Raw genomic sequence first — 144,179 nt, 5'->3', positions numbered from 1 at the left:
TACTCGAATCATGTTGCTATGTTATACACCAATAAGGTGTTGACTTTATGCACTGACAATCCAGTTTGCCATAGTGTAACAACATGTACTCAGCCCGAGCTTGAAAATGGCTTTTTGAGACATGTTGACAGACTTTGACAGACTGAATAACATGCACAAGCTGCATAATCTTATATATGACTCAGAACACGTGCTTTATTGATCTGCACTAAGAATGTAAGTTCACTTATACTTTCATCACATGGGTGGCTGTATGCAGAGACAGAAATAAAAGCAGGCTATGTGAGCCACAGTGTGGTGAAATACTTCTTTTGAGCCATTTATAATTTTTCTTTGGGCTGATTCTAAATCTTTAAATCACAACGTTGCCTTTTTTGTTGTAGTCCTAAATGCAAAATTTCCAAGCTACACTACAAAAACATTATTTTTCGAGGTGTTTTTGCAGTGTGCACTTCGAATTTGATCGTATGTATGTTGTTCAGTCACATCAGTATAACCTTCTGTGAAAAGCATGAATAACCACATTTTGCAGCACAGGCCACAGCAAGACATTCAGGGAATGAGTTGATAAGGTACTGGAAGGTACCAAAAGAGATGTGGAGCCATGCCAACTCCTGTGCTGTTTCCACCTGCACTAGGTTTCTCAACTGAGGAATCACAAGATTCTCTATTGGGTTTAAATCTGGGGAGTTTGCTAGCCAAGGGAATGTAGTAAACTCGTCTTGTTGCTCTTTGAACCACACAGGTACACTGCTAGCTGTGTGGCACATTGCATTGTCCTGGTGGTAGATGTCATCTTGCCGAGAAAAACGAACTGCATGTAGGTGTGGACATGGGCCCCAAGGATAGGTGCATACTTGTTTTGATACATTGTGCCTTCCAGAATGACGAGATAATCCAGGCAATGCCACAAAGACACTCCCCAGACCAGAATGCCCCCTCCTCCAACCTGGACCCTTGCAAGGGTCTGCTTTCAGACTTTTCACAGTGGACATGCCAATGGCCATATATCCAATGGAGCATAAAATAGGATTCATCTCAAAAGGCCAACTGCTATCACTCAGTGGAAGTTCATTGGCTTGCAAATTCGAGTCTTCTTCACTGATGAACAGCAGTCAGCATTGGTGCACGAATCAGACACCTGCTGCGCAACCCCCTGCCCCCTCCCTCACAGCAACAGCAATATTAGCTGAATGGTCATTGAGGAGACACTGTTAGTAGCTCCTTGGTTCATCTGTGTGGTCAGTATCTCAACAGTTGCATGTCTCTTTGGCCATACATGTCTCCATAGCCGTCGTTCCCCCTGTTATTTATGGCCCGTGGTGCACCACAATTGTTTCGGCGCTGGTTTTGGATGGCGCCATTTTGCTATACAGTATACTTTAAACATGACGGCACGTGAAATGTTTGCAGACTCAGCCGTTTCGAAAATGCCTTCCATCCTTGGCCCAAAAGTCAATGATTTATGCCCTTCTGGCCGTCAAATAAATCACTCCGTTTCCGAATTACAGCAACAGCTTCATGTTTCTGCATCCCCTGATACGCTTTATGTACCCTCCAGTGCTAGTTATGCTACATGTCGTCTGTGGGTGGCTACTGCACATTGACATTGAACATAGCCAGTTGTCACATTCATGTGACTGGACCATGTATAATTTAAATCAGTCGGGTAGAATGTCTGGACTTCTGTGATATACTGTTCTGAGTTCTCTGAGTTCTCTGTTCTTGCGTCCGTGTCCGTGCAGATATTAAAACGTTCAGAGTACAGATTTCATTCTTGCAATAACCCCCAATTTGTGGAATTTTAATACTCCAGTGGCAACACCGTGTGCCCCGCACCTTTCAAAAGCATAGTGGTACATCTACATCTACATTTGTACTACATCTACATTTGTACCCAACGGTGTGTGGCGGAGGGCACTTTACGTGCCACTGTCATTACCTCCCTTTCCTGTTCCAGTCGCGTATGGTTCGCGGGAAGAACGACTGTCTGAAAGCCTCCGTGCGTCTCTAATTTTACATTCGTGATCTCCTCGGGAGGTATAAGTAGGGGGAAGCAATATATTCGATACCTCATCCAGAAATGCACCCTCTCGAAACCTGGCGAGCAAGCTACACCACGATGCAGAGTGCCTCTCTTGCAGAGTCTGCAACTTGAGTTTGCTCAACATCTCCGTAATGCTATCACGGTTACCAAATAACCCTGTGACGAAACGCACTGCTCTTCTTTGGATCTTCTCTATCTCTTCCGTCACCCCGATCTGGTACGGATCCCACACTGATGAGCAATACTCAAGTATAGGTCGAACGAGTGTTTTGTAAGCCACCTCCTTTGTTGATGGACTACATTTTCTAAGGACTCTCCCAATGAATCTCAACCTGGTACCCGCCTTACCAACAATTAATTTTATATGATCATTCCACTTCAAATCGTTCCACACGCATACTCCCAGATATTTTACAGAAGTAACTGCTACCAGTGTTTGTTCCGCTATCATGTAATCATACAATAAAGGATCCTTCTTTCTATGTATTCGCAATACATTACATTTGTCTATGTTATTGTCAGTTGCCACTCCCTGCACCAAGTGCCTATCCACTACAGATCTTCCTGCATTTCGCTACAATTTTCTAATGCTGCAACTTCTCTGTATACTACAGCATCATCCACGAAAAGCCGCATGGAACTTCCGACACTATCTACTAGGACATTTATATATATTGTGAAAAGTAATGGTCCCATAACACTCCCCTGTGGCACGCCAGAGGTTACTTTGACGTCTGTAGACGTCTCTCCATTGAAAACAACATGCTGTGTTCTGTTTGCTAAAAATTCTTCAATCCAGCCACACAGCTGGTCTGATATTCCGTAGGCTCTTACTTTCTTTATCAGGCGACAGTGCGGAACTGTATCGAACGCCTTCCGGAAGTCAAGGAAAATAACATCTACCTGGGAGCCTGTATCTAATATTTTCTGGGTCTCATGAACAAATAAAACGAGTTGGGTCTCACACGATCACTGTTTCCGGAATCCATGTTGATTCCTACAGAGTAGATTCTGGGTTTCCAAAAACGACATGATACTCGAGCAAAAAACATGTTCTAAAATTCTACAACAGATCGATGTGAGAGATATAGGTCTATAGTTTTGCGCATCTGCTCGACGACCCTTCTTGAAGAGTGGGACTACCTGTGCTCTTTTCCAATCATTTGGAACCTTCCGCTCCTCTAGAGACTTGCGGTACACGGCTGTTAGAAGGGGGGCAAGTTCTTTCGCGTACTCTGTGTAGAATCGAATTGGTATCCCATCAGGTCCAGTGGACTTTCATCTGTTGAGTGATTCCAGTTGCTTTTCTATTCCTTGGACACTTATTTCTATGTCAGCCATTGTTTCGTTTGTGCGAGGATTTAGAGAAGGAACTGCACTGCGGTCTTCCTCTGTGAAACAGCTTTGGAAAAAGGTGTTTAGTATTTCAGCTTTACGTCTGTCATCCTCTGTTTCAATGCCATCATCATCCCGGAGTGTCTGGATATGCTGTTTCAAGCCACTTAGGTGATTTAACGTAAGACCAGAACTTCCTAGGATTTTCTGTCAAGTCGGTACATAGAATTTTACTTTCGAATTCACTGAACGCTTCACGCATAGCCCTCCTTACGCTAACTTTGACATCGTTTAGCTTCTGTTTGTCTGAGAGGTTTTGGCTGCGTTTGAACTTGGAGTGAAGCTCTCTTTGCTTTCGCAGTAGTTTCCTAACTTTGTTGTTGAACCACGGTGGGTTTTTCCCGACCCTCACAGTTTTACTCGGCACGTACCTGTCTAAAACGCATTTTACGATTGCCTTAAACTTTTTCCATAAACACTCAACATTGTCAGTGTCGGAACAGAAATTTTCGTTTTGATCTGTTAGGTAGTGTGAAATCTGCCTTCTATTACTCTTTCCAAACAGATAAACCTTCCTCCCTTTTTTTATATTCCTATTAACTTCCATATTCAGGGATGCTGCAACGGCCTTATGATCACTGATTCCCTGTTCTGCACTTACAGAGTCGAAAAGTTCGGGTCTGTTTGTTATCAGTAGGTCCAAGATGTTATCTCCACGAGTCGGTTCTGTGTTTAATTGCTCGAGGTAATTTTCGGATAGTGCACTCAGTATAATGTCACTCGATGCTCTGTCTCTACCACCTGTCCTAAACATCTGAGTGTCCCGGTCTGTATCTGGTAAATTGAAATCTCCACATGCTGAGGAAATTTATTTGAAATGTAATCCAGATTTTTCTCTCAGTTGTTCTGCCACTAATGCTGCTGAGTCGGGAGGTCAGTAAAAGGGGCCAATTATTAACCTAGCTCGGTTGTTGAGTGTAACCTCCACCCACAATAATTCACAGGAACTATCCACTTCTACTTTACTAGAGGATAAACTACTACTAACAGCGACAAACACGCCGCCACCGGCTGCATGCAATATATCCTTTCTAAACACCGTCTGTGCCTTTGTAAAAATTGCGGCAGAATTTATCTCTGGCTTCAGCCAGCTTTCTGTACCTATAACGATTTCAGCTTCGGTGCTTTCTATCAGCGCTTGAAGTTCCGGTACTTTACCAATGCAGCTTTGACAGTTTACAATTACAATACGGATTGCTGCTTGGTCCCCGCATGTCCTGACTTTGCCCCGCACCCTTTGAGGCTGTTGCCCTTTCTGTACTTGCCCGAGGCCATCTAACCTAAAAAACCGCCCAGTCCACGCACACAACCCCTGCTACCCGAGCAGCCACTTGCTGCGTGTAGTGGACTCCTGACCTATCCAGTGGAACCCGAAACCCCACCACCCTATGGAGCAAACTATTAAAGTTAAGGACTTAATTTTTTTAACCATAGGTAAGAAATTAAGTAATTACTCACTAATAAAAGCTGAAATCTGCGATTATGTTTTAGACGTTAAAATCTTAAGTGAAATATTGACTTAGCGATTTCTGCACTCGATTTATGCAGTTAGCTGGTTTTGCAAACATTTCAATCCAATTACACTATTTGATCATATGTTAGGAATGACACAAGGATGGAATTTAATTATTTTGACTATAAAAGGAAAACATTTAATTTCAAAGAGAAGTCTGAAAATTCTAGAAAACTGTCACATAAAGGAAAGACTGACTTATTTAACATCAAAAAGAGAACAAAAATGAATGTTTAACATTAGGTTTTGATAAAAAAGAAGAGACACCATTGTGCTTTTGACATCACAAAATACTGTAGAAAATAAAGTAAGCTCCAAATTGCATCTTCGTAAATATCGACAAAATATTAGATAATGAAAAAATTGGCAGAAAGTCGCATCTTAGTTAAAACAGCGACAAAAAATTATAGAAAATGAAATTGGATGAAAATTGCTTTTGAGTGACATCGGCGTCTACACTATCACCTCAAAATCATTTCTGCCTTCTTCCGAGTTCTGAGGGTTGGCAGCAGCAGGAGGGACCCTGGGTGTGCCTACCTACTTGTCGAACACCTAGCTGTAGCATTTGAGTTTGTCGTTGGTCGACCAATCTTCAGTAAAGTGGAGCTCCAGAAGCTTTTCGACGTCTCTGAGTTTCGCTTCTGAAGGTTCTAAACCTGCTGTGATTGGTGTTAAGCCATTTGCTTTGCGTAAATTTTTTCCTTTGTTCATGATGCTCTTCCCCTCTCCAGCTTCAAAATTGTAGAAGGGCTCTCCAGGCTGGAAATGCCAGTTACCAGTAACTTTATCTGAGCTTTCCGCATCTTATTTCCAATCTTGAACAGGATATTCATTTTGTCCTAGACGTACTACGTTGTCAATTTCTCAATATGCTGCATGTATACAAATGGGTTTTCAATGACGCTCAACTTGCGGAATTGTCTTTCGATTTTACAAAAAACCGCATTAGGTAGAATGAAAGAGAGACCTAATATTGGGAACTACAGTTCTGTTTCTTCTAGACTGATGGGAGCTTCGAGAGGAAATAGGCGACATATAGAATGCTGATCATCGTCCTGTTTTTAATCTGGCCCCACATCCGCCGGAAAACAATCGAAGTTTTTCCCTCCTTCCGAGTTTTGGTGAGTTAGTCTGTGGTCAACCATTGACACTATTTCATTTTCATATTGCATCCAAATATACGAAAACATTGTGTCGGTGTTCTGGTGGAACTCCAAAGATCCTTGACAGGTCTGTAAAGAAGTAAGGGCACATTCAATGGCAGTAACAGGCCGTTTGGTCAGGCACTTATTTGACACTCGTACTGAGAGTCACTTCAACTTCGCTGTTTTCTTTCAGCTTTGTGTAGAAGATGTCAGCTCTCGTTTTGTCGACTTTGAGCTGGGTTTGCACGCACTCCTTTTCGGCACTTCTTTTTCCCGCTTCAACACGATTTTCCATCGAAAGCATGTCATGAAGGTACCTACACATGAGTCACCAAAGCCAGTACTGAAACCTTGGCAAAAAATGCTCATGTAGACATCGTATTTGACAAAATTTTCAGGGTTCTCTTCACAATACATGATCAACATCTTGATTACGCTCAATTCGTTAGGGGAAGGCAGGGGAATTACACGCATGTGGGTAATCCCACGCAGGCTGATTTACGCAGTTTGAATAGCGCAAGCTGTTCCCAGTTGGTGCTACACCCTGCCGGCAGGAGTAATAACTACTACGCGGCTTATGCCAGCCATTTTCCAGTAACATTGTTGGAGCAGTGAAGTATTGTTTATTTTCGGTGTGTCTCATGTAATTTTGGTCAACTGTATTTTGCAAGGTAAGTGCTACTATAAGTTGCTTTAATGTAATTCTTGCTTATCAACTACTAACCCTAGATGAAACCTTTAATTTAATTGTAGATTTGTCCCACTATTTGAATTAGGTGCCGAGTTATGCTTAGGTTAGTCATTGAACTTACAGTGGGGTAATGCCACGCAGATGTTGAAGTGCGTGGTATTCCCCCTTGCAAGTTATATTTTCGATACTAACGAGTTTTTTTTTTAAATTTCAGATGGGTCGATATTATAAAAGAAAAACTCAGAAAGCAAAATGGATGCAAGAGGAACTTTGTAAGGCTCTTGATGCCGTCAAATCTGGAAGAAAAATACGAGAAGTATCAAGAACTTTCGGGAATTCGTGAAGCTACTCTGAGAACGAGAATGAACGTTAAAAATACCGAGGGTCCAAAACTTGGAAGAAACCCAACATTTTCGACAGAACAGGAAAATGAGATTAGGGATCATGTTATTACAATGGCCAAGCTGCTCTATGGCATTACATGCACCCAGCTGCGAAAGATTGCATTTGAGTATGCAGAGGCTAACAACATTGCAGACAATTTTGATAAGTCATCTAGGTTAGCTGGAAAGGATTGGCTAGCTCTATTTTTAAAAAGAAACCCAAGTATTAGCATGAGAAAACCTGAAGCAACTAGCATTAACAGAATACAGGCATTTAATGAAGAACAGGTTAATGCATATTTTAAAAACTTAGAACATGTCTTTGAAAAATATACATTTAAAGAGGGGAGAGTGTTCAACGTCGATGAAACGGGCATAAATACTGTACAAAAGCCCGAGAGAATTTTGGCTCCTAAAGGTGTTAAACAAATAGGTGGGGTCACGTCTTGGGAAAGGGGGAAAAACGTGACTGTGATATGTTGTTTCAGTACTGCTGGTACCTACATCCCCCCTATGTTTATCTTCCCCAGGAAGAGGATGTCATATCTCTTAAGTAAAGGTGGACCAGTTGGAACAATATATGGTTGTTCCGTCAATGGCTGTTCCAATGAGTCATTATTTTTCAAATGGATCCAACATTTTCAGAACAATGTAAAATCAACTATTGATTACCCTGTGCTGCTGATTTTAGATAATCACAGCAGCCACATTTCACTTGAAATTTTTAAATTTTGTAAAAAACATTCTATTGTCATGGTAACCATACCTCCACACACTTCTCACAAGCCTCAACCACTAGATGTTACATTCTTTTCTTCTTTGAAATCAGCCTTCAGTCGTGAATGTGAGATGTATATGAAGTCACAGGTGTATAAAAAAATTACACCATGTGAGTTAGCAGAACTTTTTAATAAGGCATATATTAAGGTCACTACCAGGGACAAAGGGCAGTCAGGGTTTAAGGCAGGTGGGATTTGCTCTTTCAATCCAAACAAATTTCAGCATGACGACTTACAACAATGTGAGATCTTAAGAGATGTTGTCCTTGAAGATGAAAAGGTTCCGATGCAACAAATGGAAATGAAGTGGTTGCATCTACAAACGAGCCACATATCCCCAAAATGAGTCAAGAACAGATTCCTGGATCTCAGCAGAAGGTTCCACTTCTAGTAGGCCTAGAAGAGGTCACAACAACATCAACTAAAAGTGCATGTGTCAAGCATGTTCGTGTATTTGACATATCTCCTGTTCCAAAACAAAACCAACTTCTTCCTAAGACGAAACAAGCCAAGGGAAAGCCTAAGGGAAAGTCAGTGATCCTTACAGCAACTCCAGAGAAGAATAAACTGCTAACAGAGTTATCAATAAAGAAACAAAAAGAAGCCATGAAAATGAAAGCTGAAGGAAAAGAAATCATAAGGAGAAAGCAGATAAGTGGAGAAATCTGCAACTTAAAAAAGTCTCGAAGAAGAAACAGACATTATATAAAAAGAAACACCGCCAAGAAAGTGAAAGTAGCAGCGAGGATGACCTAAATCTGGACTTGCAGAACATTTGTGATGACGATAAAATGGATGATATTGATCCATTGGCGATTTCAGAAGATGTCTGTTTAGTTTGTCGAGAGTTTGGGAAAGAAGGAGATCTATTTGCGTGCTATTACCCAGTACTTTGCGTGTCATTACCCTCAGGGGTGGGGAATACCACGCATTTGCACTTTTTTTATTTTAATGTTCAAAATTAAGGTACTGTTTATAACTATTTACAGACGATTGGAATATGTGGAGAAATGTCCATTGTATGTATGTACTTATTTTCGTAGGTTTTAATGACGTAATGAATGGTTCACATCGATTTTTCCTTAGGTGTGTGTATTTCCCCCACTCTCCCCTACTTAAATGACTCTTTGGGTGTTGGTTCCTCGGGAGTAGAGATGTTTAAGGTGTTGAATTTCTTAGTGTGATGTTTTACACACTCTTTTCTCACTCCATACACCTTGGTTCTTCTGTTGCCTGCTCTCGCCTCAGTGGGAACTGCATCTTGACTAAAATTTTGTGGCACAATCTGGTGACCATATCTATCTTAATTTGTAAAATTGACACAAAAGCCACTTCGCAAACAGCAACATTTTCGATCTCCTGGACCCTCTTTTCGGTAAAGAAAAATGGGAGTTGATGGTTCTTTTCCTCTTTTCGTCCTCGCCGGATCTTCTTTTAGGGGATATGGTAGAGACACACTGAGCTACATAGTTTCTCCGCCACTCTCGTCTTTTTTTCTGGTAAAACTGTTGGGTGATTTTTTCTTGCCTTGCACGGTTAAGTTCATTATGTGTTAGTTTTCCAAAGAGATGTTTAAAATCAGGCGTCTTTGAGAAGGCCTTGGATTCATATTTGAAACAAAGTCTCATGCTTCAGTAAATACTAGCAGTAAATGATGACTAGGGGGAAGAAGCAGTGATCAACCAAGCAAACTGTGCACTCACAGTAATCACACATGTAGAAGATTAGTATAACAGCAGAGATAATCTTGGTTCCACTCTCACAGAACATTGCAACATCCACAGATGTATAAACACAGTAGAACCACAGCATCACTTAGCATGATACATCAGAATATGTAGACCTAAGAAAGAAATTCATTATATTGCAGGTATTAGTAAATGAGCATTTGCTACAAGTATTAACTGAACATGGTCTGAAATTTAATGAAATTAACTATTATAAAGTAGATGATTAAGTAATGGTACACAGTTATTACAGGGTCCGTAGCTTGTGGTCGTGCGGTAGCATTCTCGCTTCCCGCGCCCGGGTTCCCGGGTTCGATTCCCGGCGGGGTCAGGGATTTTCTCTGCCTCGTGATGACTGGGTGTTGTGTGCTGTCCTTAGGTTAGTTAGGTTTAAGTAGTTCTAAGTTCTAGGGGACTGATGACCATAGACGTAAAGTCCCATAGAGCTCAGAGCCATTTGAACCATTTGAGTTATTACAGGAAACAGCATGAGGCTAGAGGTGTGGCGATCTTTGTGAGAGAACATATTCAGTCTAAGAAACTTACATTTATTTAGCAATATAGTGAAGAGGGGATATGAGAAGCAAGTGGTATGGCAATTCATTTAAAAGAGCATGGAGTCAATGTAGTAAAACATAAAGTGATAGGAATAGACAGACCATCTTGTGAAGATGTAATCCATTTTCTCAACAGCTTCAATACCATAATTAGGCAAACTGGTCCCAAAGACCTTACTATGCTTGGAGACCTTAGCATTGATGCAAACTCCAGCAACATAGCTAACATGAAACTTTTAGATGTATCACCTTCATACTATCTTAGTAATACAGTTACCATGGATACCAAGGCCTCAGATTCTACTTCTACCAGGATAGATTATCCAATAATTAACAAAACTGCTGAAGACACTGCTAAGTACAGAAACACAGACTTTCATTACTCAGACCATTGTGTGTAAAAGAAACGAGTTATGAGCAATAATAACACCAACTCTCTGAAAATTAAACTAGATGAGGAGAAGTGGGGTAGAATCTACCAGGTGGAAGGATCAGATAAAAAATGGGATGTGTTTTATAACATTCTATTGAGACACATTGATTCCTGTTGTCCCATTAAAGAAATGCGCAGAAGGCCAGTACACAGACAGAGTGGAAGTAATAACAAATTCAGACTTCCAGCCAGCCTTGTTAAACCTAGGCAAAATATGAATGACGTAGATGTCCTGTACAAATCAACAAGACTACACACTTTTAAACGAAAATATAACACTACTAAGAAAACCTTTAAAGCAGAACTTTCAAACCTTAGAAAACAAGTCCACAGTAATGAAATCTCATATTCTACAAATGTAAGCAAGGTGTCCTGGAAACTGATCAATAAGTATCGAAAAACCTCCACAACTAGGTACAGCAAACCCTTATACATTATACAGGATGGTAATATTATAAAAGAACCAAAAGCATTATATAACCTTTAGATACCAAATCACACCCTACAAGCAGTGAGTTTTAAATATGAGGAGATTAAATAAAATGATATAAACATGATAATCCCCACATTAAAGAACGAATACTCAGTTGGATGGGATGGGATGTCGAGTGTTGTAGTTGAAAAACGCATAAAAGAAATATTTAAACCACTAACGTGCCTCATAAACTGTCGTATTAGAGAAAGCACTGATCCAAGTAGTCTAAAAATAGGCACCGTCGAGTGTAGTTACTTTGGGCCAGTTTTTCATGTTTTCACTTGCATATTAATTAATAAAAATGTAATAAATGGGTTTTCAATCTCAAAATTTAGTTTTAACCAATTAACAAAGTTTGAAGAAGTAAACTATATCAACTTGTTTTAAAGAAATTATCTTTTTTTATTTTTTCACTATTTTTTAAATGTTGAAACAAAATAACCCCTGCTTGGAGCTACTTTGCACCACTCACCTATTTTAATACAAAATTGAATACAAATCACATGTTAGACTGTTGTAACCCTTTACACAACGTTCAGGTAATGAAATGACAATACAAAGCAGCAAAAAAATGCTTATTTAAATACCTATAAAAACAAAATTTTAGAGTTGATTTGAAAAACATGAGAAACCTTTATTTTTGTTCTAAAGACTTTTTTAATGCAAATTTCTTATACCAACTGAAAATCAGCCATCTCAGGAACATTAAAGCGTCCTCATTTCATGAGTTTGGGAGGGATGATTTTTTTCGTCATGTCAGTCTACTCATAAATATGAATTTCCTTTTTGTTGGGCCACTTCCAGGACTTTGTGGTCTTGCTCATACCGTCTACTGTAGGGCATAGCTATCCCCTATTAAGTAGTATTGTTATCAAACCTGGCTAGTGCTTTCCTTCATACATGACAATAACAAAGTCGCCTTTTTTCATGTTATGTTTTAATGATTGTAGGTCTGCCGGCCGGAGTGGTCGTACGGTTCTAGGCGCTACAGTCTGGAACCGGGTGACCGCTATGGTTGCAGGTTTGAATCCTGCCTCAGGCATGGGTGTGTGTGATATCATTTGATTAGTTAGGTTTAATTAGTTCTAAGTTCTAGGCGACCTATGACCTCAGAAGTTAAGTCGCATAGTGCTCAGAGCCATTTGATTCTAGGTCTGGTGCCGGTGGTGTTTCCTTGATAGGCTTGATAGTACCTACCACTTCACCAAAATCTTCAATTCACTTTCAGTTAAAGAAAGGTGTGAGCTGTCATCAGCAGCCCTGTCATCATGAACACTGTAAGCACTAGTGTTACCTGATTCGCTTGCTGGTTCTTGCTTTCTACACCAGGCCACTTTTTTCAGCTTAGGTATAAAAGATCATGCACCGTCAAAGTCCATTTCATTTTTGCTCGACTCATCAAACAACTCTGAACAAAAGCTTTTTCCTGCTGGAACATCCAACTTGTTACGTTTCTGAGTTGGTCTAGTACTTTTTGTCACATCCTTCCTTTTTTCTGCAAGGTGTTGCATGACACGTCCTCCACTTAGACTTTCCATAGGGTTGTTGAAGCTACCATGTTGAGGCAAGCGCTCCAGTACTTTGGTTCTGTCAAAAGGTATGTTACATATTTTTTTAAAATCCAGATATCATATTTTCCTTTTTCTCTACATACAAACATTCAGCCAGCTGTTTTAGCAGGGAATTGATGCTTGGGCAAGCCTGCCACTGACTTGATTTTTTCCTTCCAAAAAGTCAATATCTTACGTCATTCCCTTTTCATAGGGCCATAGTAGGTGATGTCCAATGGTTGGATGATATGTGCTGAGTTCAGTGGCAGACACACAAACATTACACCATTATCCTCACAAGCTTTTACAATTTCTAATTTGATATGGAGACTTATGTTGTCCCCAATCACAACCTTGCCACCAGACAGATTTTTCAACTGTGGACGTAAGGTGGTCATAAACCAATCTTCGAATGTCTCAGAATCAAACCATCCACTTTTTGCTTTGTTGTACCTGCATCCTGCAGGACCACCTTTAGTCCATGTAGACCATAAATGCTCAGACTTATACATCATGTACGAAGGTAACATCTCTCCACAGCCACTTCTACAAAGCATTAAAGAAGTACAAGGCTTTATTGACTCCATTATACTTTGAACGTACTTCAGCCCCCCTTTACGAATGATCTTGCCTGCTCTAGGGTCATCTCGCGGGTTCGTCTCGTCATAATTCCGTATGTTCTCCTCTGAAACATTACTGAGCACAGTTTGCATGTTGTCAAAATAATCACTGACAACAGTTTCATCAATAGCAGCCCTCACTCGTTTGATGTTGCTTGCTGTAGGCACTGTTAACTTGAGGTGACTTCTAAATGATGCTGCCCAATTGGGACCTGGAAAGTTGTTTTTAAAACTGTTTGTCAAGATAGTATTTTATGGAGTATCTTAAATCAAGATCAGTGATAGGAAATTCAAATGTAGCTAACTTGTCAATATGAGCCTCTTCTTGATTGAAGACTGTAGGATGGCCACATTTCTTTGGAAACAGTGCACTAAACTTTCGTATAAAATAGATAATAAGGATTTCCAGTCACAGATACAGTAATCCAGGGGGTACCACAGGGATCGATTCTTGGTCCCTTTCTCTTCTTGCTTTATGCCAATGACATTACACAACCCTTCATCTCACATCTAGTAACCTATGCTGATCACACTGCCCTCTAATTTTATAAAAAAGACTTTGAGACATTACACTCAGCTGCATCTAAGGATGTGATGAAAGTAACCATATAATTTCTACACCAGGGTCTAAACACCAACATCAGTAAATCCCAGCTACTGACATTTAAAACAACTGGTTCTAATAAGGCTAAAATAAACAATACTTGCGATATTACATCAGCAGAAACAAATAACATTAAACTTCTTGGCGTCCACCTGGACAAAACTGTCCATTGAGTAAACCGCCTTACTTCTGCAAGTGAGAAAATCAGCAGCAGCTTGTCTCTGATAAATCAGCTGGCGAAAATAATCCCAAATCAAACACTAAAAATTGTTTACTATGGAAAAGTTTATCCATTTCTCAATTATGGTATTGAACAGTGGGGTTGTGGAGCAGACCTGCACATGAATAGAATATTAGTGTTACAGAAAAGAGCCATTAGGTTTATGCGTGGACTAAAGTCCAGAGAGTCCTGTCTTGAAACATTTGTCCAACATAAATATTTAACAATATATTCCCTGTATTTGTATAAACTTATTATATATTTTCTGAATAATGAAAACAACGTAAATAAGTGCAGTGACACACATAATTATAATACTAGAAGTTAGGATAACTGCTTCAGGCCGAGGACAAAAGTAAAAATATTCCTTATGTTAATGGGCAGATATGCTTCAACAAGCTGTCACATGCTTTGAAAATTTGTGAACCAAAGCTCTTCCACGGGGAGTTAAAAGCCTTCTTAGTAAATATATCCACTCGGAAATGGAAATGAAGTCCCATGCTTCTTTTCAGAGCGTAGGGGAATGATGTGGGAGACCCGCACCGCTTTACTAGGCAAGGTCCTAGTGGAGGTGGTTTGCCATTGCCTTCCTCCGACCATGATGGGAATGAATGATGATGAAGACGACACAACACCACCCAGTCATCTTGAGGCAGGAAAAATCCCTGACCCCGCCGGGAATCGAACACGGGACCCTGTGCTCGGGAAGCGAGAACGCTACCGCGAGACCACGAGCAGCGGACAAAGTGAATTCTAATCTACTTGCAGTCTGTCGTAACATATAATATAATTAGAATGTTAAGCTGAATGTATACTATATGAAAGTGTTATGTATATTAATCCACTCAAGCTATGTATGACGTTTGCAAAAGTCATCAGTTTGATGGCCTACATGCAAAACATTTAAATAAATAAATAAAGCACATCATGGGTCTTGAAAAGTAGGTAGAAGTCTGTACATGCAGATAAAATAAAAGGTATAGTAAGCACGACGAGCTAAGTCAAAAAACCGAGTAATGTATATGAAAAAGCATTATTAAACCACATGATTGGTAGAAAATTTCATTTTTACTGCCAACATCCTATCCCCCAATAGCTGCTTAAAATCCTCTGCAACAGATTATTCCTGCGAAATTGAAACTGGGAGCAATCTGGCAACAGGGTAAGTGTAGTGAATAGTAAAAGTACAGGTGATCGCAAGAACTTCTTGCTGCTCTCTGCGAGATCTATTGCATTTAACACAAATTTTCTTAACTTTTGTTATGGGCTACACTCTTACTTTTTGCCTGATAGTTACCAGTTTCAGTTTTGCATAATTAGCCATTAAATTGGTCGGACTATGCCACTGTGTAGAGGAGAGCACAGATCGTACCACGAATTTGTTGATGTTACGTCATAATTAGTGTCAATACAATTTTCACTGCATAACATTGGTTTATGAATACTTTTCACATACTTACCTTTCTGTTTTGGAAAAATTTCTCTTCCACTGATCGAAACACCTCTTCTTTTTCTGGGAGGGACTGTCGCCCACGGTGTCATTCTGGTCATTTGTAACTGCTATGACAGGTTCAACTTCTTGCAGAATTCCAACTATTTCTACTACTCCCATTTCATTTGAACCATCTTAGTGAAGAAAAATCGCCACAAAAGACAAATTTATGAAAAAAAGAAATATTTGGGTAAAGAAATGGGTACAGAGTTGTTATTTAAGTTATCAAGAGACTATTGAATGAAATGAAATCAGGCGACTTCGCTCAAATCAAAAACTTTCTGAGAAGTCGTATCTGGTTTCGTCCATCTCTGTCTTTAGGTAGAAACAAATTACGAAAACGGGATGCAAAAATGTAGCAATCTATATTACCAAGAATGGCCTTTCAATTACTGTTCGACTTTTGCAGGTAGCATTTATTACTTTTATGACAAATGTAGACTAGCGCATTTATGTTTCTGATAAAGTAAAAAAAAAAAACAGCTAAATATTTAAAGATGTTCATCTTTCCATTTTGGAGAAACCAAGAACCGGTGAATTCATTTCACATTTCTATCTTCGTCTCATTCTCATTTTCGACATTGACAGTCTCGAACCTGTACCGAAAGCAAAAAAAAAATTCTGCTGGTTTGGGGAAAAAAATCAAGAAAGTAGAAAGTTCGGCAATTACTTGCAGCAAGGTGCTATATACTGTTCCCATCAACTTGCAGAAGCTACTGCAAAGTGATTAAACTTTCGGAAGTCGACTTTCTGGGAGTGTTTCCACGTGAAAGAACTTGCAGAAGTACATTCTGCAAGCGACTAGCGGAAGTTTACTTGCTCGCGGACACACGCCTTAAGGCAAACGCCACGACGGTTCCTTTGATAAGATCGCGGCCGGTTATTTCCTCCATCCTGCTGCAACTTATCGAGTGTTCAGTCTGTGATCATGCTAGTGCCTAAACTCACACCTTTTTTGTAAATGAAATGTTCACTGTACAGAGAAGTGTACTTCTTGAATTGTCAAAACTTAAAGCCAGACTGGTTTAGGACCCAGCCCTTTGCCTTGAACTAACAGTTCTCTTGTCATCCAATATCATCTTATAGCTTCAATCTACTTGTGCACTTCTCCCATATTTTTACGTTTTTAATACGAACGAGTCTATGTTATTGTTTATTTCCATATCCATGTTTGAGGTCGTGACTCCAATTGTGACTCACCAGTGCTATTGTAGCCCTAAGGTACTATGTTTTAGCGTTTTATGAAGTGTACAAATTAACATTTCTGACCATTTAAATCACTTGCGCCACTTTGAGATGTTTTGAGATCTGGTTGGGTACTTGTGAAGTTTTTTTGAGGTAGTGCTTCATTATAGATAGTTGCATCATCTGCAAAATAGCACGGGTAAGGGCAGAGAATGTGAATTGAAGATTCCTATTCGAATAAAGATAGAAAAAGAGGAAAGAGATGAGGATTTTGATAATAAAGAAAATACCAATGGGCTAGGTCTCTATATTTTTCTACAGTAACTAGTGTACTGATGGAAATACATGTAATTTCCGTGTAATATAAGCTATTACCGAAGTTATCGTTTTCCAGCAAAGCTATATTAAAAACATCGTTTTATTTAATCTAACCAATAACGAAGAATCAACAACTTACGGAATTAAGTGTTTTGTGAGGGCATCAACATGCTCTTATCTCCCCAAGGAATTTAATTCCTGAATATAAGGTAATAACAGAATGAACTCCACATGAAAGAGTTGTTGTTAGCAATAATAAGTAGATGATGAAAATTTATTTTCAGTTTCTACAGACAATATCCTTCTGTTTTGAGACAAATTAATTGAAACAAAACATTCAGAGAATCACACTAATAAAACATCTCAGAGGACAGCGTTTTCATTAATTTTCTTCTTGATAGCAGATAGTGCCTTTCTTTACTTGTGAAGCCAATTATTTCCGTTTCCTTTATTGTTTTCTTGCAATATCGTCGAATTATTTTTTCGGAGTAATTGAGTCGCGATTTCAGAAGGAATGCCCATTTCGCCGGTACCGCTGTATTAACGTGGAGCCCACGCGCAGGAAATCAACTCCCAGGGCACCCTATTGGCTGACTCTGTGACCGGCTCGCTGCCATTGGCGGCTGCCTCTCGATATATTGGTGAACGATGGATCGTCCGACTCGTTGGCCACAATGGTTTCTGTAGCTGCAGTTACCCTTCTGTTCCTCGCAGGCTCTTCGGGGTTCGTCATGCCTCTAGCTGATACAGAGGAGGTAAGCAAACGATGGTTTTCGACTGGCAGCAGGGATTGTGACGTCTCCGCGTGACTACACATTCAGGTTGGATGAAAATGAATTTTGCTAACAGAATTTCGCTGAGTATTCACAGTTGTTGGATGGGCGCTTGTTAATTGAAACCTGTAGTTTCTGGTGCTTTTTTATGCTGCTGTTCTCATTATGTTATACCTCACATAAATTTATTTACGCCACTGTAGAAATTCTTTCGTTTTCCGAAACAAAAACATACTTGACACATTAAAAATGTGTGCCATACTGAGACTCAAAACCTAACAGCTATTTTTCAAGGATGTTGTTCTTTGCTTTTTTTTCTCTCTATTAGACAGATTTGTGTTTGCTTATATTTACTCACTGAAGTGGGCAGTACGTTGTACCATATAACATGATCATAGTATAGTAATAAAATTGATCCACAGTTGTGGTTCTGTGAACTGGACTGCCTCGGTCGCTAGATGTGATACCGATGGATGTATTATTCTGGAATCATGTATAGAATTTAGTTTACAAGACTCCTATCGATATTCTCATACATGTGGTAGTAAATTGTGTCGAAACCATGGAAGATACGCGATAATATTCGCAGATTACGATGTGTAGGCCATACTGCATAACTGGACGCTTTACCTTTTGTCACTATCATTGCAGCCGACATTTTCATCAGATAGAAAATTGAACATTCCAGGAAGAGTCAGTCAACATGCTGACTCGTCCTTCGCAGAATAAACATATAGGTAACGTTAGAGGTAGTCAGACTCACACTTGGCCGGGGCCACACGAGCGGATTGTTTCCGCAAAGGTCGACGGCCTGCGGCTAGACGCAGAGTCCTGTAGCCATGCGGCTCGCTGCGGAATGTTCGTACGGAGAGCCAAATATCTAGTCATCTATTTTGTCTCGAAAAAACTTGTTTCATGTAAACGAAGGAAAGCTGCATCCGTCCATGTAGTTAGTTTCTCATTCCAACTTATACTTTTCGTGTTAAAAATTAAAAACCACTGTTTTGGTATTCGTCTGTGTTCTGCGCTACGCAATCTCTCTCATTCGATTGTGAGGAAACTATTCGACGAAAAAAATTTATTTTTACCCATGTTATAGCCTGATATCACAGTTTGATAACGAACTGGTTGTCTTTTCGCTGCTGCCCATGGTTATCGTGATACTTCATGATTAAGTAGAATACAGCGCATATTTTGAAAAGTTTGCAGTAAAAAATGTCGTCGCTGGCTATTTTGCGTTTGGTGCATTTGACGTCGTATAATGCTGCCGACGAATTGTAGCTAAGATATCGAAATTGTTTTAACACTGGAAGGAGAGCCATATCTCTTTTCCGGTCTCGAGTAATCTAGTGATATACACTCCTGGAAATGGAAAAAAGAACACATTGACACCGGTGGGTCAGACCCACCATACTTGCTCCGGACACTGCGAGAGGGCTGTACAAGCAATGATCACACGCACGGCACAGCGGACACACCAGGAACCGCGGTGTTGGCCGTCGAATGGCGCTAGCTGCGCAGCATTTGTGCACCGCCGCCGTCAGTGTCAGCCAGTTTGCCGTGGCATACGGAGCTCCATCGCAGTCTTTAACACTGGTAGCATGCCGCGACAGCGTGGACGTGAACCGTATGTGCAGTTGACGGACTTTGAGCGAGGGCGTATAGTGGGCATGCGGGAGGCCGGGTGGACGTACCGCCGAATTGCTCAACACGTGGGGCGTGAGGTCTCCACAGTACATCGATGTCGTCGCCAGTGGTCGGCGGAAGGTGCACGTGCCCCTCGACCTGGGACCGGACCGCAGCGACGCACGGATGCACGCCAAGACCGTAGGATCCTACGCAGTGCCGTAGGGGACCGCACCGCCACTTCCCAGCAAATTAGGGACACTGTTGCTCCTGGGGTATCGGCGAGGACCATTCGCAACCGTCTCGATGAAGCTGGGCTACGGTCCCGCACACCGTTAGGCCGTCTTCCGTTCACGCCCCAACATCGTGCAGCCCGCCTCCAGTGGGGTCGCGACAGGCGTGAATGGAGGGACGAATGGAGACGTGTCGTCTTCAGCGATGAGAGTCGCTTCTGCCTTGGTGCCAATGATGTTCGTATGCGTGTTTGGCGCCGTGCAGGTGAGCGCCACAATCAGGACTGCATACGACCGAGGCACACAGGGCCAACACCCGGCATCATGGTGTGGGGAGCGATCTCCTACACTGGCCGTACACCACTGGTGATCGTCGAGGGGACACTGAATAGTGCACGGTACATCCAAACCGTCATCGAACCCATCGTTCTACCATTCCTAGACCGGCAAGGGAACTTGCTGTTCCAACAGAACAATGCACGTCCGCATGTATCCCGCGCCAGCAAGATCTCCGGATCTGTCCCCGATTGAGCATGTTTGGGACTGGATGAAGCGTCGTCTCACGCGGTCTGCACGTCCAGCACGAACGCTGGTCCATCTGAGGCGCCAGGTGGAAATGGCATGGCAAGCCGTTCCACAGGACTACATCCAGCATCTCTACAATCGTCTCCATGGGAGAATAGCAGCCTGCATTGTTGCGAAAGGTGGATATACACTGTACTAGTGCCGACATTGTGCATGCTCTGTTGCCTGTGTCTATGTGCCTGTGGTTCTGTCAGTGTGATCATGTGATGTATCTGACCCCAGGAATGTGTCAATAAAGTTTCCCCTTCCTGGGACAATGAATTCACGGTGTTCTTATTTCAATTTCCAGGAGTGTATATTGGCGCTTGGCCGCAGCTGTCTATTCTCGCTCACAATGCAGAGTTGTGCCGTGTTTATTTTCCGCATGTCGTCTATGAAGGCATTTACAGTCACACTTTATGCTAACGTTGCGTCTTTAAGTGGTTCATCATTTTAAAAGTAGAAAAAGACATTTGCAGATTCAGGTGCAGAGTTAGCTATTTGCTGTATGTGTCATTTTTTCTTGTCTACACTGTTTCATTCACGAAACATTAAATAACTATTATCAACACAATTTTTAAGAAAGTAAGTAAAGTCGACCTGGTAACTGTTTACCTTGCGATTAAATGACAATAGAGACGAGAAAAAAATACACTTTTCATTCTAGTACAGTGCGAAATGTTCTTAGAATAAAGATAGTTCGCTTCGTAGCCGCGAGGAGGCCAAGCAAATAAACTGAATTGTTCTCTCCTTTTTTTTAAGCTGGTAGTCGCGAATGATGCTCGACACTGTGCAGTAGTGACATACGTAGGGTTAAAAATACTGAAGAAGAGAACATCCAGTAGTGAGTAGTCGGTTGTTGCAAGGAGCGTTTTACGTTATATTTAACGAGCTATGAGAGGATGAAATGAAATTTTTCAACTATTTCCGAATGTCTTTCTCAAGCTTCGATGAATTACATCACACGCTTAGAAACGCTTTACAGAAGCAAGACACGAACATGAGACTCGCTGTACCTTCAATGGAAATGCTGGCTATAACTTTAAGGTAAGTGAATTCTAATGTGTGAGTATCCTGTCTCAGCCAAAAATTATCTCAGCTAAAATTAAAGAAACCCAGTAATGTCTATCACTAGTTTTAACAACACTTTCATTTCAATTAAAAAAAAAGATAATGATTAGGTCAATAAACGAACAAGTTTAATTCTCTTTTCTTTATTGAGATTGAATGAAATGTTACATGTAAATCTGTCTTTTGAGGATAAAAAACATCAATTAACTGTAAATGAAATTAACAGAATGGACATGCGAAAAGGGAAAGTAACTTCTTTTAATACACTTTTCTGCAAAAACTCTCTACTTAAGAGTCAGAATCAATAAACTCTGGCGAAATAGAAGGCGATTGTTCTGTAGACGTCAGAATTCTTTCAGCTCGATTCTGTTGAGACTGCATCTGCACTAATTGAGGAGCTGCACGCTGGTTGTACATATTTCCTTGTGTATGTAATGTTTGGAAATGTCCTGGGCGTACTGCATGCGTTGGTGCATGTTGCATAGGTTGCTGACACGCTGCATAACAGCCATGAAATGGTTGCGATTTTGCGTTTCGGATGCGCTGAAGTAGGCGTAAAACTTCCATAGGAATTCTAGTTTTTGATCTAAATCAAACTTACGCAGTGTGGGCAACAAGGAATCAAAAAACGATTTGTCTTCGTCTTCAGCGGACGGAGAACGAATTGGAGGACTATCCAAAAATTTGCATAATTTAGCTTCAAGATCTGTTTTCACGTTTCTCACTTTCGTTTTCTTTTGTGGAACTGATGAGCCTACTGGAATCTGCTCAGGTGTTGAGGCGTCGCCGGCCGGAGTGGCCGTGCGGTTCTAGACGCTGCAGTCTGGAACCGTGAGACCGCTACGGTCGCAGGTTCGAATCCTGCCTCGGGCATGGATGTGTGTGATGTCCGACCTCAGAAGTTGAGTCCCATAGTGCTCAGAGCCATTTTTGTTGAGGCGTCAACTGATGTTACTGGATTGCCGGTGTCGTCTCCTGCCAGGGAAACAAAGGATGTTCCAAGTGCTGAATTTTGTCTTCCTGTAGACTTGAAACTTAATCTCTTGTTTCTAAAACAGGTGCCAAGAACCCCAGCTGGTCAGTGTACGCGTATTTTAATATTCTTACTGCTTCTGAACCAGATTTCTCCACTTTCCTTACATATTTCCAATAATAGTCCCTAATGTTACGCCACTTTTGCTGTGCCTTCTGGCCTACAAAGGAGAAAAAAAGAAACGGAAATTTAACGTAACTTTAAAATCTTGAACATCATTAAATAATGACTAAATACTGAACGTGATTTTTATACATTTATATCTTTGGTTTTAGGTATTTGGCTACTGGTTGTCTGCGCTATACATACAGAACAGGCAAGTCAACAGCCAGTGACATAGTGAGAAAGTGTGCTGTGCGATTTGGGGCTGCCTTCGTGACAAGTGTCTGCCTCAGCCGACAGAGGAGGAGTGGAAGAATATTGCCAATGGATTCCAAATCCGTGCAAATTTCCCAAATTGCATCGATGGCAAACGCATTCTGTTGGTCAAACCTAAGACGAGTGGTTCACTATTTTATAATTATAAAGACTTCTTTTCCATTGTTCTTTTAGCAGTGGCAGACTCAGATTATAGATTCGTTTTTGTTGACATTGGCTCGTTTGGAAAACATTCAGACAGCACAAATTTTAAAAAATCTACCCTGTGGAAAAGTCTGAACGGAAATACATTATGTATACCAGAGCCCTCTGGCTTACCAAATGCCACTGGGATAGTTACACCGTATGTGTTTGTTGGTGACGAAGCATTTGGACTCTCAGAACACGTACTACGGCAATATGGCGGTAAAATGTTGACACGCGAGAAGAGAATTTTCAACAACCGTTTGTCACGGGCTCGTAGGTACATTGAATGTTCCTTCGGCGTATTGTCGAACAAATGGCACGTGTTCCAGCGAGCCATGAATGTGAAAGTGGATTTTGCTGTTGACATAACAAAAGCATGTTGTGTTCTGCATAATTATGTGCGCGAGAGAGATGGGCACCAAATTGAAGACACATTTATTGTGAATGGATTTGAGACTGCAACAAACTTGGATGAAAGAAGAAGAAGTGTGTCAGCAATAAGAAACAGAGATATCATGGCAAATTATTTTGTAAGTGAGGCTGGTAAAGTGCTTTGGCAGGACAGCAAAATCTGAGATGTTACATAGAGCAGAAAATGAACTTTTTTATGCATTTTCCTTAATATTTACGGTTTTATTAATTTTATTGTTCTAGCTTGTTATTATCGGTAATAACACCTGTAAATTCACCTGAGACTTAATAAAACTAACTAATCAGCTATTGACTCTTTCATACACTATCCAGAAACTCGTTTGAGAGCAGTGCTTACTGAACCTGGTTTGTTTAATGTTCTATTTTTAGTGATTTATCACTCTATCCAATATTGTAATTGTCCAAGGCGATCATGTGGCTTAATTCATGCGATGCAAAAGAATCGATACCATTATTGCGAATTCTTACATATTATTGTCCAAATATGCTGTTCTTTTCTATTGATATATTTGTGCATTGTTGTTACATTATCAATGTGTAACATGTCAACAATAGAGATGGGCAAACTGAAACACGTAACTGTTTCGAAACAAATGAAACTGTACTATGTAATGTTTCGATACGCTGTTTCGAAACAGTTTGTGTTTTGTAATCTAATAAATCTACACCTTTATCATCTTGAATGTCTACTGCATAAGTATGTCCACATAAACATAAGCCCGCATCTCGTGGTCGTGCGGTAGCGTTCTCGCTTCCCACGCCCGGGTTCGATTCCCGGCGGGGTCAGGGATTTTCTCTGCCTCGTGATGGCTGGGTGTTGTGTGCTGTCCTTAGGTTAGTTAGGTTTAAGTAGTTCTAAGTTCTAGGGGACTGATGACCATAGATGTTAAGTCCCATTGTGCTCAGAGCCATTTGAACCATAAACATAAATGAGCTGCGAGAGCGCTAATCATATCGTAGAAAGTATGAAACTACCACTTAGGCGTCTTGGAAGTTTCGTATTTCCTTCAGCAAATGCGCTGCTTTCGTGTCGTGTGACTTTAATACTTTTCAATTGGCTGAGGACAGCCATAGCTGAACACAGAAGAACCACCACGAACGGAACTGGAGGTGGGAGCAAACTGCAGAAACAACGGATATGCTACTATGATTCCCACATTCCGTTAGTATGGGTAAATACCCATCTTGCTAATTTCCATGCACACAAAGGGAATCATTGTGGATAATAGGCAGTGACTAAAGACTCACAAATAATGCCAAATAATTCGAATAAATAACAAAATATAACAAAAAAATTGTCTTTCAAGGTGTTTCGAACCGTTACTATAAATTCACCATGCTTCCCAGCCCTTCCCGTTCATCATTACACTATCAGTGATATGTCAAACAGATTGCATGCAATTATACCTACACCAAATTTATGTATATGTCTAATAACTGTCACTCTACGCCCTTTTTTATTCAAAATGTTGTAGGCTTACTTGCGTTTCTTAATATGATTACTGTGGATGACCAGAGAAACGTATGTTATGAAAAAAGTGTAATTTAACTGAATGATTTTCACATATTTATTATTTTGAATGTGAATAGTATACGTTGTTTTATTGTTTGGTTAGTGTTTATAAAGCAGATGTTAGGCCATTTCGGAATAGGACAGTCAAATAGAAACGAAGCTTTATTTTCGGAAATATTAAGCTTCATGCTATTGCATGTCGAAAAGATTTCGACACTCTTGAAAGTGTCTCACGAAGTGGTATGTTGTGTTTCAGTACCTGTGCCAAGCCCGAATCTCGTCCGACACGGAGCGGAATGAAACATCACTGTTTCGATACAATTTGTCCGTTCGAAGCACAGGTGGACTGAAATAGCCTCATTTTGAAACAATGATACAGTTTCTGTGCCTGGCTCGAGATCGAATCTGGTCCGGTTGTCCGAGAGAGGGGCGGAATGAAACACCACTGTTTCGAAACAGTGAACCACAGCCGTTCCGAAACACTGAAGCAGTTCCACGTATCGATACACTGTATCGAAACATAGAAACAGTGGCCAAGTCTAGTCAACAATAATAGAAATGCAGGACTTTCTCAACACTTACCATTGTTCAGCAATCTCTAAACAAAAATACTTAACGAGTTCCAGAAAACTAATTCGCTAACTATGTTGCAATTCAGAGTAATCTTTTAACCAATTGTATTATTCTAATAGTGGACGAAAAACTTACCAACGGATTTTTTCTCTGTGCTTGAATGATCTGCAAAATCATCGAAAAATGCACAGCAGATTTCATGCCATGCTGCATCCTTCTTATTTCTGTCCTTGTATTCCTCGGTCCTTACATCCCAAATACAAGGCCTTTTTTTCCACTTCCATTATCAGAATCTCAATATCTATTTTCTCAATGTCTAATGGGGACATCGTGGAAGTCACTTTGTAGTCACACGGAACGGAGCACGCAACTGCCTGCTGCAAATGGCCACTCTACTCCGCTCCCAGCACTGACTGCTGTCAGCTGACCCTTCTCCGCACACCTGCCGCACCGCCCGTGTGAAATGCCCAATTGATTCTCATGACCCATAGTGCTGCGTGTGCCGCAGCGGGTTTTCCGCCTCGCTATGGGCGATGCGGCTGGCAAGCGGCAAAATTTCGCAGCCGCAGACGTTCCGCCCCGTGTGGACTGCTGCATTTACCCCATGCGCCATAGCGGTGCGGTCATTTACCGCGCGTCTGACGTTCCACAGCTATTCCGCTCGTGTGGCCCCGGCCTAAGGCGCTGCAGTCATGGGCTGTGCGGCTACTCCCGGCAGAGGTTCGAGTCCTCCCTCGGGCATGGGTGTGTGTGTGTGTGTTTGTCCTTAGGATAATTTAGGTTAAGTAGTGTGTAAGCTTAGGGACTGATGACCTTACCAGTTAAGTCCCATAAGATTTCACACATTTGCAATTACTTCTTCATCTTCGATACTGTGAAATAAATCTTTTCTACAGCAAGCTCTTTGATTCCCATATTTTGAGACGTGGTAGTATGGACCAAAAGAAGAAAAAATTCTGATAAACGTTGGCTCTAAAGTGCGTACTTTGAAAGCTACAAGTAATTCTTCACCTCCCTACTGTGAAACGCATCTCTTCTACTGACAAAGTGTTCATATGTCTTAAGTATCCATTTTAGAGCCCATGTTTACAAGACACGTTTTTTAGTTTTTGGCCGTACTACCTCCTCCTACAGTAGGGACAGAAAAGAGCTTGCAGCAGAAGAGATTTGTTTCACAGTATCAAAGATGACAAAGTGACCATAGCTCTGCGTTTATAGCCCATTGTTATATTGCTGAATATTTACCATTTCGCTTCAGACACCCCATATATTGTGGAAAGTACTGGTCCAATAACACACCCTTGGGGTACACCTGAAGTTACTTTTGCGTCTGAACACTTCTCTCCATTGAGAATGACATGCTGTTTTCTGTCTGCTAAAAACTCTTTAGTCCAGTTACGCAGTTGGTCTTATATTTCGTTCTCTCGTATTTTGTTCATTAGTCGGCAGGGTGGAACTGTATTGAATGCCTTCCAGAAGTCAAGAAGCACGGAATCAATCTGAGCTCCAGTATCTACTGCTTTCTGGTCTCTTGGACAAACAGAGTGAGATGGTTTTCACACAATCGATGTTTCCAGGACCCATTTGGATTTCTACAGATGACATTTTGGGTTTCCAGAAATGTCATAATGCGTTGCTATGGTCTTCAGTCGAAAGCCTGGGTTGATGCAGCTCTCCATGCTACTCTAACCTGTGCAAGCGTCTTCATCTCCGTGTAACTGCTGCAACCTACAGTCTTCTGAATCTGCTTACTGTATTCATATCTTGGTCTCACTCTACGATTTTTTTACCCCCCATGCTTCCCTCCAATACCAAACTAGTGGTCCCCTGATGCCTCAGATTGTGTCCCACCAAACAATCCCTTCTTCTAGTCAGGTTGTACCATGAATTTCTCTTCTCCCCAATTGTATTCAGCACCTCCTCTTTAGTTATGGGATCTACCCATCCAATCTTCAGCATTCTTCTGCAGCACCACATTTCAAAAGCTTCTGTTCTCTTCTTGTCTAAACAGTTTATTGTCCATGTTTTACTTCCATACGTGGCTACACTCCATACAAATACTTTCAGAAGGCACTTCCAGACATTTAAATCTATACTTAATGTTAACAAATTTCTCTTCTTCAGAAACGCTTTCTTTGCCATTGCCAGTCTACATTTTATATCCTCCCTACTTCGACCATCACCAGTTATTTTGCTTCCCAAATAACAAAACTCATCTACTATTTTAAGTGTCTCATTTCCTAATCTAATTCCCTCAGCATCACCTGATTTAATGCGACTGCATTCTATTATCCACGTTTTGATTTTGTTGATGTCCATCTTATATCCTCCTTTCAAGAATGACAGTATCATCGGCAAACCTCAAGGTTTTTATTTCTTCTTCCTGGACTTTATTACCTGCTCCAAATTTTTCTATTGCTTCCTTTACTGATTGAATAACGGGAATCAGCTACAACCATGTCTCACTCCCTTCTCAACCACTGCTTCCTTTCATGCCCCTCGGCTCTTATAACTGCCATCTGGTTCCTGTACAAATTTTAAATAGCCTTTGTTCCCTGTATTTTACCCCTTCCACATTAGAATCTGAAAGAGAGTATTCTAGTCAACATTATAAAAAGCATTCTGTAAGTCTACAAATGCTATAAATGGAGGTTTGCCTTTCCTTAACCTATCTTGGCGTGATGGTATGGGGTGCCATTGGTTACATGTCTCGGTCACCTCTTGTTTTCATTGACGACACTTTGAACAGTGGACGTTACATTTCAGATGTGTTACGACCCGTGGCTCTACCCTTCATTTGATCCCTGCAAAGCCCTAAATTTCAGCAGGATATTGCATGACCGCATGTTGCAGGTCCTGTTCAGGCCTTTCTGGATACAGAAAATGTTCGACTGCTGCCCTGGCCAGCACATTCTCCAGATCTCTTACCAATTGAAAACGTCTGGTCAATGGTGGCCGAGCAACTGGCTTGTCACAATATACCTGTCACTACTCTTGATGAACTGTGGTATTGTGTTGAAGCTGCATGGGCAGCTGTACCTGTACAGCCATCCAAGCTCTGTTTGACTCAATGCCTAGGCATATCAAGGCCGTTATTACGGCCAGAGGTGGTTGTTCTGGGTACTGATTTCTCAGGATCTATGCACCCAAATTGCGTGAAAATGTAATCACATGTCAGTTCTAGTATAATATATTTGTCCAATGAATACTTGTTTATCATCTGCATTTCTTCTTGGTGTAGCAATTTTAATGGAAGGCTAAAATGTGTTGTCAGTTGCAGATTTTATTTTATGTGCACCTTTCTGACAGTCAAGCATTAATTGCCTTGCAGAACAATGAAGTTATTTTTGTCGATTTTCTAAAGAAATTTTCTTTTATTAATCTTTTCTACTGAGGCAGACAATGCATTTGAAATGAAGTGTTTAATTCCACACGCTGTTCGCTGCATTTCAGGTGCACGTTCTAAACCTCTAGCAAGTATGGCATTATGCCATAATAAAGAACCAAACATGAGATAACATAATACTGGTACTCCAAGAAAAGTGACATCCCGAAATCTACATTGAGAATCTTAATATCAGGTCGTGGCCTACGTCACTGGTAATCTGGACACACAAATGTTCACTTTAAGTATGCACTTTAAATGTGGACATTTTAGCATGGGTCACGAAATTCCGATGATCTTGGAATATCCTCTGATGTCTTGTTTCTTTTATGACATAATGTAAGATCTTTTAATGTTTTACATGTACGAACATATGGGCTCCCTAGACGACATTGTAGGTGCGCAAGTGCGGTGACGCCTGTCATCTGGTGCTCTCTGGCAACTGCAGAAACGACCCTATTTGTAATAGGTCGCGGGAAAATACTCCGAATGGTGGTTTGAAAAGCGTTGCTAACAAACTAAATTTCCTTTTACGGAAGTTGAACTATGTGTGAGAATGTACAATGAATTTCTTAAATCACAGAGTGTTTTACTCTCATTTAAAAATTAGCTCTTTGATGATGAGCCATTTAGATGAATTTTGAGCCCAGAAGCTCAGACTTTTATGTCGTTATTAAAAATTTTACTGGCACATTTGTGCAATATATCTTACATTGTAATACAGGCATAAAAAATCCAACATTAAATGTGAAAGCTTAGCTTCTCTTGCAGCGTATTAATCTTCTAGACCAATATTATATGTGAAAGCTTTGCTTTTCGGTAGCAACACTATGTATATTAATTTAAACCATTAGCTTCTTTCTGTTTGTGTGTTCGTGCTTCATAATAGTGATGTTACTATTGGCTGTCTATATCATGTGTCCTCAGCTCTGAATACCTGTTGTCATTGGCTTGTGAGATCACGTGACATGAGCTTTGCCTGGCTTGCAAAAGCACATCGCAATCTCGATTTCAATGCTTCGGAAAGTAAAATGTGTTGTTTGGTGGAACTCGAATTTATACTTTATAAAATATGCAGCGTAGATGTTGCTGCTCATCAAAGATGTTTCCAAAACGTGTTTTTTTCCCTGTGTTTCGTTTTCTAAAGCCCCATGAAATTATACACTTGTGTATAAAACCATAACCATTCAAAGGACTAATAAGTTATACAGTAATGTACACTAATATACACTAATAAGTTATACAGTTCCAAGAGAAAATATACTGTCAGTTAACAGGGAAAAAGTGGTTTCACCCGGGAGAAAGTGTATTTTTAACCGAGAAATCCGGGAGAAATCTGGGAATTTTTATACCTTGTCCGCGTATACACCCTGTGTCTGCATAAGAGAGATGTGAGCATCTGGAAAGGGTTGAGCAAGAATGATGGCACATTCTAAAGCTGTTTTGAGATCCTGGAAAGCTTTCATCATTCATCATACCACAGTATCCGGTGATTACCAGAAGTTTGCTTGACAGCTAATGCATCAGTAAGAGGGAACTGAATAAAAAAAATAAAAAAATAAAAAAAATATAAAAACTAAAAAAAATTGAAGAATCCCAAAAACTGGCAAAATTCATGAAAAGGAGGCACTGGGAGTGGCAGATCACAAATGCACTTCACCAGATCTTGTGCAGGACATATACCCTCACAAGAGACGGTGTTCCCAAGCAACATAACAGAGGTGTGGCAAAGTTGTGATTTATTGTGATTAGTCTTGACTCTGTTACATGCCACCAAGTCCTGTACCATGGCCATGTGTACCTTATGTTCTTTGTCAGAGGAGAAGAAAGTATTGTAACAATGTTGTCTAGGTATGTATAGCAGCAAGAGCAGCTACAGAGAAGTGAGTTTATGAAATATTGCTAAGTTTTAGTCATGTTTTTGAGGCCACAAGACGTGTAACAGAATTAATGAAGTCCAAAGGTAAGATCAAGGCTGTTTTTTCCATGTCACTCTGTTCCATTGGTATTTGTAAATATGTCTTGCAGCAGTCCAAAACGCTGAAAATGTGTGCTCCACTAAGTAGTTGGGTGAACTCTTGAATACATGGGACTGGATAACTGTCTATTATGGTATGCACACTGAGATGACAATAGTCACTGCAAAGGGGCACTGTGCCATCCTTCTTGGAGACTAAGTGTGCATGGGGAGACTAGTTACTGTCTGACTACTGAACAATGCTTGCCTACAGAATTTTATCCACTGCAGTCTTAGCAAGGGGCAGTTTGTGTGGAGGGAGGCAGTGTGCTTTATGATGCACTGTGGGTGGGGGGAGGGGGAGGGGCATCTGTTGTGATAATTTTATGAGTCATCCCATTCGTTATAGCATTCATTTGAAGTGACAAACACAACAAGGGGACATCTCAAGTGGGAGTCAGTAGCACACAAAAGTCACTAACCTGAGATGCCCTCAATGTGGGTGAGGGCAAGTGTGCCACAGTCGTAAGAGGCACACTGCTGTGGTCAAGATACAACAGCACAGACAGCTGGAATTTGAGGCATTGCACACCAGTGAGCCATTGAGAGGCGTGGTTCAATTCTGCGTTGTGAGTGTGTAGGTTGTCAACTGCAGAACACTTGGATTGGAGCTGAGCAACAGAAATGGTGACACAGTTCACCAGAGAAGAGCACTTGATTAGAGCTACGTCAGTACCGTTGGAGGGCTGAGGGGGAAGTGGAGCTGAGTGAGCGACTGAACATGCAGTATGTGTACCTGAAGGTTGTTGCAATAAAGCAGATGGCAGCAGGTCAGGTGACAGACAGAAGTGGATCAGGAAATCAATTTCAAGTACTGGGTCATCAATATCAGGCATGTGAAAGGACCACTTGAATAGTTCACCAGGGAGCGCCGTGGTCCCGTGGTTAGCGTGAGCAGCTGTGGAGCGAGAGGTCCTTGGTTCAAGTCTACCCTCGAGCGAAAGATTTAGTTACTTCATTTTTGGCTGGCTGCTTTTCGAGGAGCTCTTTGCGGTGTGGGGGAGTAGCCATGTATGTGAAAAACGGCATCGCATTTGAATCAATTGATGTTTCAAAGTACTGCACTGAAAAGGTGTTTGAATGTTGTGCAGGTGTGGTTAAATTTAACGGAGTTAAACTTGTAACTGTTGTTATTTATAGATCCCCAGACTCCGATTTCACAGCATTTTTGCTAAAGCTAGAGGAGGTTCTTGGTTCACTTTATAGGAAATACAAAAAGTTAGTTATATGTGGTGACTTCAATATTAATTGTATAAGTGATTGTGCAAGGAAGAGGATGCTGGTAGACCTCTTTAATTCATATAATCTTATGCAAACCGTATTCTTTCCAACGAGAGTGCAAGGGAACAGTAGAACAACCATAGACAACATTTTTGTTCATTCCTCATTACTAGAAGGGCATTCTGTTAGAAAAAAGGTGAATGGCCTTTCAGATCATGATGCGCAAATTTTAACTTTAAAAGATTTTTATGCTGCAACTCGTGTTAAATATAGTCATCAGCTGTTCAGGAAAGCTGATCCGGTTGCTGTAGAGACCTTTGTAAACCTTATAAAGGAACAAGAGTGGCAAGATGTTTATAGCGCTGAGACAGTAAACGATAAATATAATGCTTTTCTAAAGACCTTTCTCATGCTCTTTGAAAGTTGCTTTCCGTTACAACGTTTAAAACAGGGTACTAGCACAAACAGGCAGCCTGGGTGGCTGACTAGAGGGATAAGAATATCTTGTAGAACAAAGTGGCAATTATATCAAAACGTTAGAAACAGTCAAAATCTAAATGCAGCAGCCCATTACAAACAGTATTGTAAGGTGCTTAAAAATGTTATTAGGAAGGCAAAAAGTATGTGGTATGCAGATAGAATAGCTAAGTCTCAGGATAAAATTAAAACCATATGGTCAGTCGTAAAGGAAGTTGCTGGTCTGCAGAGACAGGTCGAGGATATAGAATCAGTGCGTAGTGGGAATGTCCGTGTTACTGATAAGTCGCATATATGTACAGTATTTAATAATCACTTTCTGAATATAGCAGGTGAACTAAATAGAAACCTACTTCCAACAGGGAATCATATAGCGCTCTTAGAAAAAAGTGTTCCGAGACTGTTACCTGAAATGCTCCTCCATGATACTGACAAGAGGGAGATTGAGTTAATAATTAAATCACTAAAGACCAAGAACTCTCATGGATATGACGGGGTATCTAGCAGAATACTGAAGTATTGTTCTATGTATGTTAGCCCAGTACTTAGCCATATCTGTAACTTTTCCTTTAAGAGTGGTCGGTTTCCTGATCGATTAAAATACTCGGTAGTGAAGCCACTTTATAAAAAGGGAGACATTGATAATGTTGACAATTTTAGACCTATTTCTATGCCATCGGTGTTTGCTAAAGTTATCGAGAAGGTTGTATATACAAGGTTACTGGAGCATTTAAATTCACATAATTTGCTGTCAAATGTTCAGTTTGGTTTTAGAAATGGTTTAACAACTGAAAATGCTATATTCTCTTTTCTCTGTGAGGTTTTCGACGGATTAAATAAAAGGTTGCGAACGCTAGGTGTTTTCTTTGATTTAACGAAGGCTTTTGACTGTGTTGACCACAAAATATTACTGCAGAAGTTGGACCATTATGGAGTAAGGGGAGTAGCTTACAATTGGTTCGCCTCTTACTTTAAGAACAGAAAGCAGAGGGTAATTCTCCGCAATATTGAGAGTGGTAGTGATGTTCAGTCCCAATGGGGCACTGTTAAGTGGGGCGTTCCCCAAGGGTCGGTGCTGGGGCCACTGCTGTTTCTCATTTATATAAATGATATGCCTTCTAGTATTACAGGTGATTCAAAAATATTTCTGTTTGCTGATGACACCAGCTTGATAGTGAAGGATCTTGTGTGTAATATTGAAACAGTAACAAATAATTTAGTTCATGAAATAAGTTCGTGGCTTGTGGAAAATAATTTGATGCTAAATCACAGTAAGACTCAGTTTTTACAGTTTCTAACTCACAATTCAACAATAACTGACATTTTAATCAGACAGAATGGGCATGTTATAAGCGAGACGGAACAGTTCAAGTTCCTAGGCGTACGGATAGATAGTAAGCTGTTGTGGAAAGCCCATGTTCAGGATCTTGTTCAGAAACTAAATGCTGCTTTATTTACCATTAGAACAGTATCTGAAATAAGTGACACTTCAACACGAAAAGTAGTCTACTTCGCATATTTTCATACGCTTATGTCGTATGGTATTATTTTTTGGGGTAATTCTTCTGATTCAAAAAGGGTATTTTTGGCTCAAAAACGGGCTGTTCGAGCTATATGTGGTGTAAGTTCGAGAACCTCTTGTCGACCCCTATTCAAAAATCTGGGAATTCTGACATTGCCCTCACAGTATATATTTTCTTTAATGTCGTTTGTTGTTAGCAATATTAGCCTATTCCCAAGAGTTAGCAGCTTTCACTCAGTTAATACTAGGCAGAAATCAAATCTGCATGTAGAATGCAGTTCCTTGACTCTTGTGCAGAAAGGAGTGCAGTATTCTGCTGCATCCATTTTCAATAAGCTACCACAAGAACTCAAAAATCTTAGCAGTAGCCCAAACTCTTTTAAGTCTAAACTGAAGAGTTTCCTCATGGCTCACTCCTTCTATTCTGTCGAGGAGCTCCTGGAAGAGCTAAAAAATTAAGCAAAGTCCAGTGTTACATTGTTGATTGTCTTCATTTAAACTTAAGACTTGTCACCTGAATATGTTTTTTTTTCTATATTTCATTTTATCTGTTTCTAATATCGTGTTATAATTTCATGTATTGACTCGTTCCATGACCATGGAGATTTCTCCTTAATTTGGTCCCATGGAACAATAAATAAATAAATAAAATAAATAAATAAATAAATAAATTAGTTTAATAGGTAACACTACAATACCGTTGATGCGAAGTGTCAATTTATTTGCCACTCAAATGAAAAGTTTGGTTGGTATCACATCTGCTACAGTGAATGAGAGTGGAACAACACTAATATCAGCTCCAGTGTTGGTAGGAAAATGATGATACAAGCATAAAATAATCCAAAGCATACAGACGGCCATGGTGCCTGCTGCAATCTGTGTGGAGTGTTTGGGAATGCACAGGGTTATCAACAGTTGCAAGTGGTGTCCCTGAAAGTTGTGTGGAACCAGCATAGTGGATGTACTGGGTGAAGGACTATGTGTGGGTCAGCTGCAGCTGCTATGCCTTCCACAACAGTGGGAGAGGGGAGTGGAGGGAGGGCTGCATTGACTTGGCTGCAGTCAGTGAAGCTCGGCACTGGTGGTTCCTGTTGCTGGTCGCTAGGTGCCTGGGTTCGTTGACCTGTTCAAGGTGAATCAGCACCAACCTCTACCAGCCGATGGAGGAAGTATAGCTGCTGGCATACCAACCTCAGTAGCAGATGCTGCACTGCATGAGGGAAGTACGCAGCAGTGTTGAATAATGGCGTATGTCTTGTCAGCCAACAGTAGTTTATCCTCACATGATGATGAGGTATGAGGAAGCAGTTGTAGTTGTAATTCCTGTGGCAGTTTTACTAACCACAATGTCCAGAGTGCTAAGTCTGGTATGACCTCTGTCATGACTTGAGCAGGAGGCGTTGTCGCAGCTGGGAGGGGATTCTGTCACATAACTCTTACCATAAATGATGCCGCCGATTGCATCTGCCGGTGTACATGAAAGACTCTCAATGAGGATTGCATGAACAGAAAAATATTTATTATGCTTAGCAGTAAATCACTAATAAGATCGGGGTGGTCATGCAAATGGTCCACCAAACAAACAAAATGAGTGCCGTTGTCTACAATAACATGTGTGTCCAACAAATTGTCCACTAGGGGCTGTCCATTTGTATCAGTGGCAGCTTTGGAAAATGGCTTAGAGGCAGCGCCTATAGCAGAGTCGATAGGGTGCAGACCATATGAGGGTTTGGACATGTACGAGGGTAATCCCAAAATTAAGGTCACCTATTTTTTTATTTGTACATAGACCTGTTTATTTCTATAATGGTTTACATCAGTTTACAGCTTGAACATTTATCTATTTTTTGACATAATCACCATTTCTGTCAATGCATTTTTGTTGACACTGTGGCAGTTTTTGTATGCCCACGTCATACCAGCTCGCCGCCATGCTGTTCAAAAAGTTATGCACCTCTTCTTTCACCTCATCATCGGAGCTGAATCACTTTCAGGCCAAATGTTCTTTTAACCTAGGGAACAGGTGGTAGTCACTGGGTGCTAAGTCAGGACTATAGGGTGTGTGTGTGCTTATGTTCCACTGAAAGTGTTGCAGGAGAGCAACAGTTTGCCGAGTGATGTGTGGGCGAGCATTGTCATGGAAAATGTGTACGCCCTTGCTCAATATTCCTCTTCTCTGGTTCTGAATTGCCCATTTGAGTTTTTTCAGAGTCTCACTGTACCTGTCAGCATCAATTGTGGTCCCAGCGATTCAGCTCCGATGACAAGGTGAAAGAAGAGGTTCATAACTTTCTGAACAGCATGGCGGCAAGCTGGTATAACATGGGCATGCAAAAATTGCCACAGCATCTACAAAAATGCATTGACAGAAATGGTGAATATTTCGAAAAGTAGCTAAATGTTCAAGCTGTAAACTGATGTAAACCATTGTAGAAATAAACAGGTCTATGTACTTACAAAAAAATAGGAGACCTTACTTTTGGGATTACCCTCGTAGTATCCAGTGGCACCCGACTGTGCAACAGTGACAAGTGCGATGTTCTGACGAAAGTCTGGCACTCGTGTTGGCACAATACTATGCCCAGCACTTACTACTCATGTGGAGAAGGGGCCTGTATGGTCTCACAACTAACACAGCATGGCCAACAATGAAGAATCATAAAGCAAGTCAGATGAAATGGAAGCAGCGGTGCTGAGATGTGCCACTGGTGATCCGACATCCATGGTCTGTGTAGAAGGGGGCAGCACAAGACCATGAGTGAAAACATCAATTACCAAGCAGATGGATCCCTGAAAGAAGTCACGAAATTGCGGTTGAGTGCCAAGTGGCAGTACAGAACCGTGGCTGTCTCGTTGCCTGAGGTCTGCATGGTACGGTAAGTAGAGTAGATGCAAGGGTATCCCGGTGCAGTTAACTCGTGTATCCCATTGCCCAGTGCAAAAGTGGGCACATTAAATGGCATAGCATGATCGGTGAGAAAGTTAGTGTTGAAGGTGTATGACACGTGTAATGGTGAGCCACACAGGGAAGAGAGGAGATGTGCATGTGAGCACCGAAACTGTACAGCTGAGTAGTCTGTAGTGGAATGAGGTAGAAACTCCAGAGAGAGGAAGCCAGAGTCTCATGCAGAAGAAACTTCCTGGTGAACACAAAATACAGAAGCAGGCGTCACTGCATGTGTGTGCTGCACCTGGTGCAGCATGACATAGGAGGTTAGAGTCATGTGTTCAGTGGAGTAACATGAGAAATGAGCAATTTCATTGTTTTGGTAGCATCTGTGGAGAAACCTTGCACTTCACAATCGAAAGTCAGTTCCACGGTAGAGACATTCTGCACTATTGGGAAGGTTAGAGGTTGATTCATTGTTTCAGCTGGCGCAATATTAGTAAAAAGTGATACATAAATTGAAATGTATTCGAGGTGACTAAGGGTCACCAATGTGGGTTTCCTATCAATAATGATGAGTCTCCAGATAGAAATAACCAACAATTACAATCAAACACTCTTTATTCGCACACAGTCACACATAAAAATATAACACAGCATGTGAAAACCACCAAAGTCCAAACGTTTTCCAAAGCTCACTGTATCCAAAGATACAGCACTCCTCATTCGAGAGTCATCAGCAATCAATGGCTGCCACAAATTGATATCGATCAAGAAAAGCACAATGAAACAAAGTACGTAGCTCAGCACATGGCTGTGTATCAGTATAGTATCAATGACAGATGACGTCAGCTGTCAAAACTTTCTTCCCAAGAAACCTTGACTGTGCTGTGACGTGATGGCCAGTGTGGATGCCACCACTTGTAATATATTGCCAAAAGTTTTGAAGGGACATGACGTGATATGATATGATGGCCAACATGAACTGGCTTTAAACCACATCTTCTAAATTTATGGGGGAGTGTGTACATTGTAGAGATGCTCTGCATAATCACAGCCACCCTCTTTTCCTAATAAATGTTTTTGAATTCTAACTTTGACTGCTCTTCCTGTCAATCCTATATAGAAACAGGGAAATCAGTACACCTTATTTAGTAGATGCCAGAATGAGAAAATGGGTCTACACACACTTTAAGGCATGAATTAAGTTTTTCCCAGAACTGTTGTTGATTGAAAATGAAACTTGACAGCCATATACCTTAGTAAGAAGGTGGCTTACCTTATATGAAATATTTTCTAAAAATAGATGGGAAAGAAATTCCCTTCCTCTTTACTTCCTATTTTCAGATTGTAATCTGTTATAGTGGAACATGTGTTAGTAGTTTTATTATCCAATATTGAGTCTACTAATGGTGGTTCATAGTCATTATTACTGGCTATAGTTTTAATCAAATTTCTTTCTTCCCAAAAATTCTCTAGGGATAATTGAGTAACCAAAGCATGATGAACATTAGAATGGAGAAAGGCCAATTTGTGTGCTTAGGGATGAGCTGAAACAACCAGGATACCATTTCTGAGGAATATTTCATTTATGCTGCCTTCTACTAAGAAATATAGCTGAAAAGTTTTGTGTTCAACTAACAACAGTCTTTGGAAAAATTTAATTCACATCTTAAAGTGCAATGATGAGCCATTTTCTCATTCTAGCAGCTATAAGATAAGGTGTAATTATTGTCCCTGTCTCTATACAGGGCCGACAGGAAGACCAGTCAAAGTTAGATTCAAAGGACATTTATTTGGTAAAAGGGAGCGGTAATGTGCGTGTGTGTCTATTTATGCTGAGCATTTCATACAATGTGCACTCTCCTACACTAATTTGAAAGAAACAGTTGTTTTTCACAGAGAATGGTTTGAGATTGGACTTGCTGGAGAAATTTCTAATTTTTAAGCAAAATTTCAATTATATTGACTTTATTTTAAATGACCAATTACAGCTTAAAAACAGAAACTTTTTTGATGGCTCTTGACCTGTTTGGCATGGTAGCTGTCTCAGGCTTTCCATGCTGTTTTGAGACGTTATTTTTCTCAAACATGCAATAAGTCATTATCCTACTTTAATGTGCATCGTAGTTTTGTTCACTGTTTGCATAGATTTAAATGCTACTTTATAATTTTTGTTATATTACTGTTTTTGGAATATTATTTTAATGTGATTTTATTAACATGTCATATGTCTTATGTGGGTGGCACTGCTTCTTATATGAGCATCATCTGGACATAAGTTTCCTGTTGGCTTGTCCCTTCTGTCCTGTTAGTTGTCAGTGTGTATGAAGCATGTAGCCTTAGATTTTACGCGGATCATTTTTGCTGTTGACTAAGCTTTATGGCTGTGGCATAGCATTTATATGGATGGATCATTGTACTTCAGTTCTCTTGGTACTTCATTTCTCTTTTCACACAATATGTAACACGTAAGCTTATTTTATATTTCCACTGTATGTAATTTTTTATGTTTCTTTTTGATGCACACATGACTTCCATGTAGTGGTTATAATATATCCTAGTTTTAGGTGTTTTTACTTCTTGTGAGGAAGATAGGTTTACATCTGTCAAAATGTAGGTCAAGCTTTGAATAAACTTTTGATGTGCAATTGGTTTGCTGTTGACTCCCATTGTATCCATAACTCTACAGCTGCTGACATCTTGCTCAAGATTTTGAATATTATTTTCTCGATGAACTTGTTGTCCAGTCTTTGTTTCACAAGCAATCAATGGGCAAATTTGGCACTTTTCATGATCATTTTTCTTCAGTTCTTGTGTCACTTGAATTTTATAGACCCAAAGGCAAAGATCTTCTTTTGGAAACTGTTGTATGCTGGTTATGGAAATTGCTTTGAATGTCGGCTAATAGATTTCACTGGATTTACAGCAACATTATCAATCCAATGGTAATGTTTTATGCGGAATGACTAATATGAGGATGTCCTGAGGTTTAATGTCCACAAGTGAACTGGTTTTCTCAAATTTAGAAATCAATCTCATCGCAATCAACTTATTTGGTGCATTACATTGACCAAACACTTGATGGAGTATGCAAACAGTCTCTACAAAACATTCACCACACCTTTAATAAGTTTTTTCAGTGATAACCCACTGTTCTGCACGAAGCACTGCATTGGTAACTATAAAGAAAACAAATGAAAATCACTGAACTTTCAGTCCTGCCAAATTACTGGAACAGAAATGGCAAGTGTTCCAAAAGTTGTATTCTTTATGGGGCACCCCTTATGTAGGAGACCCAAAAAATAGTGTAAGATCGAAAAATGTGCCTACCACAGAAGAGATTACTATAACCCCTGTGATCAACTTCGAAAACAATCACAACAAAATGCCAGATTCGGAAGTGATCCTATGGAGCTCAGACTGCTGGCTGACACCTGAAATTGACAGCAGTGAGATCTTGGGCAAATTAAATTACATTTCAAAAGGATGTGCTAATGACAAATGGAAGTGCCGTATTTACTACAGTATGAAAGAAATTCTAATTCACCAAGACAGAAACTGAAACTGCACCTGGATAAAAATTTAAGATGCATCCAAGATTGTGTGGGCGAGAATCAGTATCAAGAGTAGGCATAAATTCATAATAGGGCCCTTCTGTCAACCACCAGACTCATTCTCAAATGAAACCAAAAACTGTGGAGGAAATCCGAATTCACTAGTTTTTACACTCCTCAGTCAAACTATCATACTTATTAAAATAGATTAGAGGCCCACTCTTGAGGAAATATTTTAGATCTAGTGGCAAGAAATTATGCTGACCTCTTTGAGAATGTCCACATTGAAGTTAGTATTAGTGAGCATGAGGTAGTTTAGCAACAATGATAACCAAAGTACAAAGAGCAATCAAATAAATATGTCTCATAGAGACTGGGCAGGATCATGTAGATAAACTATGATTTAAACTTAGGAGAACAGATGACCAACCACTCGATAGATATGCACCTAGTAGAATGGTTCATGATGTGAAGAACCATCAATGACTTAAGGTCTCTTCTATAAAATGATTTCTAAAGAAACAGTGATTACTGCACAATAGATTTAAAACAAAGTATAGGGCAATGAATAGGCAGATACTAAATGAAACATATCTGGATGTCAAAAGCACAATGACCACCATAGCTGAATCTTAAAAAACTAAAAGAAAATCTGATCACATGTAAAGGTGGTCACTGGCACTAAAGTGGCTGACACAATTAATTATTTATATGGTAACAAAGCAAAAGAAAAAATGATGATCTCCATTTCAAAGATTCATTTACAAGGAAAGCTCCAAGAATAGTACCCCAGTTTAATTCATTCACCACTGAAACAAAGAATGAACACATACTAGAGTCAAGAATGTTGAGAAACAGCTGAAATTGCTAAAATGAACACTGCCTCAGAGCCCATGAAATCATTACATATTCTATACAGTTTTTACAGCTGAGTTAGTTGCTGTTTGAACCATAATATCCCTCAAGCAAACTTTTATACCTACAGTGAATTATAAAAAGTGGCAGTAACACATCTCATAAAAAATGAAATTAAAAAAAAAAATCCACAAAAAAAAAAAAAAGAACAGGACGAGTTATTGGAAGACAGCACAGACCACACTAATCTACAAAAAAGTATAAGAGAAATGATCCACAAAACAACTGTCCATTATCATCAGTTTTGATTGGTTATACTTTCTATGAACATATTCTGAGCTTATACATAGTGAGGTATCTCAAATGGAATGAATTCCTCCAGCTCAAACAGCATGGATTCTGAAAACATCAGTCATTGGAAACCCAACTTGCATTTTCTCACATGACATTCTAAAAGCCATGGGTCAAATTAATCAGGTAGACGCAGTACTTCTTGACTTCTGTAAAGCATTTGACTCATTACCACACCAACACTATTTAATGGAAATATGGAAGATATCTAATGAGAATGAGGATTTATCAGTAGGGGGGACACAACATGTTATCTTGGACAGAGTGTCACCAACAGATATCAAAGTAATTTCAAGAATGCTCCAGGGAAGTGTGACTGAACCCTTGCTGTTCATTTGTATGAATGATCTTACATAACAATATCAATAGTAACCTCAGACATTATCCAGATGATTATATCATCTATAACGAAGTATGCAGCTATCTGAAAATAGCTGCACACATATTAAGTCAGATGTTGATAACATTTCAAAGTCACAAAGATTTCTAACTTGTTTTAGAGTTCAGAAATGTAAAATTGCACACTGCATAAGACACAAACACATAGTATCCTATGACTACATTATCAGTGAGTCTTACGTGGAATCAGTCAACTAATACAAATACCTCAGAGTAACAGTTTGGGGCATATGAAATGGAATGATCACATAGTCTCAGATGTAGGTAAAGTAGGGGCAGACTTCTGTTCATTGGCTGGATACTTGGAAAATGCAATCAGTCTACAAAGAAGATCACTTACAAAACATTCGTGTTACCCACTCTAAAATATTTCTGATGTGTGTGGAACCCATACCAAATAGGACTAATAATTGATACTGAAGGTTTGTGAAGAAGGGCTACATAAACTGTCATTGGTTTGTTTGATCCACATGAGAGTGTCATGTAGTTGCTGCAAAACCTGAATTGGCAGCTGCATGAAGGTAGATAACAGGTATTCTATGAAAGCCTACTTTTAAAGTTTCAAGAACAAATACTTAATGAGGAGTATACATATTATAGCCTCCTAAGAACTGCTCTGTGACAATGGCCTTGCCGCAGAGGTAATACCGGTTCCTGTCAGATCACCAAAGTTAAGCGCTGTCGAGCGCTGTTGGCAAGCGGGCTGCACTCAGCCCTTGTGAGGCAAACTGAGGAGCTACTAGATTGAGAAGTAGCAGCTCCGGTCTCATAAACTGACATATGGCTGGGAGAATGGTGTGCTGACCACATGCCTCTCCATATCCGCATCCAGTGACGCCTGTGAGCTGAGGATGACATGGCGGCCAGTCAGTACCATTGGGCCTTCGTGGCCTGTTTGGGAGGAGTTTGGTTTAGTTGAGTTTTAAGAACTGTGCAGTAAGGGACTGCAAAAGCATGTTTAGATTAATTATATAACAGACAAAGGCATTTAAACAGTAATGCTTCCAATGTTTCATATGCAAATGGAGCACAAAGAAATCACAGATGTCGTAAATGGGAAAACACTCTGCCATGCAGTTCACAGTGGTCTGCAAAGTATGGAAGTAGACATAGAATTATCAGTTATTGTTATTAGTATGCTTACATATTGTTATTAGAATATTTAACAGAAATAGGACTGCAGGGGCATGATGCTGTTATGTTTTCATTATACTCATACCGTACACTGGTGTGTACCAACAGGTCTGCAACTCATCAGTTCTTTTGAAATCATTGGTAGATTGGCATGTAGCTGTAGAGGAAGAATGATTAACTCCAAGCATCAGGGGTCTTATAATATACTGTCTTGTTAATTTTATAGAACAATAGGACACCATATTACATGATTTGTTTGAGAAACATTAATCTCTTGTGCATATTTTGAGTTCCAAAGTAGTTGTGGATAAGAACTTTCATAAGCTTAAGTATACTTTGAAAGTATTTCCTAAAGTGTTGGCTCAAATATTTGCACATTTTTGACCTTCACACTAATACTTTTTTTCTTTTTCTTCCACAACCAGATATTTTCCCACCAAAGTTATGTATGTCAGTAAAAGGCATATTTTCTTATCCACTATTGGCCAGTAACAGTTTTATAAATGGAAGTTCTGTTAACATATAGCATACTGGAGTGAAATTTTTTGCATTTGGATTTGGGCCTTTTTATTATTATTATTATTTTTTTTTTTTATTTTTACATCAAATGGTATTCAGTGTGCCTCATTTTCTGATTTGGCGATCCATTCATTATTTCTTCTATTCTTTCATATCTTTGTGGCAACTCTTTATTGTACTGTATGATACAATTTTGCATTTCTAGTTATCTAAGATGCTTTTTTAATTTGTTTTATAGAAATGCAGAACCCCTTTCTTTGAAACTGAGCTTTTTATTTCAGTTGGAAGCCTAATTTAATTTGCAGCTGATTTTAATATATGTTCTTTAATTAATAGTCTAGATCAAAATAATGACATTTTATGAATAGTAAGGAACATTTCATTTATATATGTCTCTAATATTAAACACTACCTGAATAGGCCGGCCGAAGTGGCCGTGCGGTTAAAGGCGCTGCAGTCTGGAACCGCAAGACCGCTACGGTCGCAGGTTCGAATCCTGCCTCGGGCATGGATGTTTGTGATGTCCTTAGGTTAGTTAGGTTTAACTAGTTCTAAGTTCTAGGGGACTAATGACCTCAGCAGTTGAGTCCCATAGTGCTCAGAGCCATTTGAACCATTTTTGAACTACCTGAATATTAATAAAAAGTACAAACTTTTCAAATATGTAGTGCATTCAAGTTATAACACCTACAGTTTTTTTCCTCACAAACCAATCCACAAAAACTGTGAAACTTGTCACTTCTCAATGTAATCACCCTGCAGCTATACACATTTTTCACAATGTCAACGTCATGACTCCATGGCTGCTGTGAACACTTCTTTAGGAGTCTGCTCTGATCACTGGAAAATTGCTGATGCAATAATGGCATGGCTAGTGACTGTGCAATCAAACTGAGTGTCTTTCACTACTAGGAGGCAGGTCATGTGAGTAGGGAGCACGAGAAATCACTTCAAAGTTGTTGTCATGAAGAAACTGCAGTGTCATATTTGCCTGATGTGCTGATGCATTTTCTTAGTGAAAGAGCACATGTGCAGCCTTTATCAGGCAATGCTGGAAGGATCTCATTCTTCAAAACATCTTGGAATGATGCACCTGATATCATAGTGCCCTTTGGAACACAATGAGTGAGGATTACACCAGTGCTGTCCCAGAACATAGCCACCATAATTTTTTCAGCAGTGATGCTTATCTGAAAATTTTTTAGCAGTCAGTATTGAGCTGACTGGTGCTTCATTTCAGAATTGAAAAACAGCATCCATTTATCATCCATTGCCACAATCGATTAAAAGGATGTCCCATTCATGCTGTCATCAAAAGTCAACATTACTTGGCAACATGCCATGCAGGCAGCCTTCTGGCTGTCCATCAACATTTGTAGCATCCACCTGGAGGACATTTTCATATTTTCAGGTCTTCATGCAGGATTGTGTGCACAGATCCCATGGAAATGGCAACTTTGGAGGTGATATATTCCACACTCATTCAGCAGTCCTCCAAAGCAACTTTTTCTACCCACTCCATTTGCCATCCGAATAATATCCAAAAATGGAGACATCAACGTATCAAAGTCTGCGTACTTTGGCTACTTTCATTCAGTGATGTGCTATGGAATAATCTTTTGGGGCAACTCACCACTTTCAAAAAAAATTTGTAAGCCAGAAAAAAGTAGTCCGAATTATTTGTAGTGTCCCTCCAAGAACCTCATGTCGAAATCTCTTTACACAGTTAGGTATATTAACCACTACCTCACAATATCTCCTCTCACTCATGGCTTTCACTCTTCTCAATTCCTCTGAATATGAAACAAATGAGATATACCATCATTATAACACAAGGCGGAAAGGTGATATGCACTGTGAACGGAAAAATCTCTCTCTGGTGCAAAAAGGGGTAAAGTACACAAGTACTAAAATCTTTAACGCACTCCCGAGTAATATAAACTGTCTTAAAGAAAATAAAATGCTATTCAAAAAAAAGCTAAAGGAATTTCTATTGGAAAAATGTTTCTACTCTTTAGATGAATTCTTCAATAGAGATCAGTAATTTGAGTGGTAATTCAGATTATTTCCTTTGTCATTGTTATCTGTATTGTTTTTTATCACTATTGTATTTTTGTATTGTATTGTTTATTATCTTGATTGTATTATTGTATTGTACCAATTCTGAATCATTCATCTACCATGTGTAATATATCAGTATGTTTTGTATTGTATGATATCTATATTGTATCTGCTTTGACTCGTTCCACATCCAAGCGTAATCATGCCGTACTGGATCTATGGAATATGTATCTTAAATAAAATAAATAAAATAAAATAAATGTCATCAGATAGTGATGTGAGACTGAGATTGTCCTGGTTTGTTGTGATATGACATTCTTCTGTCTTCTTTGAACTGTCATACCCAGGAACACACATTAGGCACATCCATGATATCATTACCACATCTCACGTAACTGGTCATGAATTTCAGTCAGTATCACACCATCAAATGGAGAAAATGGATGCTAAGACACTGTTCTTATAATGAAAATATTGTCATATTAAGAATCAAGAATTGTCCACCCTATCTCCACTGCTGCTGGAGTTGTGTGTTTCATATAGTGTTCCCATCTCTGTCACACATATTTTGAAATCTGTCTGTTTCCAATTCTGACAAAGAAAATCGGAGTTTGTATAACTTGAATGCACCCCATAGATGAAACAAGTAGGTCTACAAATTATGCAGAAACGTATTACTGTCTGTCTTTTTAACCTATGTTACCTATCTTGTGTTACTGTACTGGTCTTAAACACAAGGAAGTATTGTACATATTGCAATCCATATTGTTTGTCATTTACAGTTATAGTTTTCTATCACACTCACAGTAAAAGCTCCACCATATATCACATAATCAACTAAAGTTTTGTTCACAGGGTTATGCTGGACTACGTCCCTGTGCATCCAGCATATGCTTACTCCTCCGCCCTTATATTATTCATACAGATGTTCCAGAAACACAAGATAACAGATTTATTTACAAAAGACAGAGGCAACTTCGGTATTACAGGTGTTATTTCAATCCAATATCGTGTTTCTAAAATAGAGAACTGTATTTAACTAATATTGGAGTGACATCAAACAAAAAACACTATGAAAATATTGTAATCTGACTTTGAGAACTGCAATCTTTGTCACTTTATACAAAAAAACTAGTAAATGGTATGTTCAAAATATCATTAGCTTTGTAATGGAATTAGTTTATAATAGTACATAAAAATGTTAATTCAAATAATCTGTATCAATTATTTATTTTTTAATCTGCTGAAGAACTTGCAAAGAACTTAATAGATTGCTATAGAAAAAATCCATTAGACAGTGTTCCCGAAATAAAATTTAATTTGTAGCTGAATATATCAATTTTGTGATTGTTTTTCATTAATACATCCAAGCCTGTTTTAATAAATGGTGCTTCAAATAAAAAAACCTTATTTTCTTTTACATATCTCCTGTGATCAAACAAATAATAGATAATATAGATATACACTGAAGAGCCAAAGAAACTGATACACCTGCCTAATATCGCTTAGGCCGCCCACAAGCACACAGAAGTGCCACAACACAACGTGGCATGGACTCGACTAATGTCTGGTGTAGTGCTGGAGAGAATTGACACCACAAATCTTGCAGGGCTGTCCATAAAATCTGTAAGAGTACGAGGGGGTGGAGATCTCTCCTGAACAGTACATTGTAAAGCATCCCAGATATGCTCAATAATGCTCATGTCTGGGGAGTTTGATGGCCAGTGGAAAAGTTTAAACTCAAAACAGTGTTCCTGGAGCCACTCCGTACCAATTCTGGACATGGGGGGTGTTGCATTGGCCTGCTGGAATTACCCAAGTCTGTCAGAATGCACAACTGATGTGAATGGATGCAGGTGATCAGAAAAGATGCTTAAGTATGTGTCACTTGTCAGAGTCCTATCTAGATGTACCAGGGGTCCCATAACATTCCAACTGCACATGGCCCACACCATTACAGAGCCTCCACCAGTTTGAACAGTCTCCTGCTGACATGCAGGGTCCATGGATTCAAGAGGTTGTCTCCATACCCATACATGTCCATCTCCTTGATGCAATTTGAAATGAGGCTCATCTGACCAGGCAACATCTTTCCAGTCATCAACGATCTAATGTCAATGTTGACGGGCCCAGGCAAGGTGTAAAGCTTTGTGTCATGCAGTCATTAAGGGTACACGAGAGGGCCTTCGGCTCTGAAAGACCATATTGATGATGTTTCATTGAATGGTTCAATACGCTGACACTTGTTGACAGCCCAGCATTGAAATCTGCAGCAATTTGCAGAAGGGTTGCAGTTCTGTCATGTTGAATGATTCTCTTCATTGTCATTGATCCTGTTCTTGCAGGATCTTTTTCAGGCCACAGCAATGTCGTAGATTTGATGCTTTACCAGTTTCCTAATATTCATGGTACACTTGTGAAATGGTCAACCGGCCAGTATGGCCGAGCGGTTCTAGGCGCTTCAGTCTGGAACCGCGCGACCACTATGGTTGCATGTTCGAATCCTGCCTCGGGCATGGATGTGTGTGATGTCCTTAGGTTAGTTAGGTTTAAGTAAAGTTCTAGGGGACTGATGAGATCAGGTGTTAAGTCCCATAGCTCAGAGCCATTTGAACCATTTGAAATGGTCATCCAGGAAAATCCCCACTTCATCGCTATCTCGGAGATGCTGTGTCCCATCGCTTGTGTGCCAACTATAATACCACACAAAAACTCACTCAAATCTTGATAATCTGCCATTGTAGTAGCAGTAACCAATCTAACAACTGCGGCAGACACTTGTTGTCTTATATAGGCATTGCCGACTGCAGTGCCATATTCTGCTTGTTTACATATCTCTATATTTGAGTACACATGCCTGCATGCCTATATACCTATACCAGTTTCTTCAGTGCTTCAGTGTAAAAAGTCAGTTTCTGATCCTGTCAGATACATATATAAGGAACTCAATACACTGACACCAGCTCAGAACTGGTTTCCATTACAACATTACATGGGAAACATAGTAATTACTTTTTCTGTTTCATTACAGTGTACAGTTGCAGTGATTTCTGTCAGCAGAGGAGAACAGAAAAGACTGAGCATTCTAAACTATAATTTACCATTTATGTATGGACATAACTAAATTGCAGTTTCATGAAGAGTTTGCAAAATATATTTAATGAGTTGTACAGACTGGAGCAAATTATATTTTCTGTGGACAATGGGCAATATTTTGATATTGAGTGGGTTCTAGCTCACAAAATTGAAAATATTGATACATGTTTCCTTTTTTATATATTACTAATTATTCTTCTATTTACACTTCTTCAAAATAATTTGCAACTACTGTAGACAACAAATCACTTTTATTACAGACTGAGTTACATAGATCTTACTGAGTGGATCTCAAATTCACACCGATTCAAATTATACAAAGTTTTTCGACAGTAGTGTTATCCATTATTAATTTGCATCTCCGCTGCAGACTCTTGTCCAAGACCTTCCCCTGTCCTCCTCTGACCAGTCTGTGTGGTGTTGGTAGCTGCATATTGCTCTTACTGTGTCATAAGAGTATATGCTGATGAACTCCAGTCACTGTACAACACCCAAGGGCTATCTCAAACAAATAATACAGTACACAAAACAAATATTTGCACTAATTATAGTAATTAATTTTTCTGCTTCATTACAGCATACAGTTTCAGTGATTCCCATTGGCAAAAGAGAACAGTGAAAGGCAAAGTATTCGAAACTATAATTTAATGATATGAATATAATAGAGGGAAACATTCCACGTGGGAAAAATATATCTAAAAACAAAGATGATGTGACTTACCAAATGAAAGTGCTGGCAGGTCAATAGACACACAAACAAACACAAACATACACACAAAATTCAAGCTTTCACAACCAACGGTTGCTTCGTCAGCAAAGAGGGAAGGAGAGGGAAAGATGAAAGGATGTGCCTGCCTACACTGTGAAGCTTTCTATGTAGGAATGACCAGCATCAAACTGTCCATTCGCATGAATGGACACAGGCAGACAGTGTTTGTTGGTAATGAGGATCACCCTGTGCCTTGGTGCACGGCCAGCACATCTTGGCACAGTGTTACACCGTCCGAGTTATCTGGATACTTCCCACTAACACCAACCTGTCAGAACTCCGGAGATGGGAACTTGCCCTTCAGAGTATCCTCTCCTCTCGTTATCCGCCAGGCCTCAACCTCTGCTAATTTCAAGTTGCCGCCGCTCATACCTCACCTGTCTTTCAACATCTTTGCCTCTGTACTTCCGCCTCGACTGACATCTCTGCCCGAACTCTTTGCCTTTACAAATATATGTGTGTGTATATATATATATATATATATATATATATATATATATATATATATATATATATATATATATATATATATATATATACCTGTCCTCTTTTCCCCCAAGGTAATTCTTTCTGCTCCTGGGATTGGAATGACTCCTTACCCTCTCCCTTAAAACCCACATCCTTTCATCTTTCCCTCTCCTTCCCTCTTTCCTGACGAAGCAAACGTTGGTTGTGAAAGCTTGAATTTTGTGTGTATGTTTGTGTTTGTGTGTCTATCGACCTGCCAGCACTTTCGTTTGGTAAGTCACATCATCTTTGTTTTTAGATATAAACTATAATTTAATGTTTATATACAGAAATAATTAAATTATAGTTTTGTGAAGAGTTCACAAAGTGTATTTAACCACCAGCATATTCATTAATCCTTATAACCATTAGAATAATATTAATTACAGACAAACCACCAGCATATTCTTTAATCCTCATAACCTTTAAAATAATATTAATTACAGACATTCATGCTCATTTCTGGATGAGGGTGCCGAAAATTTCGCCCCTCTAATCCAGTCCCCATAAAACTACTGAGTACTACAAAAAGGTGAGCTAGTGTGAACTTCAAAAAAAGTACAAAAATAACAATCGGAGGGAGTTCCTTTCAAACAGTCAGTAATGGAATAAGACAGGAAGAGTGGACCTGGGTATACAGAAGCAAAATCATATCAACAATGCAGTGTTCACAAGTAACAACTGGTAATACCACAAGTGGAATAGAGTCATGAGGAATATTCAGCACTAGTCACTGGCTTTGACCAGTGTGTAATGCTAATGGCTGCTGTCAAGTCACCTTTTGATGTATATTTTCATGTTTTGGTTGCTACTTGGTGAAGCCAACGAATGTGAAAGGGAAAAACCTGGTTGTAGTGACAAACTCATCTGGAGCTCAGCTCAAGTGCTAGGTTACCTCGGAAGGTGACAGTTTGGTTGAGAGCTGATGAAGTCAACTTATGTGAAAGCAAAAAATAGTGGCTGTGGTGGCAGACTCATCTGTGGCTTAGCCCAGGCTCTAATTTAGGTTACAAGGGAGCAGTTTACTAATGAGCTGGCAAAGCCAATGACTGTGAAAGTAAAAAACGTGGTTGTGGTTACAGACTTATCTGTACCTTAGACCATTTGTAAAAAAAATTGACACTGATAGTATGCATAGTCACCATATTGTTTATGATGTTCAGCGCATATTCCCACATCACCGGTCAATGCTGATGACTAGAACTGAATATTCCTCTTTATTCAAGGAGCAACACTACATCACAATGCATGCATGGCAGTTATGAGCTAAACAGTGAAACATTCCAGACTGATTGTTAAGCATGGGATTAGTAGTACCAGTCATCTAAAGCACATCCTATATAAAAACTTTGGGAGTCAAAAATTTTGTGACATATGGTCATTATAAATGGCTTACACCAAGAAAAAGTGATTGAAGAAATAAACTCTGGAAATGCAAGACAATTCACATGTTTCATGCCAGGTGGTGTGGACTTGTGTTATGTTACAGAAGTGTGTTTATGTGAACTGTCTGGCGTAACACGCTGTGCTTTTCATGTGAAATACAACGAGCAATGGATTCTGTCACAGAAAACAGTTCATATTCCACATTGTTGTTGTTGTTGTTGTTGTTGTTGTGGTCTTCAGTCCTGAGACTGGTTTGATGCAGCTCTCCATGAGGAATCTAAATTTTGTAAAGTTTTTGGATAATAATACAGAACTGAAGCTAACTTTTTTTAAAAGAACATTTTCTGACAGGGTGTCTAATGTGAATATGTATTCATGGCAATTGCTGCTTTCTGGAAGCAGGTTAACTTAAAAAGTTATGTAGAATATTCATAAACTTGTACAACTGTTGCATGTTCTCAATTCTGATGAGGTGGACCCAAGATGAAGTAGTCGGGTGGAATGTGTCAACATTAAAAAAGAATAATGTGATTTTTTAAAACTTTTTCTTGTCTGGAATAATGCCACCACACTCAGTGTTTACGTGGGAGATCTTTGCCTTTGAACTAGCACTGGTGAATGCCAGTATGAAGATATGATGGAGGTCTCCCACTAGAATTCACCACAAATATGAATAGAGTTGTCCAAGTCAGCTTGATGCCTTAAAAGTTACTCTATGTAGATGATTTTTAGTATGTTAAGGACGATTTTTTCTTCTTCAAAAGTTCTGTTTTTCTCACTTCACAACTGTCTATACAGTTTACAGCAGTAATTAAATCCATAATCCCTCTCTGGTGGCACTGCCTTATAGAAGCACACACCCCAGGAGTATATACTGGATATACTCCACTGTAATAAAACCAATGATATTTTATAATAAAGTAGAACAGAAGGTGGCTCCTAAGGAGCTTGACAAGATGTGAAGAATGCCTACTTGGCCACAACAGGTGGAATTAGCAGCACACCCACTGCTGGAATGGAGACCATGCTGGACACACCCTCATTACACCTTTGGGTTACAATGGAGGCAGTGGTAGGAGAATACAGGATAAAACTTGGAAATTCCTTTAGAATATCCAGAATCTTACACCAATATAGTGAGTGTGATAAGTATAGGAATAGTCAGGGAAATGTGGGTGACCATATAACAACTTCCAGCTGCTTCCATAAATCTTTCAGTGTAATTAGAAGAAGGGGCAGTGGAAGAATGAACCACGATGATATTCAGGAGACATAGTCTGTTTTACTGATGGGTGTAAAACAGATGAAGGCACTGGGCCCAAATTATAAGAGGTACAGCCCAGACCAGAGAGAGCAGTCTCTCTCGGGAAGCTGGTCACAGCATTCCAGGCAGAAACATCTGCTATCAGAGTGTGTGTGTGTGGAGGAGAATTTGCATAGATGCTACAATGATCATAGCATCTACATTCACTTGGATAGCCCTGCAGCTCTGTAATCTCTATCAGTACCTACAATGAGATCAAAGATCATTGCAGAATGCCATGAAGCCCTTGGGAAACTAAAGAAAAGCAACAGGTTAAACCTGCTTTGTGCCCTGGTCATTCAGGATTTAGTGACACTGTATAAGCTGGTAGACTGGACAGGACAGGTGTAAAAACTCCAGTTATTGGACCAGAACCTGTCCTAACCATCACTAAGGCAATGGTAAAACCAAAATTACATAGCTGGATTAGAAGGCAGCATGTAGAACATTGGACTACAGTCCAGAAACAAAAACATGGCAAGCTAAAGATGCCAAAGCCTTATTTAAAGAGAAGGTCTGTAATCTCAAACTTGAACAGGAAACAAATGAAACTCATGGTAGGACAATTGACTAGCCATGGGAACTTTAACAGACAGATACACGTGATTGTATAGAGGAAGAAGTCCTGAGTGTAGAACATGTGGTGAGGAAGATGAAACCTTACCACATTTAATCTTCCAGTGTGAAGCTCTGGAGGACAAAAAATACAGGTAAGGTAGAGACTGAAGAAATTATGTCTAAAAAGGAATTAGTAAAGGATCTCCCACTATTTCTTAAGAGTATGGGTTGGCTTTAATAGAATAACAGGAAATAAAACTGCACAATAAATTCAGTTTCAGTGTGGGCAACAACAGGCTAAGACAACTGTTGTTTTTGTCTCCCTGCATAGATAAAATCAACTCTTTAACCAATCGAATTATTCTGTAACTGGGAGCCCTGTAATATATCACACTTCCCCTGGCTGCAGTGTAATTCTTTCTGTTCAGTCCCATCATGTTAGACATCGTTTTTGCCTTTATTTTGTTACTTGTAAAGAATTTCTTTATCATGAGTAAGTGCTCACTTAAGCAGTTTTCATCTCTGCTGCTGCCTCAGTTTCATTTATATCACAAATTGATGGATGTGTGAAAGAATGAATGAATGAAATAATGTAAAATGTTTGATATAACAAAAGTGCTTTGAGGAAAGCCTGAAAGTCACTTAACATTGTCTCTAATAGCCCTTTATGTTTCCTGACTGGTAATGGTAGTTACATACATAATAACATCACTGCAGACATACATTTCATTTTTAAGTTACACAAAGATTGTGGTTTCATACGATAATATAGTTATGCAAACAGGTAATATTAAAAACAAAAGACATTAATCAAAAGTATTTATTGTCTCTTGCAGGAGTAAATGAAGAATATAACAGAATGAAACATAGTTACATACAAAGTTATATATTTGCTCATGTTATCATATTGCATTAGAGAATGTAACAGATATAATACTAATTATGTTTAACATGAATACAAACAATAATATATCAGTATTATACTGATTCAGTCTGCAGAATTAAATTTATCATCTAGTGATGATAGCATGACACAATGAACCTTTTTTTTATAAATGAAATAGCAGGAGTAATAGGATTAAGACAGACATTCAGTTAACATCACGGGAAATTAATAAGAAATTAATAAGCTGAAGTTTTGAAAATAAATCTTAATGGACAATATATGAAAACATGCTAAGCTACTTTTATGAAATTCAAAATTACAAATTTAATTCTGATACATAACATTTTTTGTATGATATTAACTCACACAAAAGTAACAAATAAAATCATGTTTCTTCTCCCTGTCCTTTTTGTATTTTACTTCTGCTCAAGTTAGTTTTTGCAGCAGTCAGAAGTAGCTCCTTGTACAGATTTAGATCAATGCTTTCTATAATAGTCACATTATGCTTTTTCCCTTGTGAATTGATATGATCGAGAACCATTGCTCCTCTTGTATGCCGTCCGTGTAACTCTACCATCACATAATGCATTACTTTTGATGAGGCAATGGAAGGCCTCATGAGGATAGCAGCAGCAGCCTTAAGTAAACCAAATGAGAAATTATGAAACACTCCCTTTATAATAAGAAGCAAAATTTACTATCATATTCAGTCAAATTTCTAATAATGCATCTTTTAGATTACTTAAAGTATCAAGTTAATTCCACAAAGGAAAACTGTGGAAACACTTGTTTTCCAAATGGGCTGCATAGTGGGAGGCAACACAACACATAACAGACATAACGTATATGAAAATTTTTGGGTGATTTTGTTAACTTCAATAGATATATATGAAAACCATAGAATTTGATAAAGATGTCCTTGCATTTTTAAAGGGCAATGTGTTTCCATTGACACAACCTGTATTTCTAATAAATCTACATTTACCATTTCATGACTTACATTTCACTGAAACATTGACAGTTAAAAATAGTGAGAACTAAATAATAAATCAATCAACTATGGAATAGAAAGTAACAAATGCAATTTAACTGGTCCATAAATCATACAAAGTCTGACAGTTAAATCAACCTTCGTTTGAAATACTAACCGGATCACACTGCACCCAACCATCCTTGTAGTATCTGGCTATTACTTTTGCTTCTGCCTGATTCAAAAGCTGCATCTGAGGGCTCTGAATTTTTCCCAAAACATCATTGCGCCATGTCTATTAAAACAAAACAAAAAAAAAAGGAATACATTTTCTTCAGTCATTCACTGCAATTTTGAGTACAAGTAAACACCTTCCAGATCAAAATCTAGATTTTCAGCTTACTATAACAATGTTTAAAAAAGAAATCTTTACATTAGTAACTTCTTTCAAGCTGAAATGTGATGGAGTATCAAATTCCCATTAACAATATCACATGTGTGCGAGCCCAATTTATGATACAGAGCTGTTTAGAGACTATATGGCCATTTTTAGGGCAACAGAATAAAGAAATTTATCTTATTACATATGCAGTGCTACAGAGAACAAAAAGGCAGTAAAACTGCATCACAAATATTACCTGCTAAATTTCTGTGTCAACATTTCTATACAGAAGTAGCAAAACACATACACTGATACAGACAAACCCTTATCCTTGCTACAGCTCGATTTCACCCTTTTTTGTTTTAGGGGAAACAAGTCTCAAATTGCTGTAGGAACATGTTTAAGAAAGAGTTAAACTTGCTTTAACTCTGTCAGCTTTATAAATTTCTCTCCACAATTCTTCCTGTAATACCTCTCCAAAAAACTGTGATGCACTCTTTGTTTATATTTCTGTGATCAAGTACTTTTTATCCATATCTGTACTTAACTGGTCAGTAACTTTATTGTTAACATTTGACTATTGAGATCAGACAAGCTGCTGGGTAAAAATTTTACAGCAAATCATTGCTTGTTGTTGGGTCTAAAAATAAATTGCCAATGGCTGTTGCACTGTGTCCAATTCTCAAACGGAATTTTAATGAAGCAAATAATTCAAACCTAGACATCATACATCTCTATGTATTCTTGATCATTACTAGTGATGGACTTAAAAGCATGAGCTTTTAATGCAAAATGATTAACGACATTTTAGATTTAATATTACACCTATATAGTGGTGATAAGTATACATAATACTTACATATGAAATATTAGTCCTTGTGAGTGCTGTTTCCCATGGAAAAATTGTTATGGGGCACTTCATACTCTTAAGAACAACATGTGCTGCCTCAGGATCACAGTGGAAGTTGAATTCAGCTGCAGCTGTGATATTCCCAACTCCTATGAACATTAAAAATATCCATGCATAGTATATCAAGTTTTTTTAGTGGAGTCTGAGTCTTATGTCTTGGATGAATGCTCGAGAACAATTTAATATCTTATACGAATCACTCACTTTTAACAATGAGGGATTATGACAGTAAGAAGAAACAGTAAACAAAAAAGATTTCTGATACATCAGTGGATAGGAGAACTGGAACAGATTTCCTATACAACAACAACAACAACAACAACAACAACAGCAACACACATGCACACAAACACACACAAAATGAAAAATTTAAATAGAGGAATTCATTATGTATGAAAAAAATGAAAACATTTCAAACAAATAGGAAAAACTTTAGAGAATCATGAGTAAGAAAAATGAGGTACAAACTGGTGAGAACTTGAATGAGAAGAAAGATACTCATATGCAGATGAAAAAAGGAAATAACATAATCTGAGATATGACACACAAAAAAAATCTTTTGGTAGCTAATAATGAAAACATGGTCCAGCTGGTTACTTTCAATCATGTCTTTTTGGTGGGAGGACAAACACGAAATTATATTTCAACTGAAACTAAGGAAAACAAATTTATGTATATGAGAGAGGAGCCCAACTGGGATCAGGTGAAACTTATGCTGATCATGGCATATGATTATGACGGTGTTACTCTTATGCGAGCTGTGTGTAAGGGGCAAACCATCAACAGTGACTCCTGTTTCTGATTTATAGAGCAGCAACAGCATCTGGTTATATGGTGTGGCAGCTGCGGGAGATGCGGCTCACAACAATGTGGAGTGCTTATGTCGCTGTCAGATTGTTTTGTTACATCTCCCGCAATGGTGTCACCAGTGGCTGGACAGGTGTCAACCTGCAACAAACACATGTGTTGCTTGGAGGTGGACTGTATGTGGGTACAATATCCCTCCCCCATAAGAAGAGATGGTGAAGTCAAACAATGAAGGTGCCACTGGGAGCAGAAGTCCTGAGACCAGTGAGCCAGAGTCAACAGCCATTGGAGGCTATGCTTGACCAACGATGGCTGCTCAAGATGGACAATGCCAATGGGCTGGTGAGGCATGCAATGTGGCATTGACGTGGCCAACAGGAAAGCCCACACACAATCAGGGACCTGAAAACAAGAGATGGGAAGGTCACTGTTGTGAATGGCAAGCCAGCCACCAGGAGGCAGCAAAGATGATGGGACCAGGTGTGGCCCAAAATTTGAACCTTCTAGAGTGTCTCACCATATGCCTAGTGAAAAGAACAGCATAAGTAACTGAAAACAGGAGTGATGAATCAACCAAGGGCAATACGGCAGCAGGCTAAAAAGCAGGACTGGAAGGTGGAGGTGATGTAGGAAATGAAACCATAAGAATAGAGGATGTAACAATGGCTTAAAGTGGGGCCCAGCTAGTGGCAGGGGAGGCCATGTCAGCACTGGAGGCAGTGTGCTGGTGGCAGAAGAAGCCATGCTGGTGGTGGAGGATGGAGTGCTGATGGTGGAAGAAGGAGAAGAGTGGTAGAAGAGGAGCCTGTGCCAGTGGTGTGAGAGGAGGCCATACTGGTGGTGAAAGAGGCGGTCATTCCGGCAGCGGAGGTGGTGGCACTGGGGCTCTTGGGAGTGTGGCAGCAGCAGCGAGACACTTGTTGGAACCCACTAGTGGTTTTTAGGGGCCACAGATGAAAAGGCATCTCTGCTGGTGCCAGGGGTGACACAAATGCAGCAACAGGACAGTCTGTGAAGGGGCTGGCATTGGCAGACAAAAGGAAGGTGATGGTCTGGTGTTACTTCAGCAGGGAGCCAACAGACTCGGCTGGGAGGAAAACAGGCTGTGGACATTGGCAGGGTGTCAATGGGCTTGGCCAACATCAGCAGGGTGCTGATTGGCTTGGCTGGATTGTGATGTGTCAGTAGGATGACACATGGTTATCATGGGCTTGGCTGGAAGGAGTGGTGATGGCATTACTCATGGTGGTGAGCAGAATGCAGTTTAGCCCTGTATAAGATCGTTGTTCCATTGTAGCACTGTAGCAGCAGCTATTGTGCCAATATAGCTGGAGGCTGCTATGAGAGTTGACTGAAAAGTAACGCCTTCACCTTTGTAACTCATCAAAAGTTGGCAGCATTGGTATGAGACAGGTACTGGCTTGTTCCGTAGCCTCTTCTCTACAGCTCCAGCTGGCTGGAAGCCTTAGAATTGAACAGTTGTGTTGTTACAGTGTAAAGTAAGGTCAATGCGATTTGAACAATGCACAGTCATTGAATTCTTGACAGCAGAAGGTGTCACCTGAAAGGAGATTCACCAGAGAATGAAAGCAGTTTATGGTGATTGTGTATGAGTACTGTGCATCGTTGGGCTAGTAAGTTTACAGATGTTGAGGCAGGAACACCTGAACTGCTTGAGTTGGACATCCTGTGACAGTAACCACCGAGTTTCACAAGCAAAATGTAGACAGATTGATTCAGAACGATCACTGTATCACTCAGAGAGAAACTGCAAGCACAGTCGGCATTTCACAAGAACCTGTGGGTCACATTATTGCTTTGGTTGGCTATTGGAAGATCTGTGCATGATGGGTACCCCAGATAGTGACTCCTGAAATGAAAGTGCACAGACTTGAAATTTGCCAGAAACTCCTCTCGGGTTACGAGAATGAAGATGCACAGTACTCACATCAGCACAATCACCTTGAGCCATGGCCGGTTCGTGTTGATGGCATTTGTTCTTTGGCATTTTGTCACAATCGAGTGACGTCTTATTTCTCCCTGAGTTACTACCATAACAATTTGCTGACTTGCCTCTGTCAGTGGCAGCAGCAGTGCTTATTGATACTAGTACTGCTGTACCATCTTTGGTGTGATCATTATTTTTCCATGTGGTGGTGTGTGTGACATGTCGGTCAGTTGGGACAAAGCAGCGAGGTCAGGCCGAGACCGCTGGCAGCGTGCACACGCGGTCGGATTGTGAGGCACTAGCTGCGAGCCCTACGAAGTTCTCTGCCCACCAAACCTGGACACTGAAGTTGAGTGATCAGTTAACATGTTATGAAACCTCAACTGCTGTGACATCTTTTCATTAATTGCTGGTTGTTGCTTCCTGGGCCGTTCCGGCTAGCAGCAACATATGGTGTGTTGGAGTCGGCGAAATTTTGCAACCGTTTTCCTGTATGGTCTTTAACTATTCAATTGGTTGTTACTTATCAATGAAGTGCACCAGCGGTATTTTGCGGCTTGTGGCCGTTAACGCACCAGTTACCTGCCCTAGTCGTTAGCGTAGTTTTCCGGCAGCGTGTTTTTCCTCCTGTGCTCACGCTGTCTGGCATGGCGTGTAGTTCGGCAGCCTTTTAGTTGTTTGTTCATATTTTTTTTAGAGTGGTTATTGTGCCTTGGCAGTTTTTAGATGCCAATTTTGAGGAAGTTGTGCTGCAGGTATCTTCGTCCTCAGCTGATACTTTTCGTTGTCATGTCGTTGGTCGGGCAGAAGGGAATTGATTAGGTTGTTGGTTGTTCCTTCAGCCATCCCTGGGTGAGGTTGCCATCTGATTATTTAACCTTACTCTTGGCTGCCTGTCTCACCTCACCTTATGTTAGAGCTACCTCCTCAGGCTGACCCTTGGAACACTTCTGAGCACCACTGTTCTGTTGGTTTTAGATTGTGATTTTCATTTTAGTCTGAAGTACTATTAATTTAGTTGTTTTAATTTTAAACTAAGTCCTTAAGCCAACTTAAATTAAAATTTGAAGATGTTGTTGTTGTGGTCTTCAGTGCTGATACTGGTTTGATGCACCTCTCCATGCTACTCTATCCTGTGCAAACTTCTTCATCTCCCAGTACCTACTGCAGCCTACATCCTTCTGAATCTGCTTAGTGTATTCACCTCTTGGTCTCCCTCTACGATTTTTACCCTCCACGCTGCCCTCCAATACTAAATTAGTGATCCCTCGATGTCTCAGAACATGTCCTACCAACCGATCCCTTCTTCTAATCAAGTTGTGCCACAAGCTCCTCTTCTCCCCAATTCTATTCAATACCTCCTCATTAGTTATGTGATCTACCCATCTAATCTTCAACATTCTTCTGTAGCACCACATTTCGAAAGATTCTATTCCCTTCTTGTCTAAACTATTTATCGTCCACATTTCACTTCATTACATGGCTACACTCCATACAAATACTTTCAGAAACAACTTCCTGACACTTAAATCTACACTCGATGTTAACAAATTTTTCTTCTTCAGAAACGCTTTCCTTGCCATTGCCAGTCTACATTTTATATCCTCTCTACTTCGACCATCATAATTTATTTCGCTCCCCAAATAGCAAAACTCATTTACTACTTTAAGTGTCTCATTTCCTAATCTAATTCCCTCAGTATCACCCGACTTAATTTGACTACATCCATTATCCTAGTTTTGCTTTTGTTGATGTTCTTCTTATACCCTCCTTTCAAGACACTGTCCATTCCGTTCAACTGCTCTTCCAAGTCCTTTGCTGTCTCTGACAGAATTACAATGTCATCGGCAAACCTCAAAGTTTTTATTTCTTCTCCATGCATTTTAATTCCTGCTCCGAACTTTTCTTTTGTTTCCTTTATTGCTTGCTCAATATACAGATTTAATAACATCGGGGATCGGCTACAACCCTGTCTCACTCCCTTCTCAACTACTGCTTCCCTTTCATACCCCTCGACTCTTATAACTGCCATCTGCTTTCTGTACAAATTGTAAATAGCCTTTTGCTCCCTGTATTTTACCCCTGCCACCTTCAGAATTTGAAAGAGAGTATTCCAGTCAACATTGTCAAAAGCTTTCTCTAAGTCTACAAATGGTAGAAACGTAGGTTTGCCTTTCCTTAATCTTCCTTCTAAGATAAGTCATAAGGTCAGTATTGCCTCACGTGTTCCAACATTTCTACAGAATCCAAACTGATCTTCCCCGAGGTTGGCTTCTACCAGTTTTTCCATTTGTCTGTAAATAATTCGCGTTAGTATTTTGCAGCTGTGACTTATTAAACTGATAGTTTGGTAATTTTCACATCTGTCAACACCTGCTTTCTTTGGGATTGGAATTATTATATTCTTCTTGAAGTCTGAGGGTATTTCGCCTGTCTCATACATCTTGCTCACCAGATGGTAGAGTTTTGTCAGGACTGTCTCTCCCAAGGCTGTCAGTAGTTCTAATGGAATGTTGTCTACTCCGGGGGTCTTGTTTCGACTCAGGTCTTTCAGTGCTCTGTCAAACTCTTCACGCACTATCATATCTCCCATTTCATCTTCATCTACATCCTCTTCCGTTTTCATAATATTGTCCTCAAGTACATCGCCCTTGTATAGACCCTCTATATACTCCTTCCACCTTTCTGCTTTCCCTTCTTTGCTTAGAACTGGGTTTCCATCTGAGCTCTTGATATTCATACAAGTCATTCTCTTTTCTCCAAAGGTCTCTTTAATTTTCCTATATGCAGTATCTATATTACCCCTAGTGAGATAAGCCTCTACATCCTTACATTTGTCCTCTAGCCATCCCTGCTTAGCCATTTTGCACTTCCTGTCAGTCTCATTTTTGAGACGTTTGTATTCCTTTTTGCCTGCTTCATTTAATGCATTTTTATATTTTCTCCTTTCATCAATTAAATTCAATATTTCTTCTGTTACCCAAGGGTTTCTACTAGCCATCATTTTTTTACCTATTTGATCCTCTGCTGCCTTCACTATTTTATCCCTCAAAGATACCCATTCTTCTTCTACTGTATTCCTTTCCCCCATTCCTGTCAGTTGTTCCCTTATGCTCTCCCTGAAACTCTGTACAACCTCTGGTTCTTTCAGTTTGTCCAGGTCCCATCTCCTTAAATTCCCACCTTTTTGCAGTTTCTTCAGTTTTAATCTACAGTTCATAACCAATAGATTGTGGTCAGAGTCCACATCTGCCCCTGGAAATGTCTTACAATTTAAAACCTAGTTCCTAAATCTCTGTCTTACCATTATATAATCTATCTGATACCTTTTAGTATCTCCAGGCTTCTTCCATGTATACAACCTTCTTTCACGATTCTTAAACCAAGTGTTAGCTATGATTAAGTTATGCTCTGCGCAAAATTCTACCAGACGGCTTTCTCTTTCATTTCTTAGCCCCAATCCATATTCACCTACTATGTTTCCTTCTCTCCCTTTTCCTGCGCTTGAATTCCAGTCACCCATGACTATTAAATTTTCGTCTCCCTTCACTATCTGAATAATTTATTTTATCTCCTCATACATTTCATCAATTTCTTCATCATCTGCAGAGCTAGTTGGCATATAAACTTGTACTACTGTAGTAGGCATGGGCTTTGTGTCTATCTTGGCCACAATAATGCAGTCACTATGCTGTTTGTAGTAGCTTACCCATACTCCTATTTTTTTTATTCATTATTAAACCTACTCCTGCATTACCCCTATTTGATTTTGTATTTACAACCCTGTATTCACCTGACCAAAAGTCTTGTTCCTCCTGCCACCAAACTTCACTAATTCCCACTATATCTAACTTTAACCTATCCAGTTCCCTTTTTAAATTTTCTAACCTACCTGCCCGATTAAGGGATCTGACATTCCATGCTCTGATCCATAGAACGCCAGTTTTCTTTCTCCTGATAACAACGTCCTCCTGAGCAGTCCCCGCCCGGAGATCCGAATGGGGGACTATTTTACCTCCAGAATATTTTACCCAAGAGGACGCCATCATCATTTAATCATACAGTAAAGCTGCATGCCCTCGGGAAAAATTACGGCTGTTGTTTCCCCTTGCTTTCAGCCGTTCGCAGTACCAGAACAGCAAGGCAGATTTGGTTAGTGTTACAAGGCCAGATCAGTCAATCATCCAGACTGTTGCCCCTGCAACTACTGAAAAGGCTGCTGCCCCTCTTCAGGAACCACACGTTTGTCTGGCCTCTCAACAGATACCCCTCCATTGTGGTTGCACCTACGGTACGGCTATCTGTATCGATGAGGCACACAAGCCTCCCCACCAACGCCAAGGTCCATGGTTCATTTGAAGATTGATTTGTTTAAAAACTAAATTTTGAAAGTTTGTGCTATCTGTAATTCTTGTTATCCAGGCCTTAAGCCCTGAATTGTTCAATGTCCAGTGTGTGGCCTTCAGCCAAGCTTTTACATGAAGTATTTTTAAGATAAAGCCTTCAGCCATTTTAAATTAAAATTTGAAGATTCATTTGTTTAAAACGATTTTTTTTTTTAAATTTGCTCTATCTGAATTTCTTGTTATCCAGTCCCTAAGCCCTGAATTGTTCAATGTTTTGTGTGTGGCCTTCAGAGGAGTGAAATATTTTTTTAAGTAAGGCTTCAGCGGGGAGTATTCTTTAAAGCAATTTTTTATAATTTGTGTTCACGCCTTCAGCTGTTCTTGTTTTTGGTGTGGCTTTGGGCCTTCAGCCTAGGAGGAATCTCAAGTTTCCTTAACTAGGCCTTCTGCCATATTGTTTTATTTTGATCCTTTTAAGGCAACGTGGTTCTTAGGAAAATAAAAGTTTGTGTCTTTTGTGCAACTGACTGGGTTGTTTGGGGGAAGAGACCAAACAGCGAGGTCATCGGTCTCATCGGATTAGGGAAGGATGGGGAAGGAAGTCGGCCATGCCCTTTCAAAGGAACTGTCTCGGCATTTGCCTGGAGCAATTTAGGGAAATCAAGGAAAACCTAAATCAGGATGGCCAGACGCAGGATGGAACCGTCGTCCTCCCGAATGCGAGTCCAGTGTGCTAACCACTGCACCACCTCACTCGGTCAATACTAAGGCTTCCTGCCAACTGCAGCTGTAGAGAAGAGGCTACAGAACAAGCCAGTACCTGCCGCATACCAATGCTGCCAACTGTTGATGAGTTATGAAGGTGGAGGCATTACTTTTCAGTCAACCCTCACATGAGTCACTTATATGCAGTAAGAGAAAAAAAATCCATAAACATCATAAGCAGTGCGCAGAGGTGGTCACCTGTACTGGGGAAGCATGCAAAGTATGAAAAAGTCACTGGTGGGATGAAATCCACTTCTTGTTGCCAGGTTTTGTTACATTGTCATGAAAGAGCCACAGTAATTAATGTGCCCGAGTTAGCAAGAGTAAATGAACCTTATTCATGCTCATGAACTAAATACAACACCACAGCTGTTTAGACATGAAACCACATTTCTTGGTCCTAATGCATTGACAGTGACTGATGTCACATTGACAGAGTTCTCTTAAAGGGAGTATAAAAGGGGCCATATAGTTGGAGAGTGGTAGAGCTCTAGGGGTTTCCAGAAGAGAGAGAAAGGTCCCAGCGAGTTGGAAGCTTGTAGTTGGTCAAAGATAGTGTGGTTGTGGCATAAGACACAGAGAGACAAGTTCCATCAGATGAACCATGGACACAGCCGGCATATTCCAGGAGTGATTACGAGTTCTGCACTGATGGGCCACAAATGCACCGATATCAGGCCCCCTGTGGAGGACTTGGATGAGGTGTGGAGAGAACACTCAGACATGGTGTGGAGCTGACGACTCTTCTGTGGCAAAGGGAGCTCCAAATGATGCACCAACAGGATGCAATTCACACCTGTCCTGGAGTGATTTCCAATGTGAACCAGTTCTGACTGGTTGGGCAGTGCCCTTTATTGCCGCCCAGTGGAACATACAGGCATGATGTCAAGCAGACACATAACCTGCAATGGAAGACATTGAGTCCCCAATGATAGCTCTATTTGCAGCAACGCCTGTGCTGTTAACAGTGAAGCTGGGGCCATGTGTTACCCTGGCAGCTCTGAGAGATGTGGTTGATGACAACATGGTGTGCTTATGTTGTCACTGGACTGTTTTCTTGTGTCTCACATGATGGTCTCACCAGCAGCCAGGTACAAGGCAGTCTGCAGTATACACCCATGTTGCTTGGAGGTGGATCGGTGAATACAATATCCCTCCCCTCTTAATAAAGCAATGCAGCTGCTGCTGGGAAGAGGTGACATGGAACTTGTGAGCCAGTGGTGGCATCAGCAAACACCAGCAGCCACTGTAAGATGACACCTGATGAATGGCAGCTGCTTGAGACGCAATGAAGCCGACGAGCCAGTAAGGTGTTCAATGTGGCACTGATGCAGCCAGGCAGCCAACAAGAAAAGCTGCTATGATTGGAGACATGATAAACAACAGATGGTCAGGGCTGTTACTGAGAAAGGAAAGCCAGTCACAGGAAGGTGGTGTAGGTGATGAGGCCAAGTGTGGTCCAGGGTTTTGCTTCAGAGCTTCCACAAAAACTTAATTCTCACAGAAAAGAACAGCAGAAGGAACTTGAAACGGGACAAGGGCTCAATTGAGGGTGATACAGCAGGAGACAAAAAAAAGCAAGAATGGAAGGATGAAGTGGCACAGAAAATGAAACCATTTGAATTGACGTCATGATGGTGGCAGCAAGCTGGACCTAGATGCAAGGGGGCATTACTGCAGTGGAGGAAGCCATGCCAGTTGTGGAAGAAACAATGTTAGCAGTAAATGAAGGTGTGCCAGAAGTGGAGAAGGCCATCTTCTTCAGGTGCTGCGAGTTTTGCTACTGTGTGTACTCGCTGCTTGGACTCCAATTTATAGCCGAGTTCAATTCCTAATGTCCACTGCATGCTTTGACGCTCTTTTGTTTTACAGAGCATGCTCTGATACTCCATGAAACATAAATTTCCTCAGCATTTTCCAACTCTGATAGATGTGATGGGCAGTGAGATTTTAATAAATTGAGCATCAGACTCCAAGTGTTATTTAAATTGTAACCACCATCCCTGTTTATCACATTTTCTGACATCTTTATTTTGACAGACTCCTGAATTATGCTGTCCCAGAAACTTGGCATTTACACCACAGTACTGGTATCATTGTACTTCATTTCATTTCATGATTATACTCAAGGCAGTGCTCAGCGATATCTGATTTTCTTGGTTGTTTTAGTTGGGTGTGTCACTGATGCTCTTTGCATCTCTCCTCGACTGTTCTGATATTCTGTGCAAAGTAAGACATGTCACATTCACACGGAATATAATACACACCCAGTTTTTGGAGATGTAGATCATCTTTAATATTATAAAAAATACTTTTTATCTTAGTTGACAGGAGCGAACACACTGGATGCCATGTTTCTGTAGTAGTCTACTGATCTTTCTGGATATTGGACCATTATAAGGCAGATAAGTGATTTTTGGCTTCTCTTCCTCATTCTCAACCTAAAACTATTTCTTAGACGTTCTTGATTTTGACTGCATTGCCATTCAGTTTGATGCTGTGAGTAACCATCTTTCGGGACATCAGTTCACAGGTGTTGTAATTCTCTGGCAAGGCTCCCCTTGTCTGAATGTGATCGAGCTCTATGGGCCAGAGTCTTTAGCACCAAATTTCTTTGTGATAGATGGTGATGGCTTGTGGTGTGAAGATAGAGGTCATGTGTGTAGGTTTTCTACATACATTGTGATGTAGGGATCTGTTCAGTCTTCTTTTAACTAACACTTAAGTGGCCCTCTTTTTCAAGTTCCATCATGACTTTCATATTAGTTTAAATGTTCCAGGAACTCTTGAAGCTTTTCCAGTGCATGTGGCCATTATCAGAAGTGTCATCCATGTCCTGAAAGAAACGTGGGTTTAAGTTTGTGGATTCAAGTGCCTTTGCTTCAAAGTGTTCCCTCTACAGGTTCACCATGAAAGGTGATAATGGACAACCCACTGAATTGCAATTTGTCTGTTCATAATATTCTCCATCATATAGGAAATAAGTTGATGTCAAAATATGCCTAAAAAGTTCTGTGGAAGGACTGTCTAACTTTTCTGATATTAATTCCAAGGAATCAGAAAAAGAACTCTCATAACGACGGAGACTACATCAAAACTGACCGTAATATCTATGTTCTGGAATAGCAGTTGACTGATGAAAGTCAATGGACTATTGAATATGGTATTTGCACTTCTCATGTATTTACTGAGTATGCATTCCAGATATTTTGCCAGCTGGTTTTTAGGTACTGTAATGTAGCAAATCATTATGAGTTGTTATCTTTCACTGAAAGTGTAACTGGCCATGGAGCTGGGAGGAGACCAGATTTTGGTTCTCATGCTGGCACAGCTGACACTGGCTATCGGGCCAAGCAAGCAGTGTACTTGCTTAATGCTGCATGCAATACATTACACATACTCTCTATGAATCTGAAGAAGTACTACTATCTAATAATCAATCTTTTTCATACTTAGTATACCAAATTCTATGAATAATACAACGGTACTGCTAAAATTTCAAATCAATAAGTTCAGTTCTTTTGGGGATGTAAATTTCTACCTGAAACATATAACCATGCTGGCATTATGAAACAGAGTTAGGGACTGTAATGGATTCATCTACAGTATCAATTGAAACTACAACCAAGAAGATAGGTTCATATAATTTAATTTTCTGGAATTTTGCTTAGTTTTATTACCACATGTTTCTGATGTAATTGAAAGTACTTTAGAAAATTATTATTTCATCATGTTTTGGTAAAATGAGTGTTTTTGAGACACAGAGAGAGAGTGAATGGAGGACATACATAAACAGAGAATGTGATATTTTATTAAAACTATGAAAATGTACATGTTAGAAAGTTGCTGCGCAATAGGGGAATTTATGACACACATTGGAATGAGCTTGATTTTGTAAAAGGCAGCCAGAAGGGGCATCAAGTATAAAATTTATTAGTTATTTATTTTGTGGCAAGAAACCACATTTTGTTTTCATTAAATTTTGTTTAGTTCCAGAATTACAAAATTTCTGGTCTAAATTACTTGTGGTAATCTGATTGGCTGACAGAAATACAGCAAGAAGGCATGTGAGTAGATAATCATTCGGGAACCATCTTCTGGTAAACACCTATGTTAAACCGTGCTAATCAAATTTGTGCCAAAATGAAGAAATTTGCACATTTCATTGGTTCTCTTGTCATTGGTGAAAAGCAACTACAGCACCAAGTATTTTAGGAAAGTTCGAGCTTTGTGAGTGGCCAATTTTAGGAGATTTTTCATGAAAATTTCATGTCATACATAAATTCCGTGTGGTGTGTTTTGTACAGATTACGAGACATTATGGTGAGCACTTCTTTACTAGAAGCACACTGAATGACTGAATGTGTTAACTCACCAGTGGTCATGAGCCAGTGACAGTTAAGGATGTTCAAAATATTGGGTCGGACTAAATACCTTCTGGCTGTTTTCAAGTGTGATCTTGGAACATTGCATAATCGATGTCGGGATATTAAATATGGGGTTGATAGCTATTTTCTGTATTTTTAAAGACAATAAACCATCTTAAAGGAAATTTTAGACGTTTTTTTCAAATGAGTCCAAGAACCCCAAACACTCAATAGTTTAACTAACTTTCAGTTACAGCCCACGGACTGGAGTTACGTGGCCTTTGTGTGATAGGTATTTAATCGAATTTTCATCATCATCAATGCTGTTTTTATTGGCTAAACCAGTATCTACTACCATAGAGTGAAGGGGCAGACAACCTGAAACCTATCCAGGTGGGTGGACAGATTGCTTAAAGGAAAGTGAGAGGATGACCCATTCTGCTACAGTGTGCCAATTTTACTAAACTATGGATCTTAGTGGAATTCTTTCCTTGTATACCTTATGAAGGCCATATAGTCATGGTGGCACTGCTGCACATGTTATGACACTTCCTCTCGATTTTATTTGTAGGACTGACATCTATCTGTCAGTATGAAGTGTCATTCATGAGATTGAATATCTCCTTATTGTGACATTAGGACCATAGTGTTAACCTTTTTAGCTGGCAGAACTATAGTTTCAGTGTCCTCCCACAGATTTTTCAATGTTACACATTCTTCATTAGCGGTTGGATCTTAGCTCTGATGCCCCGGTAAGTGCTCTACAGGTTTTACAGCAAACCTTTTCTGTTGCTTCCGGTGTGAGAGCAGCTACAACATGTTCCACAGCACTGATAACCTCTCTGTTGGGTGCCCATAAGCTCCTTTTCCTGCTCCATGGTGCTGATATAATCTGCTATTGGCAGCATTTGTAAAGGGTGCAAAATTTAGACCCTTAGCAAGGCTCTTCGCTGTATCCTTGTCCAGACGTTTCTCAGTGTTTACATTATGGCCCCAGCTTCTTGTCTTGGCTCATGTGCAAGTGAACAAATTTTGCTTTTTGGCATGCAGATGTTTTCAACTGCGGAGAGTCTGCTTGCAATGTTGTTGTAAACCCATTCTTGAGACTCTGCAGAGAGTTTAGCCGACACGTAAAGATAGAGATGAAGCAGCTCTTTTGAAGTGACGTCTACCAACCATCAAGTGTCACAAATTCTTCTCGTACTGGAGCCAGGCTTGGAAAGTGCCTAATCCTATTGCCCCTGGTATGTTAATGTGATATTTGATTTTAACAAATTACCTAAAGCTTGTTCAACTCGACATCTTGTTAGGAAGGTCAATGTACTGAGAAGTCGTCCTTTGTTCTGGTGGAGTTTATCTAATTTGTGTACACAGAGTTAAGTGATATGATCGCTCACATTTTCTCAGCATGATTGATCAATACTGAGCTTCCAGGTGTTCAGCTGAGTAGCTGTTTCCATTTTCTGCACAATGGTTTCATTTCTGTCCCATCCATCTTCTTCAGGTGTTTTTCTTTTATGTGTACTTACTGCCTGGACTCAAAGGGCACAGTGGGAGTCAAACTTGGCTGTAAATAGTAGTATGAGACCAACAATGGCTCACAGTCTGGTTGGAGTCCACACAGCAAGTACACATAATGGCAAAACTTGCAGCACCTGAACAAGATGGCTGGGTCTGTCACCGAAATATTGTGCAAAAATGAAAACAAGAACTCAGCTGAACACACACAAGCTCACTACTGACCAATCATGCCAAGGAAACTTGATAGATCAGAGATATGAGCCCCATCAGATGGGCAATGGAGCAGCTGGTGTAATCTGGGAGTGACAGTGAGTTGCACACTGGTAGACCGTGGATGCAGTTGACGTTGGGCATAGTGTGGAGGTCTTGGATGAGGTGTGGTATGAACTCTTAGATACAGCTTGGAGTGGACGTCTGCACTGGGCGTCCTTTTCACCATTTTATAAAGCCATAGAGACTATTCACCAGACTGAAAGTAAATTATAAATATCATAAGCATATTAAAAAGCATTTAAAGTGAAATAGAAGCCTCAACCTGTACATGGGATTCGAGATGGCAACCCCCTCCAGAGACAACAGAGGATGTTTGTTTGAAATTCCCTTGCTTCCTACTTAAGTTGGACACTAGTGTCAATGTATAAAGAGCAGTCAAATGAAAACTGAACACTTGCCACAATGAGAACACGGAATGGTTCCATTCAAAAGTGATCACAACATGTATTAAGACATTTATCCTACTGGGAGACAGGAGGATCCATTCCTGTTTCATAGAACTCTGTCAGCCACAGGCAGATCCACAACCACACCATCTCTTGCATTTCATTGTCAGGCTAAAACTGGTGTCTACATGTGTCTTTCTTGAGGTCACCAAATAAGTGAAAATCACACAGTGAAAGACCCGAGCTCCACTGAGGATGTTGCAGTGATTCCCAACCAAATCACTGAAGTGTAGTCTTCATCTGAATAGGCAGTGTGGGGGCAGGCATTATCATGCCACAGGATGCTTCCTCTTCTCATCGAGTTCCGCAAGCATAGAACCAAAATCAATGCACATTGCTATGAAAACACTCTGCAGAAATTGCAATGCACCATCAAGTCAAAATTCCCAGGAATGCTGTCAGATGGAATCATCCTGTTTCATGATAATGCTTGTCCCCACACTGCCAACTGGACAAAGGTCACACTGCAGTGATATTGTTGGGAAACAGTACAACGCAACATCTTCCATACAGCCTGGTTCTTTCACCATGTAATATTCACATCTTTGGCAACCTGAAGAACGACATGCATGGATGTTGGTTTCGGCTGGATGAGAAAGTGCAAGAGTGGGTGTAGTTAGGGATCCAACAGCATCCAAAAATTGTCTATGAAACAGGAAACAGGATAAATGTGTTAATGAGTGTGGTGATTGCTTTCAAATGGAACCATTCAAAAAGCTATTTGTGGCAGGTGTTTGGTTTTCATTTGACTACCCATCATACTAAACCACTGCCCTAAGAAGAGAAGTGCTGTTGGCATTTGCTTGATATACAGGATGTTTATAAACAAAAGATGTGGTTTTAAAAATTAATAATAAATTGATTTATTAATTTATATGGGCAAGCCTAACAGCATAAGCAGTGGCAACTGTCCAAGTTTTAGATGCGCTATCCACTATTTACTTGTCATGCCTACTACACAGGCATAGCATCTGTTTCCGAGATGGCTGGCAAACAGGAAAAGGCTTTCTGTGTGCTCTTTTTTCTGTGTAGCATGAGTTTCATGCACGGTTTAGGAAATACCCACCAAATAAGAATAATGTAGGTATGTGGTACCAACAGTTCATAGAAACTGGATGCATTATAAGGGGAAGAGTCCTGGTCAAAGTCAGGTGTCTGATGCACACGTTGAAAGAGTGAACAAGGCATTTTACCAAAGTCCTTGTTCACGCCATTGATTATAGTGTGGAAGGTCTTCTGTAAATGGCTACATTTTAAACTGTACAAAGTGGGATTAGTACACGCTCTTACACCAACAGACAGCGTGAAAAGGGGTGATTCTGTAAAGAGCTGCAGTAAAAACTGGAGGATGCTGGTTTTGTAGGAAGATTCATCTTCTGCAATGAAGCCACTTTTCATGTGAGTGGTAAAGTGAATACACACAATGTCCATATCTGCAGAAGCAAGAAAACCACACATGCTAGTAGAGCATCAGCACGGCTCTCTAAAATTGAATGTTCTCTGTGCCAAACACCTATTATAGTGATTACATTTTGCAACTGGATGGTGCTCTGCCCCATCTTCACAGGAGTGTACAAGAGCTTCTTAATAGTGTTCTTCACGAATACTGTGTTGGACATGCTGCAACAGCAGACAACAATCTTCGCCCTTGGCTGCCCCTCACTTCTTTGAACTGCTTTTGTTGTATGTCTTCCCTCGGCATGCAACTCGTGTTTTGCTATGTTTGGTCTTTCTGTCCCAGTGTTTAATAAATGTATATACAACACTTAGTGTGTGTTATTACTGACCAACCATACACTATAACCACAGTGGTGACCCCAACATTGTCATTGCGTGATCGTGAGCTATTTTGTGCTTGTTTTCATCATTAACAAACTTCGTGTGGCAGCCCACATTGTTCTCGCCACAATGGATCTACTAGTGTCTTTCTGTGCTAGTGCCACACACCCTATTAACTGTGCTTGTGACCATGAGTAGTCAAGTGTTCCTAATGCACGTTTGGTTAAAAGTGAACAATTATTTACACCCAGCCACGCCGGTGGCCAGCTAACCTTAGCTGGCTCAACATGGCCACCATCTAGTGTGGCAGCACAACAATGGCCACAACATGGACAGTGCACGCTGCCTAACGACATCGTGGATGATCATCCAGTTAAAGACATTGTGGTTTACCCCTCATCTACGCAGTTATCTTGGGGTTGGTTTGATGTGCAGACAAAATTCCAGGACTGTGATTCAAATATTTCTGTTCATGGGTAGCAAATTCTCATATGCCTAGTATCACTGCACTGCCCCCCCTCCTCCCCCCCTCTCCGCACATTGTCTCGTCAATGCTGGTCGCCTCGACCGAACCAGTTTTGGTGACCATTGCATTGTGGTTGCACCATGACTGCCTTCCGCCAGTTTTTGCAACGACGCCGACCATTGCACCTGCGCTGGTTTTTGGGTCAGCCCCCTCGTGGCTGTGCCATGACCGCCTTCCGCCCGCTGTTGCAACGACACCGGCCATTACACCCGCGCCGTGCTCTTCGTCAGGCATGCAGTTTGGACACACCATGCCAACTTTTGCACCCACACCCTCCACACCATGTGCTGCATGCAGCTGCCCCCTCACGCAGACCTCGGGCATCGCTCCCGTCACCGCTACTGCACTCCCAGTGTCGGAGGCATCTTGCCCTGCTCACACAGATCTCCTCCTGCCGGTGCTGCCTCAACACGTGTTACCCGGCAGGTTGCCCAAGCTACCTGCTTTGCAAAAAGATAACCCTAAGACTTGGTTTGCATTAGTGGATCACCTACTGGACATCCACAGCATTTCGAACAACAACACACATTCTGTCTGCCTGGTGAGTCACCTCCACACTCATCCGGAGCTCATCAGTGATTTGCTTCTCTCACTGCACGCCTCGCACACATATTCGATGGCGAAGGCACTGTTCATCGAGCGCCTTTCTCATCCTCCAGTGGAGGCTATCTACCACATTATTCAAGATGAGTATCTCAACAACTGCACTCCTTCGCAGCTTTGGCAGCACCTACGTGCATTAATTGATGATCAAGCATTACCTGATGCCGCAATTTGGACATTTTGGATGGACAGAATGCCTTCAGATCTACAACTTCATCTACTGTCTCACAATGCTGACCCACTTGAGGTTCGTTTACGCATGGCAGATCAAGCTTATGCTATCATTCGTCACCGACACTGTCTGTCATGGACGACATCTCTATCACCCTCAGTTGGCATACCTGCATCTTCGGTTCCACACCCTGCTGGCAGAGGCCAGCATGTTCACATCGGCACCTCAGCTGCCAGTCAGGAGCTGCCACCTAGCAGCCTATAGGAGGTACTGCCTGCAGCCTCCCGACAGCCGCCAACCGTGCATGAGCAGCAGCCCAATTGTTGACCGGCCCTGATGAAGACAGCTGCTGCCTGCTCCCACTCCACACTGCCTAGCCTACCAGCATACCCACTGTGCTGGTACCATGCTACTTAGCCGCCCGCAACTGCTGCGCACCTTGTGCCTACCCAAATGATTCTGGCTGGCAAGTTTAGGTGCCACGGTCCGCCACATCCCTTCACGGCACTTACTGTATGACTGCTCCACACCCTTCAGCGACGCAACACCTATATGCCACAGACATGTCATCTGGCACTCCCTTTCTCGTCGAGACTGGCGCCAATGTTAGTGTTATCCCAGCTGAGCATGCCGGTGACGCACTTTCACCCGCTAACCTCACTTTGATTGCCACCAATCATTCTCCCATTGCGGTCCATGGTTCCATCAAGATGTCGCTTCGCCTATCACCGTTCCACACGTTTCCTTGGGCATTCCACATTGCCAACATGGATGAACCTGTGATCGAGTTGGATTTTCTACACCATTACGAACTTTTACCACACCTGTAGGCCACTGCACTGCGACACGCATCTGGTTCTACCATTCCGTGCTCAAACGAGTTCAGCACGACTTCACTCTTTGCCTTCTTGGTTACACTTTCCACATTTGCATCCCTGCTCTAGCACATTACTACACAGCTCTCTGACCCGGCAGACGTGTGCTCACAAATTGACAAACTCCTCACCCAGAACAATACGTTATGCACCCGCATTGCCTGTGCTTCTGCTGAATTTTCACACGCATGACATACGATACATCGCCTATCTGCAGAACCATAATGAGGCGATCCAACACACACTTCTACTGTGCCTTCTTCCCAATCTGCTCCTGTGTTGAGCTTTCCTCCGCCTGCTGTCACTTCTTCACCGCCGCGGATGACTCTACAAGACACATCTCTGTGCTGCACTCCTGCACCGCATCTTCCAACACCGACATCAGCCGACGCACCGCCTACACCGCCCTGGTTCAGCAAGGTCAGTGAACCAATGTTGCCCTTGGACCCCTTCCTGACCCCTCTTGCAGACCTTCCTTCGCAAGTATCAGCCATCAGTAAAGGCACTTGTCATAGGATTCACACCACAGACACCCTACTTGTACGTTATAAGGCCAGGTGCCTTAACGCTTCCAAACTTCTGTGCACCACGGAAATCGTTCAGGATCTGTTGGCTTTGGGTGCGGTCCGCCCCTCTGATAGCAACTGGTCTTCACTTATTCACCTTGTTCCTAAAAAAGACGGCACCTTTTGTAAGTGCAGGGACTAAAGGTCCCTTAATCCTCGCACCATTAATGATTACTACCCGATTCCTCATATTCAGGATTTCATGCAATTACTACATGGTTCTAAGTGTTTCTCTGTTTTAGATTTTTCCAAGGCATACCATCAAAGCCCTATGCATCCACTGGATTTTCTGAAGATGGCCATCATCACACCCTTCAGCCTATTTGAATACTGTTACACGCTTTATGGATTGAAAAACACTGCGCAGATGTGGCAGCGGTTCATTGATTCCATTTTGCTACCTCTGCCATTTTCTTAGGCTTACTTAGATAATATACTGATCTTTTCCTCCTCTGCTGAGGAGCATCAAGTTCACCTCAACGCAGTCCGTTTGGCCCTCTCTGCCAAAGGCGTGGTGATCAACCATGTTAAATCCCAACTCTGTTCTACATCAGTTACCTACCTAGGCCATACTGTCTCTGCCGATGGCCTCTGACCAATGAGTTCTCATCTCAAAACCATACTTGATCTTCCTCTTCCTGAGGATTATGCTCAGCTCCATCGTTTTCTGGGTATGGCAAACTGTTACCACTGCCATATTCCTCAAGCTGCCTCCGTCCAAATGGCCGTCACTGACACCCTCTCCAGCAAAAACACAATGGAGAAATGGAGGTTAGACTGGACCAAACCCATGCTCAGTGCCTTTACTAACGTTAAAACTGCCCTTGCCAAAGCCACTACATTCATCCACCCTGACCCTGAGGCCCATGTTTCGATCACTACTGATGCCAGAGACTCAGTTTTGGGCACTGTTTTACAACAGTACACTGCCGACTCAACCCAAGCACTCCATTTCTTTTCCAAGAAACTGACTAAGAGCCAGTGTAAGTGGTCAGCTTTCGGCCATGAGCTCTTTGCTGTGAACGAGGCGATTAAATATTTCCGTAGTGACCTCGAGGGGTGACCTTTCACGATCCACACAGATCACATGCCACTCATGGATGCTATTTGTAACCTGCCTAAGGACCTTCTGCCGAGGCATTTCTGCCATATGGACTACATCTGTCAGCGCTCTTCCAATGCGTGCTATATCTGCAGCACAGAGAATGTTGTGGCAGACTATCTGTCCCGCATCTGCGTGCTAACCGCACCACTGAATCTGGAAGAGCTCGCCTGACTTCAGGCTAAAGACAATGATATACAGCAATTAATATCAGACAAGTCATCGCTCTCTGTCCAACCCCGTACCCTACACAGGTCAATGATCCCTGTCCTTTGTGGCACCTTTATGGCCACTCCCCACACCCTGGCTCCTACTGCCCTTCGTCACAGGGTCTTTACTGCTTTGCATGGCTTGGCTCACCTTGCAAAGCGAGCAACAACGTAGCTGGTGACTGAGGGCTTTGTCTGGCTCGGCGTGAAGCATGACTGCCACACTTGGACCTGCGTGTGCGTCCCATGCCAGCGCAACAAGGTCAGCAGGCATGCTCAACCTCCATTAGGCAAGTTTGACATTCCAAAGGGATGCCTTCGGCATGTCCACATTGACGTCATTGGCCCCCTCCACAGATACACCTTATCGGATATTGACCACATGACCTGCTGGACCAATGTGGTCCCTCTTATTAACATCATGACTGAGACCATCACTCGTTCTTTTGTCTCAGTGTGGGTTGCTCATTTCGGCTGTCCCCTGTCTCTCATGGCCGATCAGGGATGACAGTTCAAGTCTGTCCTCTTTGCATGACTGTGCAAACTCTGCGGTGTTGCCAAATTCCACACCATGGCTTACCACCTGCAGGTGAACGGCCTGGTCAAATGGTGGCACTGCACTCTCAAGGCCGCGTTTATGTGCCAAGGTGGTTTACGGTCCGAGGCCCTCCTTTGGGTCCTGCTGGGCATTCGCTCGGCCCATACAGAAGACTTGTACGCATCGCTCACCAAGATTCTGTATGGCGAACCCCTCCTCCTTCCCACAGAATTCGTGGAGGATTCACCATCAGCTGATACCATGGATCTTGCTGCTCTGGTTCAACAGGTTCATGCACATGTTGCACACCTCCGCATCCCCCTTCCATGCCCTCACTCCACCCTGCCTGTGTTTGTCCAAAAGGACCTTGCTTCATGTGAATTTGTGATGTTGCATGATGACACCATGCGAGCGGCCTTGCAGCCACCTTATTCGGGCCCTCACAGGGGTACAAACATGTTGTAATCCATCTACACGGACAACCACAGACTGTGTCTGTTAATCGCCTGACACTGTTGACCTGCCTCCAATGCTGCTGACCTCCCTTCGACTGATGTGTCACCGCTTGTGTAGCCGTTGGACACACGGGACTCTTGCAGCACAGTTTCCAACGCACATACTTCTCATGCTGGCTGCCGCCTACAACCACTAACCTGCCTCCGATGCTGCCAACCTGCCTTCAACTGATGTCTCACTGCCTGTGTACCTGTTGGACACACGGGACTCTTACAGCGCAGTTTCCGATGCACATACTTCTCGCGCCAGATGCCACCTACAATCGCCATGCTGGCACAGAGATTATGAATTTGAGTGATGAAGCCTCCAACCACCGTGCTCGGCATTACCGGGGAGGGGGGAGCCTCTATGGCGTCTCTGGCGCAGAGCATCCCATCTTTGACTGTTATTTATTTGAACTGCTTTTGTTCTATGTCTTCCCTCAGTGTGTTCTGCCATGTGTTTTCTTTCTGACCCGGTGTTTAATAAATGTATATACGATAATTAGTGTGTGTTATTACCGACCAACCATACATGATAACCACACACATGACCCTCGAGGAAATATTTGATTGGATTATGCGTGCACAGCAGACCATCATGGAAGATATGCTGCACTGAGTATGGAAAGAATTAGATTACTGTGTATATGTGTGTTGCATGTCCAAGAGTGCACATATTGGAAGATTGTGATTAATGGATAAAAAATTGGACAGTATGCTGTAAGATTTACCTGCATAAAGTAATAAATCAATTTATTATTAATTTTAAAACTGTACCATTCATTTATAAACACCCTGCACTACGTACACAAATAGAAAAGTATGATAGAAAGCTGATTTCTTCAGTCTCTCAACAGGATACTAGGCATTTTTTAAATTTTTTGGTGAATTTTAATATAAATACCTTTGGAAATTGTCTGCTGTGATATTTCATAATTTACTTATATCAACATTAACACGTTACAAACATAAACCAACAAATTGAACTGTAAACAGATCTTTGCATTCTTTAAACCATTAATTCTTCATTGCATCTTAACTATCATTGCAATAATTTCCAAGAATATTTTCCATTAATTTGGTATACCTATCTCATTTTATTTTGATCATTAGCTTTTACAGTGCTCAAATCTAATCAAACAAAATGTAAACAAATAAAATAATTAAGAACCATATCTACATCCTACGAATATAAATATACATTTTCATTAAATGTTATTATAATTTATGTTTAGTTTTTTACCAGCAATGTTGCCACCCATGATTACCATTTCCTTAACATTGGTACAAAAGTGTGGATCCATATGGATTGCAAGAGCTATGTTTGTAAGAGGTCCAAGACAAAGAAGACTGATTTCATCTGAAAATTATAAGTAGCTAAAATCAGTAAAACAATCTATACTAGTAAAGTTTCTCATAATTATAAATTAAAACTAAAACTTACTTGGTCTTTCTGAGGTAATTTTGGTCAGGAAACTAACAGCATGATCTTTCTGTATGTGATGATCAGGATCTGGGGCATCAGGATATTGAAAATCTCCAAAGCCATCACAGCCATGATAGAATTCTGCTCTACTTTCTGGACTCTCCACCAAAGATTCACTTGCCCCCCGAAAAACTGGAATCTATGCAATCATATTTGTCAGCGTTGCATGCTGAATCTTTTTCCAAGACAAGTCGGACAAAAGTAGAGCAACAGTGAATTACACATACTATGAAGAAGCTGAAATATACATATTTGTGAGCTAGAATCAAACCCATGAAACTGTAGCTTATATGAAACAATAGTATGAGGGCATGGTTTAACAATGATATATACTGACAAGATTTTCTCAAGCTTCCAGTCAAGTGCCCCCAGCCATTGTCAGGTAATGACTCACATGAGTGCTGCTGCCAACTGTGACCTCACTGGTGTCTACTCCAATGCCATATATGATAATGTTTTCGTTGCAGCCCCTCTGCACCAACTTCAACCTTATGATGCTTCTTTAGAACTTACTGAACAAACTTCTTCGTGTCCTCCTTGGGGGCCATCTCTTCACAGGCCTTCAGTGAAATAGCTGCTGAAATGTGTTTGTTATTCTGGCTCTTTTTCTTGAATACTTTCTTTTGTATTCCTGCCAGTGGACATTGAGATGGATGCAGATGAGGTGGCATGGTTATCACAGGAGAATGGTACAGAATGCTGTCATGAATGACATACGCAAAGCATGGCTTGCACAGAGCCACTGACCCAGGTGTTGCCAGTGACAATAGGCTTGGCCAACCATTTCTAATGCTCATGGATCATGTCTTTGTCTCATACAGTGCTCTGTTTTCATGTGCTCAGTTATCAGTTGTTCATGCTGGTCATGTGTTGTATTTTCCTCTGTGCTTGGTCTCTATGTGGTGTTTCGGCACTCTGCTCCCCTATAGATTGACTTGCATGTTGAGTTTCATTCCCTTTTCCAGGGCTCAGCTCCAGGCCTCTTGTCAAGTCACCTTCAGCTCACATGGTTTAAATTGGGTTATCACACCTTGTATCAACAGAAAAGTGCTGACACTGGACATTAAATTGGGTTATCACACCTTGTATCAACAGAAAAGTGCTGACACTGGACATTCTTACACATGTAATGGTCTTTTTTTTTCATAGTGTTAAACTGTGGCCATCATGAACCCAGCATTTTTGGAACATCGAAAGGAGCAATTGCGCCTCCAAGAGCAGCAACAAAAGCTACAGCAGGAACAACAAACAAAATGTGAAATGGCTCCATACTCACACTGCGCTGATTGCAGGCCAGGTGCTAATTGAAAAGACTTCTCCCAGCCCTGCCACCCTCACACCATTTGTCAGCTTTGATGAGCCAACAGAAACATGCGTAAATTGCCTGTTACAGTTTAACCAGCACCACAAGTGTCCCGGGTACTCATATGCAGCATGGATTGCCAACCGCCCAGGTCTCTCACATAAGTGTTGGTTTGAGTGTCCCCAACGTGCTACACTGTATGCAGACTCACTCACTAGGGATGTGATCGTCCGGTTAACATCTGACCAAGAGATCCAAACTAGGCCCCCTTTTTAGCCAAAGTTGCTCAGATTGCTGAGTGACATGAACTTAAGGCAGTGGCAAGGGATGTACTTTCCAACAATTGGCATGTGTCAAAGATAGACACGCATGGTAAATAGCCCTCTGGGACCCCAGGCAGCCTTGCCTTCCATAGAGTCACTGTGTTTGTTGATGCTGTGAATGATTTCTGTGCAATGACATCACAGCAATACCCTGTATCAGGATTAGTGGGTACATATAAATCAAAGAATTGTAGTCCCCCCTCACAATATTTTCCAGATTCTCAGCATCACTGCCCTTCCGCACCTGTTTCTGTGGGCAAGCAGGCAGTCCTGTCCCAATTTTAATTTGGTGTATATTCAGTGGGACTGTCTGCACATAGATGCTATGTGGGGTGTATGTTGCAAACAGGCCATTTGCCAATAGTTTGTGATAGTATGTGAGCCACAGGTCCTCATTAACTTTGATACATACTGGCTCATGGGCTGCCCTGCACTACAACACGCACAATGTCACATTGTGTCTTATAGTAAACAGTGTATTTGTTTAAGGGGACAGTTCTCCATTTCTGCACATTATAAGAATGTGGAATGGCAGCTAATGTTGTTAATGGCTAATTCACCATTGGTGCAGAATATTTTTTGGTCAGACGTCTATTCTGTTTTCAGCTTCCAGTGTGTTGATAACGTATATTTAGTGTCTCAGTAATCCCCTTCCAAGATTTGGACTCCTTATTATGATCATATGACCAGTTATTTGAGAATAAATTGGGGTTGGGAGCAAATTTCGAGCACACATCTCCCTTATGCTGTCTGAAATATCTAACTTTTGTCACCCCCACCCCATTTCCTTTGTCATACATGGCAATGTCACAGCTGAGGTGATGCATTGGTAGGACCTCAGCATTGTCTCTCCTATTTTGTCAAGTCAGTGGGCCATCGCTTTGGTGCTTATTCAGAAGCATGAGAGCACCCTTGTGCCTTTGTGTTGATTTTAAATAGATGATCAACTCACAATTTCTTGCAGGCTCATTTCAATTGCAACATCAGAGAGGTTGTGATGAAGTTATCAGGGAGCCATTATTTTTCATGAATCAACTAGTGCATCACTTACTGCTGGGTGCAATTTCTTGGCCAGCCGGTGTGGCCGAGCGGTTCTAGGCGCTTCAGACTGGAACCGCGCGACTGCTACAGTCGCAAGTTCGAATCCTGCCTCGGGCATGGATGTTTGTGATGTCCTTAGGTTAGTTAGGTTTAGGTAGTCCTAAGTTCTAGGGGACTGATGACCTCAGATGTTAAGTCCCATAGTGCTCAGAGCCATTTGAACCTTTTTTTTTTTTTTTTTTTTTTTTTTTTTTTTTTTTTTTTTTTTTTTTGAAGTTTCTTGGTGCCTGACACCCCTATGTGTTTTGTCACTTTAATTACTTGTCTGTGCCTGGAATTCATCAACAATATTTGGAACAGTTGGTTCAGGACATTCCTTGTTGTGTAAACTACCTCAGTGACATCTGGGTCATGGACCCCTTGTGAGAGGAGTATTTACAGAATCTGCAGATGGTTTTCCAATGTCTTCTTGATAATGGCCTTCAATGCGAATTGGAAAAATGTAGGATTTTTCCCCAAAGGTCCATTTTCTAGGTCGTGTGCTCAGCAAAGGTGGCCTCATCCCTACAGAGAGCACATCAAAGGCATTGTCAACTTGCCAGTGCCCAAGAATCTGAGAAAGCTCTACTCCTTTTTGAGCAAGATTTTGTATTATGCTAAGTTCATTCCCCAAGCCATGAACATCTGCCTTCCTCTTAACTAGCTTCACCAAAGGGGTGTCAAATTTGTCTGTCCTGCCAACTGTCAATGGGCTTTTCCACGCATCAGTGTTTGTGCTCTGCTCTCTGTTTGGCTTCTTTTACATTGGGTAATCCTTTAACCCTGGCCTGTGATGAATTCCAGTATGATATTGTTGTGGTCATGTCGTATCAGAACCCGTATGGCACTGAGCAGCCCACTGCTAACACATCAAGGTGCTTTTCATGGCACAATATAATTATTCACAGGTGAGAAAGAAGGCACTGGCTGTTATTTTCATATTTAAAAAGTGTCATGTTTTCTTGTATGGGACAAAGTTCCTACTCATCACCAACCCCAAGTTGCTGGTTTCATTATTTGGCCCTCATTCCAAGCTGCCAGGCAGGGTTGCCCACAGATTACAGTAGTAGGTGTTCTTCCTCAGTAATTATTGTTCTGACATTCGATACCAGTTCACATCCCAGTACACAAATGCAGATACTCTATTGTGATTGCCAGCAAGAGTGGATCCAGAGTTTCACTGACAGGAGGCTCTCGTTTTCACCTTGGACAATGCCTTGCAACAGACATTGTTGGATTTTCCTTTGATGTCACAGGAGATCGTGACTGCCATGGCTACACTTGCTTTTCCAGAAAACCATTTCAGCAGTCTACATGGACTGACCAGAGTGCACTTTTTCAGAAAAGACTTGGTGTGGTGGCATTTTTTTCCCTTTGTTATCAACTCAGCATTGAGGAGCAAATCTATCAAGTAGTCATCCCTCTGGTTTGCATACTCCAGCTGCTGGATGGGTCACACTGAGATATGACTCATATGAAGGTTTTTGCATGTTGTCTCAACTACTGGCCAATAGTCGATCATGATATTGAACATCTTGTGTGGGCTTGTGCAGCGTATGCACAAAATCAGGTTGTGCCACCGCATCAGTTTTCCCCCATGAGAGGCTTGTATCTAATAATGTTCAGCAATTTATGTTGCTGGAGCTTGAAGATTTTTATATTTGCTACGGTATGTGGTATCAACACATCTACCCTCCATTTCATCTGTCATCTAACTCAGAGGTGAAGGGCTTTGTGTGTACATACAAGACCTGAGTCAAAAAGTCCATGTCTTCCTCATTCTGATATGATGTGCTGTCAAGTTTTCTTGCTACATGCTGGGAAAGACTGATTAATGGGTGTAGTCCAGTGGAACATTTGCATGGGTGCCAGCTATCCGGCTCGTTGCACCCTGAGTCGCACATCCCAGACCGTCGCAGTACATCATGTTTTCCTCACAGTGCTTCCATTGTTCCAGATGGCACTAGGGTTGGCTGCCAGATGTAGTGGGGGACCGCAAAACTGAGTAGCTGTTTGTGATGGATGTCAGTCAGGATCCTTTATTCCAATCAGTTGTGGCTACAATCTGTTGGTCCTTCGACATCACTGTCTGAAAGCCAGCTGGGTGATGGGGTCAGTTGTGCCTTTGTTCCAGAAGAGGTTCCCACTGCCACCCCATCTGCACTCTCTGCCGTACTATCTTTGACCGTGATATAGGGCTACTGAGGGGCTAGTTCCTGTGCCTAACACTGTGGAGCCCATGGAATTTGAACCAGTACCCTCTTTGCCCTGCTAAACAGCAGTGGAGTTTTCACCTTGCTCACGACAGTGGACCAACCGTTACCCCATCTACTGCAGTCATCTGCCCTTCTGATGGAGTAGGTGATGTTGGTGTTGTCTCCTTCAGCAGTCGATCTGCTGCCAAGAAATCACCTTCCCTCTCTGGTATTGCAACAGAGGTACAGCACAAACCGGGCCATTTTCGGCCCGACATGGCCTGTTCGTGGGGTGGGGAATTCGTATCCCTTCCAGCAGACATTGATATGGATGCAGAGGGCTGAGGTGGTTAACACAGTAGAATAGTACAGAACAGTGCCACAGGGAGAGTGGGTGAATTGTGACATGGGCAGAGACACTGATCCAAGTGTTTACCTACCAGTGGCAATAGCCCTGGCCTAGCAGTTCCTATGCTGAATTCAATGCCTGAAGACCAAGTGTTTGCCCCACGTGGTGCTCTGTTTTCATGTTCTCAGTTATCAGTCACTTGCAATGGTCTCGTGCTGTGCTTTCCTCGGTATTTGATCTCTACACAGTGTTTAGACACTCTGCTCCCTCAGAGATCAACACGCACATTGAGTTATGTACCCTCTTCTGAATTTAGCTCCCAGGTTGTTGTCAGGCCACCATAGTTTCATACATTTGAGCCAATAGAGATGGTTCATGGCACTGTCACACCTTGTATGGATACCAAACTTTCCATAAGTGGCTCTGCCTTTCAGTACGTTTTCAGTATCTGAAATAGCTTCTGCTCAATGTATCGAGGTCTTTAGCTCACAATGTTTATGTGACAGGTGTTGGTGGCTGGTAGTGAACAGATACTGGTCTGTGGGGGTGGGTTTCTGGTACGGACTATGGCTGAGATACCCAGTTGTTTTTCAATGGATGAGAATGCGAAGAAATAGCAAGGCATCATCTGTCTCTATCTCCTTTGTGAACTTAATGCTGTCATGGATGATGTCGGTAACAAGAAAGATCAGCCAGCTCTTAAGGAAGCATGAAACTGATTTAGTTTTTAGGCATCCAGAAAAAGTTTGACAATGCAAGAAGCCTGTGAAAGATGATGTGAGGATCAGAACACAAGGATACACAAATTTCTGTGTGGTGTGGACAGTTTTATGTCAGACAGACTGTGCAAGCTATTGAACAGTGCTGTTTAGAACATGAGAGGTGTTTCTGCCTACACTGTTCTGAAAAATCAGTGATAGCAGAACATCCTCTGGCATGAGGATCCTGAATTGCATTCACTGAGACATCTATTTTTAAACTGATAAATGGTTTTTGGGATAGTGTTACGAAAGAACCATCGAGATATAAATTTCTGATAACACTCTCAATGAAGATGGTGGCCTGCATTAAGCACTGCTTGGGACCTGGCCATTGGAAATTTGAAGTGGATGTGGTGGGTGTGCAGTGAAAACATTACCATATATGGTACTGGAGTGGCACCAGTTACGTCACAGATGGTAGTGTGGCATCAGCAGTCATGTGATACTCACCATTTGACAGTGGCTGAAAGGCACTCAGCAGAAAGCTCATGCTTTTTTAATCACTTGAAGCTGCTGAATGCTCAAGAATCTTTCATCAGTATATATCACATGAAACGTTCCATTCATCATAGGATCTGTCAACAATCAGTCTAGCAAACCCAGAAAAAGTGGATCTGATATTAATGTCAGTTCTTTTCCATTATTTTTTACAAGTCCCGTTCTTTCCAGCCCTTCTATCACTCCCAAGGCTGAAACATCATCAGGGCCATCATCAACAAACTAGCAAAACCAAAAACTTAGATTTGAAACTAACACCTTTTTTTATTTTTATTTTTTAGTGTCACCTACTTCACAACTCAAACAGTGCTTGAGGTATCTTATTTCCATGCCATTTATTCCTAGCTAGTAGGCCCTATGTGTACTAAGTATGGTTATAGGTCTGCAAGTGTTTCAGAGTTCTGTGCACACAGCAGCAGGATGATACCAAAAGGGTGGAAAGATAGGCCCTGTCAAGGACACAAACACAGAGGGGGCACCAAAACTGGTAAAAAATGGCAAGAAAGAAAGATAGTTGAAGCATTAACCAAGAGAGATGCGTGAGTTTCCAAACACATGGTGTAGTTATCTTCTGCTGATGAAAAGAAGTTTTTCCCTTGGGCTGCAACTGAACGTAAATGCTGTTTTCACAGTGTCATTTCTAAAAAGTTATTTTATCCAAGTAGCATCATAAAGAAATGACTACTGCTGAACTAATCTATTGTTACCACAGTTTAGTTTATGTGGCAACAGTGTGCCTACTTTCCACAGAAGCCACCTACATAACACACTCATGTACAACAATGGAGTACCTGCTGCTACTTCAATAGTGTATTGTAGGCTCTCAAAGGTTGGTGAGCAGGGGCTGAAGCAAATATGCTATTTGACTGCTGGCTTCCAATTTTTGCCTTGTTTGATGACTGAGGACTCTAGCCAAATGAGACAATTAACGAATCAAGCAAAAAAGGCAAGTAAATTTACTTGCGTCTCCATCCAGCACATTTGCTACTCCCAAGTATTAATAAAATTGCACTGTACAAACCAGTCACTGCAAGGAAAGATTTCTGTTCTTGCTGTAGCTCTGAGTTTGCTACCTGATTTAGAAAATAATGTTAAACAGACATGTGAAGATGAAGTGCATGAATACACAGAAAAAAAACTTTGTTATTCTATATCCATCCAAAGCAGTTTTGCAGTTAAAGGGAGACAATTAAGGAATCAAGCAAAAAAGGCAAGTAACACATGGTGTAGTTATCTTCTGCTGCGGAAAAGAAGCTTTTCCCTTGAAGATGAAGAGGGTGACTGTAAAGATAACTGAATGCGAGACATACAAGATCTGTGCAGAGAAACTGTTTTGAATTAAAGTACTTGGCAGTATACAATGGAATAATAAGAGAAATGGAAAACAGATCTCACATATACAGTATCGTACCACTCCATCTCACACAAATAACCTGTAAGGAAATGCCTTAACTGAAAAATCTGTATCTTCTGTTGAAAAATTTCCTGCTAATTTTCATGCAAAATATATCATACATTGATATAGTGGACCTAGTTAGCAGAATCACTGCTTTTAAGATCCAGTTGAAAAAGCTTGTTTTTTTCCAGTTATGGGTAAGAGATTCTTATTGGGTCACAATGGTTAGAGGCAGTAGCCGTGTGTGTGTGTGTGTGTGTGTGTGTGTGTTTCTATTTCCAAAGGATGACTCCTTTTGTCCAAAAGCTCAACATTTGGCAGTCTTTTCATTGTGTCTATTTGCAATTCAATGCTTCTTCTGTATCATGAGTAGCAAGTTTTATAATATTTTTGAGGATATTTATGACAATATCATCAACAGCAGCAGTTTATTAGCATAGTTTCAGCAAATTAAAAACCTTCAAAACTAATTGGGTATGTCTGAGAGAAGCTGTGTTGTCAACAAAATATGAATGAGAGGAGGGGTGAGATTTTTCCCAGTTTTCTCCCTGATAAAAAAATTCCCGGGTTTCTCCCGGATTTCCCAGTTGTCTCGGAGTGTATACACCAGGGATAAACATCATGTAATAGTGGGTTGAGTTTCTATTACCCGGTGTAACTTCAAACGGAAAGCAGAGTTATCATTCAGATGAAACAAGCAAATTCTAAAAAATTCTGTCATCTGGGGGGAAAAAAAGTAGTCAGGACCAGGTTGACCACCAGCTGAGACTAGTACCAATGACCCAAAGCCAACAAGTGGGGGACAGAGAGCAATCTATCTGAGATTGGCTAAGGACAGATTGTGATGGCCCAGAGGCTCGGCATGAACATTTTGGAAACTGCATGACTTGTCGAGTGTTCCAGGAGTGCTCTAGTGAGTGTCTTCAACACATGGCAAAACCAAGGTGAAACCATGTCCAGACGTTGCGGGTTGGGCAGCCACCCCTCATTACAGAAGTCAGACATCATAGGCGGTGCAGACTGGTAAAAGAAGACAGGCAGTGAACTGTGACAGAACTAACATCAGAGTATTATGCTGGGCAGACTACAAGTGTATCTAAAGACACAGTGCACTGAACACTCCTAACAATGGGCCCTCACAGCTGACGATCCTTGCACATGCCAATGTTAACACCACAACATCGGCAAATATGACTGAAATAGACACGTGACCATCAGCACTGGACTTTAGCGCAGTCGCAGAGCATTACATGGTCTGATGAATCCTGATATTTTCTTCATCAGGATGATGGGAGGGTGTGAATCCATCATCTTCCAAGTGAACAGCTCCTCAACACCTGTACTGCAGGACGAAGACAAGCAGGTGGCAGCTTCATTATACACTGGAAAACATTCAGGTTGGCATCCATGGGTCCAGTAGAGCTCATGCAAGGCACCATGAAGGCCAAGGAGTACCATACACTGGATGTAGACCACGTACACCCCTTCATGACAATCATGTTTCCCTACAGCAGTGGCATTTTTCAACAAGATAACGCAACATGTCACAAGGCCAGGAGTGTGATGGAGTGATTTGAGGAACACAGCGGCAAGTTCTAATTAATGTGCTAGCCACCCAACTTGCCAGAACTGAACCCAATCGGATACATCTGTGATGTGACTGAACATATAGCATCAGAGCTCTTTGCACTCTCCCCAGAATTTGCGAGAATTAGGTGACCTGTGTGTTCAGATGTGGTGCCAACTCCCTCTAGCCACCAACCAAGGCCTCTGCTTCCATGCCACACTGCATTGCCACTGTTATCCCCTCCCCAGAAGTTGCAAGAATTAGGTGACCTGTGTGTGCAGGTATGTAGCAAACTCCCTCCAGTGAACAACCAAGGCCTCTGCTTCCATGCCACAACGTGTTGCCACTGTTATCCATGACACACCAGCTATTAGGTAGATGGTCATAGTGTTCTGGCAGATCAGTGTAACATCAATGTTGTCTAAGCATTACAAACAAATTCTGGGTGGACACAGGAAAAGAGTTATGAATGGAATTTTTCAGCATACAAGAAATCTCTGAATCAAGGTGAGACCTTGCAGTCAGGAGTGATATTGTGGTGAGTGGTGTAATCAGGCAGAGGAGTGGTAAGTGTGATTAAGATATCATGTGACATCACTGGGGCACAAGGATGTTAAGACAAAAAGTTGTATATTTTACTGCGAACTGCAAGTATCACCAGAATCTGACTGTTGGAAGAAATTTCAGTTGTGGAAATGGGTTTCCTAAAATGGAGTATGTAGAAATTTTGATGATAAATGTTTATGTATTTTGTTTTTTGTCAACATCCCTTTCACTCCCCAATCTTTAAAGCTTATCAGTATGCCCAATGTATGAACTGAGGTGACTGTTTTAATAACAAGCAGATAAGGACAAACCATAATTTATTTTTCTTGTCTCACATGGTTTTTAGTGAGGCTGATGACCATTTAATGCCAGCTAGTTACCGAGTGTCACTGAACATGTTGCATGGCATCACCAGAAATTGTTTCAAGTTTTTGTAGGAAACATGGCCTGCTGGAGTAAAGTAACTGCCTACACTGTTACAACAACTACTGCTTGCAAAATTTGAATTAGTGTGAAATAACTTCGATTTTTTACCACTCATGAAACTACACCCAAACTAAGAGTGCCTTGCAGCAGAAGCAATACTATGAATACGCAAAAGAAGACAACATAAAGTTTATGGGAACAATTAACCTTACTGCTATGTTAAGTGCTGTAACTATCCCAGTACCACAAGTACAGTGCAAAATATTACTTTTATTTGTGCTTTGTGCATGTTTAACTTAAAAAAAAAAGGAAACGAAGCATATCACAAAATTAAGTTCATGCAGTAGCAGAATGACACAAAGTTAAAAATTTTACTTATCTCATCTGTTTATTCTTGTCAACAATGCGTTCCAGTATCTGCTTGCTGCAGCTTGCGACACCCTGGGTTTTTGTGAATAGGACAAATGTGAGTATAAAGTAATAATGTACTCAAAATGTCCAATCATGATTTCATTTTAATGAATGTAATTTTTAACAATACCTTCAAAAGTGATCTAACTTGGACTAAAGAACCACTAACTAGTCAGATGCAGGACCTGTATTATAAATAATATCTTAACAATGTTAATGTATAAATTAATTATAGTACTGGGGATATTTATAATAACTAACTTATAGTGGAATATTATTAGTTCTCCAATGTTCAGTTACAGTATTATGCTTCACAAAATAGACACATATGTTTGACATTAACACTACTTTTGGTAAGAGTGCATTTTCTCTACGAAAATCAACATAAAATGTTCAGCAAAAATTAATTTGAATTGCATTTCAGTTAGTTAGTACATAGGAGCTCACTGAATCAGTGTATGAACAAACTCTCATCAAGAAGCAGAGGGCAGCAAATGCTTCTGAATATAATTACGAATTCTTTAAGAATAAAAACATTTTTGTTGGCTAAGATCCAGCAACTGTACGTTATTTAGTTACAGGATATGTGTATAGCCAAATCAGCTGCACAAAATTATTGTGGTTTTGACTGCACAACAGCAGTCTCCATCAGAATAAAAATTACATAGGATTACATGTAATCACACCATGTGTGACTAGAGCACTTTTACTCAGATATTTTTCACACATGGCGTGATAACATGTAATCCTATGTAATTTTTATTCTGATGAAGACTGCCTTAGTGCAGTCGAAACCATGGTCAATTTGACAATAATTTTGTGCAACCAAGGAGGCTATACATACATCCTGTAACTATATTTAAGAATAGTCCTAAAGATAAAGGTCTTTTGCTTCAAATTTTGAAGTTTGCAGGAGAATCATCTTTCTTCCACGTCAATTATATTTGGTTTGTGGGTCATTCAACTGCGTGGTCCCAATTTTTACACAGTCCAATTTTTTTTACACAATCCAACCTAGCCACTATCACGAGTGATGACGATAATGATAAAACGATGAGGACAACATAAACACCCAGTCCCCAGGCAGAGAAAATCGCCAACCCAGCTGGGAATTGAACGCGGGATGCCGAGATCCAGAGGCAGCAATGCTAGCCGCTAGACCACGAGCTGCGGACACTGCCATGTCAAATTAGTGTCACAAAGAGAATATCTCCCTAGATAATGGTCTCTGGTTAAGACTGGGAGTGGTGCATATTTTGCTGCATCCCTGGGGAGCCAGAAGGCAGCTTACTTAACCCTTGGGTACAAGCCCCACAGGAGTGCAAGACACATCAAGGTTAATCCACTCTCATATATGTTAGCTCTGAAGCCTATACAACACCAAGGCTTGTTCTGGAACCATCGTGGCTCCAGGAACTCCAAGGCTATTTGCAAACGTACAATGGATGTAGGTTGGCAGATGCAAGGTGTTAATTTACTGTTAAACATAACAGTTTCACTCATCAGAAAACAGCTATACTGGTATATTCACCTGGCAGGAGCAAGCAAGGTTTCAATGTAGTAGGGAGCTGAGTAACCAATGTAAGCATGCTTCTATGGATGTTTATAAGACAACCACCAAAGGGAGAAAGGGGTCAAGAATGAGTATTGGGATACACGAGCTGGAAGGGAGTTGGGTCTACATCTATATCTACATCTACATAGATACTCCACAGGCCACTGATGTTGCATGGCGGAGGGTACCCTGTACCACTATTAGTCATTTACTTGCCTGTTCCACTCGAAAACAGAGTGAAGGAAAAATGACAACCTACCTGCCTCTATATGAGCCCTACTTTCTCGTATCTTATCTTCGTGGTTCTCATGTGCAGTGCATGTTAGTGGCAGCAGAATTATTCTGCAGTCAGCTTCAAATTTCAGTTCTCTAAATTTCCTCCATAGCATTCCTCGAGAAGAATATCACCTTCCCTCCAGGGATTCCCATTTGAGTTCCCGAAGCAATTCTGTAACACTTGCACATTGTCTGAATCTATTAGTTGGTTGGTTGTTTTGGGGAAGGAGACCAGACAGTGAGGTCATCGGTCTCATCGGATTAGGGAAGGACGGGGAAGGAAGTTGGCTGCGCCCTTTGAAAGGAACCATCCCAGCATTTGCCTGGAGCGATTTTAGGGAAATCACGGAAAACCTAAATCAGGATGGCCGGATGCGGGATTGAACCATCATCCTCCTGAAACTACTAGTAACAAATCTATTAACAGCTGACTTGCTCCAATCTCTTCCTTTAATCTGACCTGTTGCTGATCCCAAACACTTAAGCAGTACTCAATAATAGGTCTCCTTTACAAATGATCCACACTTTCCTAAAATTCTCCCGATACATCAAAGTTAACCGTTTGCCTTCCCTATCACAATCCTCACATACTCATTCCATTTCATATCGCTTCACAACATTATCCCCACAGATTTAAAAGTTGTGACTGTATCAAGCAGGACACTGCAAATGCTGTATCTAAACATTATGGGTTTTTTCTTCTACTTATCTGTATTAACACATTTTTTACATCTAGAGCTAGCTCCTGTAATAAAACTGGTTATGGTGAGATAAATGTACTAACTGATCTTTTTGGACCTTATGAAACGAATGATTCCATATTGAAGTAAAAAAAAAAAAAAAAAAAAAAAAAAGAAAGAAAGAAAGAAAAACAGAAATATCCACTACTACATAGCTATGCGAACATTTTTAAATGTTAACTTACATAAACACTTGATGTAATTACAATGATAATTATGAACTTCCCAAAAAAGATAAACAATTATTTGTATTTTTTTAATGAAATGTATGTCCCACAAATGATTTTGTGTCACTGTCTCAGTGTGGCAAGTCTGTGAAAATGTGACCAGCCACCCAAATTAGTAACTTACTTCAAAAATTAATAAATCAAATTTTGGCTACAGGAGGGTGGTGATCGTCAGAATATGGTGGCGTCATTCGGGATTTTTTGAAAGTGAACTGTGAATACTGTGTTGGACTATTTTTCTTGTTGCAGATTAAAAAAAAATTGTGAAAATTTTATGTGAAGAATCAGCCAGATATGAACCACAGCTACAAAACAGCAGCAACAGTAGCAAAAATGAGTTTGTAAACAAGAAGATGAAAAGGATGAAAAATAAAAAGTGATGTGAGTAATTAACAACGTCGACCTGAAACACCGAAGTTAAGTACTGGAAATATTTTCTTTATTTTTTTCTTTTTGGTGAAGTGTTTCATTGTACAATTATTAACAATGACAGTCACTGAAGAATTTGGAACAGTGGGGATAATACAGACATGGGAGACTTAAGTAGTGTAATGTAGTGTAGTGAAACAAGAACAGGAAAACTTTTGTGGTAAACTTGTAAAACAACAAAAACAAACTGATGAATTAAAATGAGATGAATATAATGACATAAGTACCATGCTGTCATTGTTAATCAAAGTGAGCCATGATAATGGGAATTAGTTCACAGAAATTGGTCATTCAATAGGAGCATTATTTAACTGTATTGGTAAAAATTCAGCTCAACTAAACAATATCAATCGAAAAATTGAGAGGTTAGAAGGCCGAGTAGACACTGTGGAATATAAAATGAAAGTAATTGAACTTAATTTAACACAGAAGTCAAAAATATCAAAGATGAGATCACTTAAGTTAGGAAAAAAAGCTGCTTTTGAAAAAGAGCATGAGGAAATAAGTTCAGCAGACAAAAATGTAAATAGTTGAATTTTGAATTTGGAAACTAATGTTAACACCAAACTGGCACTTGCTGAAAGCTATTTTGTTGGACAGGTGACGACAGTAGACAGCAAATTGGAAAAAAATGTGAAATTAAGTTACAACAAAACCATTACTCTAGAAAATAGTGTTTCTGTTTTGTGTAAAAAAGCTGAAGAATTGTCTAATGATGTAGTTAATAGAAATCTTGTTAACGATATTGGTACCATGTTCTGCAACATTCCAGTGAAAAACTTTTCTGGTAAAGATAGTTTACATCCTGCAGATTTTCTGCTGCTTTGCAGAGAGAATTTTGTGTCTAATAAGACTGATATTATGAAAGTCAAGTTTTTTTAAAGAAGTTTCTGGAGGTGAAGCATTAAGATGGGCTAATCAGTATATAAATGATGACACAACCTATGCAGATTTTGAGAAAGGATTTTTAGATGAATTTTGGTCAGAGACTGAACAAATCAGAATAAAAAGTGAATTGCTCAATGGACAAAATTATATGGAAGGACGTATTAGTATCAAACATTTGCAAAAATCAACTAAAAAAATTAGCTCATTTGAGCAAACCTTTTGATGAACTAACCCAGACTAATGCTTTAAGAATGAGGTTATCAGCTTAGGTACAGTTGGATCTAGTCTATGGGCCAAATGACACAACAGACAAGTTTTTGAAATATGTAGACAAATTAGAAAGTGATTTGGGAAACAAAAACAGGGAAATACAATTACAACAGACACACACACATTTTGAAAGAGGTAGTAACCTAAATTCGCACAGTAATATTCACAACAGGAGGGAAACATAATAATCACAATGGTAACAATTATCATCAGAAGGAATGTAATAGAGTAAATGGTAAAAATCTGTATTGTTGAGAGCAACATGGCAATAGTTGGAACAGAAATTGGAATATAGATGATAACAACAAAACAAGGAAACAGCGTGGTGTAGTACTTCAGAAGAAAAACATCCTAGTGAAGAGATCAGTAGTTATCTTAAAGGTGTGTACTATCCTGTTAATATGATATCTGTTGAGAAAGAAGTTTGTTCACTAGGTAAGGTAAAATATGAAAATAAGGTCAGTGAGCATACAGAAACTGGAAAGGAGGATACAGAAGAAATTGATTTATTCAAATTCTATAACTAGTTAGAGACTGGTCATTTGTTAAATGCTGAAGCTAGTGATTTTTGTAAGGATTTTGGAATCCAGAAACTAATACAGGAACCAGAGAAGAAAAAAGTGAATATTGTATTAATGAATAGCAAATTAAGTGATAATGGGTATTTTAACAGCAATGAAGTAGGGGATTGTGATGCTGGTAATTTGCGTGGTGATATTGAAGTTGTTTGTGGTATTATTGAATATAATCAATTGAAGGTAAGTGATGATGAGTATAGTAATGAAGAAGAAAATTACATTGTTTGTTTTAAGGAAGAGTTGGAGGCATTAGGTATTAGTAATGAAATGTGTAGTAGTGGCTACTATGCTGTAGAGGCACCCAAGGACACTGTTAAGGGATTAAGGGATGTTAATGACAGTATCACAGTCAACAAAACTCCTGATTATTTATTTATTTACTAGTAAGGAGGCATGTACAGATGATCATATTAATTCAGTTACCAGGTATGACAGTGACAGTAAGCTGCTTAAAGTTATGAATGAGAATGAAATTTTTTATATAATGTGTGGTTAAATGGTGATGCTATTGAGAAAGATGAAAGCTTTAGAATCTTGATAAAAAAATCTATGTTTAACTTTATATCCTGATTGGTGGCATAAAATTAAATATATTGTTGTAAAACAGCTTAAAGACAAGTACTACAGTGCTGATCTAAGTGAAACAGGTAAGTGTATATGGACTGATAAAATTCTCAGTGACAGTGATAACAATGTCTGCTTTAATTTAATGAAAGTGTGCCAAGGCAATGAAAAATGTAAGAACAACAATGATTTTGGAGGTTTTAGTTTTGAAGAGATACAAGTTGACCTGTCATATGAGGATGTTCAGACGATAAATGTAATAATGTTCATTGTCCATTCATTAAGATCAGAATAGGATCATGGGAAGGCAGGTGTCTTGTTGACACAGGCAGCCAAATTTCAGGAGTGTTTCAATCCTTAAGTAAAAAAATAAGATATAACCAGGACTACATAACATAACCAAGACTACATAGAATTACCTGTGATTGTAGTATGAATTACAGGTGCAACTATGGAACATAGCAAAAATGGTTATTGTTATATTTTTGTTTTTGATGATGTTTTCTCCAAATATACAAAATTATATCATGTCAAAAAAGCTACAAGTAAGAAGATTTTTGCTAAAAGCGAAAAAGACTACTTCAAAAATGCAGGAAAACCTAAAGTAATCTTGTCAAACAATGGACAACAGTTTGTATCAAAATGATGGAAGTCCTTCATAGAAAAATCTGGTATTAGATGCATTTTAATTTCAGTTTATAGTCCGTCATCAAATCCAGCAGAGAGATAGAGGCATGAAATTAATCATCTATATTGCACATATTGTAGCCATAAACACCATACATGGTATAATACATCAGTGATTTTGAAGATGTAATGAATAATTTGCAACACAGTTCCACAGGACTTTCACCTTTTCAAGTTATGTTTCACAATAAACCAGTAGATCTTATCTCTGAATTACTAGATTATCCACCATGTACTGTCATATCTGCTCAAGAATGTGAAGCAGTTGTGAGAGAAACCACGAAAAAGCAGGGAGAGATATGAAAGACAAGACATGATAATAAGGTCAAAAATCACAGTTAAACATTAGAGACTATGTTATAGTTAAATCACATTAGAAATCTAAAATGTCAACATCTGAATCAAAAAAGTTTTTCGATACCTACATTGGTTGATTTGAGGTCATTGAGAACCTGCGCCCCAATGCCTACTGGTTGATTTATCCTAAATCTAAAACGCTTCTTCCGCTAAGAAATGTTACCTCACTGAAGCCACAAAAACAAAAAAGTTAAGATAACTAATGAGAAGGATACTTACTGGGATGTTGCACAAACAAAATATTTGCTACCACATGTAATGAACTATGTGGTTACAATTTTTCATATATTTTTGTGCAAACAATTTAAGTGTGGTAACTTATTATTTTTGCTTGCACTGTGTTGCTTTTCTACTGGTTCTAAATAAATCATGATTTGTATTTTATTATGTTCTTTCATAAGCAGTAATTAGCTTTTCTTTGCAGTGTTATTTGTCAATATTTAGAGTAATATTTTAACTAACTAATCATTTGAAAATTTGAAGCTTTCAGTACAAGTCTCAATCAATTCCTAAGCATTTATTCATTTCTTAATAGGACTTTCTTTATGGTGAAAAATGAAAAATGAAATGAAGTCCCATGCTTCTTTACAGAGCGTAGGGGAACGATGCGGGAGACCCGCACCGACTTACTAGGCAAGGTCCTAATGGAGGTGGTTTGCCGTTGCCTTCCTCCGACCGTAATGGGGATGAATGATGATGATGAAGACGACACAACAACACCCAGTCATCTCAAGGCAGGAAAAATCCCTGACCCCGCCGGGAATCGAACCTGGGACCCTATGCTCAGGAAGCGAGAACGCTACCGCGAGACCACGAGGGGCGGTATATAACAAATTAGTACTTGTGCTATTTCCACGTTAATTTTAGTAAAAAAATGCTCTGGAATCTCAAAAATGATCATTAGAGCATTTCTTTTTGCTGTCTAGAATTATTTGTCATCCGGTGAAACTTGGACATTTCTTGTGTACTAGTTTGGGAAGGTGTGTGGATATCACCACACCATTTCTCACAAAATAACTGCAATTTCTTGTACTAATTATAATTCACTTGTGTTTACTATGATAGATATTTTTTTGTTTAATATTATTTTGTACATGTTTTGAACTCTCATATTGCCCCACTGAATCAGTGTACTTTATGTAGACATAATAGAAGAATTTTGAATATCACAGTGACAAGTAGTTAATGAACATCACTTTAAAGTAAATTTCACTGTAGTTGACATTTTTGACATAAATTTGGCTAATATTTTTTATATAACTAAATAATTCGGTTTTCAAGAAAACATGTAAGAATGAGCTAACTGTCTCATCCTGTAACATAATCTGAGAGAGTTGAAAGACAATTTTTTCATATGTTATTGTATAATCTATTATGTGACATGAAAACTAATGAATTCAAAATGTTTGTAACAATCAGAAACTAAAGGACAAAGTGAGTAATGAAACTGATAATCTAGCACATGGAATATGTAGGGGGTCTGCTGACTTTGGTAGGCACACCACTTGGCGAGTGGTGCCTTTCCTAGCTACATGTATCCATTATTAATTCCTGATGCACTCTATTCTAACTCTTTTCTATCTGGCTTCTTTTTCCACTGTACTCTTCACTTTTTTTTTTTTTTTTTTTTACTCTTTTCTGTCCAGGGTCTGTCCTATTTTATGTCACCATAACTTCTGGGGATGAGGTGTTCCAACAGAATAGGTGCCATGTCATGAAAGGAAAAAAAAAATCTCGCAAAGTAAGACAAAAAATAAATTTTTGTTGTAGCATATTTTTATATGCTGACAGTTCAACATTCTGTATGAAAGTTGAATTTGGAAGTAAGACATCGTAAAATATTGTTACAAAAATGTTTCATTGGTGTTATAAGCAAAAGGAATAAGTTCTAACAAAGTACATTAATTTGGTTCTGTGATTTAAGTATCTTGCTATAGTTTCTTTAAAGCACTTCAAATAACAATTTCAAATAGCTCTATATGGACCAAGATGTTTGCTTTTGGTTATAGGGCATTACCAATCAATGATATTTCACTTATTGAAGACAGAGTTATAAATGTTAGTATATAAAGGACTAAAAAGAAAATGTTTTTGTGTAGTGTTACTAACAGACATTTGTTGATCACAGTATTTTTGGGTTATCACAGTGCTCACTGACATTTTCATGAAATACAAGTTCTACTGTCATACCAATACAATAAAATCACTATTCTGTGTACCATCTTTTGATTACCCCATATATGTTATACAGTATTTGGTAATAATTTGAGAGCTGTAGAATAAGTAAAAGGTCAGACTTTGAAACTATTTTGAAAATTTGTGAGAAAAGAACTCTATAAAGCAAAATTTTGCTCTTAACCTCCTTTGAATGAAGTAACGATGCTAAGGTCACCAAAATGTTGTATATCATGTAATGAAGAACCAATGAATATTGATTTGTTATACTCCAAAACTTGTTGGCATAACCAGTTTTATTGTGTATCAAAATTTTTCTTGCATTTTATGCTTTCAAAATATTTGGGGGACAGTTGTAATAAAACTGAGTATAGAGAGATAAATGTACTAACCAATCTTGGATCATATGAAATGAATGATTCCACATCATTGAAGTAAAACAAAAACAGAAATCCACTACTACATAGCCATGTGAAAATGTTTGAATCTCATCTTACATAAAGATGTAATGTAATTACAATGATGATTATGGACTTCTCTAAAAAGGTGAACAATTATTAGTATTTTGTTAATGAAATGTATGTCCCAAAGATGATTTGGCATAAACAGAGCTATATATGACAGTAACTTCTTTGCTACATATTGTTAGAGGTAAATCTCAGTTTTTTGCTCAGTTGGTTGTACGAGTTTGAAGTGCGAGGATTGAGTACAAGTTGTGTGTGTTACATTGACTTGTACTGTGAAGTGAAATGACTGAAAATATATGCAGTATTCACCAGAAAGTCCACCAGTGTTCACATGATTTTGTATCATAATACCAAATGAATCATCCTCTAAGACAGTCATAAAAAGTATACCAAATGTAAGAATGACTAACAAGTTTTCAACTTACTACAAACAAGAGGAATAAAATAAGAGTGTTAATAACAAAGCTGATTATTTAAACTGAATCTTTGCTATCTCTCACAGCAATGTGTCACTATCTCAGTGTGGCAAGTGCAGTGAAAATGTGACCAGCTGCCAAAAATAGTAACTTACTTCAAAGAATAATAAATCAACTTTCAGCTACAAGAGGGTGGTGAGAGTCAGACCCATTCATCACACCAACCAGAAATTTTGTCTAAGTTATCATGTATCCTCCTACAGTCACTCAACTTCAACACGTTACTGTACACCACAGCATCATCAGTAAACAACTCCAGAGTGCTGCCCACCCTGTCTGCCAAATCATTTACATATAAAGAAAACAGCAGCAGCCCTATCACACTTCCCTGGGGCACTCCTGATGATACCCTTGTGGCTGATGAACACTTTGTGTTCGGACAACATCCTTGGCCGAAGACTTAAGAAGTCTTCGAGCCACTCACATATCTGTGAACCTATTCCATAAGCTCATACTTCTGTTAAGAGTCTGCAGCGGGACACTGTGTCAAACACTTTTTGGAAATCTGGAAGCATGGAATCTGCCTTTTGCCCTTCATCCATAGTTTGCAGTATATCATGTGAGAAAAGGGCAAGCTGAGTTTCACATGAGTGATGCTTTCTAAAACTGTGCTGATTTATGGACATCAGCTTTTCAATCTCAAGGAAATTTATGATATTTGAACTCGGAATATGTTCAAGAATTTGGCAACAAACCAGTGTTAGGAATATTGGTCTGTAATTTTGTAGGTCCATACTTTTACCCTTCTTTTTATACAGGAATCAGCTTCACTTTTTTCCAGTTGCTTGGAACTTTGTACTGGGCAAGAGATTTTCAACAATTACAAGCTGAGTAAGGAGCCAATTTCATAGAGTACTCTTTGAATCACTGTGGGATTGCCAAAGAAACATTCCGTAGGCTACGAAATGTGCTGGTATACACAGATATGCCACTCCATCTGAGAATAAGGGTGGTACAATGCTATGTTATCCCCATGCTACTCTATGGAGTGGAAACTTGGTCAATTAAAGCGTCTTCTGTAAAGAGATTAGAAGCAATAGAAATGTGGCTCTTGCGCTGATTACTAAAAATACCATTGATTGAGAAAGTGAGCAATGCTGAAATGCTGCGTAGAGCCGGGGTGGAGAGAGAACTAATGAGGGCAATTGAAAGAAGAAAGACATCGTACCTGGGGTACATTATGAGAGGGAATAAATATGAACTTCTGCAATTAATTATAGAAGGCAGAATAGAAGGAAAGGACCCGCTAGGTAGAAGGAAGCAATCATGGTCACAGGATATCAAGACAAGAACTGGCATCAACAACTCTGAAGAGCTGGTTCAAGAAGCAAAGGACACCACCTGTGAGCAACCGACGCACTACTGGTGTATGGCACCAAGAAAAAGACTCTTTGTAAAACCAAATTGTGATCCCATGCAAACCTGGTGGCTTATTTGTTTTCAACTCTCTCAGTTATGCTTATTACTACATCATCCATATGGGAGTCTGTGTGATGGTCAAATGACAGTATGGTTTTATGATTCTCCTGCATGAAAAATTCCTTACTAGGCCCATTATTCTCCAGACCATGATTTACAATCTGCTTAAACTTTGCCCATAATTCCTCTATGTTGATGTTATTGGAACTAAGTGATGCCAATCAGTGAGTCAGTGAGTGTTCGGCTGGGGCTGACTGCCCAAGGGGGGATTGGAACATATGGAGCACGACAAGAGACATTAACGAAGCAGAGGCTATGCTGCCCAAAGGAAGAGCCTGGAAGTTCTACTTGGAGAGGTGGAAAACAGAGAGACGCTGTCTGTATAACACAAGGTACAGTTCTGAAGGGAACTCATAGTTAGTTTACAGCTGGGAGGTAGGACCTCTTTTTGGTAAAGGACTGAAGGATCTGTGCTTTTCTATTAATGTTACCAGTTTCTAGGAAGTCCAAAGAGTTACTAAGAGTGTTACTGAGACTTAGTAAAGTTTTAGCAACTACTTAGGTTAAGATACAAAGCCAAAAATCATTCGGCATTACTTTCATATTGCAACTTCAGATTTAATAAAAGAGCTTCACTCTCAATTTATACTGATGTGTCCTTATTAGAGTTAGTCTATCATTAAAGTGTTTTCAGGAATTTTGATTATCACTGCATTCCAGAGTGTTTTGTCATATTTTTTGTGGGAGATGTAATTGAACAGAAGAGGTTTTCATTTAATTTGATTTATTGTTGTGCAGTTTTTAGTATTCATATTAATATACACTCCTGGAAATTGAAATAAGAACACCGTGAATTCATTGTCCCAGGAAGGGGAAACTTTATTGACACATTCCTGGGGTCAGATACATCACATGATCACACTGACAGAACCACAGGCACATAGACACAGGCAACAGAGCATGCACAATGTCGGCTCTAGTACAGTGTATATCCACCTTTCGCAGCAATGCAGGCTGCTATTCTCCCATGGAGACGATCATAGAGATGCTGGATGTGGTCCTGTGGAACGGCTTGCCATGCCATTTCCACCTGGCGCCTCAGTTGGACCAGCGTTCGTGCTGGATGTGCAGACCGCGTGAGACGACGCTTCATCCAGTCCCAAACATGCTCAATGGGGGACAGATCCGGAGATCTTGCTGGCCAGGGTAGTTGACTTACACCTTCTAGAGCACGTTGGGTGGCACGGGATACATGCGGACGTGCATTGTCCTGTTGGAACAGCAAGTTCCCTTGCCGGTCTAGGAATGGTAGAACGATGGGTTCGATGACGGTTTGGATGTACCGTGCACTATTCAGTGTCCCCTCGACGATCACCAGTGGTGTACGGCCAGTGTAGGAGATCGCTCCCCACACCATGATGCCGGGTGTTGGCCCTGTGTGCCTCGGTCGTATGCAGTCCTGATTGTGGCGCTCACCTGCATGGCGCCAAACACGCATACAACCATCATTGGCACCAAGGCAGAAGCGACTCTCATTGCTGAAGACGACACGTCTCCATTCGTCCCTCCATTCACGCCTGTCGCGACACCACTGGAGGCGGGCTGCACGATGTTGGGGCGTGAGCGGAAGGCGGCCTAACAGTGTGCGGGACCGTAGCCCAGCTTCATGGAGACGGTTGCGAATGGTCCTCGCCGATACCCCAGGAGCAACACTGTCCCTAATTTGCTGGGAAGTGGCGGTGCGGTCCCCTACGGCACTGCGTAGGATCCTACGGTCTTGGCGTGCATCCGTGCGTCTCTGCGGTCCGGTCCCAGGTCGACGGGCACGTGCACCTTCCGCCGACCACTGGCGACAACATCGATGTACTGTGGAGACCTCACGCCCCATGTGTTGAGCAATTCGGCGGTACGTCCACCCGGCCTCCCGCATGCCCACTATACGCCCTCGCTCAAAGTCCGTCAACTGCACATACGGTTCACGTCCACACTGTCGCGGCATGCTACCAGTGTTAAAGACTGCGATGGAGCTCCGTATGCCACGGCAAACTGGCTGACACTGACGGCGGCGGTGCACAAATGCTGCGCAGCTAGCGCCATTCGACGGCCAACACCGCGGTTCCTGGTGTGTCCGCTGTGCCATGCGTGTGATCATTGCTTGTACAGCCCTCTCGCAGTGTCTGGAGCAAGTATGGTGGGTCTGACACACCGGTGTCAATGTGTTCTTTTTTCCATTTCCAGGAGTGTAGTTCGCCAATCATCTGAAGATATGCTGGATCTTCAGGAAGTCAGTAGTCAGAAGGGCTTGATGTATCATAGTTAACAAATTATTCATCTCACAGGGTCAACATTTTACAGTGAGAGTGGCAACTCACTAATTTACAGTTATCAGTGTCAGGAGGGTTAGTATTAAAAGACAGCTGAAAGTGATTAACTTCATTTAGGTAGCTCAGTTAAGGGTTGGTTCATCACAAACTGAAAGTACAACATCAGGCACTATCAGTATGGGAAATAAAAACCTCTCTATCAAAACGGCTTACAAACCAGAACCAATTATGTGAATGGTGCACAAACCTAACTTTGTCAGCCATGTTTTTTGTATATATAGAAGCATGTCTGTGGTCGAATTAAGTCGGGTGATGTGAACGGGAATTAGATTAGTAAATGAGACACTTAAAGTAGTAAAGGAGTTTTGCTATTTGGGGAGCAAAATAACTGATGATGGTCAAAGTAAAGAAGATATAACATGTAGAGTGGCAATGGTGAGGAAAGAATTTCTGAAGAAGAGAAATTTGTTAACATCTAGTATAGATTTAAGTGTCAGGAAGTTGTTTCTGAAAGTATTTGTATGGCGTGTAGCCATGTATGGAAGTGAAACGTGGATGATAAATACTTTGAACAAGAAGAGAATAGAAGCTTTCGAAATGTGGTGCTACAGAAGAATGCTGAAGATTAGATGGGCAGATCACATAACTAATGAGGAGGTATTGAACAGAATTGGGGAGAAGAGGAGTTTGCAACACAACTTGACTAGAAGAAGGGATTGGTTGGTAGGACATATTCTGAGGCATCAAGGATTCACCAATTTAGTATTGGAGGGCAGCATGGAGGGTAAAAATCGTAGAGGGAGACCAAGAGATGAATAAACTAAGCAGATTCAGAAGGATGTAGGTTGCAGTAGGTACTGGGAGATGAAGAAGCTTGCACAGGATAGAGTAGCACGGAGAGCTGCATCAAACCAGTCTCAGGACTGAAGACCACAACAACAACAACATGGAAGCATGTCATAGGAGTGGGTTTTCTATGAATAACAATGCTAAGGAAGATATTTCTCTGCAAGAGTCTACTGTTCATTCTATCAAATTTTAGGTACTTAAGAACACAGAAAAAAATTAAAGTAGGTCCAATAAAAGTTCATCTGCGGATCACTTTTACAAGAACACTGGATATCATGTTCTTATAGTTCAAGAACTAAAAACATATTTCATATACAAAGGCAATTAATGCTTAGTGGTTCAAGTCTGACACGTGTAAGACAGGTAGTGTGACAAAATGAATTAAAGATCTACTGTTTGTATATGAAGTTAATTTCATTACACACTAAATTCTTTACGTCACTTTGATAGGTGGCCAAAATCTTTATAGTTGAATATCTCACTCCTTTCTGTGACATGCTAAGGCAGTGTGATGGATAACGTAAATCATTTTTTCTTTTAGTATTATATTTATGAGTGTTACACCTCAAAGATTACACTGTGTATATTACTGGTGGAGTAGCAGTTAATACCACTGATACACTGGTGCTGTAGAACAGTAGGATAATTAGTGAGTTAGGAATGGAGCTACAAGAAATCACATAATAATTTAATCTACAAGTGCCAAATCAGAAGGAGGTACTATATTCATGCCATAAAAGGGCTGAAGCCCAAACTAATACAGATATAACAATGCTTAATCAAATTTGTGCTACCAAGATAAGTAGATTGTCTACATACCTGTTGTCACAGGCATGTGAATACAGACGTTCATTAGCTGAACATGTTAGTAGAGATTTTAGATCTCCTGATTCCAACTCAATGTTAGTTAAGTGGACTGGAAGTGCTGAAAGCAGAACTTTTTCTACTTGTACTGTGTAGAGAACTTTCAGATATAGATGACACAATATATTGTGGACAGTATCAAAAGGTGCAAAATGTCAAAGTTACTAGAAACATTACTGGCAGCTACAACAAACGAAGTGCAGAACAGACATCTGTGCAGATATTGTGAGACGTCTGTTGGGCCTATTAAGAGAGAAACATGCCTTCTAATGCATAAAGAGACAAAAATGAAGCAAAAAGAGCTACTGTCTAGAACCAAGTCAGAGTAATGTACTAGGTACATTCGAAATGAACTACAAGTACATGTATGGGATTTACTACATAAAATAAAAAGTGAAAAGGCAAGCCACCAATAGTTCTTTCATTTTTAAACAAAATCAGCAATGAGATGACAGAAATGCGGCAAGATGCACCACAACTTTTACTAAAAACCCTACTGCCACAATAAAGTTCTTAGAATGAAGATTAGCATCAGAAACAATATAAATGCATAAGGCACATTCCATATCGGTATATGATGTCTTCTGCACCAGAGTTAAGAGATATACTGTTAATAGTATTATCATCTATGCTGTAAACTTCATGATTGATAGGATACTGGTATATGATGTTATTTCAGTGATTACAAAATCAAGTCAAATTTACAAAGAACCTGGCAGTATGAGCTCACTTCTCAGTATGACAATGCAGCCCCCTTTGGCCTGGATTCATGCACTGATTCGATTGCAAAGGGTGGCATAAAGCTGTTGTAGCTTCTCCCAAGGCAAGCTGACTGACAACTGTTGTAACTAGTTCTTGATATTCTGAATATTGACATTTGGACAGAGTTGAAGCCTGAGCTGATTCCACACATGTTCTAACAGGGACAGATCTTGGGATCTTGCTGGCCATCAGAATACCTCAACATCATAGAGTCATGTGTCATATGAGGATGAGCACTGTCCTCTTGAAAAATGCCACCACAATACCATAGCATGAGAGGTAATACATGAGGACACGGGACAACTAAGACGTACCATTATGCCGTCAGAGTTTCCTCAATCACTACTGGTTGTGACATTAAGTCAACCCAATGGTTCCCCACACCATGATGCCAGGAGTGACACCACTGTGCCTCTCAAAATCAATAGAAGAATGGGACTTCTACCCTGGTCACACCATACTCACTGACAGTGGTCTCCCTGGATAGTGCAGAACAGTGATTCGTCGCTGAACACAATGCGAAGACATTCATCAGCAAACCATGCTTCCTGGTCATGTCACTACTGCAAATGCAACAATTTGTGTTGTGGTGTTAACAGCAGCCTACAAATGAAATGATAATTCTCTTGTACAGCTACTGCTAGTCTCTGACCGAAGGTGTGCAATGAAAGTTAAGGGTTACAATATGCTTGTGGTGGTCAGATGCGGTCAACTTCAACCTTGACGACAAGTGTGCCTGCTACCACTTTCCCATGCAGTTCAACATCAGGGCACTGTCAGATCTGAATGCACACAAATCTGGATATTGCTTGATTTGTCCAGTCAGCCAAGTGGAGATTCACAATGAGGGCCTTTCACAATCTATCAGGTAATGATAATGCTGTCTCACATGAGTAGGCGTAATCTCCTTGTAGTTCCCAGTGATCACCTAGCATCTGATGCTGTTCATGCCTTTTATGTACCTACAAGCTGTGGTAACAACACGGAACACAAACAACACTAATGCACTATGGTGACTGTGTGGTGAGATGCCAAGGTAACAGTGTATGTGATCTGTTTTGATAGTTGTAGGGGACATGACATGTTTGAGTCTAAGGCTAGGAATGCTCAACAGAAGGAAGTGATTAGATGTTGGCTGCTAACCCAGTACATGATAAATTAGACTCTGCTATTGATGGAAATAAGAAGCCAAATACAAACATTGTTTGCAGAAGGGAGCAGGTAACCTGGTGTATTACTGGCTTGGGGAAATCATTTCACGGCTGCAAAATCCATAACCGAAACCAATATAGCTAAAAATTAGGAGAAAGAGAAAACTGATACAAGAATGCATGTCTGATGCCTCCTCAATACTTAAATTATTCAAGATGCAAGCTTTGTAAATACACATGAACTTAGAAAATTAATAACTCTTTAAATGCTTTAAGCAATTCCAACAAACCATGTGTCTGAAGACAGTATTTGAGGAGTAGCATCAATATATATATATATATATATATATATATATATATATATATATATATAACAGAGGGAAACATTCCACGTGGAAAAAATATATCTAAAAAGAAAGATGATGAGACTTACCAAACAAAAGCGCTGGCAGGTCGATAGACACACAAACAAACACAAATATACACACAAAATTCAAGCTTTCGCAACAAACTGTTGCCTCATCAGGAAAGAGGGAAGGAGAGGGAAAGACGAAAGGATGTGGGTTTTAAGGGAGAGGGTAAGGAGTCATTCCAATCCCGGGAGCGGAAAGACTTACCTTAGGGGGAAAAAAGGACAGGTATACACTCGCACACACACACATATCCATCCACACATACATACACAAGCAGACATATTTAAAGACCACGTGAGGCTGAAATGAAAATGAATATAAAAATATGTGGGGAGAGATAAAGGTGAAGTAGAAAGCAAATGGAGATCTGGTGTGAAAAGAGGCGAAAAGGTGTTGGTTGGAGCTGGGTTATGTTGATCCTGTGGTGAAATAGTGTAGGTAGAAAACGATGTGCATAAAGGTTAGGTGGTTGTGTTGCCGCCAAAACACGTTAAAGGGTGGAGAAATTCGGGAAAATTTCGAAAAAACTACGTGAGGATGTATCAAAAGTAGTGGTATGGTGGTGGCAGATTATGGAAATAAGGCTAACAATTGTCTGGTGGAGAAATAATAACGTTAAAACCTGTGGGAAGCGGCTAAAAATGATCGGTGATGTGAAAAAACGGAAATCGAAATAAAGCAAAAGTTATTAAAACTAGCCGAAAAGGTTGTTTAATAGCTGAAAGGAACTGTTTGTGAACTAGAAACGGTGGATTTTATAGCAGTAGCGGAAGAAAAAATTTTTTAGTTATGGTTTGGAAGTGGGTTACGTATTATTACGTATTGTTGAGTATATATCGGCGGGATAAAATTGTATAGTGGATTACGGTAAAAAGGAGAAGGTGAATACAAAGGGAAACTACTGGCAAAAACAGAAGGAGGAAATAAGACGACAGAAAAGACTTCGAAATGTAACAGTGACAATAACAAACGTCATTGTTGGGTTCAAATTAATGATATGAATATAACAGAGGGAAACATTCCACGTGGAAAAAATATATCAAAAAAGAAAGATGATGAGACTTACCAAACAAAAGCGCTGGCAGGTCGATAGACACACAAACAAACACAAATATACACACAAAATTCAAGCTTTCGCAACAAACTGTTGCCTCATCAGGAAAGAGGGAAGGAGAGGGAAAGACGAAAGGATGTGGGTTTTAAGGGAGAGGGTAAGGAGTCATTCCAATCCCGGGAGCGGAAAGACTTACCTTAGGGGGAAAAAAGGACAGGTATACACTCGCACACACACACATATCCATCCACACATACATACACAAGCAGACATATTTGGTCTTTAAATATGTCTGCTTGTGTATGTATGTGTGGATGGATATGTGTGTGTGTGCGAGTGTATACCTGTCCTTTTTTCCCCCTAAGGTAAGTCTTTCCGCTCCCGGGATTGGAATGACTCCTTACCCTCTCCCTTAAAACCCACATCCTTTCGTCTTTCCCTCACCTTCCCTCTTTCCTGATGAGGCAACAGTTTGTTGCGAAAGCTTGAATTTTGTGTGTATATTTGTGTTTGTTTGTGTGTCTATCGACCTGCCAGCGCTTTTGTTTGGTAAGTCTCATCATCTTTCTTTTTAGATATATATATATATATATATATATATATATATATATATATATATATATATATATATATATATATATATATATATATATATATATATATTAAAAAAACAAAGATGATGTGACTTACCAAATGAAAGTGCTGGCAGGTCGACAGACACACAAACGAACAGAAACATACACACAAAATTCAAGCTTTCGCAACAAACTGTTGCCTCATCAGGAAAGAGGGAAGGAGAGGGAAAGACGAAAGGATGTGGGTTTTAAGGGAGAAGGTAAGGAGTCATTCCAATCCCGGGAGCGGAAAGACTTACCTTAGGGGGAAAAAAGGACGGGTATACACTCGCACACACACACATATCCATCCACACATATACAGACACAAGCAGACATCTCACAAGCAGACATATTTAAAGACAAAGAGTTTGGGCAGAGAAGTCAGTCGAGGCAGAAGTGCAGAGGCAAAGATGTTGTTGAATGACAGGTGAGGTATGAGTGGCAGCAACTTGAAATTAGCAGAGATTGAGGCCTGGTGGATAACGAGAAGAGAGGATATATTGTAGAGCAAGTTCCCATCTCCGGAGCTCGGATAGGTTGGTGTTAGTGGGAAGTATCCAGATAACCTGGACGGTGTAACACTGCGCCAAGATGTGCTGGCCGTGCACCAGGGCATGTTTAGCCACAGGGTGATCCTCATTACCAACAAACACTGTCTGCCTGTGTCCATTCATGTGAATGGACAGTTTGTTGCTGGTCATTCCCACATAGAATGCATCACATAGTAGGCAGGTCAGTTGGTAGATCACGTGGGTGCTTTCACACGTGGCTCTGCCTTTGATCGTGTACACCCTCCGGGTTACAGGACTGGAGTAGGTGGTGGTGGGAGGGTGCATGGGACAGGTTTTACACCGGGGGCGGTTACGAGGGTAGGAGCCAGAGGGTAGGGAAGGTGGTTTGGGGATTTCATAGGGATGAACTAAGAGGTTACGAAGGTTAGGTGGACGGCGGAAAGACACTCTTGGTGGAGTGGGGAGGATTTCATGAAGGATGGATCTCATTTCAGGGCAGGATTTGAGGAAGTCGTATCCCTGCTGGAGAGCCACATTCAGAATCTGATCCAGTCCCGGAAAGTATCCTGTCACAAGTGGGGCACTTTTGTGGTTCTTCTGTGGGAGGTTCTGGGTTTGAGAGGATGAGGAAGTGGCTCTGGTTATTTGCTTCTGTACCAGGTCGGGAGGGTAGTTGCGGGATGCGAAAGCTGTTGTCAGGTTGTTGGTGTAATGCTTCAGGGATTCCGGACTGGAGCAGATTCGTTTGCCACGAAGACCTAGGCTGTAGGGAAGGGACCGTTTGATGTGGAATGGGTGGCAGCTGTCGTAATGGAGGTACTGTTGCTTGTTGGTGGGTTTGATGTGGACGGACGTGTGAAGCTGGCCATTGGACAGGTGGAGGTCAACATCAAGGAAAATGGCATGGGATTTGGAGTAGGACCAGGTGAATCTGGTGGAACCAAAGGAGTTGAGGTTGGAGAGGAAATTCTGGAGTTCTTCTTCACTGTGAGTCCAGATCATGAAGATGTCATCAATAAATCTGTACCAAACTTTGTGTTGGCAGGCCTGGGTAACCAAGAAGGCTTCCTCTAAGCGACCCATGAATAGGTTGGCGTACGAAGGGGCCATCCTGGTACCCATGGCTGTTCCCTTTAATTGTTGGTATGTCTGGTCTTCAAAAGTGAAGAAGTTGTGGGTCAGGATGAAGCTGGCTAAGGTAATGAGGAAAGAGGTTTTAGGTAGGATGGCAGGTGATCGGCGTGAAAGGAAGTGCTCCATCGCAGCGAGGCCCTGGACGTGCGGGATATTTGTGTATAAGGAAGTGGCATCAATGGTTACAAGGATGGTTTCTGGGGGTAACGGATTGAGTAAGGATTCCAGGCGTTCGAGAAAGTGGTTGGTGTCTTTGATGAAGGATGGGAGACTGCATGTAATGGGTTGAAGGTGTTGATCTACGTAGGCAGAGATACGTTCTGTGGGGGCTTGGTAACCAGCTACAATGGGGCGGCCGGGATGATTGGGTTTGTGAATTTTAGGAAGAAGGTAGACGGTAGGGGTGCAGGGTGTCGGTGGGGTCAGGAGGTTGATGGAGTCTGGTGAAAGGTTTTGTAGAGGGCCTAAGGTTCTGAGGATTCCTTGAAGCTCCGCCTGGACATCAGGAATGGGATTACCTTGGCAAACTTTGTATGTGGTGTTGTCTGAAAGCTGACGCAGTCCCTCAGCCACATACTCCCGACGATCAAGTACCACAGTCGTGGAACCCTTGTCCGCCGGAAGAATGACGATGGACCGGTCAGCCTTCAGATCACGGATAGCCTGGGCTTCAGCAGTGGTGATGTTGGGAGTAGGATTAAGGTTTTTTAAGAAGGATTGAGAGGCAAGGCTGGAAGTCAGAAATTCCTGGAAGGTTTGGAGAGGGTGATTTTGAGGAAGAGGAGGTGGGTACCGCTGTGACGGAGGACGTAACTGTTCCAGGCAGGGTTCAATTTGGATAGTGTCTTGAGGAGTTGGATCATTAGGGGTAGGATTAGGATCATTTTTCTTCATGGCAAAGTGATACTTCCAGCAGAGAGTACGAGTGTAGGACAGTAAATCTTTGACGAGGGCTGTTTGGTTGAATCTGGGAGTGCGGCTGAAGGTGAGGCCTTTGGATAGGACAGAGGTTTCGGATTGGGAGAGTGGTTTGGAGGAAAGGTTAACTACTGAATTAGGGTGTTGTGGTACCAGATTGTGTTGATTGGAATTTTGAGGTTTTGGAGGGAGTGGAGCTGGAAGTGGGACATTGAGTAGATGGGAGAGACTGGGTTTGTGCGCAATGAGAGGTGGTTGAGGTTTGCTGGAAAGGTTGTGAAGGGTGAGTGAGTTGCCTTTCCGGAGGTGGGAAACCAGGAGATTGGATAGTTTTTTGAGGTGAAGGGTGGCATGCTGCTCTAATTTGCGGTTGGCCTGTAGGAGGATGCTCTGAATAGCCGGTGTGGATGTGGGAGAGGAAAGATTGAGGACTTTTATTAAGGATAGGAGTTGACGGGTGTGTTCATTGGCTGAGTTGATGTGTAGGTGAAGGATTAGGTGGGTGAGGGCAATGGATTGTTCAGTTTGGAACTGGTATAGGGACTGATGGAAAGAAGGGTTGCAGCCAGAGATGGGAACTTTAAGTGTGAGGCCTTTGGGGGTTATGCCAAATGTCAGACAAGCCTGGGAAAATAAAATATGCGAGCGTAATCTGGCTAGGGTGAAGGCATGTTTGCGGAGGGAATGTAAATAAAACTTAATGGGGTTGTTGTGGGGGTGTTGTGAGGGTGACATGGTATTGAAGGTAGAAAGTTTAACATGAGGTTGAAATGAAAATGAAAGACAAAAATATATGGGGAGAGATAAAGGTGAACAAGAAAGCAACTGGAGATCTGGTATGAAAAAAGGCGAAAAAGTGTTGGTTGAGTTGATCCTGTGGTGAACTTGGGTTGGTAGACAGCGATGTGCATAAAGGTTAGGTGGTTGTGTTGCCGCTAAAACACGTTAAAGGACGGAGAAATTCGGGAAAATTTCGAAAAAACGTATTAAAAGGAGTGGTGTTGTGGTGAAAGATTACGAAAATGGGGCTAAAAATTGACGAAGAAATAATGACGTTAAAACCTGTGGGGAGCGGCTAAAATGATCAGTGATGTGCGAAAAACGGAAGTGGAAATAAAGTGAAAGTTATTAGAACTTGCCGAAATGGTTGTTTAATACGTGAAAGCAGCTGTTATTGAACTAGAAACGGTGGATTTTATAGCAGCGGTAGTGTTGAAAGCGGAAAATAAAATTTTTTTGGTTATGGTTTGGAAGTGGGTTACGTATTATTGAGTATATATAGGCGGGATAAAATTGTATACAAAGATGATGTGACTTACCAAATGAAAGTGCTGGCAGGTCGACAGACACACAAACAAACACAAACATACACACAAAATTCAAGCTTTCGCAACAAACTGTTGCCTCATCAGGAAAGAGGGAAGGAGAGGGAAAGACGAAAGGATGTGGGTTTTAAGGGAGAAGGTAAGGAGTCATTCCAATCCCGGGAGCGGAAAGACTTACCTTAGGGGGAAAAAAGGACGGGTATACACTCGCACACACACACATATCCATCCACACATATACAGACACAAGCAGACATCTCACAAGCAGACATATTTAAAGACAAAGAGTTTGGGCAGAGAAGTCAGTCGAGGCAGAAGTGCAGAGGCAAAGATGTTGTTGAATGACAGGTGAGGTATGAGTGGCAGCAACTTGAAATTAGCGGAGATTGAGGCCTGGTGGATAACGAGAAGAGAGGATATATTGTAGAGCAAGTTCCCATCTCCGGAGCTCGGATAGGTTGGTGTTAGTGGGAAGTATCCAGATAACCTGGACGGTGTAACACTGCGCCAAGATGTGCTGGCCGTGCACCAAGGCATGTTTAGCCACAGGGTGATCCTCATTACCAACAAACACTGTCTGCCTGTGTCCATTCATGTGAATGGACAGTTTGTTGCTGGTCATTCCCACATAGAATGCATCACAGTGTAGGCAGGTCAGTTGGTAGATCACGTGGGTGCTTTCACACGTGGCTCTGCCTTTGATCGTGTACACCCTCCGGGTTACAGGACTGGAGTAGGTGGTGGTGGGAGGGTGCATGGGACAGGTTTTACACCGGGGGCGGTTACGAGGGTAGGAGCCAGAGGGTAGGGAAGGTGGTTTGGGGATTTCATAGGGATGAACTAAGAGGTTACGAAGGTTAGGTGGACGGCGGAAAGACACTCTTGGTGGAGTGGGGAGGATTTCATGAAGGATGGATCTCATTTCAGGGCAGGATTTGAGGAAGTCGTATCCCTGCTGGAGAGCCACATTCAGAATCTGATCCAGTCCCGGAAAGTATCCTGTCACAAGTGGGGCACTTTTGTGGTTCTTCTGTGGGAGGTTCTGGGTTTGAGAGGATGAGGAAGTGGCTCTGGTTATTTGCTTCTGTACCAGGTCGGGAGGGTAGTTGCGGGATGCGAAAGCTGTTGTCAGGTTGTTGGTGTAATGCTTCAGGGATTCCGGACTGGAGCAGATTCGTTTGCCACGAAGACCTAGGCTGTAGGGAAGGGACCGTTTGATGTGGAATGGGTGGCAGCTGTCGTAATGGAGGTACTGTTGCTTGTTGGTGGGTTTGATGTGGACGGACGTGTGAAGCTGGCCATTGGACAGGTGGAGGTCAACATCAAGGAAAATGGCATGGGATTTGGAGTAGGACCAGGTGAATCTGGTGGAACCAAAGGAGTTGAGGTTGGAGAGGAAATTCTGGAGTTCTTCTTCACTGTGAGTCCAGATCATGAAGATGTCATCAATAAATCTGTACCAAACTTTGTGTTGGCAGGCCTGGGTAACCAAGAAGGCTTCCTCTAAGCGACCCATGAATAGGTTGGCGTACGAAGGGGCCATCCTGGTACCCATGGCTGTTCCCTTTAATTGTTGGTATGTCTGGTCTTCAAAAGTGAAGAAGTTGTGGGTCAGGATGAAGCTGGCTAAGGTAATGAGGAAAGAGGTTTTAGGTAGGATGGCAGGTGATCGGCGTGAAAGGAAGTGCTCCATCGCAGCGAGGCCCTGGACGTGCGGGATATTTGTGTATAAGGAAGTGGCATCAATGGTTACAAGGATGGTTTCTGGGGGTAACGGATTGAGTAAGGATTCCAGGCATTCGAGAAAGTGGTTGGTGTCTTTGATGAAGGATGGGAGACTGCATGTAATGGGTTGAAGGTGTTGATCTACGTAGGCAGAGATACGTTCTGTGGGGGCTTGGTAACCAGCTACAATGGGGCGGCCGGGATGATTGGGTTTGTGAATTTTAGGAAGAAGGTAGACGGTAGGGGTGCAGGGTGTCGGTGGGGTCAGGAGGTTGATGGAGTCAGGTGAAAGGTTTTGTAGAGGGCCTAAGGTTCTGAGGATTCCTTGAAGCTCCGCCTGGACATCAGGAATGGGATTACCTTGGCAAACTTTGTATGTGGTGTTGTCTGAAAGCTGACGCAGTCCCTCAGCCACATACTCCCGACGATCAAGTACCACAGTCGTGGAACCCTTGTCCGCCGGAAGAATGACGATGGACCGGTCAGCCTTCAGATCACGGATAGCCTGGGCTTCAGCAGTGGTGATGTTGGGAGTAGGATTAAGGTTTTTTAAGAAGGATTGAGAGGCAAGGCTGGAAGTCAGAAATTCCTGGAAGGTTTGGAGAGGGTGATTTTGAGGAAGAGGAGGTGGGTCCCGCTGTGACGGAGGACGTAACTGTTCCAGGCAGGGTTCAATTTGGATAGTGTCTTGGGGAGTTGGATCATTAGGGGTAGGATTAGGATCATTTTTCTTCGTGGCAAAGTGATACTTCCAGCAGAGAGTACGAGTGTAGGACAGTAAATCTTTGACGAGGGCTGTTTGGTTGAATCTGGGAGTGCGGCTGAAGGTGAGGCCTTTGGATAGGACAGAGGTTTCGGATTGGGAGAGTGGTTTGGAGGAAAGGTTAACTACTGAATTAGGGTGTTGTGGTACCAGATTGTGTTGATTGGAATTTTGAGGTTTTGGAGGGAGTGGAGCTGGAAGTGGGAGATTGAGTAGATGGGAGAGACTGGGTTTGTGCGCAATGAGAGGTGGTTGAGGTTTGCTGGAAAGGTTGTGAAGGGTGAGTGAGTTGCCTTTCCGGAGGTGGGAAACCAGGAGATTGGATAGTTTTTTGAGGTGAAGGGTGGCATGCTGCTCTAATTTGCGGTTGGCCTGTAGGAGGATGCTCTGAATAGCCGGTGTGGATGTGGGAGAGGAAAGATTGAGGACTTTTATTAAGGATAGGAGTTGACGGGTGTGTTCATTGGCTGAGTTGATGTGTAGGTGAAGGATTAGGTGGGTGAGGGCAATGGATTGTTCAGTTTGGAACTGGTATAGGGACTGATGGAAAGAAGGGTTGCAGCCAGAGATGGGAACTTTAAGTGTGAGGCCTTTGGGGGTTATGCCAAATGTCAGACAAGCCTGGGAAAATAAAATATGCGAGCGTAATCTGGCTAGGGTGAAGGCATGTTTGCGGAGGGAATGTAAATAAAACTTAATGGGGTTGTTGTGGGGGTGTTGTGAGGGTGACATGGTATTGAAGGTAGAAAGTTTAACATGAGGTTGAAATGAAAATGAAAGACAAAAATATATGGGGAGAGATAAAGGTGAACAAGAAAGCAACTGGAGATCTGGTATGAAAAAAGGCGAAAAAGTGTTGGTTGTGTTGATCCTGTGGTGAACTTGGGTTGGTAGACAGCGATGTGCATAAAGGTTAGGTGGTTGTGTTGCCGCTAAAACACGTTAAAGGACGGAGAAATTCGGGAAAATTTCGAAAAAACGTATTAAAAGGAGTGGTGTTGTGGTGAAAGATTACGAAAATGGGGCTAAAAATTGACGAAGAAATAATGACGTTAAAACCTGTGGGGAGCGGCTAAAATGATCAGTGATGTGCGAAAAACGGAAGTGGAAATAAAGTGAAAGTTATTAGAACTTGCCGAAATGGTTGTTTAATACGTGAAAGCAGCTGTTATTGAACTAGAAACGGTGGATTTTATAGCAGCGGTAGTGTTGAAAGCGGAAAATAAAATTTTTTTGGTTATGGTTTGGAAGTGGGTTACGTATTATTGAGTATATATAGGCGGGATAAAATTGTATACAAAGATGATGTGACTTACCAAATGAAAGTGCTGGCAGGTCGACAGACACACAAACAAACACAAACATACACACAAAATTCAAGCTTTCGCAACAAACTGTTGCCTCATCAGGAAAGAGGGAAGGAGAGGGAAAGACGAAAGGATGTGGGTTTTAAGGGAGAGGGTAAGGAGTCATTCCAATCCCGGGAGCGGAAAGATTTACCTTAGGGGGAAAAAAGGACAGGTATACACTCGCACACACACACATATCCATCCGCACATACACAGACACAAGCAGATATTTGTAAAGGAAAAGAGTTTGGGCAGAGGGACACAAATTTCGCAGAAGCGCTTCTGTGAAGTTTGGAAAGCAGGAGATGAGGTACTGGCAGAATTGGAGCTGTGGGAATGGGTCGTGAGTCATGCTTGGGTAGCTCAGTTAGTAGAGCACTTACCCGCAAAAGGCAAAGGTCCAGAGTTCAAGTCTTGGCCCAGCACACAGTTTTAATCTGCATGGAAGTTTCATATCAGAGCACATTCTGCTGCAGAATGAAAATCCCATGCTGAAATTTCATTGTGTTTGAAAATAATTAGTATCAAATTAGTCTTCATAAACTACCCCACTGATTAAAATGTAAACATCTTAAAAATTAAAAACACCAGTGAAAATCTAGGGACATCATTGGGATGCTGATATGGTCAGCAGAGTGGTGTGCTTGCTCATGAGAATGTGTGTGTGTGTGTGTGTGTGTGTGTGTGTGTGTGTGTGTTTCCTTTGTGATGAAGGCTTTGGGCAAAAGCTCAATGTGTAACACTCTTTTTGTTGTGCCTGTCTGCAACTTGATGTGTCATCTTTATGGTGAATAGCAATCTATCCTTTTCATAATATTGTCAATGTGCCAATAAACTATGTAAAAGATCATGACTGTAGGCATAAGCATCTCTTGCAAATGTTTGAATTTAAACAATACCACTATTCAGTACTAGTGGCTGTGGTGAGTTTTCTGTAAATGCATAGAGTCATAAATAAAGTAAAGAACTGAGCATCTCATTGTTTTGAATTGAGAGAGGAACCTTGTTAGATTTATTGATGTTTTTGACATTATCCTTGTAGAAAAACTATGAAAGCTCTTGATAATATATCCAGTGAACAGGAAGCTTTGTTATGTTAAAGCTTTCTTCTGGCTGTATTGACAGAACATGAAAATGATGCATAACTTCACTGGACAATTCACCACAAACAAGAAAGTACTAATTTTTTTTAAAGTGTATGAGAGATTTCTGCTGAAATATATAATTTCCAAAAAAGCTATGATAAAAATCATGACTGCACATGACTCAAACATTACATACCTCTCCTCATTTCAGAAGAAATTGATTAACAGATGTGAATGTGGTTTGGGTTATACAATAGAACACAGGATCATGGATAGTACAGTGCAGATCTGAGGCATTAAATAAGTAGCATCACTTCTAAAGATAGTGTTTACAGCACTGTACATAACACCATTACCTTGGTAATTACTGTTCTCTGCTATCCAGGTGCACAGCAGCATTATGTCCCTGAACTTCAGTCAACATTGCCCTGCTGCCACCAGAAATGCTTAAAAGTACTGGACTATAGAGTCTTATTCTGAAATATGGTGGGTGACACACAGTGACTTTAATTTGGAATGCAAGTTCAGATCACCATTACTATCCATATGTCTATCTATTCACTGTGTGGAGAAGATGCTATGACAATAAGTGCTGATGAAACAAGTCAAATAAGGGGACATAATGAAACATTGAAAAGTGATATGAAATGGAATAAGCATGTAAGGTTGGTAGTAGGAAAGGAGTGCCCCAGGAAATTGTGATAAGACCACTCTTTTTCTCTACATTCGTAGATGAACTCACAGACAGGGTAAGCAACATTGTATGTCTGTTTGTTGATGACCCTGTGGTATACAGGAAGGTGTCACTATTGAGTGACTGTGGAATATACTAAATTACTATGTAGAATTTCTAGTTGGAGTGATGAATGGCAGCTTGCTCTAAATGTAGATAAATGTAAGTTAATCCATATGAGTAGGAAAAACAATCCTGTAACATTTGAATACAGTATTAGCAGGTTGCTGCCTGATGCAGCCACTTCAATAAAATATTCAGGGAAGGTGAATGCTTATGCAGATGTATTCATCTAAGTCATTCACTATAATTCACAGTTAATCAAGTTCTGAAACCTCATACATTCATTGAAATTCAGTAGTCTTCCATTACAGTTCTCACACTTGAGGTTATTTACAAAGTTATCTTGATCCTCCATCGTAACAATAAAGTTCTACCATTCAACAGCTAATGAAAGCAAAGTTCATGGTTCATAGCTGGTCTTGTTGCTAAACAGTCATGGAATATTTGTTAAGTCCTCATTACAAATTGAGCGAAACAGTTAGACAACTCCACTGAGTCCTGATGCTCTCCAACAACAGAGTCCAAAATTATTATGTAGAGACACTTCCCAAACTATCACAAGTTCTGCCTTGTTTGACATTCAAACTGATACTCTTAAACACACCTTACAGAGCACCATCCCATTCCATACTTCTGGGACACCGCTCAGCAACAACCTAAGCTTAATACCTAAAAACTAATGTTGCTGAGCTACAGTGTCTCTCCTATATCTATACACGCATCATTTAACATTCTTTGTATCAGGCTTTGATTTTATACCTAAGACCAACATTACTGGCAATATAGGTTAGTGAGTCAATCACACTTTGTGACCTATGTAGACATCACAAAGGAAATTTCTTAGTTTTAACAACAAGCAGTTCTGCAGGATATCTATTTCACACAGTTTTTCCTGTTCTTGTCACTAATGCGAGCAAAACTACACTATTCCACATCATTTACCTATCAGCAAATATACTACATTCCTAATTTAATCAAATTAAGATAAAATGGATGTTGAGATAAGACAGACACACTGACAAATGCAACATAAGCTATTGCAAATTTTCCAAAAATGGTGCCACAATTTTTAACACCAATCAGAGAAAATTACTAAATTAACATTTATTTCTTAATATGTAAACAGATTTATGTGGTAGGTCTAAAAACATGGAAATAATTCATTAAAATATTGTTTACATTGTTGCAACTGAGTTCATAAAAACATGCACATTATGTAATTAAACAGTATTGGAGACCAATGACTCACATCTAAGCGGCCTGCAGCATGTAGCACCTTCAGTGTGTTGCTACACACATTTTCAAGGCATGTGTTTCCATGTACACATGTTACACCATGAATTTTAGCTTCATTCCAAGCCTCTGATGCTAAGCACAGCATAAGAGCAAGTGCATCATCTAGACCTACATCTGTGTCTATCACAAGCTGTAGATTTGGTGACATATCTGCAGAAAGATATTTGTAATTAAGACAAGGCATTACATCTGAACTTTTTTTTTAGAAATTATTTTCTCTGAATAAATTCTTAGAACATTGTCACTGTATTTTAAGATGTACTGCAAAAAATCAGGAACAATCTTAAATGTCAACTAAATCCAACCAATTGAGAACTTCACAGCCAAACCGTACATACCAGTAAATAACTACACTTTATATAAAAATTAGACATCTGACAGAAGTAGGTTAAGTTCATTCATTCACTAGCTGAGTACCTGGTGTAGCCCAGGTATATATTTATTCCAACTTTCTATTAGTGCATCTCCTGCTCCCCCCTCTCACTGTTCGTCTCCCCCTCTTCCCTTTTTCTGTTCATCTGCTCCTTTTACTTCTGTCCATCTTCTCCTCCCCCTCTATCTGTCTCCTCCTACCCTCTTCTCTCTACATGTTATCACCCCCATGCCAGTAGGAAGTTGCTGGTTGTTACTAGCACAGTATTTCTTTCCAGATAGTAATTAGAGTATGTTCCAAGTTTGACTGAAATCAATCCAGCAGTTTAACAGGAGCTTTTTACTCATAGCTTTGGCCTTGTATGCACATCACATACATTTCACATATATTTAATATATTTTACACATATTTATAAACATAGTTCACCTGTATCATTAATGACAATGATGTAATTTTGTAGGTACATTAAGTGGCATAAGTGGATACTGTCTATGAAATGTGTTGTGAATGGAGTTAGTGCCAAAGAAGCTATAAATTTAAACACTACGCATGATGCAGCAGTTTTTCACACATCTCATTGTTTCTGACATCATATCTCCTGAAATGTGTGTCGTAGAATGATATGATTTGATAGCTACATTCAGGGACACATGTGGATACTGTCTGTGAGATATGTTGTGAATACGGTTAATAGTAATGAAGTAATGAATTTAAACATCATGCATGATGCGGCAGTTTTTCATGCACCGCATCTCATTGTTTATGATTGCATATCACCTGGACTGTGTGTCATACAATAATATAATTTGGTACGTGCATTTAGTGGCATACTTGTATATTGTCCATGAAATGTGTTGCAAATATAGTGGTAGCAAAAACGTAATAAATTTAAACATCGTGAATGATGTGGCAATGTTTCATGGGCAATGTTTCATGTACCTCAGTGTTTATTATATCTCATATCATGAACCATGTGTTGTACAATGAGATCATTTTGTGGGTACATATTTTTGGTAGTGATATATGTGAATACTATCTGCAAAATGTGTCATGAATACAGTTAGTAGTAAACAAGTAATAAATTAAAAGGTCATGCCTGATAAGACAGTTTTACTGCATGAACAGAAAAAATGGAGTAGCCTAAGTGAAAAACTTTTTCCCTTCATCATTTTGCGGGAGCTGTCGGTAAGAAAAAGTTCTGCACGGGTTTGAAATCACATGTAAAGGTATATTGTAAGTCACTAAGTGCTCTCATTCTCAAATACTGGATGGATCAAGTATGGGTATTTGCCTGTTATGGTCTATACTTCTTTTTCAGCCCCACCGCTTTGATAGTTAGGTGGTTCTTACCTCCACAGTGATTCTTTACAGATAGTAAGTGACATGTGTACCAATTTTGATTGAAATTTGTCCAGTGGTTTAGGAGGAGATGTGGAATATACAAAAATTTCTATAATATGTTGGGTTGGGTTGGGTTGTCTGGGGGAAGAGACCAAACAGCGAGGTCATCGGTCTCATTGGATTAGGGAAGGATGGGGAAGGAAATCGCCAATGCCCTTTCAAAGGAACCATCCAGGCATTTGCCTGGAGAGATTTAGGGAAATCATGGAAAGCCTAAATCAGGATGGCCGGATGCGGGATTGAACTGTTGTCCTCCCAAATGCGAGTCCAGTGTGCTAACCACTGTGCCACCTCGTATAATATGTATCAATTCACATATTGTGTTCTGTCAATCTCATTTATGAAAGAGAGCTAGTTGAGTTATACCTTGACAGTTACAGGTAACTAATGCAGGCTACTTCCTTGAGCATTAATCTGTTCACATTGAGCTATTCATGGAATTACTTCTAGATTTTTCATTTCATTGTAAATCAGGATGTTATGTATGTTAGTAGAGATACTTTGAAAAATAGCACACTCTTCCTGTTACAGTACTAAGGGGCTGCTTCTATCAGATAATTCAGTTAATGATTTTACATAAAATTCTTGAAATCAAGGAGGCCTTTTCTCCCTGGAGGCATGCAGCTTTAATATATGGTTAAACTGATGTTCTGTGGGAATGTTACATCCCTTAAACAAGCAGGTAGGTTAGAAAATTTAAATAGGGAAATGGATATGTTAAAAATAGATATAGTGGGGATTAGTGAAGCTCAGTGGCTGGATGAACAAGACTTCTGGTCATGTGAGTACAGGTTTTTAAATACAAAATCAAATAGGGGTAATGTAGGTGTAGATCTAATAACGAATAAGAAAACAGGAATACCAGTAAACTACTATGAGCAGTGTAGTGACCACATTATTGTCACCAAGATATACATGAATCTAACACCTGCACAGAAGTACAAGTTTATATACCACCTAGCTCTGCAGATGATGAAGAGAATGAAAAAGTGTATGATGAGATAAAAGAAATTATTCAGATAGTTAAGAGAGAGGAAATTTTAATTGTGATGGGGGACTGGAATTTAATAGTGGAAAAAGGAAAAATAGTAGTTGAATTTGGACTGAGGGAAAGGAAAAACAGGAAGTCACCAGGTACAATTTTGCACAGTGCACAATTTAATCAATGCTAACACTTGGTGTAAAAATCATGAAAGAATGCTGTATATGTAATAGAGACCTGGAGACACTTGGAGGTATCAAACAGATTGAATTAGGGTAAGACAGAGATTTCAGAACCAGATTTTAAACTTTAAGACATTTCCAGGGGTAGATGTGGACTCAGATCTTTTACTGGTTAAGAACTGTAGATTAAAACTGAAGAAATTGGAAAGAGGTAGGAAATTAAAGAGATGGGATCTGGATAGGTTGAAGGAATCAGAGATGGTTGAGTGTTCTAGAGGAAGCACTAGGCAATGGTTGACTGAAAGAGGGGAAAGGAATGCAGCAGAAGACAAATGGGAAAGCTTTGAGAGGTAAGAGAGTTAAAGCAACAGAGGATCAAATAGGTGAAAAGATAAGGCCTAGCATACATCTTTGGATATCACAGGAGATATTAAATTTAACCCCTCACTGCACTTTGATGAATGTGACTTGTGGAAACAAATGCATACCAAACATAAACATCTTCTATTCGACTCTTTGATCACCAGTGTGATTCACAGACTTAGCTAATCACTGTCTGAATGGTAGCTTTAGCCAGTCATTGAAGTTGTGTGTAAGTCAGTTTTCCATCTTTAATGGTAGAGGAATAAACTATGTTGATTACTAACACCTTCTGTTATTTGTTGTACCTCCATTCACAGATACAACACTGACCATATGGCACGACTCAGTAGAAGCATGTAGCATATTGAATGCTTCTGACATAGTGAGCATTAGCCCCATGAACTGTGGTATGTGGTTTATTCATCTCATTACGTACAATTTTCAAATCATTTGATTTGATGTACACGAGACATGTCAAGGTTTACAAAAGAAACTTTTTTCACTTTTTAAAGAGAAATACAAAAGTTTACATTATATTTTACATTTCTAGGTCTAGACATGTACATAAAATAATACATGTAATACAATCCCTGTGTTCAGATTGTGAAGCTGTCCTCAATGAATTCATCGACAGAATAATAACACTTTTCCACCAGAAGAGTAAAGAGCAATCTTTGTTGGATCTAACCAAAGCTTTAATGACTTATAATGACAGTGAGTGGCCTTCCAAACATATAGGTGTGGGCTGTGGTTCAAAACTTTCTCTTTGCAGTGACAAAGTGTATCTCTTCTTTTGCTGAGAACATTTGAGGCAAGTTCTATTATTTTCACTCCACATATTTAGATGTGGATAGCTCCAAACCTGTACCCCTGACATTTCTAGTATGACAAAAATGAGCATTTACATCATCCAACCGAAGCACAGAATTGCTTAAAAAGAATGAGACATAAATAACTTATCACTGTTTGCTATTCCAAATGAATATGTTACAATGGTACAAAACATTCAGTAACTCACTGGTAATACAATGCAATACCCTAGAAAGGTCCCAACATCACACATAGTTTTGTCGTAGGGAACTGAGTTATTGATTACACCTTCTCGGGAAGATATTGCTTCTCATCAGTGCTTATAGATCAGAAAGAGAAACTGTTAATGTAGTTTTAGTTAACTGCTGAAATACCTTTGGTAAGGTCATACATTTATTTCAGTATTATCGAGTGTAACAAGTCTCACATAGTACCACGAACTGAAAGCTACCTAAAATATGAAGTGACTAGCAGAGAAATCAAAAGCTCAAGGTTGGAATATACACTGCAGAAATGGAAAATGTTAAATCATTTTAACATTGAACTGATACTCTGATATTTCCATGACTGTGAGGTATACTGATTAAAATGTCACCTTTATGTGAGCTTATTTCAGTACACAATAAAGCCAATCCTACAAATGAAGAAAGGTGTGCATGATGGCAGTTCTTGGATGGGTCCAACATCACTACAGTTTTTCAAGTGGAGATCACAAGACAGCATGTCCAGAGGTCATGCACTTATACCTTATCCCTATCTTTTCAACTTTGAGAAAGGTCAAAGCATTAGTATGAAGGAGTGGCAGCATCATATCGACAGATGGCACGAACAGTTGGTTGTAGTGCAATGGCTGCAGAATGAGTGGTTACAAGATGGACTATGGATAGCGAGTGGGAGGAAAAGTAGCTATTGGTCCTTCCATTCACCATGAGAAGCTTGTAGGATTGTTTGCCTGGCTCGAATGAATAGATCATGATGGACAAATTCTCACTATTTATGACGTTAATCTGTTCAAAAAAGAATTTCCTCAATGGAATTTCATAAGAGTAATTAATGAAGAAGCGAAAGGAACTTTCAAAAATGGCTCTGAGCACTATGGGACTCAACTGCTGAGGTCATTAGTCCCCTAGAACTTAGAACTAGTTAAACCTAACTAACCTAAGGACATCACAAACATCCATGCCCGAGGCAGGATTCGAACCTGCGACCGTAGCGGTCTTGCGGTTCCAGACTGCAGCGCCTTTAACCGCACGGCCACTTCAGCCGGCGAAAGGAACTTTCAACCACAGGTTGCAGCAAATGGATTGGTCTTTAGTATATAGCCATGATGATGTTGATACTAAATTTAACTGTTTTATAAATGAATTCTGTGCACTTTTTGAAGAAATATTTCCCAAGAAATGGGTCAGAAACAGTGCTTCCAATTCTGTAAGCAAGCCTTGGATTACAAAAGGTATAAAACAGTCATGTAAAACCAAAAGGGAAACTTATGCTGCAATAAGATTCTGTAAAGATGTAGAAAAATGGGAACACTATAGAATATACTGTAAAATTTTGAAGAAACTAATACAGAAACCAAAAGCCCTTTATTATGAGAAGAAAATAGATAATTCTAATAATAAAATAAAAGCAATTTGGAGCATTGTAAAAAAAGAAACAGGAAGAGATACAACAAGTAAAGAAGATATAAATAATATCAGATATGAAGGTATCCTAGTAGATAACCCCAAAACGGTGGCTGAGATTTTTAATAAACACTTCCTATCAGTAACTCAACAGATTGGTTGCAAGCCCGATGTTGATGAAGCTGTAACTCTTTGTCAAGCCGTATATTCAAACGCAATTTCTGAAATGCACCTTAATCCTGTCACTAGAAGAAATTCAAAAAATCATCATGTCTCTAAAAAGTACGAATTCTGCAGGGGTTGATAATATATCTAGTAGTTTATTGAAATATTCTTGTGTGGGGATAAGGGACATTCTCTGTCATATTTTCAATGCTTCCCTTCAGAAAGGTGTTGTTCCCAGTAGACTTAAGTATGCCACTGTGAAGCCCCTGTACAAAAAGGGTGATAAAGCTGAACTAACTATCAACCTATCTCTTTGCTGACAGCTTTCTCCAAAATTCTAGAAAAGCTAATACATGTAAGAATTACTGATCATCTCATGAAGAACGGAGTTCTCAGCAAGAGCCAGTTTGGCTTTCAAAAGGGCCGTTCAACAAAAGACGCAGTCTGCGCACTTGCAAATGAAGTCCTAGAAACTCTTAATGCAAAAATGCTAGCACTTGGTGTCTTCTGTGATTTATCCAAAGCGTTTGACTGTGTTGATCACCAGATTCTCTTGCAAAAAGCAAAATTAGTAGGAATAAGTGGTGTTGCAGGCAATTGGCTACAGTCATACATCCAAGACAGAAAACAAAAAGTTGTGTTGAATTGCTCGGGTGGAGTATGTGACACTTCCTCAGATTCTGAATGGAGTTCCATTACATGTGGAGTGCCCCAGGGCTCAATTCTTGGGCCACTATTATTCCTGATTTTTATAAATGATCTACCATCATGTACAAGCCTGCCATGTAAATTTACATTATTTGCTGATGATACCACAATTTTTATGAGCAGTAAAACAGACAACAATCTTGAGGAACTCATTAATCACATACTCTCAGATATGGTTAATTGGTTCAAGGTGAATGGTCTCTCATTAAATTCCAGTAAGACCAGCTTTATTCAATTCTGTACAAAAACAGAAAAAGAGAGAGAGATAAGTGTGACATGTGGTAATCAACCAATAGTTAGAATGGAAACAACAAAATTTCTTTGAGTGCACATTGACAAGAAAATGAACTGGTCTTCACATATTATTGATCTCTGTAAGAGGCTTAGCTCTGCTACCTATGCTTTATGGGTTGTCACTACATGTGTTGAACCTAACACTGCAAAAGTGGCATATTATGGCTACTTTCATTGTCTCATTGAGTACGGAATTATTTTTGGGGGCAACTAGCCATTAGCAAGGAAAGTGTTCATTGCACAGAAGCGAGCTTTAAGAATTATATGCGGATTGCGCCCAAGAGACTCTTGTAGAAATAGTTTTTGTAATCTTAAAATATACACAACTACATGCCAATATATTTTTTCTCTCATGTGTTTTGTTTGTAAAAATATAGCTATATTTCAACCAAACAGTAATTATCATGTGCATAACACACGGAGGAAGAATGACATACATAGTGAACTCAGAAATTTGAGCTTGGCACAAAAGGGTGTCCACTACACTGGAGCAAAACTCTTCAATGCTCTTCCTCCCGAAATAAAGACAAAGATTCATAACAATAGTGAGTTTAAGAAAGCTCTAAAAATATTTCTGCTAGAAAAAGCTTTTTACAGTCTAGATGAATTTTTAACTAAATAAATTGTAATATTTTAATATTATATAATACAAGTTGACATAAAGCCACTATGAATTTTATTTAACCTGAGCTCTGTATCTGTGTGCGCTCTGTATCTGTTTTCTGTAGTGTTTTAATGATTCTAAGAAAATATGTATTTTCTTTTTCTGTATTGCTGTCCAAAGAATTTACTGTATAAATTTATATATAATTATGTACTCAAATTTCTGTATATGCTATAAGATTATCAGATTGTATTTGTAAAAAACTGACTCGTTCCACGTCCTTGTGTATCCAACACAGTTGGACCTATGGAACACGAAATAAATCAAATCAAATCAAATCAAATCAGACAGATGACAACAGCTGAAATATAGCCACAGGCGTTGAGGTCTTTGGTTGCCATGTGTTGTTTACACCACATCACGGACAACAGACTTGACTGGAGTAGCGCTAGGGTCAGCTGGAACATTGAATAGCATTCTGAGGTGTTCAGCACTGAGTTTCATCTCTGATTGTGGTGGTCAGATATTCATCAATGTGTCATTGGTGGCCCAGTGAAAGGTCAATAGAAGCAGTGATTCTTGAGACCCCCACCTCTAGAACACCCGGAATCATGTGAGGAGAGCTATTGGAAATGGCACCAGGACTTGTTTGGCTATTGTTGATGACAGGCTGAATTCTCACCAGTATGTGGCAAGAATGGTCAAACCTGTTATCATACATTTCAGGATCGGGTACCAAATGGCATAAAAATGCCTTCAGAATTATACAGACCTGACTGGCTTGCTCTGCCTGCTGAATTGTCACCCATAGAGCATGGCTGTCCTGTGATGGGACAATGTATACTTTCATACCAGCATTCAGCCAGCAATCTTCATGAAATAGTGCAGAATGTGTTTCAGACATAGCAAGAAATTCCTCAAGATGACATTTGGATGCCACGATGAATACAAAACTGTATACATGCCTGTGAAGGTCACATCTCATACTGATGTTGATGGTGGACATCAGTTTATGATGGAATGAGAGTTTAATCGCACAATACCTGTTACGTGATCAAGTTTGGTATTCTGGCCTGGCAATTTTGAAGGCCAGCCAGAAGGTATGGATCCTATGCCAGCCATTAGGCAGCACTACTATATCTGCAGGCTCTGGTGTCACTGCTGCAGGCACTGTCTAGAGGACATGCCCACCTTGCAGGCTTATCACCAACAGGAGCCACACCCTTTAAAGCCTACAATGGGATGGCTCTGTAGTCAGTCATGATTTAATGTGTTCTTGTATTGCTATTGCTACAAAGCATTGTTTTGGTTCTGGAATCACTATGTCATAGGTTTTCCATCTCGGTTTACTCTCTGGACTTGTTATTCTGTCATTATGCCTCTATTGTCTGTCCTCCTCTCATTGCATCCTCTTGTTTACTCTCCACAACTCACTGCTGGTGCCCTTGGCCAGATGGGCCGTTTGTGCTGGGTCTCAAGTTGTTCCTGGTCTTGTCAGATTCTGGTCACTATATGACCATCTCCATAACATACGTTATAAGCGGCAATCAAAAAGTTTCCATATGAATGCTGCACAGTTCAGAACCGGTATGCCTATCAGACAAAATCATCATGAGCATTGAGACAGTCATCCCACTGATGAAGATATCTGTTTGATAAAACACTGTGTCCTGCTACGTGAAGTAGTCCATAACTGCCTGCTGCACATCTTCGTCTGACTGGAGTCAGCAATCTTCAAGGACTTTTTTAAGGGACCAAACCCATGATAACCACATGGATATCATTCCCCAGTGATGGAGACACTAGGAAATCAATAAGCAATGGACCCCAGTGTTCAGAAAACCTTTCCAGCAGATGACTGGCTCTTGAACATCTTGGGACCAAGGTGCTATGAATGACACCACCACCCCATGCAAATTATTCATTCTCCGATGAATGTCAACCAGTATTTGTGCTTCGACAGGCAAGAAAAGAATAACAGCACATTGGTCCTGTTTGCACATATCTGGAATAATGTCACCATAGTTCACTTTTTTGCACTGGAATAATGTCACCATGGTTCACTTTTTTGCACCTACTGCACACACATCATAAAGATACCAAAGCCACACTAAATCCTTGCTTACATGTTGGTGCTTATATGCTCACACACACTGCACATACACTCCAGCAATGCCCCTCAAATGGAAACTATTTTATTACCCCTTATAATTATAGGACTGGTGCTTCATCACGTATAACTCTTCTTGTTCGCTCTTGGTCACTTGCTGTTGACACTCTCAGCCAGTCGGTCTTTTTATGCTGGTTCTCAAGTCATTCCCAGTCTCATTAGATTACAGTCACTGTATGAACATCTCCATAACATTTAATAAATATTGGAATGGTGCTTCATTGCGCAAAACTTTCCATTTCTGTCAGTGCAAAAGCAGACTGACATCAATTGTAGTGGTCTATTTATTGCCATATAGAACTCAATAATAGTTAGTAAGATCATTACAGATTCCAAATGTGAAATAAACTGGATAAAGGTATGCATCAAAGGTGATTCAAACATAGTAACCAGATGCTTTTTATGGACCACCTGCTTCATGCAGAATAATTCAGAAAAAATTTCAAGGATACTACTGATACGTTTTCTGGCTTATTGTATGAGGTCTGTTCAAAAAATTCTGGAACTTTGCCCACAAAATCTTTCTGCACTTATCTTTTATTTATTGTGCATGGTCTCCTTTGAAATGCTCTCATCCACTGTTGATACATCGCTCCCAACACTGCTTCCGGAAGCAGTCTTGGTATGCCTCTTGCCGGATCACACGAATTGCCATCTGTAAATTTCCTTTTATCTTGTCTATCATTGCAAAACTTCGTCCTTTCAATGGGGGTTTTTCAACTTTGGAAAAAAAAATTCTGCAGGGGCCAGGTCTCCAGAGTACGGAGGATGAGGCAGCACAGTGATTTTGTTTTATGTTCAATAGTCATGCACCAAAAGGGATGAATGTACAGGTGCATTATCGTGATGCAAGAGTCATAAATTGTCTCGCCACATTTCAGGCCGCTTCCTTCTCACATCTTCTTGCAGGCATTGCTGTCCTGGCAGTACCATTGACTAACAGTTTGTCCCTATAGCATGAATTCATGATGAACTAATCCTTTAGAGTAATCCTTTTTTTTTTCTTTTAACCTTTCCCGACCCATTGTGAAGACTTTACCTTGGTCAGCATCATAACCATAGACCCACGTCTCATCACCAGTTAAGACTCTGTTAAGGAACATCCTGTTCTCATTTGCACAATCCAAAAACTATTCACAGATTGTGATGCAAAGTTCTTTCTTGTTTTGACTCATGAACTGTGGGACAAACTTGGCAGCAACAAACTTGGCAGCAATATGATCCAACTCGAATGTTACATTCTTTTGCAATCTCTCAGTCAGTCAGTCTTCGATTGGCATGCACAATTTTGTTTACATTCCTGATGTCAGCATCGTCGATAGACATCGTACAGCATCCTGAACAAGGGTCATCTTTAATTTCCATGTGGCCATTTTAGAACCATGTGAACCATTCATAACACCAACTACAGCTGATGCACTCATCACTGTAGGCTTTCCGCATCATTTGGTGTGTCTCTATAAGGGTTTTCTTGAGTTTCACATAAAAGTTAATGCAGTCGCGTTGGTCCTCCAACTCTGCCACCTCAAAATTCACAAACAGTGTGACACAACATTTTGCTTCATACAGCACTGAACAATAACTAACAGACATACAACAATGAAACTTCTGGCAGTTACACAGGCATGGGGAGACATGCCAACCACATTTTGTTCCAAACACCATTGGTGCGAAATTACGAATGTTCCAGAGTTTTTTGAACAGACCTCATGAAAGGAAGACTATTCAGAATGGGAGAGTCAAGTGATTAAAAATGGTTCCCGGGGCAGGGATTCACGTAAGATTGTCTGAATTTCTTCTCTGAAAATTATTTCATGCAGTTAGAGAACCAACTCATAAGAGCAGTGTTTCAGATTTCCTAGTAACTGACAGACATGAACTTCTCAAATCAGTTAACATAAAGGAGGGAATCAGTGACCACAGTCATAGCATCAGTGACTACAGGAGTTAAAAAGCATGCTAAAATGGTAGAAAAAATATATTTGTATAACAAATTTGACAGAAACAGATTGCAGATTGTCTGAGCAGACAACATAAAATATTCATCGCTGGGGATGAAGATGTGGAACAAACACTGGTAAAATCCATATGTACTTTATGATATGCTTTAGACGTGTACAAACTGCGCAAAGTTGCGATTCCTTCAATCATCATACTATGTCACAATACAAGTAAACCAAGACTGATAGTGACGTTAATGAATAAATAATACAAAATTGACTAAAATTGCTAAACAGATGAATGGCATCTGGATCTGATGAGAAACTTGAATGACACTATACAGATCATGTGAAAAGCCTTACTTCCCTTATAGTCACTGTTTCTCATGGGTCACTGGAACAATTAAGGGCACCAAGCTATTGCAAACATTTCCAGCATAAACATAATTATAGGCCTATATTGTCGACATCAGTCTGCTTATGGAATTGTGAAGTGTGTTCCATGCTCACATATTATGACCTCTTTGGAGAACAAAAATCTTCCTTATAGAGATCAGTATGGTTTCTATAAAAAGAAATCTTTTGAACTCAGCACATTCTATTTTTCAATGAGATCTGGAGCACTGTAAACGATGAGGCCCAGGTTGATGCCACATTTTCAAGTACAGTAACTGAAAAAACACAAGATAACAAGTATTGAACCACAGTTATGACTGGGTTTAGGACTTCAAACATTGTAGTCAGATTCCCAAATGCAAGCTTACCAGATGATAATTGACCAGGTCCATCACTGGATCACAAGAAACTGATCTCATAAGGACTCATATTATTCAATATAAATCATAAGAAACACTAAGTACAAATTTTTTTTTTGGTCCAACTGCATAATAAGTTAATATGAAGTCAAACCATAGAAAAATTAATCAAGAACTTGGTTAGGCATATTTTGCACTTAGAAATACCTACAGTTGTGTTGACTTGAACATTAGGTGCTTGTTTATTTTGCTCATGTTCACTTTCTGTTGTTTTATGATATTATTTTTTGGGGCTAAATTACATACAGACTGTAGTCATTCTGTAAAAGCAAGCAATAATAACATGATGTAAACTAAATTCCTGGACATCTTGCAGATGATCTTAAAAGCAATGGTTGTTTATGTTTTGACATATAGTGAGCTACAATGTATAGTACCACATTGTTAAGTTTTGTGGCTTATAATGCATATCTGGTTGTAATGCAAGACTTATGCACATGGATCATTTGATGATAGACGAGCCATCCAAAACTGGTCATCAATGAACGAACAAACTTCCCATGCAACTTAAGAGGGTTCCTTTAACAATTATTGTAACTAACACTGTCGTTGGTTCACCATTGTTTCAAATACCATATGAGGCTTATTTGTTAGAGTGATTGGTTGACAATTAGTCAAAATTTGAGTGTCTTTTCCCAATTTTTGGATAGGAATCATAACAGCCTTCTGCTACTGGGAGGGAAACTCCCCTTCCCACCAAATACAACTGAAAAACCAGAGGATGTGCTTTACATTGCTGTCACTAAGGTGTGTAAGCATTTTTATTGGAACCACAGGCTGTATCTCAACAATCTACTAAAGCACATTGGAGCTCTCATTCACCACATGGATGCTGTATGATTTAAGTCCTTGTTCATGGAAGGATCAACAGTTCCATTCCGTCTGATATTTCCATGTCAGGAAATTAGGATGGTAATTACTGCGAGTGTACACTTCAGCAAAGTGTGCCGTGACTGTGGGATCAGTACAGATGTCGCCATTGAGGTAGACGCCAGGACCTAATGTTGATAGTGGATGCCCACAAATACTTGAGATGATGGGGTGTGTGCCCTCATGCATGGTAAATACTGTTCCCAACACTTTCGCTTTCTCTTTTTTATTAAAAATCATGCCTTCACTTAAATTCCCTTGATTGCTGTTAAATTTTCTATAGAATGATGATATTTATGTTGTTGAAGCTTCCTCAATACTCTCTGATGGCTGTAGTATGGTTTTCAGGCCACAAGGCACAGGTATCAGGATGGGTCTCAAGAATAGGGTACATTGCTTCCATAGTGAATATAATTGAGTCAATAGTATCTTGCAACACCCCTTTGATGTCCACTTTTTGACTGGCTTCAATAGTTGCTTTGTAGGTGAAAGCCAGTTGGCTTTCTGAAGCAACCACCAAGTTGCATATTTCATTGGTTGGTGGTTTGAGAAAGATACAGTGAGTGGAAAGTGGTCAATGTCACAGAGGTCGCCATGGACCTACCACTGAATCAAGGGTGAGATGCTTGGGCTGCAGACTATAATACTTACAGCTGAGTAAGTTCCATGGTCTGTACTAAAATGTATTGCAGCTCCAGTGTTAAATACGTAGACTTCCAATTCTGAAATTAACTGCTCTATTATTTGGCCCCTGCTAGATTTGTTGCTGTTGCAACATATGAACCGGCAGACTCCCCCCAAACACCCTATCCATGTTAATGCAATTTTTACAGTAGGATTTTTAGTTAATAATAGTAGAGAGTTGGATTTCTCAGACCCACATTTCCTGAGTGCCACACCAACTGCAGAGTAAGTAGCCATTAAAGGAGTTTGGCCAGGTGGCAATGGTAGCCGCTACAGTTCCATTGAAGGAACAGACTGGGATCGGAGAAAGCAACAAAGGGGAAACAGGAGTACAAATTACTTTGCTGTTGAGTCATGCTCCATCTGAATATGTGATTCTTTACCAATTGGGGAGGGGGAAGGGGGGGAGGGGGCAGGGGTTGGATAGATCGGAGTAGCAGAATTTAATTGACTGAAAAACGGGGATTCACATGTGGCTAGAGCCAGTAGTTGCTGTATGAGACCTTCTAACCATGCTAGGTGTGGTTTTTGAAGCAATGTGTGCAAAGTTCGACATCATATCGACAGGGTGGAGTCACTTACACTTTTTCTTAGCCTCCTGATAATAGTGATGGTCAAGTTTATTATACAAGGTGTGACTGGAAAGTTTTAAGAATGGATCCACTACTGCTTACTGGTTTGGCAGGCAGGTACACAGAGGGTGGGGAGTGAGTCTGCCTTGTCCTTGAATGCTCTCTGACAAGAAACTGCATTTCCTTTACTCAGTTCATTATAGGAGCTGGTTGAGTGCGAGTCTGTTAGGGCTTGTTGCCGGATTCTGCCTGCGTGAAAATGGACGTAAAAATGGAGCAATGAGTTTGTGTGAAATTTTGTTTTGAAACTGGGAAATCAGCTTCTGAGACTATTAAAAACAGCTTTTGGAGATAATTGTATGAGCCAGTCAAATGTTTTTGTCTGGTTCAACAGATTTAAAAATGGCTTGTGAATCATGTGAAGATGAACAATGGTCCGGCAGTCCTTCTACCTAAAAAATGAATGAAAATGTTGTGAAAATTCACGACTTAGGGCACTCTGATTGTAGACATACAATTAGGGAGATAGCTGATGAACTTAATTTAAGTTTCTACGCAGTTCAGTCAATTTTAACTGAAGATCTGAACATGCGTTAAGTGTCTGCAAAATTCATTCCAAAAGTGTCGTCGAGTGACCAGAGACAATACCGACTTGAAGTGTGCCAAAAACTGATTAATCGGACTAAAATGACCCAGATTTGTTAAATAGGGCAATTACAGGTGACAAATCATGGGTACATGGATATGATCCTGAAACCAAAGTGCAGTCTTCACAGTGGAAGACTCCAGGTTTACCACGAGCGAAAAAAGCAGGCAAAGTCGGTCAAAGGTGAAGACAATGTTGATGATTTTTTTCGATTCTAACGGTATTGTGCATCATGAATTTACCCCTGGAGGACAGAAAATTAACCAGGAATACTACAAATGTGTCCTTGAGTGTTTGTGTTAAAAAAATGAAGAAAAAGCCTGCATTGTGGAAAGACAGGAGTTGGGCACTACACCATGACAATGCTCCAGCTGATTTTGCCTTCTCCATTGTTAAATTTTTGACAAAATTCAAAATTCCTATGCTTCCACAACTGCCATATTCCCTTGATTTGGCCCCTGTGGACTTCTACCTGTTTCCTAAACTGAAATTTTCACTGAAAGGGAAGCGATTTGACTCAATTGAAGACATCCAGGCAAATACAGAGAGCGTCCTTAACATACTCTAGGAAAAAAATTTCCAGGAATGCTTCCAAAAGTGGAAACATCGTTGGAGTCGGTGTGTTCAATCAGAAGGGGACTAGTTTGAAGGAGATGCATCACAGCAGCATGCAAGTACCACCATTGTACAATTACAAGCCCATTCTTAAAACTTTCCAATCACACCTTGTTTGCCTGGATTTCCTTCTCCTCTTGAAAACTGAAAATGTTGGTAAATGGGGGGAAGAGGGGTGGTTGGTAATCTGGGCCGTTCACATGTATGTGGCTGTTACAAGCAGCCTAACTAGTACAGTAAGAGGACATTGTCCACTCCTCTGGCACCTAAAACATCTCATAGGAGGAGATAACCAGGATTTGACATCACACCTAAAAACCATGACCTTAATTTTATCAGATAAAACATTTCCATTACAGATAAGGATGAAAGCTCCTGTGTCCGCCCTATTATCCTTAGGTCCTCTCAGAACGCATTGAACAAAATGTACTCCACACCACTCTAGATTGCATGCAGTTCTTCTATCTGTTTGAAGCATTAGGTGACACCTTAATCCTGTTGAGTTTGTCATTAGGAGACTTGGTACCTGGTATATCCTTGAGCTTGTCACAATCTTGAAGGGTACATTTTGATCAACATGGATTCATTTCGCATTTACCCTATTGCAGCAACTCTCTGAACCTGTTGTGAATATTTCTAATGAAAAACGGTGGCTTTGTTATTACATAAGAGTCTTCATCACTTCTGGAGCACACCAACAACTGAGCATGCTATCCACCACCATTTGTCATTGCCTGACTCTCATCCCATGGTGTGACCAAACAAAGAAATGACATGGTTGTAAGTCTCTGCATTAAAGTCTTGTTTTCTTCCTGATGTGACAGCCATATTGGCACAACCACTGGTATGGGTGAGTTTGATACATTTCACTGCAGATCATCTGCCCTGATGCTACTCACTACAATGAGAGGCTCATCCCAGGGGCACACCCTGCCACAGCAAAGGCTACCTAGCATAGTAGCTGTTAAAACAACAGCTGATTCCTCAAACTGGGGGGGCTATCAAGTACGGGGTCCCACAGGGTTCGGTCTTAGGTCCTTTACTGTTCTTGATATACATTAATGAGTTACCATTCCACATTGATGAAGATGCAAAGTTACTTCTTTTTGCTGATGATACAAGTATAGTAATAACATCCAAAAACCAAGAACTAAGTGATGTAATTGTAAATGATGTTTTTCACAAAATTATTAAGTGGTTCTCAGCAAATGGACACTCTTTAAATTTTGATAAAACACAGTATATACAGTTCCGTACAGTAAATGGCACAACTCCAGTAATAAATATAGACTTTGAACAGAAGTCTGTAGCTAAGGTAGAATTTTCAAGATTTTTAGGTGTGTCCATTGATGAGAGGTTCAACTGGAAGCAACACATTGATGGTCTGCTGAAACGTCTGCGTTCAGCTACGTATGCTATTAGGATTATTGCAAATTTTGGTGATAAGAATCTCAGTAAATTAGCTTACTATGCCTACTTTCATTCACTGGTTTCATATGGCATCACATTCTGGGGTAATTCATCGTTGAGTAGAAAAGTATTCATTGCTCAAAAATGTGTAATCAGAATAATTGATGGAGCTCACCCACGGTCATCCTGCAGACATCTATTTAAGGATCTAGGGATCCTCACAGTAACCTCACAGTATATATATTCACTTATGAAATTTGTTGTTAATAATCCAACCCAGTTCAAAAGTAATAGCAGTGTGCATAGCTATAACACCAGGAGAAAGGATGATCTTCACTATGCAGGGTTAAATCTGACTTTGGCACAGAAAGGGGTAAATTATGCTGCCACAAAAGTCTTTGGTCACCTACCAAACAGCAGCAAAAGCCTGACAGATAGCCAACTATCATTTAAAAATAAATTAAAAGAATTTCTAGATGACAACTACTTCTACTCATTGGCTGAATTTTTAGATATAAATTAAGGGGGAAAAAAATAAACAACTTAAACATTAGTGTCTTGCAATATTTTGTGTAATGTAATATCTTGTACAGACATCTTTTATTAACCTGACACGTTCCACATCATTACGAAGTGTCGTATTCATGATCTATGAAACAAGTATTAATCTAATCTAATCTAATCCAATCCTGTGCCCCAAACTGAATAGGCTCCTACTCCTCAGCATATATGGGAAGGTTACAACTCAGGCAAGTGATTCCTGCACTGTCAGGGGACTACATCTGTGATGGTACATGACAACCTTCCCATGGTGGACTGGCTACCTAGCTGGATTTTGGGTGTGAAAATAAACACACTCTAATAATAGATGTAGAAGATCGAAGTGCATGGCGGATAGGTTATGCACCATGTTAGTGTCCTTCCCCAAATAGTTCACAGATATGTGAAATTTAGAAAACCAGAGGTCAACCCTAAATGAAGACCATTAGTAGTCACACCAAAAAGGTTGACGGAAAGGTTGCAAAATGAGCTAAAACTGACAAGTGTTCTAATAATAGCTGAGGCATCAACGAAAAGTATGGCTAGGTATAATGCTCCTTTTAGTTGCCTCTCATGACAGGCAATGAATTACCGCATGTCTATTCTAGCCTCCCAACACTGGAGGAGGAGGGAGCAAAGACTCTAAACAAGCTTCAATTTGACATAATGCAAGGAACTGGGAATCCCTATACTTTCAAAAGAAAATTAAAAAGAAAAAATACTGCATTAGCCAGTCCTTTCAGAACTAATCTGAGCACACAGATGATTTCTTTAGCTGCATGGCAAGAAGCAATATTCACTGTAAAAGATATATTAGGCTAAAAGTGTTACAAAGTAGTTGTTTAATGACCCTGAGGAAGTACAAACACTGACTTGAAGTAACAGCTTTCTTGCTGATTTTATAGTTCGTTAAATTTATCCTCTGTTACTGATAGTAGTACACAGCATTGTGTGACAGCGTAATATCAATATGCTGTACAAAATTTGTTCATAACAGCTGTTATAATTGTCAATGTATGACCTGACATGCTCCACATCGTTGGATGTTCTCCTTCATTATATAATATAAAGAACATGATGTATGAATGAATTAATCACTCGATAATGAGCTTCCATCTCCTGAAAAGCATGTTATTAAAGAGGTGCAAAGATAATATTTATGTACTGAGAGAACACACTGTGCTAATAGCACTGTCCCCACATCCATGATCATTGATATCCACTGACACCTTAGTGCTGAATATTCCTGTGTAAAAAGAAACTGAAGTTTCACTGCATGTCCACTTCTATGTGACAGTAGTTGTCTCAAAAGTGGTCCTGAAGAGGAAGGCTACTGAAAGCATTTCTGGCTAATCTGGCACCTGGTGAGAAGAAAAACAGTCAGTCTATTTTTAAATGAGGATGTAGTACCAGCATACCAAGGTGATATGAGAAATCTGCTTGATAATCAGAGTGGTAGTCTAATTTTGAAAGGTGGAATGAGTGATGAGACTTATGGTGTACTCATACGGTGAATCAGCATCTTCATAGTACGTTATCAAGAATGCCATGTTCTAGAAATTCTTACATTTGTGCTCTTCGAGAACTTTACTGAAACACATCAGCAATTATTCGCAAAAAATGTAGAGCACAAAGTGACACCACACACTGTTTACAACACACAATGTGTGCCAAGACTAACAGACCTGGGGAGCAAAATGAGTAACTTGGTGCATTTGCATTCTCTGAGTTGTAGCTACCAAGAATTCATAATTTGTTTCCAGATTTTTACTTTTTCAAAGATTTCAATGTGTTAGCGTTCAGTTTTCAGTTTATTACTTCTAAATAATTTACACATTTTTTAAAACTCTCCATCAGTTTCAGATCTCTCCAGCTGATCATTTTGCAATCACCTCTGTATTGTTTTCCTAGTTCTACACCTATATCTACATGGCTACTCAGCAAATCACAGTGAAGTGCCTGATAGAGGGTTCTATGAACCACCTTCACACTAATTCTCTATTATTCCACTCTAGAACAGTGCATGGAAAAAGCGAACATCTACATATTTCTAAGTAAGCTCTGATTTCCCTTATATTATTATGATGATCATTTCTCCTTGTGTAGGTCGGCATTAGCAAAATATTTTCACATTTTGAGGAGAAATTTGGTGATTCAAAATTTGTGACAAGATCCCACTGGAACAAGAAATATCATTTATTTATTCTTTTTAAATTCTGTCCACCCCAAATTCTGTATTATTTCGGTGATACTCTCTCTCCTATTTCTGGATAATACAAAAGGTGTTGCCCTCCTTTGAACATTCTCGATGTACTCCATTAATCATATCTGGTAAGGATCACTACACCATACAGTAGTACGCCAAAAGTGGATGGACAAGCATAGTTTAGGCAGTCTCTTTAGTAGATCTGTTGCAACTTCTAAGTGTTCTACCAAGACTTTACCTTCCACAAAACATTTTCTATGTGTTATCTCCAATTTAAGATGTTCGTAATTGTAATCTCTAGGTATTTAGTTGAATTTACGGCCTTTAGATTTCATTGGTATATCGTGTAACCCAGCTTTAACAAATATGTTTTAGCACTCATATGAATGACCTGACACTTTCCATTATTTAGGGTCAACAGCCAATTTTTGCACTATACAGATATCTTATTTCAACCATTTTGCAATTGGTTTTGATCTTCTGATGACTTTAGGCTTGCTTAACTACATACACTTCACAAATGTATGTACTTACCTCCATTATCAAAATCAGATTGCTAGAAACCTCAGAAGATGTACTATCAATCAAGCCCTTCTTTTACTCAAGCTGTGCCATAAAATTCTTCTCTTCCCAGTTCGATCCAGAACATTTTCTTTAGTTATATGATCTATCCATCCTATCTTCAGCATTCTTCTGTCATACCACATTTCACAAGATTCTATTTTCTTTTTGTCTGAGCTGTATATTGGCCATGTTTCACTTATGTGCACAGTTACCTTCCAGATAAATACATTCAGCAAAGACATTCTAACATTCAAATTTCTTTTTAATGTTAACACTTTCTGTTTTCTCAGATATGCTATTCTTGGATTAATGAAGCCTTCAATATTTATTCAGCAACTCACAACCAAGTTGTTCCGTTTCAACCTAACCTTAAGATTTTGTATTCATATTCATTGTCTTTTGCCAAATCAGAACCAAATCGTTACCTTTCAACCGAACCTATACCTCAGACTATGCTATAAATCAGTCTATGTTCAAAAAATAATGTAGTTGGACATACAATAGCTAGTCTTCCTTTCTCTTCCTAGAGGAAGCAATAGCTGTTTTATTTAAGTTTTGTTTTGTTTATGGTCGACTAAAAATGACACTACTTTTTTATTGGGGCGAACCCCTGTCTCCATTAAAGTTGGGTCTCTCTCGTCCTGCAATCTGAGTAACCTGCCATTCCTTCATCACCTTTGCCAGTTCTGAAAACGTGCCCATTAGCAGTACTACTCATTATGCTTCATGATGACAATTGCTGGTCAGCAACTCTGCCTCAGATTTATTAATAATGCAGTTGCACACCTTGAAATACATTTTCCAAATCATCATGACAAACTCACTCTGACAACAAATGCATAAAGTTATTCAGAGTCAGCTATTTGCAAAGTAAATTTAGGAGTTGTGTTTGTGGCAAGTTATTCCTGGATTCTTTTTACTGCTTGCTTAGGAATATTTTTGTAGAAATTCCTACACAGCATAATGAATTTCATTTAAAAAGAAACTGAAATATTTTCCACACTAAACTAGCTTATAAATATAATTCATGTCTAAAGAAGGCTAGCACTGTACCAGCATCAAAATTATGAGGCCTAGCTTGAATACTATATGCAGAATGGATACAAACAGCAAACAGAAAAATCAGAAAACACGCAACTGGTTATGTAGGCAGTCACATAAATAGATTACTTTGACATATCAAGTAGAAAGGATCTGCAGATGAGACATCTTAGGCAACTTTTTATTGCTAGTTATGCATTTAACAGAGAATAAAATGCAAAGGGTGGGATGTTTCATGAAATCAGCACCTGGACAACACCGACATATAAGTATGCACAATGAGGGTAATGAAATTTCAGTCAGCTAATACTGCTCACTAAAACGATAAACTGAAAGGCACTCCAAGAAAGTTTAATTTAAATGTTTGGCAAAGTTAATAATGCTCCATCATTTCATTATACATAGAAACATAAAAATTACCAGAAAGGTCACACTCACTGTTACACAAATAATAACTGTACAGTAGTGAGATATGTATGAATGAAGGGCCAGTTTCTAGACATAGCATTGCAGTCCTATAATCACATGAAAAAACACACGGACTTGCATGCAAACATTATTGTGCTGAATTATTAACTGAACAATGGGCTTATTTTCAAATGGAAGAGTACATAAATTTTGTTCATAGGTTGTAAGATCTATATTCTGTATCAACCAATGGTTTATTTGTATTGTTGACCTAATAGTATGCTAAGGACACAAACAAGCAGTACCACAGTGTCAAATGTGTTACTCAGCAAACTAATAGGCGCCAGCGTGTCCTGTAAGGTATGTTAATCTGGCACAGGTGAATATTTAATGTTATGTTTCTGTATGCATTATGTTTATTACTGGGGGATTAAATTTTTCAGTCTAAAAGTGCCACTGTAAACATCTGCGACTGTAAAACATCATTTAAGAGAAAAAGTGTAAGAGCAGTATACACTGCATTATACACTGCACTTATTTCTTAGTATGTGGCCATTTTAGTAATTGAAATATAAAGTTTTACGGTGAGAAACCTGTCAAAGACCTTTTCAGAACGATTCATACGGGAAGTCTCAGTTTTCTGGAATGAAAAAAAAAATTAGTGGCAGTAAATAAACATCGTGTGGCGAACTTGTTTAACACGACAAATAAAAAACACTCCTCGTCACATGTGTTTTATTTTTATCTCCTTTCTGCAAAGTAGTTGAATATGCTGAAACAACAACAAAATTACAAATATTCTGGGCAGTATTAGTCGGGCAATCGTTCAATTTCTGCGGATTCGTCGTTGGCGTAAAGCTAAATAGTCGAGTTCGTGGATCTAATACAAAATGTTTTGTCGTGCATTAACTTTACTTCAAATCTGTAGCGATTTAGACAGCTTACTATGTCATTTGTAAGTACAACTTAGAGTAGAAGTGCAACGCAAGTGCGCCCTACTCATTTCGTAAACAAATGAGCACATACCGCACACGCCACTAAACCCAACGAATCGCAAGCAATTTACGGCTCTGGTGGTGGGGGCGGCTACGTAAGAGCCGAACGGGGTAGACCTCATTTACTCTGTCTTATGGCAATAAGTAGAAGGAACGTGAGCAACATGTAATGGTGCAAACGTGTATGGAAGGGTGACTATCCTGTTATGAGGGACCATCTGTTGCACAAGAGTTCCGGTTAGTTTCAGCATTAAGGAAATGGCTCTAGTAATATTAAGAACCAAAGCGTAATCTTTAGAGCATATTGGGAACTAAAAACAGGGAAAGTGATGTTCAAGTATTTCAAGATACGTAATCATAAGCTTTAAAATATCTTTCTTTCATTAAAAGTATGAAAATGTACAGAAAAATGTTTAGAAGCCAATATGTACAACTACGCGTCTTACTTCATACTAAAGATCAATACACACTTGCCGTCACGTTATGTAAAAACATTTAACAATGCATTTGAAACAGCGGCATTCACACGGGCCGTCACACATTAACATCTATACTCTGCAGGCCACCGTGAAGTGCACGGCCAGTGTTGCTAGAAGTTACTGCACTACAATCCATTACAAAATATCATACTACATCTGAAAATATTATACATTTTCAATTTCTGTCCACCTACTACCATCTCAGCCAACATAGATAGAATGACTCACCTTATGTTCCACTGTTACAAGAAAATATTAAAACTATTTAACAAATAAAATAAAAATGAACAGTGTCGCTGCTAGAACTGTTTGCACTTCTCTGT

At 40.2% G+C, this 144,179-nt stretch overlaps 1 protein-coding gene across 5 annotated transcripts; it reads right to left on the bottom strand.

Annotated features, from left to right (window-relative positions):
- Positions 1 to 54,492: 54,492 nt before the first annotated feature.
- LOC126252945 (uncharacterized) lies at positions 54,493 to 143,977 on the bottom strand. Of its 5 annotated transcripts, none has more exons than XM_049953954.1 (7): positions 143,409 to 143,556; positions 120,348 to 120,544; positions 79,453 to 79,633; positions 79,252 to 79,368; positions 56,618 to 56,757; positions 55,555 to 55,671; positions 54,493 to 55,043 (listed from the first exon to the last, which is right to left on the bottom strand). In XM_049953954.1, exons 1-7 carry the CDS (start codon positions 143,497 to 143,499, stop codon positions 54,792 to 54,794), a joined length of 1,095 nt encoding a protein of 364 aa, XP_049809911.1. In that variant the 5' UTR covers positions 143,500 to 143,556; the 3' UTR covers positions 54,493 to 54,791. The 5 variants fall into 5 exon arrangements, with proteins under 5 accessions (XP_049809911.1, XP_049809912.1, XP_049809914.1 ...); XM_049953955.1 differs by lacking the exon at positions 143,409 to 143,556 and adding an exon at positions 143,848 to 143,887 and having other exon boundaries at positions 54,494 to 55,043; XM_049953957.1 differs by lacking the exon at positions 143,409 to 143,556 and adding an exon at positions 143,852 to 143,977 and having other exon boundaries at positions 54,495 to 55,043.
- Between the last annotated feature and the right edge of the window lie 202 nt (positions 143,978 to 144,179).

Source organism: Schistocerca nitens, chromosome 4, assembly GCF_023898315.1.
Source record: "Schistocerca nitens isolate TAMUIC-IGC-003100 chromosome 4, iqSchNite1.1, whole genome shotgun sequence".
Classification (NCBI taxonomy): Eukaryota; Metazoa; Arthropoda; class Insecta; order Orthoptera; family Acrididae; genus Schistocerca; species Schistocerca nitens.
Note: the sequence above shows the minus strand (reverse complement) of the source record. Positions and strands in the feature narration are given on the sequence as shown.

Excerpts from the sequence above, each read along its gene's own strand:
- LOC126252945 (XM_049953954.1), bottom strand. The coding sequence starts at position 143,499 with ATGAGGTCTACCCCGTTCGGCTCTTACGTAGCCGCCCCCACCACCAGA. Across the intron at positions 55,672-56,617 it reads CAAGGACTAATATTTCATAT|ACATGGCGCAATGATGTTTT; the intron begins GTAAGTATTATG and ends TTGTTTTAATAG. Across the intron at positions 55,044-55,554 it reads GTTGGGTGCAGTGTGATCCG|GCTGCTGCTGCTATCCTCAT; the intron begins GTTAGTATTTCA and ends GGTTTACTTAAG.